Consider the following 123455-nt stretch of genomic DNA (forward strand, 5'->3'; position numbering starts at 1 on the left):
ACGTGCTCCCACCTCACAGTCAACCAACCGCATAAGCTAAAATGACGGGTCTGTCATCACCTTTAGGTAGCTCATTTTGTTTCTGTTCTCGTTTGGGGGTTGAAGGGTTTGGGTTTGGGTGTATGTTCTTGTCTTTTTTTTTTTTTTTTCTTGTTTGGTTTTATGAGGGGGGTTTCTTGGCCTCTTCATTGACCAGCTGGTCCAGCTGAATCAGATCTCTCATTTGGGATAGGGTGGGCTGTGTATCTGGATCGGGGTATTTGACTTTTCCCTCTCCCACCCAACTTCAGCTTGAGAGATTTTCATTCATTTCCTGACCAGCGTTCCTTCACTGTCTCGAAACAAAAGTGTCGGTCAGACTGTGACACCCACCACTCCCTACCCGTGTCGCTTGTCCTGTCCCTTGTCTGTTGAATCCCTCCTTCCAGACCCCTGGATCCTAAACATTTTACCTGTTATACTGAAGGCAAAATCGCCTTACACCGAGCTTGAAATCCCGGGGACGGGTGGGGGTGGGGCGTGAGCTCCTGCATTCCTGTTTGACCTGGTGTGGGATAACATAATATAATTCCATTCAGATCCAGGGAATATGGGGGAAATGAAGAGCCAAAAAGTCTCTACCCCAGTAGGGCAGCAATTTTTGGCTAAAAACAAGTAAAATGAAAAGTATGTAATCAATTTACATGAATTATTTATACTCTGTCTTTATAATCATATAATGTGTTTGGGGGTATTTTATTTTCCCTTTAATAATCAAGAAATGCCTGCTAGAGTCCGGTGGCAGGAGATGTCAATGCAAGTTGTGCCCTGGGTTATGCATAACTCCGATGAGAGTCTCTAGAGATTGGGTCCTTTTGCAGTAAGGCTGATGACAAGCCCTGCAGCCTGGCAGGAAGGTAGTGGGAAAGTGGGTAATGCATCTATGCCGGCGAACGCTTCCTTTTTTGAACAGGGTAGAGACGTCCTAAAAGAAAGGAATACACAAGAGGTAAGACAGGACTCTCAAGGCATCAGCCTACACACACACACACACACACACACACACGCACACGCACACGCACACGCGCGCGCGCACACACACACACACACACACACACACCCCGAGATATAAGCTTTAGAAATAGCCACTCGCCTACTCCCTGAGGCAAGTAGTGGTTTAATCTAGAGGAGTCTTGATCAATGCTCTTTTGTTCATTTAATTACCAGTATACCTCGCAAGGGAGTTTTTTAAAAAATGTGCGTGAGCTGTTAAAAACTTCTGTCCGTGTTTCCACATCTGATGTATGCATATCTGATATGCAGAGATCCTACATCGTGAGTGCAGGTTATATTGGGGGGAGAGAGGAAGAGCTGCATTGTCTGTGGTCTGTCGGGAGCCATCCCTCTCAGTTGGCAGAGGGTGGGCAAAGGACGGTGTGATCTGGCCACAGGCATGGCTCCAGCGTCCCCCACCTGCTCGGCTCAGACATTAGAAAACTGTGGTGGCTTCCTTCCTTCTTGGTTTATCTTGTCTCCGAGGGCTCATGCCACCGTTGAGAACCGGAGTGGAACTGTCATCAACACTGAACATGTCACCCCCTCCTTCCTTGTCCTGCCAGACCTTCACCCCCTCCAGATCCCTTCCCCCCCACCCCATGGTCTTGGTGCTAAGATAACTTTAGAGTCATTGCTGCTAGTCGATAGCTTTTCATTATATAAATATATTATATATATTATATATTATTTTTGAAACTTTTTTGTTTGTTTTCAACAGTGATGTAGCATGTTAAAAAAACAAAAACCAACTGGTTTTCTCCGACTGTCCCACTGCCAGGCCTCATATGCTGCCTTCTTCAACAAATCAATGCACCCCTGCCTGGTGACATTCACCCCTCACCCCCCTCCCCAGTCGCACGTACTTTCCCACCCTCCTCTGAACAAGGAGAGAGTTAGCAGGAACTTGCAAGGAAAGACCCAGAGCCCTTCCTCGTGCTTTGAAGTTCCCAGCTTCATCCCCTTCTCCACTTTAGGCCGATGTCTTCTCTCCCCATCTGCCTCCTCCCATCAGGGTCAGTAACTGTGGTCAAGTGCAAAGCACAAGGGTCCACCTTTCCCTCCCCAACTTCCTCTCCACCACACCCCCAAACCACCGTGTCTGTGGGAGCTTCCTTTGAACATCGCACAGACTGAGATGCGTTGAGGGCAGAGATGGCTGGCAAGGTGGGCCTCCGTAGGGGTCAGAAACAGCAGTCGGGATCCTTTCTTCTAGCCAACAGTTGCCTTACGCCTCCTCCTGCCCCCCTCTGCACCTCCCCACCCACTATGTCAGGAGATAGAGAGTCCTCCCCTAGACCACTCATTTGGAAACCAGGAGGAGAGAATCGCTGATGGCTGCCTGAGTACCGCATCAGGGCTGCGACTGTTTCCTCTCAGGAGGCCGTGGCCAAAATTAGCTCAAATTTTTATCCAGAGGGGAAAAAATCCTTTGGGCCAATGCCAGTGTCTGCCTTGTCTTTTTAGAGGGGCAGGAGCTGGCCACCTGCCTCTGGGCCAGAAGCACGAGGCTGCTAGCCATCACCTGCCCAGCTAGACTCCGGACCTCAGAGAGGATGAGCTCTCTGGCGGGTCCTGAAGTTGGGGAAGGCATCTCTAAAACTCAAGATGCCCATGACACTCTGAAGGCCACTTTGCCTTGGGACAGGGAGCAATTTGGGTGAGACACCACTGCAATTGACACAGAGTCTCTACCCCTTGGAGGCTCCAGTGTTTCTATCCTGTGAATGCTGCATGCAATTACCCGTGATTTCCATCCCTGGCGTTTCCACTCTTCTGCGTCCTTGAGAAGGACTCTTGGACTGTGGGGACCCTCAGGGTTTGGCCCAGGGAACCGCATGCTTGGGCAGTCTAACCTCCCTTTGATAAGTACAGAAAGCTGTGGCTAGGCGGTCCTTGCATCCCCGTCCCTTCGGACGAGACAGAGCCCATAAACTCAGCCCCTGGCTTAGGAGTGACGACCATTGGCTTAGAATGAAAGGTCTGTGTCTAGAATTGAAACTTGCCCTCATTGGGTTGGCTGATTAGTGACTTTCTTCGGTTCATGAAGGGGGCGGGAAGTGAGATCAGGTTCGTGGCCAATTGTGCCAAGTAGAGACATCGCAGAGCTCGGGAGCCAGAAGCCCTTGTGATTAAAATGGTCTGCTTTTCCTCAGCGGAGGAAAAAAAAGACCCATTGCCATTTTGTACCTATCTGTGAGACCCGAGGACAGCCCAGCCCTGTCTGTAACTCTTGCCATGTCCCAATTTCCAAGTTTCGCCTGCCTGGTTGAATGTGAGAATCTGGGCATCCACAACACCAGCTTTTTTTTTTTTTTTTTTTTTTCCTTCGATGGCTGCGGGCAGCATCCTATGGTACTGCGCGGACCCTCCTCTCCTCATCCTCACTGGAGGATGAGACCAGGCTCGACGTCCTGGATCCCTGGATGGTCGCGCTCGGTGCTGGGCCCTAATCTAGGGCAGCTGGAGGTCTCCACCCCACCCCTGCTACCTGTTTCCATGCTGAGTTGTCTTGCTGAGGCCCCTCTCCTTGACTTGCTTATGTTGACGCTTTGATTTGGAGAAAGGACCCTGTAATTATTTAAGATGATGTTTAAATATTTTCCAGCTGTTTAGAAGTGTTATCAAGAAGGAGAAAACAGGCAAAAGCATGTAGAGTGCTGAAAATGATCGTGGAGAGACTGAAATGGACCAGACGTGGCCCAGCTTGGGCTGTGGGGCGGGCATCGTTTTAGCCGCTCACCTGGAGCCTCATGGGGTCCAGGAAGGGGCTTGGGGGTTGAAAGAGAACTTCTAGATTCCTCCCCGCTTTGTTTGTTCTCCCACCTCCCGTAGGAACAGGAATTCTTCTAGAGCTGGTTGTGGTTTCCGGTCTGGGTGGATTTCCAAGTAGAATTTGTGTTCTGTCTTGGTCCCTACAGCCAGTTTGGGTAGAAGGTTCTGGATCCCCTTGCCCTTTCAAGCAGCAGGCCCAGCCAGGCCAGCCTGGGACAGCCAAAGTGGGGAGTGTCTTTTCCTTAGACAAGAAAGGCATGTTCAGAGGGCAGGTGAGCTTGGGACAGTCCCATTGCAGATGCCGGCCTCCTGGGGAACGTGGTGCTGGGTCATGGGTTCTAGGCTGGCTCCCTCCTCCAACCTCGAGGAGGGAAGATTATGTCCAGAGATACACAGGGCCCTTCTCCTGCTCGGAGGAAGGCCTCTCTCTACTATCTGTGGACATGGTGCTTTAGTTGAGTGGATGGAGCTGTGATATTTTAAGAAGACTTTGAGGTGATCTTTGTGTGTTAGCCAGAGGGAGGAAAAGTGCCCTTTCGGGAGGAAAATGGTACGGCCCTCCTCTTCGGTCTGGCTCTCCCTATCCCCCCATCCCTTCAAGTGGTATCGCCCTGGAAATACCTATGCAATCCAGTCTCCCTAGGAGAGTGCATGGAAGCAGGGGTATGTGCAGTGTATGATACAAATGCTACAGCATATATATTGTATATATGGACATATGCAGTACGTATACACACAGAGTAAGAGATTAAATCCCGTCTATATATCTATGAATAATATCCTATATATTTATACATTTCTATGTTTAAATAGATATAAAAATAGAGTCTATAGAGAGCTGGGAGAGCAGCGGGAAAGCCTGTCGCTTGAGAAGAGGGAGGAGGCAGAGCCTTTGCGGGGGGCCGGGGAAGCTGAGCAGGCAGGGTTTGCTGGGAACGGGGCCTCCGAGACCCGGAGTGTTGAAGAGGAGGGGAGCCGGGCCCAGACCCTCTCCGTGCACTTTCTCTTCTTTCCCGCAGGCTTGGTCTGAGGTTGGAAGGAGATACTCAGCCCCTGAGCTCCCCGTGAAGTGCCCCCTTAGTCCCCGCCCCCCACAAGCCTACGCTTGGGTGGTCACAGCTGCTTGGCAGTAGGACGTGGTCTCTGACCCCTGGTGGGGGGACCACTGCACAGTTTCCCCAAATACCCTCCCCCTCACAGGAATAAGCAGCATTTGTGGCCGTAGGAAAGGTGCAAATTGGACCAAGAGAGGTCCAGGAAAGATGCCACCCGCTCCCCCTTTAGATGCTTTTTGCTGCCCCCTAGAGGCCAAACCTCTGAACTACAGCCGTCCTGGCCTCCCTCACCCACTCCATCGCTGTCTGCCAGGGCAGCATGGCCAGCCAGCGCTGCCCACCATCCAGAGGCTTTCTGGCCAGGGCAGGGGGCATCAGCTAACGGGGAAGGGTGAGAGAGACATATCCGCACACTCATAAATTCAGTAGCAACTCAAGTTCAGAAGGAGGGCTTTGGCCCAGCCCACTTTGCACAGCTGCTGCTGGCTGTACTCAGGACAACGCACTTCCCTCTCTTGCACGGAGGCCCAGCGACCCCTCACCCCACCGGCACCGTAACAGGCAGGTTTAGTTCACGTACACTGTTCTGATTCTGTGACTCGAGGCAGAGGCTAAGCCGGATGCCCCAAGCTCATTCACTTCCTCCGGGGAGGGCGCCTTCCTCAGTTTGTCCCTGCTCCCACCCCTAGATGGCAGGGATGTCTGGGGGACTGAGGGGTCACTGGTGCCCCTGGCAGCATGACGAAGGGCTTGTGCAGCCCTGACAGAATCAGAAACCCGTTTCACTTCCAGGTTTCTCTCGATCGTTTCTTTCCCCGGGGAGGTAGGGAGGTAGGGGCTACAGATGATGGGAGACGGAGGGCAGCGGGATCCTCTGTTCTCTAGACCCGCCTCTGCCTTTTGGCCTTCAAAGGCGCTTATCTCCCATCTCCGAGCCTCCCCTGACCTCTGTCCTACTCTTCCCTCCCATCTTACCAACGTACCTCAGTCCCCAGCAGACATCCCCATACCTACAGTCCGGGGAGGGTCTGTTCTGACAGTGCCCACCTCTTCTCCCCTCCACGTCCTCCTGGGTCTCCTTGAGCCACAGCTAGCTGCCAACCGGGCCTCCAAACACCCTCCAGTGCCTGGCTCAAGAGAGACCAGGCCCGGCCCGAGCCTTCCTCCCTCTGCGGTGGACCAGACCCGTGGCCAGGGGATGGGCATCCCCGGGTAGCAATCCCACAATGCACTGTACCTCAGAGAGAGAGCATACTATGGGGCATCAAGGGCGCCGGGCCCTCCCTCCAGAGGAGGACAGCCGGTTACAATACTGCTCACAAAAAGACAAGGGCCAGGCTGCCCTCGGGGCACCCTCAGTCTTCACTTTTGTCTCTCCGGAAGAGCCAGCAGTCTGATTCGGTCTTTTACAGCCCCGTCTCTCTCCTTCTCTCCACCCCCCACGCTGCTGAACCGTTTCATTTCAATCACAAAGGAAAAACACAGTGGGGGTGGGGGGAATACCTAGGAGTCTATTATCACATACATATTAATATGTTAATACTTTCTTTCTTAAAAAAAACAACTCTTGATGTTATTACTTTGCAGACTACGCTTTATAGTACCTGTGTGACGGGACCTAGAACACTGGATACAAATAGAGCTATGTTGGTTTATCATAATATGTACGCAGAAACTTTCCTTTTGTCATATTATCCTTGTAATGTAAAGAGATTGTTAATAAAAGCATTTAAATTTACCCACGGAAGTCGAATCTCTGCCTTCTTGCCTCTCTCCCAGCCTGTGCTCAGGGCGATTCAGAATGAGTCCCATGCTTGGGTGTCAGGTGAGATGCCTACTGCCTGCCAGGTGGGAAGGAACTGGAAGAGGTCTTCCAAGTCCCTTCCTGCTGTTCTCACTTTTCCCCCATTCGAGTCCACTTCCACCAGGTAACTTACATGCCTCACCCACCCGTCAGGCCAAAAAGAGGTGTCACCAAAACCATTTAAAATAAATCTCTCTGCCCTCACACACATTTAGCCCACAAAAATCTCAGATTTTATTGCAGGTAAGCAGTGTTCTACTTCTCCCTCCAACTACCTTGCATGATTCTCCGCTGGCAGACTCAGTCCCCAGGGAGGGGTCCTTCCCCAGTAGTTTGCTAATGGCACTGGTCTGGGGGTGGGTGATAAGTGATGTTTTGTTGTTGTTTTAATTTTTTAAAAATTTTAAAATTAATTTATTTTTGGCTGCATTGGGTCTTTGTTGGTGCGCGCAGGCTTCTCATTGCGGTGGCTTCTCTTGTTGCAGAGCACGGGCTCTAGACGCGCAGGCTTCAGTAGTTGTGGCTCGCGGGCTCTAGAGTGCAGGCTCAGTAGTTGTGGCGCACGGGCTTAGTTGCTCCACGGCATGCGGGATCTTCCCAGGCCAGGGCTCGAACCCACGTCCCCTGCATTGGCAGGCGGATTCTTAACCGCTGCGCCACCAGGGAAGTCCCGATAAGTGATGTTTTCCCCAAATTGTTTTAGAAAGAAGATGGGCATACATTCAAGAAAAATATAGAAAAGTGGTTGTATTGTTTCCTCCCAGATGCTGAACCCTCCTCCTCTCAGCCCCTTCTCACCCCAGCCCAGCTTCCTGTCAGGGGCCTTCCCTCTCCCTTTTTCTGAACCTCCGCCTTCTCAGTTCCCGCCATCTTCCTCCCAGCCTGTGTCCCTTCCAGCCCCTAGGTCACCCAGAGGCTTCCTGTTGTGAAGGCCTTTCCACAGTCTCCATAGAATGTTGGGGTTCTCTTCTTTTCCCAGGGGAGGGGGAGTGGGAAGGAAGGAGCAAAGGGGCACAGCTGTCCATGTCTAACCAGCTCCAGTGAACCAGGGTCAGCCCCGCCCCACTGCTGGCCATCGGATTTGACCCACATTTGCAGCTGGGAAGCAAGGAAAAGAAAGATATTCCATCTGCACTTGGCTGTGAGCTCGGTCTCCCCAAAGTGGGGCTTGGAGGATGTGGCAAGTGGGGAGGTCTAGTCCACTCCCTCCCCTCCCTCTTCTCCCCAGCTGCCCCAGCTTCCCTCTCCAAGCTTCAAAAGACAAGTTCACCCCAGAGAGAAGACTCAGGAGACTGGCCTGAAGACCCAAAGGTCTGCTATGCGACCGTTTCTACAGTGATCTTTTGAGAACACAGATCTAGTCGTGGTATCCTCTCTGCTTAGAAACCTCTGTTTCCCATTGCTCTTAGAGTTCAATCCAAAGTCCCGAGTGTGACCCATCAGCTCTGCATTGTCCAGCCCCTGCCTACCTCCTGGGCTCCTGTACCCTCCCCTGCCCATGCCCCCCTGGCCTCCTCTCTGTTCCTCAAGCTCACTGGGCTCTTTCCCACCACAGAACCTCCCAGTACCCTGTGCCTCCTGCCTGGGATGGTTTCCCCAGAATGGTAGCTCTTCTCATCTTTTAAGTGTAAGCTAAAACACTTCCTTCTGAGGGGGTCTTTCCTGACCATGTCCTCTAAATAGCCACCCTCAAGGCACTATTCATTGTTCCTCCTGAGATTTTCATTCGTAACACTTATCTCACTTTGGAACTGTGTAATTATCGTGTGTGTGTGTGTGTGTGTTCTATGTCTGGTCTTCCTCCTCTGTATTGTAATGTCCATAAGGGAAAAGTAGAGACTCTTTAATACCGCTGTGGGCAGTTCCTGCCGCATCGTAGGCACCTCATCTGTGTTTACCGGAGGGATGAATGAATGAATGTAAATTTCATTTGCCTGATAAAAGTGCCATCTCAACAATGTTGTATTGGTCACAGTAGAAACCCAGAGTCTTCCACTTTGCCTGTCTCTGTCTCAGTTTCCTCATTTGACTAGGATGCCCCAGCACTTGACACCCGGCTACACCTGGCCCTGACCCAGCCCCTTCTCTACAAAGTGGAGGCGGCCCCTGAGGTGCTTACTTGAGTTCTCCTCCACTCCAACCTGCTCTTGTCCTTTGGATAATGTTCCACCCCACCCAGGCAGGTAGTCCTTTGGATAATGTTCCACCCCACCCAGGCAGGTATTCCGAGTTCCCCCAGGGAAGAGAACTTTTCCAGCTCCTTTCAGAGTGGCAATTCTGAGTCCACGGCTCCAGGTAGCACTGTGAAACTACTGCCTACGCATCTGTTATGTTTCCGATAAAAACCCTTGGCCACTGGCTCTAAGTCAGAGCCTGAACTTTAGGGTTAGAGTGGTACCAGATTCAAGTCCCCCCTCTGCCTCTTACAAGCTGTGAGACCTTGGACAAGTCATTTATCTGAGTCTGCATCTTCAGGGCTCAGTACAGAGCAGAGGCTTAACAACATGGTGACCAGGGTCATTATCATCGTTACTGTTACCTCTAACATCAGGTTGAAGTAGATGCTAGGAAGTTTAGGGTTCCCTTCTTTCACCCTGCATCCCAGGGTCTACCCTGGATGAGGGGTTGCCTGTGACTTTTAATACAGAGCTACCAATACCTATGCCACAGCTGACTTGGAGACCTCTGCCTGACTCACCTTTTCCTTCTCAGCCTGGAGAGAGAGCCTCAGGGCACCTTCTTCTGGTCAACAGCTCAACTCACCTGGCTCTCGAGGGAAAAGGGACTGCAAAGAGGGTTTGTTTGTTTGTTTTTGGCTGGAAGAACAGATTTCCCCTCATCTGTCCCGGGCTTGAATCCTGAGTTTCTGAAACAGGATTTCTGCCATCACCCACTTGCCCTGAGCCACCAAGAATGAGTGCTGGGAAATTAGGATGGGAAACCAGGCTCCAGCAGAGTCTGCCTTGAGAATAGACCTCACCTGGCTGAGGACAAGCCACCAGCAGACTGGTTTCTATGGTAACATCTGGCTTCCAGTCCTAAGACAGGCTTCCTCCCACCTCCTCCCAGGTGGGCACCTGCCCCCATCTCTGGCTTTGGGAAGCTGCCAAGGTCCCCGCCAGGGACCATCTGTGCTGGCTCACCTGCAGGAAATGAGGGAGGGGCACAGGGGGCCTTCACCAAGGCTGGTACCAAGAAAACACCCAACCTCCTAAATCCATCCACAGCCACATCGCATGGCTCTGTCCTTGCCAGGCATCTGCCCAGGGAGGGAGACAGAACAGATGCCAGGGTTCCAAGCTCTTGAAATGTTGGGCTTCTAACTGGCTTGAAAAAATAGAAACTCTTGGGTGGAAAATTACCACCGGCTCCATTAGCAATTAAGCAAATGAGAAGAGGCTGACTCAGAGCCTCAGGTAACATCGCATACTGTCTGGAGGAGCGGGTGGCTGTCAGGACACCAGGCCTGGGGCAGGGAAGGCAGGTACACGTGTACGTGGGTTTAGTCCATTTTATGCATGAGATTGGAGGCCAGAGATACACGTGAAAAGTCTCAATTAGCAAATCACAAAATGTTCAAACTTGAAGAGTGATCATTTTGTCCAAATTTATTTTACAGATGCGGGCACAAGCCCAGAGGCAAGTGACGTGACCAGGTCCACGAAGGTGGCAGTGACAAAGCCCAGCTGGGTTGCAGGTTCTCAGCTCCTAAATGCAGTGCTCTAGATTTGAGTTATTTCATAGGCAGGAACAGAGTTTGTTATTTAAGGCGGTTCAGGGGAAAGCCCCATATAAAACGATTCCTGAACTCTTCTTGCCTCTTCCATTTCTCTTTTATATAAATCCAGACTCTCAAATATTAGTTTTGGGCTCCAGGAGCCATATTCATAGTTACCTGTGAAACATAGTCTACACAGTATTTGGCTACGTGGGATAAAACCCACTTCTATGTAATTATGGAAATTTAAATCCTGGCTGTAATTAAAAGGTAACAAATATGTATATGATATAAAATAAGGAATTACATGCACAGACTTGAAAAGCAAAGCCTTTCTTTATGGCTCATTTATCCTCTTTAGGAGCCTTTGGTTTTAATTCCATGTGACCTGGCTGATTGCCTACTGACTTGAAAATCCAGGCCCTTCCCCTGGCTTAATGCCTGAGCCCCTTCCGGAAGCCAGGGCTGCAGCAGCCATCAGGAGGGCCTAAGATGACAGGATTCTGGAAGTTCCCTTGTCCCTGCCCACCACCTGGAGCACAGGTGAACCCCAAGCCACTGCCCTGACTCTTCCAGTGATGGGAGTACCACTTTGGGGGATGTTAGAGAAGGTCTCTAGTTTCCACCTGATTTTTCTTCTCAAGAATAAAGCTAAATCCCCAAGAGGCCTTGCCCAAGAATGTTCACAGCAGCATTTCCTCTAACGGAAAAAAAAAAAAGAAAAGAAATATCTAAACATACGTCAACAGGAGAATGGGACTGTGATATATTCATGCAATGGAAAATAACACAGCAGCAAAAAAAATAAAGGAACTAGAGCTAAATAAATGTGCATGGATAAAGCTCAAAATTTTAATGTAGAGCAAAAATAATGTGATGCAATTTAAAATAAAAAACACGAAATATTCTATAGTGCTCACGGTTTACATGTACAGGTGGTAAAAAGATAAAGAAAGGCTTGAGGTGAGAAACCCAAAATTCAGGATGGCGATCTCCTGAGTGAAAGGCTGAGCGGATTTCAACTGTATTTGTCAAGTTTTATAAAACTTGGCAGGGGTTCATGAGTGTTTATCAAATGATTTTTTTCTACATTTTATATGTCTAAAATATTAAGTGAAAGGGAATAAAAAACACCAGGCAGCTGACCCCGTTGGAAATTATTTATTTACCACTGCAAGATTTTTGCTCCAAAGTGTGACACCAGACATGTGACTACAATATCTCATGCGTCTTTTTGTGCTTCGGTTCATGATTGCAAAACAGACACACACAGAGAATTGACAACAGGAACACAGGCAGCAAAAACAAATCACAAGGACTAGGTCTCTCTTTTGGTGGTCCTCACCTCCATTTGGCTTAAGCTGCCCAAGACTCCTTTACATCCCAAAGGAATTGCCCCTGAAGAACTGCTCTCCCAAATTGTTCTCTCTACATAGCTTTGTTTGGGGTGATTTGCCATTGAATCCACACCAAGAGTCACATCTCAGATTGAAATGGACAGATGTGTGCAAGGTCTTGATCAATAGGCACTCAACAAATATATACTGATTTGAGGCAAGGAGTGAGTTGCAGGTTAATGAGATTAGACTCCCAATTCACCTCTGATTCATGCACTTCTTAGAAAATGCTTCCTGGCAAAGGACAAGGTGTTCCTTTCAAAAAAAAAAAAAACCCACCAGATGCATTCACACAGACTCGATTACTCTAATGTGGTAGTAAATTGCAAGTGTATCTGGTACAAGGTAAGCTGATGCAAAGATTAGTGAAGTTTTTTCATCTGGCAGTCTGATATCTCTGGGTAATTTAAAATTCACTGAGATGGAGTTTTGGTGGAAAAGCACAGCTTTTATAATCTCGTCAATCGTTAATTACATTTACATAGTGAGCTATAAATTGTCATTAGGTGAACGGTAATACTCAATGTCATGAATTTCTAGGCCAACTGCTGAGGTGTCCGATGACTTTACCATTGAGAACCCAGCTAGGACTCTGATTTTTATGCCGTTTACATAAAAATGTGTCTTTTCCTGCCTACTCCCCTATCCAGTCTTCATTCATCAATTCATTCAACAAATATTTATTGAGGGTGCATGAGCCAGTTCTATTCTAGGCATTTGGAATATACCAGTGAACACAACAGGCAAAAACCCCTGCAAAATCTGTCTCATTTCTATACAACCTTGTTAAGTGAGGTGATGGCTGACACCTAACATGTTAAGCAGTGACATTTGACTCCCATCACTAAGCCTTTGAGATCCAAAGAAATGAATGCCTCATGATAGAATGACTGTGGGTGGAGTTGGTATTCTGGGATTAGGGGCCCCATTAACTCACCTCAAACATCCTTTGGTGTGACTGTAAGGCAGGTGAATGGACTTATAAGGAAGTAGAACCCGTGTCTCCTGAATTTAAGTCTAGAATCCAGACTTTTTTAGATTGGGGTAGAAGATATTACCAAGAAGAGAGTACTGGTCAGCTTACACAGGGAATGTTTTGTTCTGTTTCAGCATGCCAACCAAACAAGGGAGACCAGAATGGTGAGGGGGTTCTCAAAAACATGTCGTAGGGAACCACTAACAAATGCCTTGCCTAAAAACACTTGGCACTCGGTGGTCAGCCTTAATGGGAGAGATTTCCAGTTACGTGAAAGAATTTCCCATTTGAGAGGGATTAGATGTTTTTCTGTTTCTTCAGGGGATAGGTGGAAATTATTTCTAAATGCTTTTCTACTTTTGTCCAGAAAGGGAAAAATAACGACAAAAAATTGATATGTCTCTACTCAGATTCTTAGGGAGAGACCAAGAATGATTTGACTTGTTAAAGGACTGAAGGAAAGGAATTCATTTTTAGGTCAGGGGCCTGGGTGACATCTGAAGGAGTTTAGATGTCAGTATTAAAGAGTCCAAATGTAGAATCCATGGTTCTGGAAACGCCTGGGATGATTCTGGCACTTTCCAGGCATGGTCAGTTGCCAACATGAAGCTTAAAGATGATCTGCTGGCGGCCTCGGAGTTTGTTTCCAGCCAGGGCTGCCTATAGCTCTCAAGCACAATTTCATCTATCACATCATTCACAGAGACAGAGCTGCCACGTCACTAGTCCTATTTTATGGACGGTCAACAACAGAACCCAGGAATCCTGGTTCCCAGGCAAAGATTATAACCACTCAGCAAGGCTCATAATATGATTAATGATGTGGATAGCTATTCGGAACAATCAGTGATTTGAAACCTAGCTGCTCATTATTTACTAATGAAAGTGATAGGTCCTAAAAACAGAGGGACAGGGGCACATTTGCAAAAGACCTCATTTCCCTCTCTACCTCCACAGAGCCAGACTAAATTATGTGCCCCAAACTGAATTCCTCCTCAAGTGGCTGGTATACTGAGAAGGGATGCGTTTGACTCAGAGGGTCACTTCGGCGATGCTGGTGGACATGACAACCAGCACCCAATAGCTAACGGGGGATCCCACCTATTCCTGGTCAGGGAAGGTCTCCCCAAGTATAATATAAACTGATTTTTGAGATGAAACAATACAATTATTCAATAGGAAGCACAAAATTCAGTCCAAGAGCAGGATCTGAAAAGCACTGATGAAAACATTAAGAATTCAAATGATGACATTAAAAACGGAGGCTCCTAAATTTTACACCAACAGTTGAGATGTCCAGCATTGACACTGGCAGCCCCAGGGTGTTGGGGGCCTGACGAGGACTGTGAAACCCTGTCTGGGACGTTGTAAAAGGGATCTCTCCAAGTGCGGTGCTCCAACCTTGGCATGCAAACTACTCTGTGTTTGTTAAAAATGCAGCCTCCTGGGGTTCAGCCAGGATTACGGATCCGGAATGTCTACAACAGGGCCTGGGGGTCTGCTGGTGATTCTTCACGTACTGAGGTTTGAGAACCGCTGGGTTAGTTAGTGCCTTGGGTCAGTAGCACGATTTCATGCTGGCTAAGACTCCATCCGCCCTGACAATCTCTAATTCTTATGAGATGATCCAGGATACATCATTTCGGTCATCCTTTTTGACACACTTATTTTTAAAAAGCCACATTCCTTGCATCCATTATTCCCCAGATTAAGTCTTCTCTGCATCTGGCCTGACCCCCGCTGCAAAACCTGCACACAGACCGTATATGATAAGCGTCTCTTCAATAACACAGGTAAACAAAACGCATTCCTCCTGACCCAAATGTCCCGTCTCCGCCCTGCCCGGCCTTGCTTGTTTTTAAGAAACAGGAGTGTGATGGGAGAGGAAGAGGGTCCTGGTCTTCACACACACATTCTGGTGTCAGAATGCGAATGGGGCACAAGAGGAGGTCGTAGAGGACAGTGGGGCTGGGAGCGGGCTGTGCCCGAGGAGGGTGGCGGCCTGGGCGGCTGGCTACGGGTGCAGCTGGTGCCACATGGCGATCTGCCGGCGCGGGTTCTTCAGCATCTCCTCCCAGTGGCTGCGCTCGGAGCCCGAGGCGTGCAGGCCCAGGCTGCAGCGCCCAAGCGGGCAGCTCTGCCCCTCGGCGCCCTGGCCCAGCACGTCCAGCTCCACACTGGAGGCCCGCAGCAGGTCATCCGGCAGCTCAAACATGATCATCTCGTTCCACACGGGGTTGATCTTGTGCTTGGCGCGTTTCGTCTGCTTCTTCTTCAGCTTCCGAGCCTGGTGCTTCAAGGTCACCTTGACAGAGACATCTGGGGAGAGACAGGGGTACAGAGACAGAGAGAAGGGCCGAGAGTGAGCTTCTGGGGCATGGTGGGGCCTGGGACGATATTCCCTCTTGGGGATGGAGGGACAGGGTCTCTGGCTCAAGATCTGCACTGAGGCACCCTCTCTACCACCCCTCCCCCACCTCATGGGCCACGTATTCACTCAACAGCTATTAAGTGCCCACCATACGGCAGACACTGATCTAGACATGGGGATATGGCAGAAGCTCCTGCCTCAAGTGTGGAGAACAGACCATAGCACAATATATATGGCTGGTCATCAGGCGGCCCATGACTGGGTCACGCTAAGGTTTGTCGTGAGCCCTTCCGAGCGCCTTCACGTCCCACACTAAAACCAGACCCAGGATGATGGCTCGGATGTCCTGCAGCTTCTTTTTTTTTGTTTTTGCGGTACGCGGGCCTCTCACTGTTGTGGCCTCTCCCGTAGCGGAGCACAGGCTCCGGACGCGCAGGCTCAGCGGCCATGGCTCACGGGTCCAGCCGCTCCGCGGCATGTGGGATCTTCCTGGACCGGGGCACGAACCCGCGTCCCCTGCATCGGCAGGCGGACTCTCAACCACTGTGCCACCAGGGAAGCCCCTGCAGCTTGATTTTAAACTCAGACCAGAAACACTAAGCCATCCCTATGTCTTCATCCCCTCGGTTCTCCGTCCAGGCGTTTTTGTCTGTTCCTAAGATAGTAGGTCTCTGGCTGGTTGGTTGAGTTCTTCTCATCTGTTCTTTTGCAAGTTTTACTTGACCTCATGCGGAGGGTGAGGGCAGCCTGCCTTGACCCCCAGTAGAGCTCTCCACCCCAGGAGACTGGCCAACAGGTCACTAGACAAGCTTTCTCATAACATCATGAGGCTCAGGACTCAGACTGTGTTTTCATAAGTCAGGGTTTCCGAAGCCAATGTGAGAATAATTGTTACTCTGTATTTATTACTATAATTATCACCCCCAGGTGGTTAGTTTGTTATTTCAGCAGAGATATTTGAGAGATAAAGTGTTGAGCTGTAATTGTCCTGACAGGAGCTATAAAAATTAAAAAAAAAAACGGAGGAGGAGGCAAAGTATTGTCTGGAGGGGATGAGGAAATTGCAATGAATTCTGACCTTTGGCGCAGGAATCTGTCAGCCAGACCGACTCTTCTGATTTCATTCGCCAAAAATCTCTTGCTCAAAGGTTCTGAATGCAGAGGCAATTCTTTATTTGTTTGCTGCTATAAATATCTATTTATTTATATCCTGCTCTGAGCACTTGGCTCCGGGTCCAGGTATCATAGGGCTGACCAATGTTGCTTTTCTGCTCTGACAAGAGAGGCTGTTTGCTCCTTAAGACTTGGGGCCTGTGCTGGGGTATCCAGAAGGAGAAGCCAAGGCTTCCAGAGTGCTGAGGAGATGTTTATTTGGGTATATGCACAGACGCCACCTTAGCCTGTGCACCCACACGCCGTCTGCTGTCACCCACACTCAGCTGGTGTGGGGATGGCAGGCTGGCAAAGGCTGGGAAGAGAGGGGAGCCTAGGGTGGGTGTGGGGAGTAGAGTGGTGGCTAGCTGAAACTGGGGAGGGAGAACCCTGGCTTCCCGACACCGGCCTGGAAGGTGGGTCCACCCAGGTCTGGTTGATGAGGGCTGGCCTAAATTTTCCCTACAGCCCAGACACTCCACTCCCTGGCTACAGTCTGATCCTTGGCTTCCTATGACCCATGGGTAAGGCTGATTCTTCTCGTGATGGATCTGCAATGTACGGAGCCCCAGGTAGCTCATTCCTGGGCCCCATGGGTGGGATTGGCCCAGGAGTGAATGCATGTGAATTTAGAGAAGCGAGTGTGTCCTTCCAAATTGGTTTGTATGTTTGGGGTGGAGGACACAGCTGAGGACGACTCCACAAATGCACTCATGTTCCACATCCCTGCTCACCCGTGCCCACTGCCTCCCAGGTGCCACCCCCCCCCTCGCGGTGGGAGGGGCCCTAGCTCCCTCTCACACCTCACTCACCCTTCCCCAGGAGCTCCTTGGACTGATTAGCGTGGAGGTTCTTGGCCTTAAGCAGCACCAGTAGGAGGCGGTTGGCAGCCGGGAGGTAGCTGATGGAGAGAAGGACCTCTCCCGTTCCTGCAGACGGCTCCTGAAACAGAAGAGGGGATGCAGGAGGTGAGTCTCATTTAGGGATGCCTTCTGACTCCCTCACCATCGCTGAGGCTGGGATCACACTAGCCTTGTATCCAACGGGCATCCTGGAAAGCATTTACCCATCAGTACTACTTTCTCCACCCTCGCAGAAGGGAGGAAGGTACAGAGGAGTTCTGTGTAGCATGTGTTTTAATACAAGTTTGTTTCATTTGCCACAAAACGTGATTTTCCAAATAGTTTATATTCAAATCCAACATATAAAACAGATCAAAGAGATGCCATTTAGGATGTGGACCCCCTCTCACCTCCATCACCCCCGCCCCCGGCTCCTGGGGCGTCTGTATAGAGCCCTAGGGTTCTAGGGAACAGAGTTTGAGAACCACTGCATTGACTGATCAGGTCCCTGGGGCAGCGGGCTGCTGTAAGACATGACTCTGCTTGAAAAAATAATCCCTTCCAGGTCCTGCAGGGCTGAGAGAGTCAATAATGCGATGTGCTAATGCTGAGCAGGGCCTGGCTTGGTCAACAGAATGGCCAACCGTGTCAGCCAAAGGCCGGGCATGTGAGGGGAGGCACCACACCAGAGACACTGGCAGTAACTGATTTGCAGGAGGTGCTGATGCCTCCGGGAAGCATCCAGCATGTCCATCCCCCATCGGCAGCTTTACAGAGCGTCTCCACTGAAATTCCTACAAGAGTTTGCTTGGAATTTCAACAAACCCACTGAGGGACAAAAACGAGTGAAAGAGACACCACAGGAGGCAGGTCACAGCCCAAGGGTAGTGCTAAGAGTATAGACTCTAGAATTGATTGTCTGGTCTCAGTTCCAATCTTACCATTTACTAGCTGTGTGACCTTAGGCAAGTTATTTCTCCTTCCAAAACTTCCATTTCCTCATCTGTAAAATGGGAACAATAATATCTCCACCCAATGGGGTTGCGAAAATTAAATGAATAATTATTTAATGGCTTAGAACAGTGCCTGGCACACACGACAGCATCTGTCCCCTTGCTTTGACGATTTCCATTAGTTATCAAGGAAGGACAATTACTACTTCTTGAGATGATTAAGTAGGAACATTGTTCCTGGGTGAATGGGAGCCAGTCTGTGTTTAGGGAGTGAAGCTGGATGGAGTAGCTGGCCAGCCCTCTGCCGGGGTCACATCTTTCATCCAGGAAACATGTCTTCAATAGGACCAGAACGATTCAACTAGCTCTAAGTGGCTAGTCATGTGATGGAATGATTCTGGGAGATGCCAGGAATTTGGTAATGGCTTTAAGGGTAACAGCTAACATGACACACTCTGTGCTGGGTGCAATTACAATATCTATCCCCCAAGCCTTCATCTCCACAAAGCCACCCCCAGCACCTAGCACACAGCTGACACACAATACATATTTGTGAGAAGGAAGGGTGAGACATCCCATTTAATCTTGACAACAAGAGTAAGAGGGACACTGACCTGGTTCCCATTTTAAGCATAAGACCCTGATGCTCAGAGAGGGCACTTCACTGCCTGCGGTCACGTAGCCAGTAAGTAGCAAAACTGAGGCTTGAATGGGGGTCTGGTCTGATAGCAAAGCCCCAGTCCTAAACCCGTGGTCCTCCAGCATCCTCGGTGGACGGACCTCTCATTTCACAGTAAAGGAACTGAGTTCAGCCATGTGTACTGAGGGGTGGCAGCTGAGCTGGGATGGGCACCAGCCTCCTGATTCAAGATCACTTATTGGAGGTCCACAGTTGTTGGCCTGGGCTGTGGCCACAGGGTGACCAAGTGAGAGAAGCCTGGGCCCATCAGCCCGTGAAGGGCTCATCACCTCTGTGTAGGGAGCCGAGAGCCCCAGATGAGCCCAGCTGGCTGTGCCACAGCTGGAGAATTTTAACAGCATCTGCCCCCTCGGCTCTGCTGTTTAAAGCACCTGCTGACAAAAATAACCCGCTTTCTTTCTCCATCTTTTCTCTGTTTTTTCCCGCACCCACCACACCTGCGTCTTTCTCTTGGGTTCTCAATGAATCATTCCAGCTGCCCTTGGAGTGGGTCACTCTGTGGTCCCTGGTGACGCACATGCCACTTTTGGCTGAGTGTCTTCCGGTGAGAACTGGGGCACCGCTGGCACCTCCTTTAACCCATTCTGACCAAGAGAAGAAAACCATGGGGGCTACAGCAACTGATGGCTCCACCCACTTTGTTCAAATCAGCCCGCGCCCTCCAGCTAGCGGGGGCAAGGGGCTCCCTAGCCTGGCCCTGGGGCTCTCATACACCGAGAGCCCCATCTCAGACTTCTGACTCCACACTGCCCTCTGAGATTGTTCACATTCGTGGCAAGCAGGCCAGCGGTCCAAGTGGATGTGCGAGTATATTTGCGGAACAGTGACAGCTACGATGAGTGTAACGATTATTAGGGTGGATGAGCCGTGAGGGCAGGTCTTTTGTCTTCATCACTGCTGTGTCCCCAGCTCCCAGCACTGTACCTGGCACATGGTGGGAACCGGGCAAAGTATTTGTGGAATGAATGAATCACTTTTGTTCTTCTAGGGGAAAGGATGGAAACAGGTTAGGTGCCTGGGATTTCTGCCCAGATAGGCTGCATTTCTACCATTGGGAAGCAGCACCAAACTCTCCAAAGCCCTGGGGTGGAGCCCCTCCACCTCCTGAGGAAGCTGGTTTACCAGCTGAACAAACCAAAGCGTCGGGTTCCTCTTCCCCGGGGGGCCCAGGCTGTGCTTCCACACAAGTCCCAAATCACACACTAATTAGAGAGTGTGCTCGGGAACAGCCTGGGTCCAGCTGAGACTGGCTGTCAGTGTTTATCAATTTGCTGAGGCTGGGAAAGAGAGGAAGGTAAGGCGAAGAAGATATCATAGCAAGAAGTGGAGCAGGTGGGGCATGAAAGCCCACTCTCCCCTCCCTCGGAGCTCATCAGGAAAGGTGCCTGCTGACTGCGTCTCGTGCACTGTCGGGCACTTACGTCCCACAGCGGCAGGAGGACGACCCGGGATTTCCAGCCAGACTGACCTGGCCTCGAGACCGAGCTTGCCAGGCCCCAGGTGGGCGACCCCACGCGGGTCACTGAGCTGCTCTAGGGCTCAGTTCTCTTGCCTGTAAATGCCACAGTCCTGGTGTCACTTCCGCCCGCTTCATTAGGGACAGAACTTTGGCAAAGTTCGAAGCATAGCAACTGATAGATGGCAAAAGCTCAAAAATTAGTGTCTTTGTTAGTATTTTTATTACTCCAGCGTGGGAGTCAGCAAACTTTTGCGGACCAGATAGTAACTATTGTAGGCTTGGTAGGCTATACAGTCTCCAGATAAGGCACTGACCAGCTGGTTGAGAGACTGGGCATCCAGAAGGTTCCCTCTAGGCACCATCATGGCAGAGCCTTGGATGAGGCCTGGACCTGGGGACCTAAATAGCCACACGCTGTCCTGCAGCCCTGACCTTCCTTGACCGCCCCCCCCCCTCACTGTCCCGGCCTGCGGGGAATGATGGTTTGCTCTCCAAGGAACCTCTCTCTGAAGAGCGAGGCATCTCAGCAGACGCTTGTGTCCCACTCATGGCTTCTGCAGCAGCAGAGGGCTGGGGAGAACCGTCCCCGGCTACAGCCAACACCCCCTAGCCCTGGCCAGTCCTTCCAAGCCCAGCACAAGCACACTGCACACAGGCCTTTTAGAACTCCCCGTCTGAGCGCTTCAGTCAGGCCCCTCTTAGATGTCTTACGTCAGATGTCATCGTCATCATCAACTGTTCCAACTTCTCCCTCAGGCCTGTACTTTCTACGAGTAGAGGGGCTCTGCCCGGCACTCCTCTCCCCTGCACTGCCTGGCTCACAGTAGGTGCATGGGGAGCATGAATGGTTTTAAATGGGGATAATACTGTTAGCACCAGAGCCAATTCACTCACAATGCGATGTTTTCCATGATGGCGAGGCCGGGGGTGGGTGTGTGCACGGCAAGCTAGAAGCAAAACTAGACACCAGGAATCCCCAGTCCTGAGCTATCTGCTCCAGCCCTCCACCCTATTCAAGACTCCACCTTACTTTGATATCCCGCCTCCCTCTCCAGACCCCCGCCCCTAGCCTGGGAAGTTCTCCGAAGTTTGTTCCATGAGCACTGGCCCAGTCCTGCATCCCATGCGCCACTAACAGGTTTTACCTTTCCCGGGGAGAGGCAACCCTACCTTAAGTGAAGTCTTCAGCTCGCCCCACTGGGCGGACCCCAGAGGCACCGACACCCCATCCAGGCCCAGGCGCAGCTCCCCGGCCACACTGTGGCGAGAGAAGCGGTCGCAGGTCCTCAGGGTCAGTGTCAGGGTCGCTGTGGGGAGCTCCCGCTCTGCCAGGGGGAGCACGAGGCCTTCCTCCCACGTGGTGTGCAGCTGCCGCTTCTTCAGGGCCGTCTGGGCCTCCACGGAGCCCATCGTGTTGGCCACGCTGCCCTGGATGTAGCAGTCACAGCCTCCATCATGGTCACTGGTCAAGGCTGCAGCCGGGGAGAAAGCAGCCAGATGTAGGGCTTGTTGAGGGCCAGGGGAAGGGAGAAGTAGGGCCCTGCCGTGAGCTGCAGAATCCGGCCTAGTCATCATGACCTTGGGCGTCTGAAAGACCCCGCCGGGGCTGACGACACTGGCTTCGTGGAATCGCCTTTCAGTAAGACATTTAGAAATGGGAGCTCTTCCTCGTGACTCTGAGATTTCCCCAAGGCGCCAGGGCCCACAAACTGCTGACGATTTTCATCCGTCTTGCTGCTGACTCCATAATTCGTTTGCTCTCTACATTAAATATTTACCACACAACTACCTGTGATATAAATCGCTTGGCCGCCACCTCATGACTGCTGTCTTGCATTCTGAACTTTGGTGTTTTTAAGGCTTCCCCGTGTGGAAGTTTGCACCTGTGGAGCTTTTATGACTGGTTCCTCAGTGATAATTTGAGAAGTGGTAGCTGGCGTTACCCAGGCAGAGAAGATGAAGAACTGAGGCCATGTGTCCTAACAGAAAGAGCCCTGCACTGAGCTTCAAGGGAACTGGGCTTAGTCCTGGTCCTGGCACCAGTTAGCTGGAGTGACCTTAGACAAGTCACCTGACGTTGCTAGACTTCAGTTTCCGAACTGTAAAATGGGACTACTGTGAAGCCCAAATGTAAGAAAGTATATGAAACACTAAAAAAAAAAGATCTTAAACGAAGTAAAAATGAAAAACACACCCTCAAAAAAATAAAATTAAGTACAAAAGTCCAATTTATCCTGTCCCCAGCTTCTAGCTTCCAGGAACCACAGAGTAGTGCATTTTTAGCCCCGATTCCTTTGCAAAGTCTTAGCTTTGTTTGCTGATGGTAAAGTGAATTGTCAGGATAGGGAGACCAGGGACATCCTGATCCTGTAGGAAATACTACCTGGTTCTAGGACTACAAAAGCTTTGCTGACCACTCAGAATACCCTCTGTGTCTAGCACAGGCCCTGTCCAATGTCAAAGGCATCTATGGCAGAGACGACTAGCTGTTCACCAAAACCCATTCCTTCTTTTAACTGGGCACCTGCTAGACCACATTTCCCAGCGTCCTTTGCAGTCAGTGGTCATGTGACCAAGTTCCAGCCAATGGGAAGTGAGCAGGCGTGATGCATACCTTAGGTAGGATACAGCTTTTAAGGAACAGTTGTGCACTCTCCCTGTTCTCCCCATCCTTCCACCTGCTAGATACAGATGACAAGGAGGCCTCAGTGGAAGGAGCCCAGTCCCTGAATCACTATTTGGAGGAAAGATGTCCACCAACCAGGAATCTCCACTTTGGACTGGTATATGAGAGAGAGGAAAAACCCCTGTGTGTCTGAGCATCACACACGTCAGGGTCTTGTTTGTTACAGAGTGCTAATCTAGTACCCAGTGCTACCTCCAGCCACAGATGCTCTGGGGAGACAAGCACACAGAAGGCCGTGAAAGTCAGCTAAGAACATACCTTCCAGGTGAGTCACAAATAGTTCAGCCTTTTGCCTGTCGTAGTCCAGACAGTAGTGAAGTTTGGGAGCTTGGTTCCATCTGGCAGCCTTCTCTGGGTTCCAAGTCTCCATGACACAGACATCCTCCACCACACCTGTTAAGAAGGTAAAGCCATTACTCCCACCCACACTGGGGTCCTATTTTCCAGATCATGCCTTTTCCATCTCTGCCACAAATCCAAACCCAAAGCTTCCAAACCAGGTGCAAAATCATGGTGGCTGCACCAGGGGACCGTCTGTGGTCCCGGGCATTACCATTCAAGGGACCATCACAGCCCAGTGGGCAAGACATGGGCTTTGGTGTCAGACGTGAGCTGTTACATAATAGTTATGTGACCCTGGACAAGTTACTTGACTTCTTTGAACCTCAGTTTCCTCATCTTTACAATGGGAATGATAGCGGTTCCTTCTTCCTGGAGTTCCTGTGAGCATTAAATGAAATAAAGTGAGAAAAGTACTTAGCCCAGGGCCTGGCCCCTGGTGAGCTTTCAGCAGGGAAAACTGTCACAGACTGTGTGGTCCTGATCATCCTGTTTCAAGCAAATCATTCCCCAGCCCATCTCCAGCTCCATCTCTCTCACAGAGCCCAATCCCTGCTCCCCAGGAGTTCATGGCTGGAAATAAATGTCAGAGAATTAGTCAGGCAGGAGTAGATACTGGAGGGCAAGGTTGGAGATAGTGGATTTGACTTTAGAGTATGCTCAGTAAATACTTGCTGAATGAATGAATTTAATTCAGAAGTTCTGAAAACTACAAATATTGCTCACTCTGCCCCTCACTTGGACAGGAGCCAAACATCTGGAAGATTCTCATTAGTCAAGCATAATGAGAATGAAAGATCCAGCAGCTGAGGAGACTCCACTTGTAGCAAATTGGAATTTAATTTTTTTTTTTTTGATTTTCAGGGCTAATTTAAAGGGCAGAAATATAAAGGAGTATTTAATTTCCAAAATGGTTCATTATTGGGTCCCTGCAAGGAGTGAAGACTCTCCCTGGTGTGTCTAAGCAAGGAATGGGTTGACCAGGATGTGAGCGCAATGTGTAAAGCCAAACAAACACCCACCCAGGACCCGGGTGGCTTCCAAGGGCAGCACATGGACAGTGTCAGAAGGGGCTTGCCTGGCACCCAGAGCTCTCGGGTCTCAGACTGCTTCAGCCTTCAAAATCAAAACCAAACCGAGACCAAACCAAACCCAGCACCCCTGGGAAATGCAGAAGCAGCTTCAGCTTCAAAAACCAGGACCCCGTCTATGTGTAACTGATTCCTGTGCTGTACAGCAGGAAGTAACACAACCTTGTAAACCAACTCTACTCCAATAAAAAAAAAAAGAAAATCGGGACCCTGAGCTCTAAAAGGGGCTGATGAAAATCATTGACGGTGGGAGTAGACTGAGTTGTGCACATCATGGGGACAGTGTCTAATCTGGCGTCCTCTCCCTCTGCACACCCTGGCCTCTGGTCAGTATTTGCTGAACCAAACAGCTCTTAGATTTCAGTGGAATCAGAACTTGGTTGTTGCCTTCTGTGGTGGGGAAAGGAATGAGGAACCAGAAAGAGAAAACAAATGGATGTGTTGTGAATTCTTCAAAGTTTCAGACTCTGAAGTACTCCGCTGCTGTCCTTGGTGGAGAGTGGCCAAGCCTGGCTTCATCCCAGCCTTGAGAAGTCCCTCCTGGGATTCTGCTTCTGATTCCCACTCCCAAGGGTCCTCATGCAAATTGTTCCCCACCCTCCAAGCTTAAGCTCTCAAGGCCTCAATGGGTTTATTTTAATTTAAAATGTGAGCTGGCAAACCTGGAGGCTAAAAGCCAACCAGGATTCGTTCCTGCCACCAACACCACCTGTATTTGTTCTTGAAGAAATGCCAGCATAATCACTGTGGTTCTGGGCTGGGTTGGTGGGGGGGCACCTGTTCACTGGCCAGCGTGGTGCTGGCCCCAGGCCAGAAGATGCCTTAGGAGCCAGTTACGCTGCTTCTGTTTGCACCATCTCCCTCTCCAACCACACAAAACAAAACCCCAAACCATGTAACGATCCATTCTCCTGGCTGGATTTTTTGTCTCCTTATAAAAGTCTGCATGCTCCCTTGGGTTAGGCACTGTCTCTGCCTCCATATCTGCCCCAGTGTCCAGCGTAGCGCTGTACACAGAAAGGTGTGACATTCTTCATGTTGATGGTGATGAGAAGGAGAATAGAAACAATAATATTGATGATGTTTTGATTACATCCTTGGGCCAGGCTCTGAGTTAAACACTTTCTATGCATTATTATGTTTACACTTTACAACAACGCTACTGGGCAGGTAATAGTAGGATCCCATTTTGTATACGAGGAAATTGAGGCCCCCAAAAGATTAGCAACGTGACCAGGGTCACACAATGGGTATATAAAAGGGGAGAGATTAAACCCATGACTCTGAAGCCCGTAGTTTGACCGCAGCTCTTTATCCCCTCTCTATAGTGGTGCCCACGTCTAGAAAGGGACTCTCCATTTCCCAGTGGAAAGTTGGAGGCCTTGGGGAGATGCAATGTGGGAACATGCAGGGAATAAAGGGCTAAAGGGCTGTAATTCCAAGGTGCTGTGCCCACTGCTTGCCCAGTGTCCAATGCCACGGACACGGGGGCTGGCCATGCCCACCATCTACAGAGATGCTTTCACCCCTCGCTGAGTACTGCCCACGGAAGAGTGAGGGGCAAAGAGCCCTACCATTCTGAGGAAGGACGAACAGCTCCTCTGTGACCTGCCTCTTGAGGCGGCTGTCATTCGGGGCCTGGGGGCTGGCAGGTGCAGCGGGCTCCGCTGTGGTCCTCAGCGTGTAGTCAGCGTAGTTGATGACCTCGGGGGCCGTCACAGCCGGCCTGGGGCCGTAGATATCTGGGAACTTGAGGAGGGCTCGGGGCTGAACGGGCTCTGTGGACTTTTTGACGTTGAACTGCACACACAAATCACTCTGATTAGTGCATGAGAGGATCTCCTGCCTGTTCCCACCCCCAGAAATGACCGTAGATGACCTGAGCTTTCAGGGGAGGCAGAGGGAGGGCTGTGGCTCCTTTCTGCTCTGAGGACCGTGACTTGGGAAGGCAAAATGTCACCTCCAAGCGCAGCAGAATCCCCAACATCATGAATCATGCCAGGGCCCGCTGAGATGTCAGCCCTGTTCGTCCATCCCCCCTGCATCCACCCCCCCGTGCACCTACAGCTGTGCCCCAGGGCTATCACCGTGGCCTTCCCTCCACTGCTCTCATCTATGCCACCTGCCTCTTTGTTTTCTCTCCTCCTAGCCTTTCTCTCTTATTCCTCCTCCCCCTCCGCTTCTCCACCCAATGGCTCAGAAATGTCTGTGGCCCCACAGACATTTGCAAGACATCCAAACTCCTTGCAGTGACGGATAAGTGCTTGCCCAGCCTGGCCCTGCTCATCTTTCTGACATTGCCCCCTTTCCAGCCACTGAGCAACCTGCTTCTCAAACAGGCTGAACTCTTTCTGGGTTTGGCTCCTGGCCCCCAACTCCTCCCCGCAAACCACCCACCCCCACCTCCACCAGCTCTAAATTAAGTCCCTCCTCCAAGCCTGTCCCTCCTTATCACCAGATCCAGCTTTGCTTTACAGCATCTCTCTCACCCTGTATTGTTTTCACCATAGCCTGGCCTGTTTGTGGTCAGTCTCTCCCACTAGTATGTGAGCTCCACAAGCACAGGGATTATGTCTTGTCTTGTTCCTGCCGTGTCGGCTCACAGGGAGCACACAATACATACTTGTGGCTAGGGCTGCCATGTTCAGTTGTGTGCTCTGTGCACTGCACAAAGAGGTCTGGATGCGGAGCAAGTGGGGGCTGAAATGCAATTCGTGCACCCCTTGCCCAGCTATGTGCCCTGGGGTAGGGCTGAGTCCATCTGGAGGAAAGTCCATCTTTTCTTTACACAAAGACCCACCTGCTTGTCAAGTCTTAGGTGAGCAAGGCTGCCTCATACAGGAGTGGAATCTCCTATCTTTGCCTCCACTGGGGACTGAGATTTCTCCTACTTGAGGGATTCAAAGTTATTTAACAGGCAGCAATACCGAGGACCCGTCCAGTCCCCAGGATATTGAGGATGGATGACCAGATCTAGAGCTTGAGTTGCTGGCGCACTGGGTGGGCAGCCCACAAAACGGCCCTCAGCTTGAGGCAGGTAACAACCCACAGCAGAGCCCCCAAGGAGCTGCCTGCCCTCCATGCTGTCCTCCTGCCCCTCCCCGCTCTGCCGCTGTTGGAGGGGCTGGCCAGGCATCAAGGCTGCTCTACGCGGTGGCAGGAGTGACTGAGAGGCTGGGAAGAGTGTGCAGTCCTGGAGGGGGGCGGTGGTTACACTGTTTCAAAGTTCAGGTTTAGTGTGTTTGCGCTCTGTACATTTCACTGCCCCAGGACAACTCCTGGACATTCTTCCCTGGTTGAGACTCTGTACTCAACCGTTCCTGAAGGCGGCTGGAACTCGATGAAGGGAGCGTTCCTAACTATCCTCATTGACCGGACAATGGACGGAGAGTCCACGAGAAGGTGCGAAAGGGGTGAGAAGCACGAGCCAGCCTCTCCTGAGCACCCACTTCCTGCGGGCACCCTGAGGGCTGCAGCCCCTGCATTGCCTCATGTATCCTTCAGAACTCCCTAAGGGGCTTAGAGAGGATAAAACCCTTCATTCCCCGCTTGGAAACACTGCCCAGTAGGCTATAATGCAGCCCAAGCTAGGACACCTCTATCCTGATCTCTGCTGAGCGCATCTGGCACGCATGAGCCCGAAAAGCACTTCCGACCTCAATGGACCAAGGTTGCCCTTTACCGGACAGTGCGGGCAGTGACAGGATGAAGCCTAGACCAGCCTGGCCCCAAAGCCCACTGCCCCAGTGGCCCCCAACCTTTCTTCTGCCTTCAAGCCTTTGCCAGGCAGCACCCACCCTTCAGAGACGCTTGTCATTATTACACATTTCGACTAGGCACCCTGGGAGGAGCTGTATGATTTGTAAAGTCAGGCCCCCTTTGCACCTCCAACACATTGAGAGTGTCACTGGGCATCCAGGGGCCTGGCTTCTAGTACTGACCCAACCGTCTGAGCTTGAGTAACTTTTGGCAGGTCATTTCACCTCTGAGTTATCACTCAAGAGGCAACATGATTTCAAGGCTTGTTTCATTCCCACAAGCCAAGCTACAAAGAGGTGGGAGACTCTGTTCTTTATTTGCCAGTACAGGTGAGTTGGGGAGACAATCACAAACAGGAGAGTAAATAAGAGTATATTTGGGGCTTTCCTGGTGGCGCAGTGGTTGAGAGTCCGCCTGCCGATGCAGGGGGCGTGGGTTCGTGCCCCGGTCCGGGAAGATCCCACGTGCCGCGGAGCGGCTGGGCCCGTGAGCCATGGCCACTGAGCCTGCGCGTCCGGAGCCTGTGCTCCGCAACGGGAGGGGCCACAACAGTGAGAGGCCCGCGTACCGCAAAAAAAAAAAAAAAAAAAAAAAAGAGTATATTTGACAGTTTGGGACTGCCGTACAGAAGCAGGTGGCAGACAGCCTGTGTAAATAACAGGTGGGAGAGAGCAGAGGACACCTGCAGGGGGCATGCAGAGGAGCCCTGGAGGTCAGGGAGGAGCCAGGGCGTGAGCTAGACCTTGAAGCACAGGGCGTCTGGAAGGCAGAGGGAGGGCTGGGGAGGAAGGCTGGACCCCGGGAGGAGACACACAGAGCAATGGCCGATGACCCCATGTCTTTTTGTCCTCCACAACGTGGTGCCTGCCTCTAACATTTCATCTGAGTTATGCTAATTATACTATTTCACAATAAAGAAACGGAGGATGCAGGACGTTCAAGGTCACACCACTGATGAGCAGCCAATAACCAAGCCTCCAGAGACTTTTCACTTCCAATTTGTGTCATTTCCACTGCCTTGCAGCTGTTTTTCAAAAAAATAAGGCCTTATTTGTTTTGGATGCTGGATTCTAAGTGTCAACTGCAGCATCACGGGTTCGGGCTGCTAAGACTCCCTCACTGTGCGGCAGATTCCCACAGCTTCCCGCAGGCCACCAGACCACATCCTCTTCTCAGAGTCACCCTGTTCTGTCACTTGTTGCGGCCAGAACTGAGGCTCTTGGGCTGGTCTAGGGAACACTTTTACATTTACACTCGGTTTCATCTCAGTTCAATCATTTTAGAAAAGGGCTATGTTGATTAATTCCCAGTTAGATCAAATTTGGCTGACTTTGCATTTTTAATAGGGAAATAATCACTGGGCTCAGTTTTGAGTGAGGTCCAGTCTGTGTCACCTCAAGTCTCTGCAGAGCCTGAGTTCGAATTCCTCCCTACACAGTGGGTCTCACTTTGTGTGCCCCTGAGAACCTCAGGAGCCTGTAACGGGCTAGGCTTTTCTTGGGTGTCCGTCAATATCCATTCCCTGCTCCCTCTACCTTCCCTCCAGGTCACCAGGCTTTCTGGGTCCCACCCCAGCTCCGGGGCAAGGGTGGGGAGGGGGGTTCTCTTTGGTCTGATTCTATTCGTTCTTGGCATCATCTTGGGAACTGTTTCTGCCCTGGGGAAGCCACCCCAGACAGAATGAAAGGACTTGCTTTGCACGGCGCCAGAAGAGATTCTCTCCCCTGCTGAATACGAAGTATGTGGCCCTGCCTCGCGACAGCAAGGTGAGCCGGTCTTAGAACAGAGCCAACAAGGTGGACCATAGAGTAGAGAGACAGAAGGAAGCTATGTCTTTGATGACAGTGTCATTAAACCACTGACTCAACTAAGCCTGAAAGCTGTCCTACCTTTGTACTTCTGGTTACATGAATAATGTTGCTCTTATTGTTGAAGCCCGTTTGGATTGGGGTCTTTGTGAATTGCAGCCCAAAGCATCCTGAACTGATGCAATGCATTTTTTATCGAGCATCACAGCAGATCATGACCTTGGTGTAGAGAAACTCTACCTAGGCTCAAACATCTCCCTGAGACCCTCTGCATGCAGCCAAACGCATCCTCTTTTACTGTTTATCCTTGTCCTGCCTTGGTAAGATCTTGTACGGCAATGGCCGCCTTTAGTGGAGAATGATTTATAGCCCTTGACCAGGCGAGAAGCAGAGTCTGCTGACCACTACATGAACCTCTCCAAGTAGTGAAAGCAGTGGCCGATTACCTGTCTCGTTCCCTTGTATGATCTTACTTGTTACGTTTCAAAACCCTGGTTCCACCACATCTTTCATATGCATCTATGTTTCCACTTAAATAGCTTAAACTTCAAAGCCCAAGAAGCAGAAAAGAGGTTTGGGACTTGAGGGAGGGAGCCTGGGAAGGGATTACGGTTGGAGCGGATGAATGCCTGGGAGGAAGGAGGTGCTCAGCAGGGCAAAGCCCATGGGAGGACCTGAGTTCAAGCCTTGCACCGCCAGTGTAGGAGCGGTAAGATTTCAAAGTGGGATTCTCTTTCTAAATGCCCCTTGAACCCAGAAAAGAAGGTCTGGAAATAGAGATGCAGGATGAATCAGGGAAGGTTTCCAGTGGAGGCAAGTGTTCAACGATTAGGGAATGCCCAGCTGTGCTTGGCATTGCAGGTACAGAGATGCGAGAGACACCCTCATTGGAGCATCAGCCCCTTCTGATTCGTATCCTTGGCTTCTCCCTCCTCACCTGTCTCCGGGGCCATGAGCCACTTGCTTCTCCCCACGTGGCCAGCTCTGCGTGGACACCGACCAGCTTCACATAGGCACAGCCCCAAAGTGTCTTATGTCACACCCGTGCCACACTCCTCTTGCACCTGCCCTGGACTTCTTTGTGGCTGCTGAGGTGTGAGACACCCAGGGGCACTCTGGGTCCACTCAAGGGCAACCCGGATGTGTCAAGAGTTAAAACTCCATGGGGGGAATTCGACCACTGTGGGCTCCTCCCTCTTCCTCGCTATTCCTCCCAAACAGTTCAGTGACATTTCAGAAGATGACACCTCAAGATCCAGCAGTCGCCCTGGACACCAGCTGGTGGCCGGCTCAGTAACGCTCCCTGTGCGTGCCCCCGCCCCCCTCTCCTCCCTCCTGCATCCCTGGATGGCACTTGCTGATGAAGAAAAGCCCGGAGGCTTCTGGCAGGCTCAGCTTTCCTGTCATCCAGGCTAAGACAGGTGGTATGAGTGGGGAGGGACAAACCTTCATTTAATGAACAAGTATTTATTGATGCCCTACGACAGGCCAGGTCCTACGCTAAGTGTTAGGAACATCGAAGTGAACAAGACAGATGCTGTCCTTTTTTATGGGGCTTATGTTGATAAAAAGGAAATTAATTATGTAGTTAATGATCTGTAAACAAATGTTTAACCTTACTAGAGATGTTAGGTGACCCCTTTTGTGACATGATTAATTTTTTCACCTAAAGACTGTTTATTAATTCGGGTTTTCACTCTGGGGCATCCATGGTAAAGCATCACAGCAACCAGAAGTTACGGGTGGGGGAAACAGTCCCAACTGGAAATGGAAACGGATGGCTTTGCCCTTTATACTTGAACTTTAAAGCAAGAGATGGCAGAGTAAGAGAGAGTTGAATATAGAGTTTTCAGACGAGGCCAAACGTGGGCCATTGTGGCTGGGGTCTGAGGCTCAGCACAGCAAAGTCCCCCTTAGAGGGGAGCTGGGTCAGAGGATAGGGACCTGACAGCCTCTGTCGCTCTGGGCTCTGATACTAGTAATTATGCATACTAACATGTGTACAAGAGTTTGAAATACAGCCTTGTGGTCAGAGTTCACTCTCTAAAACAAGACAGCTTGGTTGGAGTCCAGGCTCTGCCAGCTACTCGCTGTGTGATCTTGGGTCTGATTAATTAACCTCTCTGTGCCCCCGGTTTCTTCATCTATAAAAGGGAGTGTTAATAATAGTACCTATCTCCTGAGGTTGGATTGAGGAGTAGAAAAGACAACTGGGTGTAAGCTCTTAGCACAGAGGCTGGCATGGCAAGCCCTTGGCCAATGTTGGAAATACTTATTTGACCCTGGAGTCTATGTAAAGTTTTTGATTTATGCATTGGGGCCAGTATCTATATTCTTTTTCATATTGTTTAGCACAAAAGAATATATATATTCTTTTTCATATTTTTCCCATTATGGTTTATTATAGGATATTGAATATAGTTCCCTGTGCTCTACAGTAGAAACGTGTTGTTTATCTATTTTATATATAGTAGCTTGTATCTGCTAATTCCCAACTCCTAATTTATCTCTCCCCCAACTCCCTTTCCCCTTTGGTAACCATAAATTTGTTTTCTATGTCTGTGAGTCTGTTTCTGTTTTGTAAAAAGTTCATTTGTGTCATATTTTAGATTCCACCTATAAGTGATATCATATGGTATTTGTCTTTCTCTGACTTACTTCACTTAGCATGATAATCTCTAGGTCCATCCACCTCACTACATATAACTCAATTTTGTTTCTTTTTTATGGCTGAGTAGTATTCCATTGTATATATGCACCACATCTTCTTTATCCATTCATCCGATGATGGAGATTTAGGTTGCTTCCACGTCTTAGCCATTGTAAATAACAACTGGTAGTTTCTTAAAAGTTAAACATATATCTACCCTATGACCCAACAATTCCACTCCTAGGCATTTTTCCAAAGAAGATGAAAATATATGTTGACAGAAAGACTTATACATGAATACTGATAGTAACTTTAGTCATACTAGCCAAAAACAGAAAGCAGCCCAAGTGTCCATCAACAGGAGAACGGGTAGGTACATTGTGGCATATTCTTACAATGGTATATACTCCTTAACAGTAAAGGAAGGAATTGTGAAAATACTCAACAACAGGGAAAATTGCAAAAGCATGGTAAACAAAAGAAGGCATAATACATAAGCATCGATGCTGAGTGATTCCATTTATATCAGAGTTTCTCAACTCAGGGGACATTTGCGATGTCTGGAGACATTCTTGGTTGTCACAGCTGGAGGTGGAGGCTGCTATCGGGTAGAGGCCAGAATGCTGCTAGCCATCATCCCACAATGCACAGGACCACCCCCCACAACAAAGAATCATCTCACCCCAATGTAAATAGCGCCAGGATTGAGAAACACTGATGGAGATGAAGTTCTAGGACAGGTGAAACTAATGAATGGTGATAGAAATCAGAAGCGTGGTTCTGATTGCTACTGGGGAGAACTGAGTGGTAAGAGGCATGGTAGAAGTGTGGGTTAGAGCCTAGAGGACAGATTTGTCAAAATTGATCAAACTAGTGACTTGGGATGTGTGTATTTCACTATATGATAACAGTACCTCCATAAAATTTAGATAGAGATACACACACACACACACACACACACACACACACACATGCCTCTTGCCCACCTGCTGAATTAGGCTTTCTGGGGTGGGCGTAAGAGTCTGAATGTTGAGTGAGTGTCCCAAGTGATTCCTACACATGGCCAGCCCAGAACCTGTCTGTGGACCTGTAGTTAGGATCCACTGGTCTCTGGGTCAGTGTTTCTCAAACTTTCCTTCCAAAGCAGCACCAGAGGCAGACGAAGGTAACACGTACTCCAGAGAATGGGAAGTCTTCTGGAGTAATTGGGATTCTTTCTGGAAATCTCCAGTTCTATCTTAAAGTTCATGTGACTTTTTGTATTTGACTCCATATGATTGTTTTAGTAGTAAAATGTTTTAAATTACCATCAGGACAGAAAAGTTTTGCTTATTTATTTTGTGACTTGGGATGTTTCACAGGACACTGGCTAGTACCACATTCCCTCTGCTCCCCAACACACACACACACACACACACACACACACACACACACACACACATGCGTGCCCTAGTGGAGAAGCAGGACTCTTTCTTCCTATGTTGGACAACATGCAATAAATCAAGCTAAAAGTTAACTGAGAAAAACAGTCATTTTGCTTCCAGGGAAGGACTAACTCCTAGAGTCTGTGTGAACAACCATCTGTCCAAATTTTCATTCCAACTGTATAGATAACTCCTCTAAAGAGAATTTGAAGTGCAGCTATAGAAGCTCTTAACAACCCAAAGCCTTGATCCTCTCTGCCCATTCCCTCTGTGGAGCATCCTTGCACATACCTACAACTGATTGAACCTTCTTGGCTAGCAGGACACTTGTTCATGACCTTGTATTAGTCAGGGAAGACCACCTGCTATGTAACAAACAACCCCCAACTTCAGTGGCTGAACACAATAAAAGCTGATTTCTCTTAGTCTTAAAGGGTCTGCTGGCTGTTCTCCAAACTCAGAGTCCTCCCAGCCTCTTCCATCTTGTGGTTCTGCCCACCTGTGCCCTGTACTGTTCCAATATGAGCTCACTGAATCCTCATAATAACCCTATCAGTTAGTGCTGCTATGATCAATCCCATTTTACAGGTCAGGATGCACAGCCAGCTAGTGTGTAGTAGAGGCAAGGTTCAAACCCGGGCTGGCTCTCTCCAGAGTCCTCTGTTTACCCGCTCTGTCGTGCTTCCAGCCCTTTCCCACATCCTCAGATTTGTAGTCATCCTTTACTGTTCACCCATGATTTGTGCCCCTTAGACTGTTGCTTGGGCCACTGCCTGGCCCTGCCAGCCCTCACTCTGCCCCTGCATGCCCTTTAGTCAGAGGAACAGAGTTCAAGTGCTGGGTCCACACTTTGATGTATAGAAATTTCACCTGGGAGAATGTAAAAATCAGATTCCCAAGTGCCTCCTCTGCCTTGACTCAGAGGTCTTAGGTGGATCCTAAAGAATCTCTGTGTCTAAGAAGCTCCCTAGGGTGACTGTGACACAGGTGGTCCCTGAGGCTCACGTGGGAATGCCCTGGTTTGGGGGAGGTCTTAGAATGCCTGGCGGGGTAGATGGAGAAACGTCCTCTTGTGTACTGAGCTGCTCACAGGCACGACCTCCTTCTGTCACGTCCTCTCAGCTCCCCACAAACAGTTCAATGATGATTGATGGAATCAATGCGTGGATGGCTGGTGAAGGAGGGTGGGTGGTGGGGCGATTAGTATAATAATAATCACTATGATGGAGACCAGCGAAACACAAGACAGAGTGCGTAGAAGCACATCAAACTTTGCCCGGGGAAGGGACAGGGTGGGGTGGGGTGTATAATGGGAGGAGAATTTCATAACGATTCAGAGACCCTGACTTTTGGCTGCTGCCCCCCAGCTCCGCCCCGAAGCCCGGGAAGCAGCTTGACAGGTGCAGAAGTTGGGGAAGGGCTTTCTGGGTCAAGGCAGCCGCATGAAAGTCTGCAGTGTGTTCAGAGAACAGCGGGTACCACCAAAGCTTAAAGCCCTACGAGAACAGGAGGGGCGATGAGTGTTGCCATTATCCCCATTCTTCTGGAAGACACAGAATTCAAACGCAGATTTTAAAAACTATAATTCCACAGGGCTGGAAACCACACAATGGCAAGATCCCACCCAGAGAATCTTGTAGGTGGTGCTGCATTGACTCCATCAGTTACATCACAAAGCCTGAAAGGCCAATATGGCCACCATCTCTCTACCACTTCCTCTGCACCCGACGCTCTGCAAAGCGCAACAGACTTTACTGCATTTGACCCTCACACAACCCTAGAGATAAGTGCCCACTGTTTTCTCTTTTCTATACCCTAGTGCTAATAAATAAAAATAACTTAATTCCTTTCTCTACAGAGGAGGAAGTTGAGACTCAGAGACATTGAAACTTGTCCAGGATCCCACAGCTAATGTATGAGAGCTCTAGGCTTGGACCACGAGTCCACCACGAAGCCAGTGCTGCTAAATGACATTCCACAACACGGTTCCCTGCGGACTATGTCTCTGGATACCAGCCATAAACTGGTAAAAATGGAAACGTCCAGATCATTGCATTTAAAGCTAGGTTATTTTAAAGGGGCACAGAAAACTCCCCTGGTCAGTAAACTGGGGCTCAAACCCAGCCTTCCCTCCCCATCTATCCATCCTTATCCTCCCATCTCCAGCTATCATAGCACGGCTGTTGACAATGGGTTTCACCTCTGAGCCAAGTCCCTCAACCAGCCTTTAACTTTTAAAATTCCGCTGCCCCCTCCACCGTATTGGTTCACTAGAGCCTTAAAAGTGTTTCTTTATGGACTTCCATGGTGGCGCAGTGGTTGCGAGTCCGGCTGCCGATGCAGGGGACACGGGTTCGTGCCCCGGTCCGGGAAGGAAGATACCACATGCCGCGGAGCGGCTGGGCCCGTGAGCCATGGCCGCTGAGCCTGCGCATCCGGAGCCTGTGCTCTGCGACGGGAGAGGCCGCAGCGGTGAGAGGTCCGCGTACCGCAAAAAACCCAAAAACAACAACAACAAAAGGTCTTTCTTTAAACTGAGTCCATGTGTAGGAGGGGGATCTCAGCCCTGTATTATCATCAGTTTGGATAAGAAGGGAACACACATGCTTACCTGGTACTGGTCTCGTGGTCTTAAGCAACAGTGTCCATTTGGATACTTTAGAATTTTTTTCTCAGTTTCTGATTTATGGGAGCCATGTTTTCAATGTAAGACAGGCAGTTTGGTATTAAAGGTTGGAGAATATGGTCATATACCCTCTTGACACTGAATTCAGGATCTTGTTTCGGAAGAGTTACAGGATTTCTTGATTCTATGATGCTTGGATAATTGATGAAACCATTGACAAAAGCAACAATTTCCAGCCTTGTTATTATGCCAGTGTACTACATATGATGGCTGAAGTACTGAAATTTGATCGTTTTTGACTCATTTAAAAAATTGATTAGAGCACATTCAGGGTTTTTCTTATAACAATACCTCTTTCACACATTTGTGCTCTAATACGCTTTTCTGAGTGGGAGAGAAAGGAGATGAATTCTGCAGAACCCGTCAAGTATGTGAATAGCACCCATCAAAGGTGATTCAGCTCAGAAAAAACGTGCAGAAAACCACTAATTGAAGACTTCCTTCCACTCATGTGTAGACATTTGGAAAGCACATCAATTTCTAACCAGTGGTATAAAAAACTGCCAAGTTGTAAAACGAGCCTTCAAAACAGGACAGTGATCGTTTAACTAGATTCTCCTTATATTTTGGTTTTAAGCCCAAACCCTCCAATTAACCAACCTTCAGATTTCTGCCCAAACAGAAATCAGCACACACTTGTTGCCTGCTAACTATGTAGTCAACCACCCTACGTCCCACGGAATAATTCTCTGCCCTTGGGAAGTTTACCATCCGATGGTGGAGGTGAGATAGTCCAGAAATGGAAATATGAGGCTCTGATGCTACAACTCTTCTACCCTCTGCCCATGGCAGACATGACTAATCGATCAAAGTGTTCTTTCCTGCTGTGATCAGACACAGCTTGTTCAGCTCAGGGATCCAGGAAGCCACTACCAATTAATAAGAATTGATATGCAAGATGAAAGCTATTTGCTCCTCCTGATGCATACTTTACAAAAGGGAAATAAGTAAAGAAGGTAGAATTAAAAGGCCAAAGGTCTGGACTCTGTGCTACAGAAGACCTAAAGAGGAGTTCCTCAAAGTCAGTGAGATCAGAGAAGGCTTCCTGGAGAAGCAGCTTCAGCCCAACATTCAAGGATAACTATGGAGAGGAGAGGCAGAGGTATCTCAAATGGAGAGAAAGGCAGCAGCCTGGGTACAGAGGGGAGCATGCTCAGGGTGTGGTGGGTCTGGCAAACCAGCTGAAGAGAAAAGTTGGGGCTGAGGGATGGATTTGCAAAGGAATGGTGAGGCCAGGCTGTGAAGGGCCTCCAATGCTGAAGACTTCTCCCAGGTAGTAGAGTTGACAATGCTTAGGGGTGGAGCGACCGTGTAGGGAGAAGGAAGAATCCAAGAGAGCTGCATCAAGGAAAAGTACCTCCATTATTACCTCTCGGGTCTCTTTCTTTTTCCAAAAAAACAATCCCTGAGTGTCATTGGATGTCTACAGTCACAACAATGTTTGGGCAACAGATTGGTTCTTCCATGTGACTTTCTTCTTTTTTGTTTTAATTGAAATAGAGTTAATTTACAATGTTGTGTTAGTTTCTGCTGTAAAGCAACATGATTCAGTTATGTATATACTTTTTTTTTTTTTTAATTCTTTACCATGGGACTTTCATGAAGATTTCAAGGGACGGCAGCAAGGAGATTTCAAGGAAGGGACAGCCACTAGGGGGCTTCTTCTAATATTCTCTTCCCAGCTGTCACTTTGGCTGACTCAAAGCTGTTGAGTATCATCCCTAGATGTAGCTGTTCCTTCTCTTAAATGGGATCCAAATCTATTGGATTTCCCTTCTGCGTGACAAGGGCCAACATTCGAGCAGTCTACACAATGTTGTCACAAAATACGATGAGATCATGGAAGGTCCATAATATCAGAATATTTGGCTCCAATTTACTATAAAGGTCAAATATTTTTCCTCAGCTCATTTCAAGCTTCAAGCCCTGAAGCTTCCAACCCACAGGTGTGTCTGTTTGGCAAGCACGTATTAAAAACTTCGAGAGGTGCAAAGCACCATACTAGATGCTGGATCAAATGAGAAAATGGACCATGATGTCAACAATACCCTCCCTTGCCTCCCCATCCTTTCCCTGATGTCACGTGGTGAAACTCCAGTGGTGGATGAGCCCCGCTAAACCATGATGTTGCATCAAATAGCCCTGTGCTGCGAGAGAGTCACCTAGACAGGGTGGATGGTTCCACGATAAATTCATGATCTCCAACCTTAAACTCAGTCCTCTCCGGAAATCCTGCTGTTTCCCTAACTCCTCCCTCAAGCCCACATTCTGGAATTTCTCTCTCCCCTCTGACTTCCTTCACAGAGAAAAAGGAAACCAAGAGAACAGAAGCCCCTTAGCGTCCTGTTAACAGACGCAGCGACCTGCCCTTCTTCTCCAGACAGATGCTGTGCCCGTCCCTGTCCTGTGACACTGCAGGAGGTGTCTCCCACTCTCCCTCCCTCCAGGACCAGTCCTTCCATCAGAGCCTTGCGCCCCATCCGCCCATGTGGGGGCCTTACACTAGCTGTTTCTTTTTTTTTAATCTCTCTCTCCCTCTCTCTTGAATGTTCACCCTCTCTTTCAACTGGCTCTTTCCCATCAGCTTTCAATTGTGCTCAATATTCCTTTGACCTCTTTTCCCCTGCTCAGCCCCAGCCCTAGCCCTCTCCACCCCTTTACAGTCATGCATCTCAAAAGAACTGCCTATACTCAATGCTGTTCTCATTCCTCACTTTCCAGCCACTCTACAACACTTTCCCAGAGGCCCCGTCAGCCCACTGAAGGTCACTGTTGGTCTCCAAGGTCACTGGTAACCTTCACTGTCTCATTCCTATGGGTTTTTTCAGTCTTACCTTACTTGAGTTCTCAGTGATTCCCTTCCTCTTCAAAAGTTTTTCTCTTGTTATTGTTATTATTTTGATATCACATTCTCCAGGTTTTTCTCCTTCCTCTCTGGCCACCCCTCCTTATCTCATGAAATGTTGGCATACTCGGTACTTGTTCTTAGGCCTTCTTCCCTCTCATTCTGCACTCTTCCCAGGCGGTCTCAGCCATACTCATGGCTGTGGTTGCTATTCCCCAATATATATCACAGCCAGACTGTGAGCTCCAGACCTGTGGAACCACCAGCACAATTGACATCCTCATGGAGATAGCTCGAAGGCTCCTCACACTTGCCCTGCACAAATGTGAACTCATGACTTAAAATCCATGGCCTCATCCTTGTTTCATTGATTGCAACCACCATCCTAAGTGAAACACTTAGTGTCGTCCCTAACTCCTCTCTCTTCCTGAAGCCCACACCCAAACACCTCTCCAAACTACTGCCGCCATCATAGTGGCTCAAGCCATCATGGTCTCTTTCCAGGGTTTCCTTGGTATCCCCATTTCTACTCTTTCCCCACCCAAAAGGATGTTTTCACGGCCTAAATCTGACCACGTCACATCTCACTTAAGACCTTTCAGTAGCTTCCATTGCTCTTGGGATAAATATCCAAATACTAATGGTGTCCCAGAAGGTCCTGTGTGGTGCTCTCTGGCCTGACCCACCTCGCTTGCTTGCAGTCGCTCCCTCCTGTGCCCTCTGTGCTCTACCCACTTTGACCTTCTTTCAGTCCCTCCTAAGTGATATTTCTTCTTTCCACAGGGCCTTTGCACGTGCCCTATGCCTAGAAGACTTCAAGTGCTCATCCCCAATACCTTAACCTAGTAAATGTCACTGACTGCATGCCACAGGGGTGTGTGATACAGTCCATCTGGTGTGTGGAAGAAAATTACAGAATCTCACTTTATAATTTATTTTTGCATTATTGTTTTAAAAGGTCCATGTTTGTGCATGTTTTATTATGGACACAATATATTAGTAGAGCAATATGTATACATAATATGAAGCCTACATATGCTTCACAAAGAATTAAGTATACATGTATAAGGGGTACAAGCTCAAAATGTTTTTACTGAAGGGAGTCTCCCAATATGTTAAGATTGGAGCACTAATGAGTTATCACTTCTTGAGAGAACTCTTGCTTCCCTTACCACACCTAATACAGTTAGATTTATATTCATTTGTACAATGGTGTAATGAAGATCTCTACCTGTAGAACATGAGCTGCAGGAGGTCAGGGATGTTGTCTGCCCAGTCACTATGGTGTCCCTATTGCTAACTCAGGGTCTTGCACATAATAGGTCATCAAGAAATATTTTTTGAATGAATGAATATCCTAGAATTGTAATGTTCATGCCCACCCTTCCCATCCTAATAGAGGACTTTCGTTTTTCACATCTGGAATACTTTTTATGAACTCTCTCTTTCCTATGTAATGAACATACAGACAAGTCATTGCTTCGGTAAAGGATAAATAAGAAAAGGATTCAGAGATACCTAAAATATACTCTGAGTAGTGACTGGTGCTGACAGTGTTGGGTGCTTTCAAAAGCGTTATCTCAATTAGTCTTTAATATTACCGTAGAGAATCTTATTGTTATCACCTCTGTTTTGTCGATGAGGAAAGTGGGATTTGGAATGGTCAAGGTCATTTAGCTGGAGAATGCTGGAGGTTGAATTCACATTCAGGTTTGGGGTCTAAGTCTAATTTGCTTCCTGTTATATCTCAGTGGCTTGATCCTGAAATGAACATTTTCATTCTAAGAGGTAATTTCCTATTTTGAGTCGTCTCAAAAAACTAGATTGTTCTTACCTAAAACTAATACTGGTGGGTATCCAAAAAGAAACACAAGTCTACCATGTAGTGGTTACCAACGAGATACCTATGCTCCTGCTCATTCCTTTCCGTCCTTTGTCTCTGCAAGTTTTGTAATGAGGCTGTCACACAAAGGGCGACAGTCCTGTTGCTACTTGAAGGATCCGTCCCACTTGCAAGGTAAGAGACGGGCTTATTAGATGATGCATTTGCAGGGAATGTGTCAAAATGCCCTGAGACCACGTTGACATTTTCCCATGGAGTTTCGTCTCTTGATGTACCATCACTGCCTTCACTGTATGTACGTCTCTCTGGTATCCTTGCCCTTTCTTTGTGAACAGACCGTGCTGGAAATAAAAACACATTCTAACAGCCGCATGGCACAGGGATATTAGCTCGGTGCTTTGTGACAGCCTGGAGGGGTGGGATTGGGAGAGTGGGAGGGAGGGAGACGCAAGAGGGAGGACATATGGGAACATATGTATATATATAACTGATTCACTTTGTTATAGAGCAGAAACTAACAAACACACCATTGTAAAGCAATTGTACCCCAATAAAGATGTTAAAAAAAAAAACACACATTCTAAGATGCTTGGGGAGTGCACTGTGAGAAGAGGTGGAGGGGAGGCGGGAGCTGAAACACGGAATGAGCTTAGAGCTCTCTGAAGTTATTCTAAGCTTCATTCTGCAGCTGTTTCCAGCAAGTCTTCTAGTTGCCCAACCAAACTGCTCTTCCCCAACCCTCTCTTCATCTTCAAATGCATTCCTCTCCAAAACATCATTCTTTTTTCTTTTTTTGGCCGCACTGCATGGGATCTCAGTTCCCCGACCAGGGATTGAACCCACGCATGGTGGTGACATTGCTGAATCCTAACCACTAGACCACCAGGGAACTCACCAAAACATCATTCTTAATTCTGTTTGAAAAGCAAAGTCTTCACTCTCCTGCCTCAGTAACTTACGTCCCTCTCATCAGGCCACTCTTAACAGCAAGTCCAAAACTACGTGGTTTATAATGATTTTCCAAATAAAACGTGTTCCCCCCAGGGTATTATCTCTTTGGTCTTTGCAATGGGAGATTTTTTAAACTGTCTCCAATGTCAGCTGCAGGAACAGAGGCTTGAAGGGAGGGAAACCAATACAAAGTGAAGCCACCACGCCCTCCAGGCTTGTCTTGATCCCATGCGGTGTCACTGAAGGTGAGCACAGAGATTCTTCCACGAGCTCAGCACCTTCCCCTGCATTTCTGTGCTTGTGATTTTTATTCTGGCTGCAAGCAGAGGCGGCGGCCCCATGAATCTCCTCCCCATTCATCTATCCATCCGTCCAATGACTCATGCAGTCATTCAACATTTCTCCTCACTTCTCTTGCTCTCTGCAAAGCCTGCTCGGTTTTTCTACGAAGGAAAAGTATGTCTTGGATTTAATGAGTGGAGGGTGGAGGGAGTCAATGAAATATGTCAAGGTACCCTAGGGTCTCTGCCAGATGGACTGACTCAGTTTCACAGGTTTTCCATGGGCTGCGCCTCCCCTTTCTCTCATTCATATATGCATATGTGCATATTCACATTTACACATGCATATGCACACATTCAAACATGCAACCACCCCTCATTATTTGGCTCTAATCTGCTCATGGAAACATGCTGGCTTGTGAATTTCAGAGAGCAGCCACTTGTGTTCCACTATTTTAAATGGGGAAAATTACAATGCATTCCAAGTCCACCCAAAACCTCAGTCAGCTTCCCCAACTATCACTGTGTATCGCTGCAATGCTCTTAAACACCATGTAAAACTCTCCCAGGAATGTTCTATAGTATGAATCAATTAACACACCCTTTGTTTAATTAGCACTTAGGGAACTCCTTGGTGGGAAAGTTTGTGTGTGTGGAGTGAATGGATATGGTAGGGGACCAAGGCTCCTCCTCCTGGCATCACGCTGCCCTGATGATGCCAACGTGAGGAAATGATGTTGAAAGGTAGTAAATAGCACTCCAGTTGGACCTGGGTTTGTAGGGCCCCCAGAAACCTAGGTGAAGCAGATCGGGACCCATGAGGGACTAAAGCTTGGGGTAAAGAATGAGGAAGGTGACAGTGATAGCATGCACCATATTTAAAGGATGGAGTAGCAGGTGCAAATTTGCTGGGAGAGCAGGGGAGGCAGCACCGCTGCACACTCCACTCCTCTTGTGAGACTCAGGAGCCATGACATGATTTTACGGGTGTGCCCATGTGGATTCTCTGTAATTGGCATTCAATACAGAGCAGAAATGCTCATTGAAAACGTGCAAGATACTGATGAAGATTTTAAAAATCAGAGTTTGGATTTTTTTAAAAAATTAAAAGCCTAGAAAGTACTTCACACCCACTAGGATGGCTATAATAAAGAACAAAAAATAACAACAAAAAATGGCAAAATAATAAGTGTTGGCAAAGATGTGAAGAAACTGGAACTCTCACGCCTTGCTGGTGGGACTGTAAAAGGTGCGGTTGCTGCGGAAAGCAACTGGAGGTTCCTCAAAACGTTAAACGTAGAATTATCATAGGACCCAGCAATTCCACTCCGAAGTATATACTTGAAAGCATTGAAAACAGGTACGCAAACAAATACTTGTACAGGAATGTACATAGCAGACCTATTCCAATAACCAAAAAGGTAGAATCAGCCCAAATGTTCATCAACAAATGAACGGATAAACAAAGTGAGGCATGTACATATAATGGGTTATTATTCAGCCATAACGAGAAATAAACTCCTCACACACGCTACAACATGGGTGAATCTTGAAAACACTACGCTAAGTGAAAGAAGCCAGGCTCGAAAAGTCACCGATTTTAAAGTTCCAAATACATGAAACGTCCAGAAGAGGCAAATCCATAAAGACAGAACACAGACTGGTGGTTTCCAGAGACTGAAGGCAGAGAGAGAGAGGAACAGTGTCTGCTTAATGGGGATGGAGTTTTCTTCAGGGGGAATAAAAATGTCTTAGAACTAGATGGAGGTAGTGATTGTACAACATTGTGAATGTACTAGATGCTACTGATTCGTATACTTTAAAATGGTTAACTTTGTGTGAATTTCACCTTAACTTTAAAAAGCTTTGAAAGTAACTGTAGCCTTCGCACTGCCAGTACGCAGGCCAGTGTCCCCCACGTAGGCCTTAATAAATGTTTGATACATGAATGAATAAAGGAATGGAGGAACCTGTCCATGGTCTGCAATACCCTGCATGCCCAGGCTCCTGTCCACCTCCCAGCCTCATCATACACTGGGCATCCTTTCTCTCTGCCCTCCAGGCACACTGATTTTTCCCTGGCCCCTCCTAAGTGCTAGGCTGCCTCCTGTCCCAGGACCTTTGCACGGCCTCCTTCCTATCTGAAACCCCTCACACCCCTCCCCATTGCCCTGGTTAACTTCCCCTCCTACACCAGCTCTCAGCTTGGCCATCACTCCCTCCAGGAAAGCCTTCCCTGACCTGTTCGCCTGGATCACTTCCACCATACCCTCTCATAGCACCAGAACTTTCTCTTTAGGTCACTTGCTACCATCACACATTTTCATTGATCTGTGCTCTTCTTCTGCTAACTCTGGTTTCCCCCATTACAATGTGAGTTTCATGAAGGCTGCAAAAGGTCACTGTGTCATTGAGGAGGGGGCGGTTCCTGCATCCCCAGCCCCAGCACAGTACCTGGCACGGGTCTGCGCTCAATAAACATAATTGAGAGAGATGGGAGGAAGGAATAGATCTAGCTTTTTCATCTGTTTTCCTTTAGAAATCTCCTAACTCATGATTTCTTAACAAATTGGCTATAGGGGGTCCTTTGTATGCACGTGTGTGTTGATTCAGACACATACATTCAGAATCCCTCAGTTCTCTTTTTTTTAATTAAAGCTTTTTTAAAAAAATTATTTTATTTTATTTATTTTTGGCTGTGTTGGGTCTTTGTTGCTGCGCGCGGGCTTTCTCTAGTTGCAGCGAGCTGGGGCTACTCTTCGTTGCTGTGTGTCATAGCTGTTGCTTCTCTTCTTTCGGAGCACGGGCTCTAGGCACGCAGGCCTTAGTAGTTGTGGTTTGCTGGCTCAGTAGTTGTGGCTCACGGCCTCTAGAGAGCAGCCTCTGTAGTTGTGGCACACAGGCTTAGTTGTTCCGTGCCATGTGGGATCTTCCCGGACCAGGGCTTGAACCCGTGTCCCCTGCATTGGCAGGCGGATTCTTAACTACTGTGCCACCAGGGAAGTCCGAGAATCTCTTAGTTCTTAAAACATGTTTCTGTGAAGCTCTTCTCCTCCTCCTCAAAGTGGGGTTTCCCAATGTTTGTCAGCAGAAATAAGCTCCAGACATAGTGAATGCAGTAATATCAAGGAACAAGTCGGAGATGAGCTGTTACTGGTTTTGGGGAAATTGTAGGTCAACAGCGTGGACAGGGCAGGGATCATCCACACATATTCTGGTTCCTCCCTCTGGCCTCTGACTCTGGGACAGTCAGTCACTCTTTAACTTGTCTCTTCTTCTTTGTCTTCTGGGTCTGCTGCTTCTCCATCCTGCCAGTCTCTCCCCTTCCTTCTGCCTTCAACTTAAGCCCCTCTGATTTCTCGTCCAGGTGTTTCTTCCATTGTGTTCTGATGGGCTCTCTACTCCTCTTCTTGTACCCCAGATAATCCGGGCTAGTATCTGAAAATCTAAAAATGTCAAAAGATGCAGCAGTGGGGCTTCCCTGGTGGCGCAGTGGTTGAGAGTCCGCTTGCCGATGCAGGGGACACGGGTTCGTGCCCCGGTCCAGGAAGATCCCACATGCTGCGGAGCGGCTGGGCCCATGAGCCATGGCCGCTGAGCCTGCGCGTCCGGAACCTGTGCTCCACGACGGGAGAGGCCACAATGGTGAGAGGCCCGCGTACCGCAAAAAAAAAAAAAAAAAAGGTGCAGCAGTGCTTTCTGCTGGAATTAACAAAAGGTGCTAGTGAACCGTCAATCACATGAAGAGAAGAGCCATGAACATGAATTATCTACATGCTGAACCAGAGGAGAAACTAGAGAGGGAAAAAGATGTGACGGGTCTGGGACCTGCCACCAGGAAGGGATTGATGGACACAGACCAAAAGTCCACATTATGTATGTTTCAAAGGGCCAAGGGTTTCCAATGGGTGTGCACTCATCTCCTTGAAGTAATCTATGCTAATTTCTTGATGCAAAATTCATACTGTCTTCCCTGTTGCTAAGCGACCAGCCCAAACATGTTTACTGTGTAAATTTCTCTGGAGGGCCCAGGGCTGCACCCAGTGCTGGAAGCATGGTGGAAACAAGAGGCAGCAAAGACATCCAAAGCTTTGGGAAAGGTTTCTGCAAATCTTTGACCTGCAAAGATTCATATATTGTAGACACTTTTATTTCATATCTGGGGAAACACAGTGGCTCAAGTAAAATTTTGACTAGTTTTTTCTGCTAATCTTCAGCCTAGTGGTCAGACGTGTGGGCTCTGGAACCAGAATTCCTAAATTTGATTCCTAGCTCTGCCACTGAGTAAGTTACTTAAGCACTCTGTGTTTTACTTTTCCCATGTGTAAAACGTAAGTAATAATTGTGCATATTTCATAGGGCTATTGTGAGGATAAAATTAATATGGTTAAAGAGCTTAGAACAGTGTCTGGCACACATAAAGAACTCAATAAATGTTAGCTATGCTATCACTATTCTTTATTATTCTGTGGAAACGGGTCTATTTTTTGTTTGTTTGTTTGTTTGTTTATATGAACAGGAAAGTTTACCAGCCAGGAGATCAGCTGAGAAATCAATTATTTAGAAGGACTGAGAATCCAAGGAGGTCAGACCTTCCGGCAGTCCAGAGTCAAATCAGTTCCAGGAGTGAGGGTAGCAATTCATGTTGGCCTCCTGCGATCACTGATGTAGAGGGGAGACCTTGTCAGAGTAGCCGACGAGAACTGGAGAAAGTTCTACTTTGGGCCCATGGGTCCCCATACCTCGCCTGTCATGGTAGCACTGTAACACACTTCACGGCAACGGCTGGCTTTACTGTCTACCTCCCCACTTGCAAGGAACAGCATGCACCTGTCTTTTTATTGCTGCATCCCAGTGCCTAGCATGTGTTCATTAACCTTTAGTGAATGAGCTTATTAGCTGATGAAATGCAGATCGGGGCTCTGATCCATCCTCACTCTGACAAGTCTGCATTCAGACAAGTGACCTGAGAGGATGTTGCTCCAGTGCTCTAAGGAAGAGGAAAACAGGTGGGAGAGTTAATCAGGCCACGTTGATGTTCTCCAGTCCCTAGTCCGAAGGAGGAGGTGGCCACAGGAGTAGCAGAAGAAGGCAGACAGGGCCAGGGAGGTGATGCATAATGGACCACAAAAAGGAGGGCCCCTTCTCTTGATTATAGTCCCCAAATCAGCCTGGTATTAAAAATACTGGCTTGACGGGGAGGTGGAAGGGTAAGCTGGGACAAAGTGAGAGAGTGGCATGGACATATATACACTACCAAATGTAAAATAGATAGCTAGTGGGAAGCAGCCACATAGCACAGGGAGATCAGCTTGGTGCTTTGTGACCACCTAGAGGGGTGGGATAGGGAGGGTGGGAGGGAGGCTCAAGAGGGAGGGGATATGGGGATGTATGTGTACATATAGCTGATTCACTTTGTTATAGAGCAGAAACTAACACAACATTGTAAAGCAATTATACCCCAATAAAGATGTTAAAAAAAAAATACTAGCTTGATACTAAATCAGCGTTCACAAACATTACATCACAACTTGACAAATAATAAAAACTTTACTGAGTTATAACTACATACAGAAAAGTACACAAATCATAAATGTAGAGCTGGATAAATTTTCTTTCATAAAGTGGACACAGCTGTGTAACCAGTGCCACATCAAGAGGCAGAGCTTATAAACAAAAGCTGGGAAGCTCCCCGACTCTGCCCCAGTCATTACCTGCCCCCAGCGGAAACCCCAGACATAAATGGGCTTGAATTCAAATCTTGTGGAAATGGAGGCTTAACCACGTGCATTCTTTTGCATCTTCACTCTCTTATTCAGTGTTATGTCACGATATGATGATTTAACTCAAAATATACATTGAAGGGCTATCATGTGCCTGTTATCACACTGGCTATAGTCAGGGATACAAGGAAAATGAAATACACTCCTTGATCTTGGGGGTGTGGGGGAAGACTCCACTATACATATGTTGTTTGATAAAAATACAGCATATGTTTAAATTATTTCTTAAAAACTTTGAATCTATTAGTGTTTGCTGTAGTCTGAATGTTTGTGCCCCCTTAAATCAAAGATGACACAAACAGATGGAGAGATGTACCATGTTCCTGGATTGGAAGAATCAATATTGTGAAAATGTTAGGAGGTGGGGTTTTAATCCATTTTGAGTTTATTTTCGTGTATGGTGTAAGGGAGTGTTCTAATTTCATTCTTTTACATGTAGCTGTCCAGTTTTCCCAGCACCACTTATTGAAGAGACTGTCTTTTCTCCATTGTATATCCTTGCCTCCTTTGTCATGGATTAGGTGGGGCTTTTGGGAGTGAGTAGGCCATGAGGGTGGAGCCTTCATAAATACGATTAGTGCCCTTATAAAAGTGGAAGGAGAGAGCTCCCTTGCCCCTTCCATCAGGTGAGGTTACATCCAAAAGTCTAGGAAGCAGGTCTTCATCAGACACTGGATTGGCCAGAACTTTGATCTTGGACTTCCCAGCTTCTAGCTCTATGAGAAATAAATTTTTGTTTATAAGCTACCCACTCTGTGGTATTTTCTTATAACAGCCTGAATGAACTAACATGGTGTTCCATCAAAAAGCCACTTCCCTTCTCAACTCTGCTGGAAGGAGGGTAGGATTTTATAGTTTGGTAGTAAGTAGCATTGGGAGCTAGGAGCTTTTGACCACCTAACTTCAAGGGGACAGCAGCAGGGTTAATCTGGGAACTCTGAGACTCATTTGAGAAGATTCATGTAAGCAAGGTAAGCGCCAGATGGGAAGAAAAATCAGACCTGAAACGAAAGCTTTCTGAGAACAGGACTGCAACTCATGCTAAAGTGTCGGGGCACTGAGCCGCGGGGAAGGGCAGTTCCCCTTACTTGCTCTGTAGTTATTAGGTTCGTCGAAAGGAGGGCTTCCTCTGCAAGGACCCAGAAATGCTGTGAGTGACAGCCTGTGCAGACGAGCATGAAAAGGAAATTCTGGGGGAAGGAACCAATGGGTCTGGCTGCCTCTTGCTAAGAGATGCGACAGCAGCGGTGAAGCGAAGATGATCACACACACACACACACACACACACACACAGCGTGTCTGCCTCTCTGCTATGTCTCCTGGCTCAAGCATCCAGTAATCACCGCATAATAACCGAGCTTTGAAAGATGGGCTGACCACAGGGAGGGAGGTCCCAGGTGATGCTGCCAGATCACAAGGACAGTGTAGTGAAACTGAATCCCTCTCCTCCCTGGAAAGGCTGCACGCAGGTGAGGCTGAGGGATTGTGTAAGAAGGCAGGATAAAGGGTTCACAGTGTATATTTCAGAAAAGCCAAGAAAAATCATGAATTGAAGCTAGCCGGAGGCATGAACAGCGGCGACTGAGGGTTTGCACCCTCTGCCACCTCCCACATGGTGGAGATGCTGGATGGATCCCTTCAGCTGTCTGGAGAAGAATGTCTGAAAAGCAGCCAATAAAAGACATAGGACTACGACAGTACATCTAATAAAATCAATCGGGGAAATGGTTATCTGTGTGCCTCTTTATTCTTTCATTAAATAATAGGATCTAGCGGGGGATTTAATAAGTACATAATTTAGAATTAGAGATGAGCATAAACGGTATCGTAAAGAATCTGTAACAGCTGTGATGTGCTCTGAAACTGCCTGTGGTTTCCCCTGAGGACCTAGTCACACATACGGCTAATATTCCTGTGGCGTGTTGTTTATACTCCTACTTCCAGAAAATGCTAAGTTTCATGTAGAAGTTAATGAAAAGAAAGATACAATTTTTTCCTTTCCAAGACCAAGAACCCCTTACAGTTTAGCTACAGGCTCCTTGTTGGGGTCTGTGGACCTCAGGTTAAGAACCCTCAGGGAAAGCTTCAAAGTTCTTTTCAAAATCACTACAATTCATGACCAGAAATTGGATCCCCAGGCATGGCCAACAAATCCAAGGAATTTTTCCAGCAACCACAATCAGCGACTTATAGAGACACGGGCGGTCACTCTATATCCCAGAAAAATCCCAGTGGCTACAGGAATCTAGAACCCTCTTCCCCAGCCCCCATGCCCTCTCTGTTTAAGGAACATCTTCAGAGAGCCTTCCTTACCTGACTCTCCTCCTCTCTGGCAACACGTGCCACGCCCATCGCCCTGCTGCCATCTGCCACCCCTAATACCCACCTCCTTTACTTTTTTTGAAATGTCAACATAGTGTCTTTTCTCTGTGTGCTTTATCTGGGTCAGCAGCTGAATCAGTCTGAGCACAATGGTAGCCAAAACGACATTGTGAGATCTCAATTTCAACACATTCACACCTACACGTTCAGCCCCAGGGGCCCAAATCCTTGTCACTGAGGGAACCAAGTGAGGGATGTGAATGGATGGGTCTCACATATCAACAAATGTTTATTGTGTCCCTACGAGCTAGCCCTGGGCTGCACGGGGGTTGCAAAATGCATCCACATTTTAAGAAATAACTCAACGGCTGGGCACTGGGATGCCTTTATTTGTCAACAATTGCTTATTGGGCACCTACTAGGTTCCAGACACTGAGTAGGTGCTGGGAATAAATATTGTACAAGTGAACAGATACGAAAAATCACATCCAACTGTCCCAAGTGCTACAAAAGAATTGGGAAGGAATGGTATGGAGAACGTAATGGGGGCGGGAGGGCTTTGTTACATGTGGGCCGTAGACAAAATCCTCCCTGAGGAGGTAAAATCCTAACAGAAAGAGACCAAAAGGATGAGAAGGAGCCATCTGGGTGAAAAGCCAGAGGAAAATGGGAAGGGTTGATGTCTTCAAGAAGGATCCAAAAATCCAGGGAAGCTGAGACGGCCCATGAAGCGGGCACCTGGCCTGAGCTTGGCTGGGGAGGTAAACACCTGCCACATCAAGTAGGTGAAGAAGTGCAGTGGCTAACAGCACAGACTCCAGAACCAGACCAGCTTGACTAGAATCCGGCTCTGAAACTTCTCGAGCTGTGTGGCCTTGGGCAAGTCAATCGCCCTCTCTTTAGCTTTTTCAGCTTTAAGTCGGGCTCATCATATATGTCCTTCATTGAGTTGCTAAATGCATTAAGTGTACATGCCCAGAGTACGTGCCAGGCTCCAGTTTGCTGTGTTCGTTCCAAGCTCAGTGAGAACTTGTGGAGGATTTTAAGCCAGGGAGACACATGATCTGGTTTGTCTTTAACAGATCATTGGCCATTGCGTGGGCTGCTGGTCCTCAGTAAGACAAAGAGTTGGAAGGGACCCCGGAGGTCACTTACGCCAACACTGTCCGCAGCGGTTCTCTCTGGGAAGGGGAGGAGACAGTGCCTGAAGAGCCACCACTGTGAAAGGCAGACAAACGGCTGTCCCTGAAGCGTGCCCGATGGGAGACGAGGTTGAGGACCCAACGTCTGGAGAAGGGCTCATCCAACACCCCCTCCTCCGCCCTGTGCCCACCTGGAGTGGGTAGCCCACTACTCCCATTTCAGATGGTTCTGGGTCCCACATCCCACTGCCCAGTTGTCTCCTGTTCTTGCCGGTGTCAATGTCACTTTTCTCGGATTGTGAGTGTGTCAAGGACAGCAGCCATTTCTTTCTACACTCAATGACTGACACAGGCCCCGAGCAACTGGGTCTGAGCTTTTGAATAATTAATTGGCAAAAGGAAGGTGGAATCACAGCTTTATAGTGCCTCCCCTGGAACTCTAAGCTCTGGAAGGAATCTAGAGGGCCTTGGGAAGCCATTAAGTCACCCCCTGCCCTAGGGCCTGCCTTCCTCCAGTCCTTCCAGCCATACTTCCTCCCGGGTCTCCAGAGGCCATTCTGCACTCACCACCTTGGGAATGTGTCCTGGAGATCGCAGCCCATGCAGCGCTGTCCTTCCAAACCTTTCCCAGACCCCTTCTGCTGCTCTATACAATGGGGACACCACCTATTTCCTGCCCAGAGAGGCTCTGGGGACAAGCTGATGCATGGGATAAAAGCCCTCCTCTCTCCAGGGGCATCTCCAGACACACCTTCGGGGACGTCTCAGCTACTCGCTCAGCCTGGCTGGAGCTGAGAGCTGCCAGGACAGGGTGAGGGTCCTCCAGGCCCCTCCATATTCATTTGCCTCTCCAGACCCCAGGCACACCCAGCACAACTTCCCCTCCCCCGCTCCCACTGCAGCGACAGCGGCCGCCTCCTCTCTGGATTGTGGTGGATTCCCCCCTTCTCGACTCTGTCAATGCTCTCCCTGTACCAGCCCGCAACTGGCCCCCTGTCCTCTCTCTCACAGACCCCCTTCTTCTTCCCCCCAATTCGAGCTTCTCATTCTGCACATTCCCTTCTCAGTCTCCCCTAACCCTCACCGCCCGCTCCCCGGGCCCCCTCACAGCTTCCCGGTCTTATCACTCCTCCCAGATCCCCACGCTCGCCTCCCAGCCCCCAGCTCCCCTCCCAGCCCCCAGCTCCCCTCCCAGCCCCATTCCCATCCAAGCCCGCTTCCCCATTCCCTCCCATGCCCGCCCCTTTAGCGCTCGCTGTCCCGGTTCCTCTCCTGTCCCCCCGAGCCCCCCATACCCTTCATTATCCTCCCCGACCCCTCCTCCACTCCCAGGCCTTCAGGACCGCCGCCCCCACCACACACCCAGGGTCCCCGAGCACGTCCGCCGTCCCCACACCCCGCCATGCTCTATCGCGCAAAGAAGAACACCGACCGTTCCCTGCCACCCACTCCCCCGCCGCTGCCGGGGAGACCCCACCCGGCCCGGGGAGACCAAGGCGCCGCCCCCTCTCACCTGCTGGGACCGGAGCACGCCAGGCTTCGCCTTCTCCGGATCGGGGTCCAGGTCCCGCTGCAGCACCCCCTTCTTGGGGTGCATGTGCCGGCACAGGCAGGTGACCCCACACAGCGCGAGGATGCTGGTGGCCGTGCCCAGCGTGGCACCCAGAGCGATCACGGGCACCGACAGCACCATGGTGCCCGCTCCCCGCGCGGGGCTCGGTCCCGCCGCCGCGCACCTCCCGGGCCTGGGATCCGGGCGCGCCAGCCGCTCTCCAGCCGCCGGAGGGGCGGGGAGGGAGGGCGGCTCGAGGACGTCAGAGCAGGAGGCTGGACCCGGAGCGAGGGGGTGCGCCCGCACTCAGCTCCGCGTCAAGCAGCATCCCTCCCCTCCAGCATGTGACCGGACCCCCGACCCTAACCGGAGCCGGGGCCGTTCAGGTGGAAGGAACGAGAGGGTCTTCTCGGGCCATCCTTCACGCTTTACGTAGAAGGACGCTTGGGTCCCAGAAGGGCAGGAGCTGGCCAAGGTCACACTGTGCGTTAGGTTAGCAGGGAAACCGGGGCTCAAACCCAGGCGTGAGACTCCGTCCGGGTAGGGGGTCGTTTTACCAGACTGCTAACCCTTTGTTCACCCTCTCTGGCCGAGGAGGCTGGAAAATCAACAGGAGCTTTTTCAAACACACAAAGCTGGAGATTTCCTATCTCCCGAACTTGCCCTGTGTTTACCACCAGGGAGAGGCGCTGTACCGCGTCCTGGTGGAGATGATTGCAATGATTCTTTTCGCGTCTGCGCTTCCTTTAGCCGTGACCCGGTACTCGACCATTGTTACCTAATCAGATTTGCAGATATTCTCATCTCCATTTACAGGTGAGGAAGCCGGAGGCTCAGAGGGGATGTGGGGCAGATAGAAAAATCCAGTCATCCTGAACCCAGACTCAGGTGTGCAGATTCCAAGTCCACATGCCACCCTCAAGGAAAGGACTTCTCTTAGAATCATAAGAGTATCGCATGCGGCAGCTCGGAGTACACACGTTGATTCAGAGAGGGGGGAAATAAGTGTGCTTAAAGTGAGGGGAAAGTAGAATTCCAGGCATGAGGAGGACTGTCTTAAATCACAAAACAGGGATTTCCAGTGTTTTTCATTATGCAGGGTTTCATTTAATTCAGCAAGCATTTGCTGTGAGTCGGCTGTGCTCTAAGCATGCTGGACATGCGTGAGGAGGAGTGGAGGTGATTTCATTTGAAACAGGGCTCTCAACTTCCCGGGAAGCTGATGACTCCCAAATCTATGATCATTCCAACCAAACCTTTTCTGCTGAGCCCAAGACATGACCACCATCTGGTACCTCCCAGCGTTTATCTACTTCTGCAGAATAAACCCATGACGTGGTAAATAAACCCAAGAACGATTCTTTTGTGACTTCTCATGTTGACTGGGCTCAGCTGGGCGGTTTTCCTACTCAACTTGATATCTTCTGGGACATCCAAGATGGCGTACCTTATGGCAAGCAGTAGGTGCTGGCTGCTGCCCAGAGCACAACTGGGCTGTGTATTGAGCACTTGGGTTCTCCTCCACGTGGCTGGAGCTTCTCACAGCATGGCAGCCAGGTTCTAAGAGGAAGGAAGCAGAAGCTGCCAGTTCCCTTAAGGTCTGGGTTCAGCAGCCCTAGAACATTGTTTCTTTGGTCAAAACAATAGTCTCCCTCTAATCCTTTCCCTACAGGGCATCAAAAAGGATGTTTCTGGGGCTTCCCTGGTGGCACAGTGGTTGGGGGTCTGCCTGCCGGTGCAGGGGACACGGGTTCGAGCCCTGGTCTGGGGGGATCCCGCATGCCGCGGAGCAGCTGGGCCCGTGAGCCACGACGACTGAGCCTGTGCATCTGGAGCCTGTACTCCACAACAAGAGAGGCCGCCATAGTGAGAGGCCCGCGTACCGCGATGAGGAGTGGCCCCCGCTCGCCGCACCTCGCACAGAAATGAAGACCCAACACAGCCAAAAATAAATAAATAAATTTATTTAAAAAAAAAAAAAGGATGCTTCTGAAATGCAGAACTGATCCTGTCACTCACATGCATAAAAGTTTTCAAAGTTTCTGCAGCAATAAACCCGAGAGACTCCAGTTGAATCCAGAGCCCCTTTGTGATGTGATCCCTGCCCTCTACATACTTCCCAACCTGTCCTCGAGCCCCAGACAGTCCCGGGGACATGGGATTCATTCAGCAAATGAATACCTTTAGAGCCTCCGTACTATCACCCATGGGTGCATGCAGCAGGCACTCAGGAACTGTTGAAAAGGGTGAATGGTTCACATGATCTCATGCAGGACTTCCAGTGGCTCAGGAGGAATCCCATTTGCTAAATGAGCTCCATTGGATTAAACTGACTCTTTCGCAAGTATTCATTTTGTGCTTGCTGTATGCCAGGCATAGTTTCCTACTGAGCTTCGCTTGCTGCCAGCTGTGGAGCTGAAGTGCCTCTTTCCCTGGCGGTAGCGTTAGCGTTCTCTCTCATAAGAGCTTCCCTGGGAGGTTTTCTTGGCTCCCGGGCCTGGCAATGCAAAATGTTCTGGGGAAATAAGAGGTTTAATTAATGCTCTCAGTCTGGATTTCCCATGCCTGAGCTGGTCCCCTGGGAGAACTTCAATGCCACCTAACAAGATGTGGGGGGGGGGGGGCTGTGAGGGAAAGGATGAAGAACACTTAATACCAGACATTTTCTGATGGAGATCAGACATCTGTCATGTGGTCCTGTGTTACTATGGTTACTGAGATGTTAGCAGCTGCAATGACCTTCGTTTTTAACAGGAGGAGGGACCCCAGCCCAAGTAGAGCAGCTGGGCTTTGGCCTCTTTCGCACACAGTGAACCCATGGCAGAGCTAGGCTAGACCTCAGGAGATCTGAAACACAGTTAAGTCATTAGGACTCTGGGTCACCTTGGCTACATCTCATCAAAGATGTGACTTTTGCTTCTTGGTTACTGATATCCAGGCAGCAGCCCTTAGAGACAACTCTCTAAGAAAAGGCATTAGTGGGATCCTTTGAAAAATGAGATCGTCTCTACTGAGAAAGGCCGTTGAGAGAGTTGGCTAAACACAGAGTCTGAGGATGAGGCTTGCAAATAACTGGAACGCTGGGGCCACCAGACTGCCAAGGGAAGACAGAGCAGGGTGCCTGGGGGGGCTTCTGGAAGGCTGAGGAGTAGATCTCTGACAGTTCCCCAGCCCCTTGATGAGGGCAGCACCGTGTGGTTTTGATGGATAGTTTACTTGCTGGATGCTGGATGTTGTTGTTTAAATATTCTGAGCAACTGCTTTGAATTTCTAAGATATTAAAATGCTTTTATCTGTGGGGAAGGATTTCAAATGTAAGAGGTACTCTTATTTAGCAAACATTTATGGTGTCTGCCTATAGCGTTAGGCAGGAGGGAGGAAATATACAAACTGAACAACTGAATTTTAACGTCAGAAGGATTTCAGAGATCACTGTGTGGAATCCTTTCATTTTACCAAGAGGAAACCTGGGGCCCAGAGAGATTGTGGCTGGCCGCAGGGTAGAAGGAGTTAATGGCAGAGCTGGGAAGGTGTTTTACGTTAGGGTAGATTAGGTTGTGCCACAATAAAAAATAACTCCAAACCTCAGGGATTAATTCAATAAAAGTATATCTTGCTCCTATCACAGTTTAAGGAGGGTCAGGGGACCTGTGTGAGCAGTTCATCTCTAATCAGTGACTCAGGAATTTGGGCTTTTTCTGTCTTGTGACTCCTTTGCTTCCAGCCAGGCAGACGGAGAAAAGAGAGGGAATTGAAGACCACTTGTGACATTTCAGAGGCCATAGCTGGAAACAGTACATGGCTTTCACCCCATTGATGAGTCAGAATTTGATAACATGACATCCCATAACATAACAGAGGAGACTGGGAAATACAGAGGAGAAAAAAGCAAAAGTTGTCTTTGCCACAGAAGCCAGAGCTTAGGACTTCCTGTCCAGTGCATATTTCTCTAACTCATTCACTCACTCAACAACATTTTTGAGTTTCTACCATGTACCAGGCACCATGCTCAGTGATAGAACAAAGCTAGGGGACAAAACCAAGCATGGTCTCTCTTGCCATGGAGTTTACATTCCCACGGGAAAGACAGACAATAATCATTCATCACACAAATACATGTGAAATGACAACTGTGATACAAGCTAAGAAGGAGAGGTTCAAGGTTGAGATTTGACTTTGAGACACCAATGAAGGCTTCCCAGAGGAAGTAGCACTTGGACTTCGGTCTAAAAGAGTTAAGTTAATGCAGCTAAGAAGGAAGAGTGTTCTAGGCAGAGAAACAGTACATGCAGGGACCCTGTGATGGAACTGCACAGCAGGCAGGGGGCAGCAGTGTGCTGGCCAACCAGCTTGGGGGCAGGGATTGATTTTCAGCATTTGTTGATTACTCTGGTGTAAATACTTCCACCATGGTCAATTTCCAGCTGCCAAAAGGTTCCTGAGTATTCACCAATAGGAGCGGCTCCAGCACACAACTGGCAGAAGCTCCGCTGAGATGAGCCTGGAGGGAGAGGTGTGGGCCGGGCTACAGGGCTTGTGGGCCGTGAGGGAGGGGCATTCAGTGTTTTCAGGCAGGGGAGCATGATGCGATCAGATTCGTGTTTTGAAAAGACTCTTCTGGCTGCAGTATTGAGCACAGTTGGAAGAGGGACCATGTGGATGCTGGTGCACTGGAGAGGAGGCCACAGCGGGCATCCAGGAGAGGGCTCCCAAGCTTCCTCCACGACACATAGAGCCGTATGACGGGCTGGCACTGTCTGTGGCATGAGCAGAGGGAGGTATGGGGGGCCAGTCACTTTCCCTCTCTGCCGGAGCCCACTTTTCAGCTCTGCATTGTTAGCTCGCTCATTTGGTGACCTTGTGGTTCTCCAAGCTGGACCACTGCTAACTGGGGGTTCCCCAAGCCCTGGGCCCCGCTAAAGGCAAGATGTGCAGTAGGAAGCTGCCTGGGATAAGGGGGTGGGTATCCTGGGCCCCCAGCTGAGTGATGCAGCCCCCGGAGGGCTAGACACTGGCAGAGGGGCAAGGAGGTGAGGGGCTCCATCGAGGTCCAGGAGTGAGACCCACTCCCAGGACAGCTGCGGCCACCTTCGAGCAATTCTGGGGCCACATCGTAAGGCAGAAAGGAGGAAGGGGTTGGATCTGTGGGCCCCTGATACAGAAATCCAAGTCGGCGAAAGGTAGAAAAATATTCTGGAGTTGAGCAAATCACAGCCTCTCTTATTGAGCACTGGTGATGCCACGTGCCCTGGCAGGTCACCTTCAACAACCCAGTGTTCTTTCAACCCCCCGATTCCATATCAGCACACGATGAAGCAACATATTCCTATTCTCAGGGGTGGAGTTCCTCAACTACATCCAATATCTCACGGAGCTGTCCTAAAGGCTCCCTTTCTCTCTAGATTTCTGGAACATATGAAGATGACGGGGCTTTGTCTGGAGGATTTTTCCTGCCTGGTTGGGAGGAAGAGTTGAACAAAAGCTATCTCCTTCTTCAGAAAAGTGTTTGTATGCAATATATATGAAATTTTGTATGTAACTCTAAATTGTTCAAGGACCATGTGACACCTTCTAGAAGTTCATGGACCCTAGAGCCCCAGAGAAATCTTTGGCATGACTGAATGAATAGTGGACTTGAAATCAGAAGAAATAGATTCAATTCCCTTGTCTTTGTGTTCACTAGACTATATGATCCATTGGCAGATAAGCTTAAGTTTTCTTAGCCTTGATTTCCTTATCTGTAAAATGGGGACAATCATCTTCACTTCACGAAGATGTTGTGAGGATAATCTAAAGCTGTGTAAATAATAGAGGATGCTCAATGAATATTAAAATGATCCCATTTGCTCCAGACCCTTTAATTTCTCAATAAAACAGCTTAGCTTAGTGGAAAGAGTAGTTATTGAAGTCCCACAGGTATGTTTTATTCTAGTTTGCTTATGAGCTGGGAGACCCTGGATAGATTAGTCAGCTTAACCTGCCTGAGCTTTAGTTTTTTCATTTATAAAATTTGTGTGGTATATTTGCAGAAGTGGCTGCAATTATTCCCCTTCCTATGCCCATAATTCTTTGCAATATTATGACTTTCCAAAAAAGTGAGGGTCTTTTGCTTCACGCTTTCATCTGGGCTGGCCTTGTGACTTAATTTGGCTGATAGACTGGTGGAAATGACATTGTGCCAATTCTAAGCCTAGACCTAAGGAGACCTTAGATGCTTCCACTCTCTGTCATGGAACCCTGTCCAGCCAGCATGTGAAGAAGCCCAGGCTGGCCTTTTGGAGGATGAGCGATCAAGTGGCCCAGTTGTCTGCATGACCCCAGCCCACACAGAAGCAGAGCTGTGCAGCTGCCTGGCAACTTGCCACAGACACAGGACTGAGCCCAGCCAACACTAGAAGAACCACTCAGCTGAGCCCAGCCAACGTGCCAATCCACAGAATTAGGAGCTAAATGAAGATTATGAGTCATTTTAAGCCACTGACTTTCGGAGTGTTTGTTCCACATCAAGAACTTCAAGTGGTAGATGACAGTTTAGCCCTCACAGAATTACTGGGAAGGTGTGGAAGACACCTAGCACAGGGCCTGGTGCACAGAAGGGGTGTAATGAATGACTTTGATCGTTATTCCTGGCTCCCAAAGGCAACCTTGCCAAGCACCTTCAGCAATGCCTGATGGGTGCACAACCCATTAATAATCGTGTAGGAATCAATCCTGGGGACCCTCATACTTAAAATGGTAAGTAATAGCTCTCTGATCCAACCTCCACGGAACCAACTTTCCAGATTAGTCCAAGCCCTCCAGTCCCGTTGTGTTCATCTCCAAATCTTTTTATGCCAGTTGATCTCTTTATTGAATTATATACTTTAATTACTTTATATGTCAACTAATGAGATAGAAGCGTGAAGAGAAATACTTTGGAAAGACCTATAAAGGTAAGTTGCCTTCAGAACTTCTATTATAATAAGTACCAGCAAGTTATCTGCAAAGGGTTGGGGGGAATTGTAAAATTCTAGGGTTCTGCCGTCAAATTGTTAGGCAAGTGTATCTAAGCTCTTCCTCCACTGTAAAGAAAATGAGACTGGACATCACAGGTGACCCATCATGGTGTGTACAAAAGGAAACGGTGTTAACGTTTATGAAGTGCTTCCTACATGTCATGCAGGGCTCTGAGCATTTTATCTGTACTAATACATTTCAGAAACTTTAAGAAAGATGGCACGGAGCTCTAATTAACAAGAGATAGGATAAATAACAAAAAACTATGATTTACATTAAAATAGAATCCTTAAGTTATGTGTGTCATTTTTAACTTTTTATTGAAGTATGACCCATGGGCCATAAGAGCACAGATCATAAGTATAACTTAGTTCATTTTACAAAATGAACACACCCGTTCTATCCAGCACCCAGATCAAAGCACAGAAGAAAACTCACACCCCAGGAGTTCTTTGTGTATTGTTTTCTAGGATTCCGCATTTTAACCAGCATTTTTAGATGGGCCCAGCAGCCCTGGTTCCCAAAGTGTCAGACTTAAACAAGCTTCCCCGGGATAGTAAGCTGGGGCTGTGAAGAGGACCCACCAGTGCTGTCCACGGATGGGAGGATGCTGCCACCTGGAGGACACAGGGGGAATGGACTCTCCCTTCCAGGGCTTCACTCCCTGCATCACCCTTTCTCTCTGAGGCCTCTCTGTTCTAAAATGAGCAGCCCTCTGCCCTTTGCCCCATCACTCGCTACTCCCCTTTCCTGCCTTACTTTTAACATTAGTTAATAGTCCACATAATTTTCCTTACCTTTCTTATCTGTCTTGATGGCCTGAGTCTCCACTTTGGAATATAGGCCTTAGGAAGTTAGGGATATGGGTCTGTTATCTGCTGATGTATCCCAGCCCTGTAACAGTACTTGGCACATAATAGCACCTCAGTAAATATGGAGAGTGGGCAAAGAGGACCCTGATCTGCCCCACAGCCCTACCTGTGGGCCTTGACCCAAGCCCTGAGGCTTTGCTGCGCCCTCATGCACAGCCCTATGCAAGTTCCCATCACCACTGCACGCCCTCCACCCCCGGCCCTATTCCCACCCTTGGGAGGGCCTGGAACCCCTGGACACCTGGTCTGCGGCAGTCTGGGCCAGTGGTCAGGCTGGTAAGTAGTACCATGAGTGGTCAAGCCAGAGGGTGGCACCAGCTACCCCAGAGGGAATCCAGACCCCATTTGGGAACCAGCTGGGTGGCCCCTGGCAAAGCACTTTATCTTAATGAGGCTCAGTTTTTGACATCTGTAAACGGAGAGAATTAAGTAATATAACGGATGGGAAGTGCTTGACCCCATGGTTAGCACTGGACTGTTAGAAATTATTACCTTTCTATTGAAATGCTAGGGCTGAAAGGAAAACTGGAGGTCATATGGTCCAGGAGAAGCATTGTTTATTGTTGTTATTGAAAAACATTTCCCCACACACAGTTTTATGTGGAAATTCAACTTGTGAACCAAAGACAAGCTGCTCTGGTAGAAGGGGGAGAGGGGAGAAGAATCATGTGGGGCCCTACATTACACAGCAGCACCTCCGAGGAGCTTCAGAGCTGCTCCTAAGCACCCATGAAGCCACTGATGATGGTTGATACCCTCATTTCACAGTTGGGGACACCAAGGTCCAGAGAGGAGAAGGGCCTTGTCCGGGTCACAGGACGTTGTAGCTGAGCTGGGCCGAACTTCTGACTTCACATCCAGGGTTCCCCCCAGGCTCTCTGCTGCCCCCCAGACCTTTCACAAATTTATTTTTTGGCTGTTTAGTGAAGGGCCTCAGGGGTCCTCATGAAGAATAATATCCTTTCCCCTCATTCAAATCACCATGAGCTTCCAGGTGGAGGTAGAGCAGGAGGAAGTGGGGAGGTGTTTCGGAGGAGACTTAATGCCATGTTGGAGAAGAAATCTCAGAGGCAAAGTCAAGTTGGTGAATTCGAGGACCTCTGTAGACAAAGCCAGGGTCAATCTGATATCACAGAGCAAAGACACCAAAGGAGGTTTGGGGAATTATTGTGAAACAAAATTGAATAATCAGTGAAAAGTACTTTGAAGGTAGCTAAGTGCTAAATAAATAACAAGACGTTTATTGTCATCAATATCACCTTGACACTTTATATTAATCAACAGGCCTGGAAGGGATTCTAATTAGGAGAATTAATGCTATGAATAAAAACCGTGAATAAAAATGACAAAGTGACAATTTCTGGGCCCCATCTCTACTAAGGAGGCTGCTTTGGGGTCACTGGTGCACCCAGTGTTAAAGATGAATGAGATCTCTCCCTTACTTTGCTGCTCATAAGGAAAATTCCTTACCATCTTTTGCTCTGGTTCTGTCAGAGAATTGAGAATTGTTTATTGATCGCTTGTAACACTAATTACATTCTAGGTGTTACCTTCAAAGTTTGAAGTGTTCATAATTAACAAAAGTATCTCAGAAATGAATGAAGGTGACACCCCCTCTTTTCTATAATTATAGCAAGAGTGAGGTCTTTTTTCTGCAAATAATCTCATTTGATACAATGTAAAACTGAGATCATTTATGAAGATACCAATCTTGGTTCCATGCATTGTGGAGACTGGTGGATGTGACTGATAATCTCCAAAGATGACCATCAATTCCTTCCCTCCCCACCATTGCTAGCTGCCCCACATCGAGAGGTGGAGTCTATTTCCCTCACCTTTGATGTGGGCTGGCCTTGGTGATTTGCTGGACAACAGAATGCACGGTAGTGATGTTCTGAGACTTCCAAGACTAAATCATAGGAAACCTCCCAGCTTCTGCCTGGGCCTCTTGGAATGCTCACTGGGGATACTCCCTCTAGGAGCCCAGCTTCCAAATTCTGGGAAAGCCACGTACATGGAGAAGCCTTGTATAGAAGCTCCAGTCAACAGCCCAGCCGAGCTCCCAGCCGACAGCCCATATAGGCTGCTTTGTGAGTGAGCCATGTGGGATGTCCAGCTCAGTCGAGCCTTCAGATGACAGCAGCCCAAGCCATTATCTGAGTGCAACTGTCTGAGAGAGTCCAAGTGAGACCTGAGTCCAATCAACACAGAGACATGCGAGGTAATTGCAAAGTATTGTTTTAAGCCACTGAGATCTGGGGCTATTCGTTACATCACAATAGATAACCAGAGCACGTCAATATTTGTGACCCTATTGCCCATGTATTCTGTTTCCTGTTGATAGAAATCTTTCTGCAGAAATATAATTTGAGCAGAAATATAATTTGAACAAAAGGATTTTGTAAAACTCCTGAGACTTCGGAGATTTTTTTGCCATGTCCTGTGAAAATAATCTTTAAAGAGAAACCTGCAATTTGGACCAACCATTTCCCTGATGATAATGCTGTAATGGACATCTCTGTATTCGTAAAGAGCATAAACGCTTGTAAGATGCTCTGTCAGATCAGGACAGGACCGCTAGACTTTCTTCTCCCACTTACATAATGGGACAAATATACAAGCCCATGACTCTGTAAGATTTCTTATTTTAATAAATAAGTCTTTTGTCATTTAAATTCACATGGGAAATATATGTTTTCCAGCGAACTCCTCAGGTGGTGCTGGTGTGGGTGGTCCATGGACCATAATTTGTGAAACATCAGTACGTTGTCTGTGCCTGGGGAAGGGGGCAGAGCAGAGCCCTGGCTTCTCTCTTGTCGTCTCCCTACACTCCACCAACTTTCTAGCTCCAACTTTGCACACTACCCGTATCCCTGCCTGTGTCTCGTCTCCAGGCTTTTTCTAGCTGCCCCGAAGGAAAGTCACCTGGATTCAGGATAGAATCAAGGACCAGATCCTCTCTGCTATCCTGGGGTGCCCACCTCACACTCTGTCCAGAAAGCTTCACCCTCCCTCCACTGCCTGCTGCTGCTATTGCCTTTGCCTCAGTTCTGGGCAGCTCACTGTGCCCTCCATCCACAGCCACCCGCTCCTTGGGAGCTCCATCCGCTGACCTCAGAGGCTAAGAGATACCCAGCATGGGCCTGAGCTTGCACCCTCTCTGTGGGTCTCACTGCAGGAAATGATAGCAAAGTCACTTCCCTCTCCCAGCCCCTGATTGCCTTAATCAACCTCATAGGGCTTTTTAAAAAAGAAAAATAATATTTATTTTATAGTTAAATAACTAAGATCACTCAGTAATGAGAAATGTGCATCTGTGCACACTGCCCAATTTCTTAATCCTCATTTTCTTTCTTTTTTTTCAAAATAGATTTTAGGGTATAATTGATATTTTAAAACTGCACATATTTAACGGGTTTTGTAAGGATTAAATGAGTTAACACAAGCAAAGGGCGTGGAACAGCAATCGTTGCACGTGAAGGGGCTCACGAATACTAGTTGTTACTATTATTGTTGTCGTTATTATTAATCAGAGTTTCTCTAAGGATTGCAGTAAACGTATGCTTTCTTGGAAGTCTCTATAGTTTTATCCTAAAGAAGTAATGTGATTTTGCACTTTCATCCACCATAGATTTTTACTGGCCCTGAAATAACGTGTTTTAAATTAGACCAGGAGGAGAAACAAAAATTGGTCCCAGGTTTCTTCTATGGCTTCTGTCATTGCCAGCCCAGCACCCGAACTGGAAACGCTCACCTTTAAATTGCTCATCTCTCTCGCTAATTTGCCCTGCGCTTTCCTGTCACAATCTCATCACAACTTCTTGACATCCTGAGGGTGCGGTTTAGACAAACACGCTGCTCTTTATAGAGCGTGCATGATTAACAGGGCCAGGTCCGGAGTCAGACTGCCTGGGTTCAAATCTCAGCTACTCTACTTACCAGCTGTGGTGAGTTGCTTAACTTCTTTTAAGCCTCAGTTTCCTCATCTGCCATATGGGGTGAGGATGGCTAACCTTGGGGTTGTCACGTTGTAGGGAATAAATCAGGTAATCTATGCACAGTGCCTGGCAACAAAATAGTGTTAGCTCTGGTTAGTAAGGGTCTTGATGGCAAACCCTGGGACCCAGCATTTGTCTAAGACCCTCTGTATGGTGAGCCTTGTGTTAGATGTGTTGTCAGGGGTGTGTGTGTGTGCGCGTGCACGCGTGAGTGTGTGTGTGTTTCTCCAATCCAGTGGTTCCCAGTTGGGGGCAATTTTGTCTTCCCGGGCACATTTGGCAATGTCTGGAGACATTTTTGGTGGTCACTGTTGGAGAGGGGGAGCGGGTACTGGGTAAAGGGTGGAGATGCTGCTAAACATCCTACAAGGCACAGGACTGCCCTTACACTCCAACAAAAAATTATCCAGTCTAAAATGTCAATAGTGCTGAGGTTAAAAATCCCCGTTCTGATTAGAATATAAGCTCCACGAGGACAGAGGTTGCTACTCTGTCCACCGATGTATCCCCAGACTGTAGCAAAGTGCTTCGTCCTCAATAAATCCCTGCTGAATGGATGATTGACATGAATGAATGACAGTCAAGGCTCTCAGGGGGTAGAGACCTCTGTGGGGCTGGGTGAGCAGTGCACGGTTTGACTGCAGACCTTTTCCCTTGCTGGAGGATTCATCAATCCTGGGACAAAGGGTCCCAAGCCTGAGTCGGGGTAGAGGGCTGGGCTAGGGTGAGCCCCAGGATGCAGGCCTCTCATGGGGGCTGGCTGGTGGATCGAGGGTTCATGCAGTCTACACCAAGCATACAATTCCAGGAAACCAGTCAGAAAACTCTCACACAGCAGCCATCAAGAGCGGAGAGTCACCTCCACGTCTCTGGTGTGCAGGCCCCTGGGAGACATCAGTTGGGTTATTTTTCCATCAGCAATGTTGAGTGGTCTTGATGGGGGCTGGACGGGGTGCTAGGGTTGCTTGCAAAGCACTTAGGACAAATCCTCTAGAATCTGCTGATTCCAGCAATCTCCCTGGTTGGTTGTTTTTTTTTCTTTAGTGATCACTTCCTGACCTGGAAAGTGCTACCTGCCAGCATTTCTGCAAATTTGAGAAGAGAATCCACATCAGCGAGTTCCAGCAACCCCCTAAACTCTGGCCCAGAATCCTTTTCATGGAAACCAGCAGGCAGAGGCCTGGGTCCTCCCAGCCCCAACCTCTCCCTTCCACTTCCTCTGCTCCTTCCTGCAGAGCCGTGAAACCCAATGCACCGTGAAGGTGCAAGGCAGAGACTAGGGGTGCTGTCCTTAGAAACTGCACCTTCACGAGCCTCCTCTCAAGATCACATGACATCAGCTGACAGACAGGCCTTGGAAGTTGACCCAGAGCATCATTCAGCCAAGTAGTGACTGAGGGCTTTTCATGCTTGTAGTGGGATCCCACTTGCCTCCTTGAGCTTTTCCAGGGGTGCAGGTCTGAACTGATTTACTTTCAGGCTCTGAGAAGTGCGAAGTAAGCCCTGAGATCAAGATGTGTATGCGTCAAAAAAATTTTCAAGAGCTGAATTTAATTTTACTTGAATTTAACAGAAGAAAAGGAAATTGAGGTTATGCTAAATGAATTGCTGAACTTCAGATAAATTGCTCTTCTCTACAAGATATTAATTGAAGAGATTCTTTTAAGGTGATAAAACAGAGCATGGAAAAATCAGGAGATTACAGTCATTATAGTGTTTTTTTAAAAACTCCATGTTTCATTTTGAAGCAGGAGAGATTGATACCCTGCTAAGAAAGAGGAGGAAATTAACACCCTTAATAATGTTCACACTTTCCTTCCCCACCTCTGAATACTATTATTATTCACTTTGTCCAAGTTTATGGCATCGACATTCTGTCTGACACAGAATGTTGTTCACCAAATTATTCACCCTTTCTTTCTTCCCTCACAACTGGACTACACTTCCCAGTGTCCTTTGCGATCAGATGCACCTGCGCTTTAGATGATGGCCTGTGAGCAGGAGTGCCGTGTGCCAACTCCCTGGCCCGTGAAAACGGCAGTGGGTGATCCTCCATGCTCCTTCTCATCCCATTGGCTGGAGGTATGCAAACCCAGGGCACCTGGATGCCCATGCTGACTACCATGGGGCAGACACCTGGAGCCCTGAATCACCAATTAAGGAAGAGCTGCTGTCGAGGAGGAAACAATTCTTTTGGAATGTATGTGACCCAGACAGAAACTTCTATCATGTTTGAACCCGTATATATTTTGGGTGTGTTTGTTAAGATAATTTACATGACCTTAACCAGTACTCTTGTTCTACAATTAAATGGACACAATAATCACTACAGTTTTTCCAGTTCTGAGTGTTTTATTTTGATTGGTTGGTTTTATTCGCCAACCAATAGATTCTTTCAGGAAAACCCATAATAATAATGGCTACAACGTCCTGAGCTCTTACTATGTGACAGACACTGTGCTAATTACTTACATGTATTGATTCCTGTAATTTTTTCAACAGTCCTATTTTGTATGAATGCCATCCCCATTATACAGATGAGTAAACTGAGGCACAGAGAGGTTATGTAAGATAACACAGCTGATAAATTCCAGAGCTGGATTTCACCAGTTCAGGCAGTCTGGCTCTGAGTTCATTGTCTTCCCCTCTGTATTAAACCTTTCAGGGAGTTATATTCCTTAACTTCTTGTTTGGTTCATTGTCTTACTTTTTTTTTCTTTGTAATTGCTTGTAATACCCTTTTATGTGGTACCAAATTCTATAAATATATAAAATCTCAACTCCCTATTTTTCTGGGTATCTTCCTCTTAGAATCGTCCCACTCTTTCTTTCCAACTGTATTAATTGCTCTCCAGGCCAACTCTTTTAGCTGGAATTCTGAAACTTCCTTCAATCAACCTCCTAGGTTGTGTGCCACATTTTTCTCTTTCTTTAGTCCAAGGAAGAAGACTTCATTTGCTGGAGCACATCCTCAAGTAACTTCCTCAGAAAAATGACTATGAGAGACAAATGTTCTGGGTCCTGGTAAATCTGAAAATGTCTTTTTTCTGAACTTAAGACTCTAATAAGTGCTACTGACCACTTGAACATAGAATTCTAGATTGGAAATTGTTCTCTCTTACAATTTTAAAGGTAGGCTCCATTTTCTTTTCTACTATCCAGTTTCTGATGCCAATCTGAGTTTAATTCCTTTGATAGCAATCTTTTTGTTTGTTTGTTTCTCTTTAGAAGTTCTACTCTTTACACTTGGGGTTTGGAAGTTTCACCACAGTGTATGTGGGTCCCTTTCCATTCATTTTGCTGGGCATTCTGTGGGCCCTTCAGTCTAAATACCTGGTCTGTTGCCCTGGGGAATACTTTTGTTCTTTTCATTTTCCAAAGTCTTTTTCTGGAACTCCAATTAGTCAGATGTTGTGTTTTCTGAATGAGTCTTTCCTGTCACTTATTTTTCCTCATATTTTCTATCCTTTTGTCTTTTTGTTCTACCTTCTAGGGATTCCCTTGACTTTATAAATCAACCTTTTAATTAACTTTTAATTTTGTTTGATCTTTGTAGCAACTTGGCTGTGCTTGGTTGCAACATCTTCTCAAAGCTTTCTTCAGAAATTTTGAAAATTACTGTCTGTTACCTGTGCCAGTTCCATTTCCTTTAGAGTCAACTTTACCATTTATTTATCACATGCTTTCTGAGTGGCTGGTAGCATAACTGATGCCATCTTGGGCCCTTACTGTGTCTCCTGTCCTTTCACTGACCCTACCCAGGACCGTACTGTGCAGTAAGTCACTTCTCTGTCATCAAGAGCTTTGGAGTTAATAGATTTTGTTTAATAATCATTAGGACCAGGCGGCCTCTACGCTCTGTTAGTCCCCAGACAATGAAGACAACCTTCCCTGACATATTCCCGGCACCCACGAGACTAGTTACCCATTTGTAAATCTTGACTTAGGAATGCACGTCCTGTTTCCAAGCACCTACCCCCATACCCTAGGTTAACCAGAAAATTGTCCCAGTGGCCCCTTGGCGGTGCAGAGTGCAGCTGGGAAAGCTTCTGGATCCCTGTCTGCCTAATCCAGATCCCACCCTGTGAGTACGTTACCCTACAATAAACCGATCCTTTGCTCTGTGGAGCTGCCTGCCTCGTTTTTCAGTCTCAGTATGCCTTCTCAGTTCGGTGAGCAATTTTCCTTCTCTCTGTCCTCCAACACTTTCTCTTCCATGTTGCAAGTTTTTCTCTCTTTTCTCCCTGGGGGCCCACTTGTTTTTTTAGGATAAAGCAATTAAAAGGTGATAGAGAGCTATATACCTAACTCATTGACGGGTGAACCTGATCTCACTGTCAAAGGGCAAGGAGCTAGTTTTTCCACCAGGAGACTCTGAAATGACAGGTTGCAGAGCCCACGGACTTCATGAGTGGCCACAGCACAGGTCTGGGCAGCCAGCATATCCCATCCCCATAGCTACAGTGATTGCTTCAAAGTAGGCGCTTGGTCCAATGAGACTCAACTCTAGGAATTCTACTGAGACCAAAGGAAAAAGAAGCTCTTTCTACTGGGATTTATGACTGTTAAGAATAATGCAAGTCAGTACTTGCCAGATGCCACCTTGTAGAGGGGGTCTGTCTGAGTCACAAGCCCACAAAGGAAAGCAGAATCCAGAGGTGAGAGGAAACGACAATTCCTGGATTCAGTTATGCCTGAAATCAGCCCAACCTTTGGTTACATGAGTCGCTGAATTTTTTTTTTTCCTTGTCTTATCCAGTTTGAAAAAGAAATTCTATTATGTGCAACCAACAGAGTCCCAAATAACGTAACTAACCAGTTACCTACTGACCTTTGGCAAGACCTTCCTCCTTTCAAAACTCAGTTTCCTTATCTGCAAAATGAAGGCGAGGGTCCCTGCCTCCCTCGCCGATTGCAGCGAGGGCCGAGTGAGAGGCTGAGTGTGATCACCCTTGAAAAACTGTAAAGTGCTATAAAATGCAAGCAATCGATAGTGTAATGATTCATCCTTTGATTTCATCCCTTTGGTGGAGTAGGTTTTTCTTTTTTTTTCCAGCCAAAAGCATCGCTAAATCTTTGTTTCTATGGAAAACTAAAATTAGTTAAACCAAACGAAGAGGACTTGGCCTTCCAGCTCCCACTGGAAGGAAGAAGGCTTGGGCTGGAGTATTAGGCAGATGCGCTTCTCCAGAAGGGAGCTGGGATGATGGGTTTCTTACTTAATATTTGTTCAGTGCTCTGGGCCTGTGAAGGGCCATGGAGTCTCTAACTGGGTTTGTTATTGATGTTTAGTGAGCCATAAAACTCCAATTTCCTGCCTGCGCCCCCCAGCCATAAAATACCTATTTGCTGCAGCCTGTAAACACCCCACGGTCAGCGGGACGCACTCCCGGTGCCACTGGGCTGGTTAACAAACATCCTGCAAAGGCCTGCTGACAGCACCTCCCGCCCCTCTGCTCGGCCTCGCAGGCTCCTCTGACTTGCTACCCAGCTGTGGACTCGACAGGCCTGGTTCTTCCACTGACCAGTGTCTGGAGACGCAGCCTTGTCCCCCAGGACGGGCGGGACTGTGTGTTGGGAGTGGTGGTCTCGAGGGCCCGGTATGTCTGACCCTGAACATGTAGCATCAACCCCCTCCGCTCACCACACGGTACTTAAGTGGGCCCATCTCAGGGCGAAGGGACGGCAGGAGCCGCCGACCCCAATAACGCCTCAGCCTTGATGACGCTTTGCTCAGGTCGCACCCCTTGGCCTCATGTTAGGAAGCCCCACTGGGGTGAAAGGTCTCAGAAGCCTGGCCCACACCTTCACCTTCTCTCTAAGGGCCCCTGTCTCTGGCAGCCCCTCTGCACACTCCCCTCTACCCTGCAGCTTCTATAGCCTCCACTGGAGTCAATCCTATTTTGTGCTTTCCCACCACATGGGATACTAACCACCCATCTGAAACAAGAGGACAGGTCTAGGCGCCCGTATGGGACCTGCCTTCCTCTGCTGGGTTGAGGGCGCCTTAAGGGCATCCAGCTTGTCTTATTTATCCCCGAGCCTCCAGTGTCAGGCTTCGGTTCTGGTATTCGATGACCTTCTGAGGGAGATAGAGATGGAGAAAAGGAAAAAGATAAAGGAAGAGTAGAAGCAAGGAAGATCCTGAGCCAGATAGAAGCCACTGGGTTTCTAAGACAGACCCACTGGGTACCCTATGGTGTCTTGAATATTGTTTATTTCCTGGAATATATTTCTCTGGGGGATACGATTAAGAGAAAGTTTGGTGTACAGTTGAGGGCACACTAAACAGTGAGCCAGGAGTCTCTGGGTGACCTCTGGCAAGCCACCTTCTTTTCAGGGCCTCAGTTTCCCTGCCCGTCAAGGAAGAAGTTGGCATTTCTCTCTTGACTCTTCTTTGCCTGACACTCTGAGAATGAATAAAAGGTGGCCAATGAGGCTAGTCTTTATTCGTTCATGTTTCGAGCTAATAATCATTTATGAAGCATCTTTATTTTCAACAGCTCAAGTTCCATGAGCTCCGTTATCTGACCAAGGCGGGTATTTGTGTGTGCATTTGCCATCAGCTCCATTTCACAGATTGGAGAAACCCAGGCCTGGAAAGGCAGTATATAGGCAGCCTCCTACCCCATCACTGACCACAGTCCAGGGGGGCAGTTTGGAGCACAGGCTCGGAGTCAAGCAGACCTGGGTCAAATCCAGCTCCACCCCTTACTAACTACAGGACCCCTGGCAAGAAGCTTGTCCCAGAGCCTCAGTTTCCTTATCTGTAGAACGGATTAATAATACTTACCGCATAATTGTTGTCAGGATCAAAGGGGGCAATATGTGAAATGTTCTTAGCACATGGCCTGGCACCTGGTTAGCAATCAAAAAATGGTAGCTAGCAATACTAGTAGTGGCGGTAACCAGTGGCGACAGTGGTGGCATTGGAATGGGGCAGGAGATGTGTGATTATCCTGTGGATCCTCTTGTAGGGGGCAGCTGAGATGAGCAAAGTTCTCTGACTTCTTGCAGACCCTCAGAGACCTTCCACCAATGTCTTTTTGCATGTGACACCAGGCAGTGCCCCGACAGTGATGAAGAAGCCACAGTCTGTGACGGGTATTGAGGACTTGGCATGTAAGGCAAGAAGAGGTGTCTGGGGTGAGCTAGAGGTCCAGACAGTTAGAGCCAGAGGGACCTTCCCGGGCACCGTCCACCAGGACGGCTCCCTACCGATGCCTGTAGGGCTCTCCTGAGAGTGAGGATATTTGGTCCAATTCCCTCCAAAGAGATTGGGAGAAGTGATGGGGGAGGCTGATTCTGGCTCAGTCCAGCCTGAGGAGGATCTTCCCACATCCGAGCACCCACCAACAGGACAGTCTGCCTTGTGGGCAGTGAGTCGTCTGTAATTTTAAGAGACAAGGGACAGAAACCCATCTTAGCCTAGTTCAAGCAAAACAGGAAAACTGTTAACTCACCCACTCTACCCAACGAAAGGCAGGGGCAGAATTATCCTGAGGGTCTGTGGGATCCAGGGATGTGAGCAGGATCAAGATCCTTTGTTTTCGTCTCTCCACGTTTCATCTTGACCTCCCCTTCCTTCAGAATCCTCTGGCAGGTCTGGAGGTCAATCCTGAAGCGCCTGGTTTAACAGGAAAGAACAGTCTTCTCTTTGTCAACACCCATGTGCAAAATCCTAGGGAAGGTCCCTGATTGGCCCAGCTTCAGTGGTGCACCGGCCCCTTGGACCAATCACAGGGCCTGAGGGAAGGACTATGTGAGGGTCCGTCTCTTCATGAGAAACATATGGAGAGGTGGCAGACCTGAGATCAAAGGAATGGCTGCATGCCTTTACCAGACAAAAGGGGACGCAAGCACTAGGCAAGTGCTCCAAGTACCTCTGGAAGCTGTGAGGGAATTTCCACCAGGGGGCAGTTGGCATAGACATGCTATAAACCCCTTTCAGCTGCTCTCTGGACATCACATTTCACGCTCTGCGGATGGGCACGCTGTCCTCCTCCCTGTCACTCCAGAGACTGCAGAGGCAGTATGGGGGTGGGGGGTGGTGCCTGTGGATAGATGACCAGAGTGCTCTCCACAGTGAGAACCTTGGAGTTTTCACAACAGAGAGTCTGGAGAAGTCCTCAGAGGTTCGTCTGTCCCAGCTGCAGTCACACACCCAGTCCCAGGGAGCTGTGAGCTCGGACTCGGCCATCCGCTCTGCAAAAGCAGAGATGCCTGTGGATGCAAGACCACCTCCCTGCACAGCTCCTGGGCACCGCCTTCACCTTGGAGTACAGGTATGAATGTGCCCTGGAGCTGTGCATCACGGTCAGAGCCCGTGCCGTTCTCTGCATCGGCCCTGCTCAGTAGAGCCCTGGCCTTTTGGTTTCATTCTCAAGGACACTCAAGGTGACTCCCGTGGGGGTCCTGTAGGGCCTCCTTATGCTCTAAAGCCAACGGTGACAAATTAAATGAACTCTTTCTCTGGCTCGCCATCCCTCATGCTGGCAAGTGGATGAGCTTTTTACGAGACTGAGGTGGGTAGATAGATGGGTAATTAACATATACAGACAGGCAGGGGGTCATCCCAGGACATATTACCCTGTCTTCATCAAAAAGGTCATGTCGTACACCCAAACCTTTAAGCTGCATTTGTGAGCCCTGGGATGTGATACATGACTGCCCCTGCTAGCTGGATGCACGGAGGGTACCTCATGGCACCTCACCAAGGAGTTGGTACGGCTTTCTCCCAACAGGATAGCGAGCGGTTTGGGCAGGCTTTCTTTGTACACACCCTCTTTCTCCAAATATAGGTCCCAGAGTGCTAGGACCATTCTAAATCTATGCTCTCCAAGGGTTTCAGGTGACACCAAGAGCTCCTGCAGGGCCGGGAGCAGGCAGTGAATTTAACCTCCCAGATTTCTGGGACCTCCTTTGACTCCGGCACCTAGCACTTTCCCTCTCTTTGCTCTCAAGTTCAGCCCTGCAGTCCCATGGAGGTAGGCATCCAGCACTCTGTGTGCTGAGGGGGAGGGGAGCTCCAATGGAAGTTCAGACCGCCATATGGATCAGAAGTCTCTCTAATCGCTTCCCCATGGGCAAGGTGGGTGGGGTATTTCCCTCTTCCTTCCCTCCCTCCTTCCTTTCTTTCTATGGAAGCATAATTTACCTGCAGTAGAATCTGCCCCCTTTTAGTGTGCAGTCCTATATGTTTTCTTTTTTTTTTGCAATACGCGGGCCTCTCACTGTTGCAGCCTCTCCCGTTGCAGAGCACAGGCTCCGGACGCGCAGGCTCAGCGGCCATGGCTCACAGGCCCAGCCGCTCCGCCGCATGTGGGATCTTCCCGGCATGAACCCGCGTCCCCTGCATCGGCAGGCGGACTCTCAACCACTGAGCCACCAGGGAAGCCCCAGTCCTATATGTTTTGATAAAAGCATATAATTGTGTAGACCCTCTCACAATCAAGATAGAGAACATCTCCATCACCCCAAAATGTTCCCCACCCTGTATCTCTTTGTAATCAACAGCATCCCCCTAACCCCAACACGTGGCAACCGCTGGTCTATTTTCTGTCCTATAGTTGTGCCTTTCCCAGGATGCCATATGAATAGAATCACACAGAATGAAGCTCTTTGTGTCTGGCTTCTTTCACTTAGCAAAATACTTTTGAGATGTACCCATGTTGTCACGTATAGCAGTAGTTTGTCCCTTTGATTTATTTATTGTACATGTATTCCACAGATTGTTTGATTGTTCATCCTTACCCCTGATGAAGGACATTTGGGTTGTTTCCAGTTCTTAGCCATGATAAATAAAACATCCATGTACAGGTTTTTGTGTGAACATAAGCTTTCATTTCTCTTAGGTCATATGCTAAATATATGAGGAACGGCCAAGCTGTTCCAGAGTGGCTATACCATTTTGCATTCCCACGATCAACGGAGGAAGGTTCTGGGTGCTCGGCACCCTGGCCAGCACTTGGTATTGTCAGCCGAGTGAACTTCTCAAGATACAAATCTGATTATGTCAGAATAATTTAATGTCATTTTATTGCTCTTAGGCTAAAGATCTTTACACGTCCTAGGAGACCTTGCCTGACCTTGCTGTGTCCCCTCTCCTGCTTCCTCTGGCCTCACCCCTCTGTGGCCTGTGCTCCAGGCCCGCTGCCCTTCCCCCAGCATCTATCTCCAGGTGCTTCGTCCTGCCTGGAATCCTCTGCCTCAAACCGTCTACCCTGTTCTTTGTTGGGTTAATGCCTTCTCATCCTTCACATCTCAGCTCCGATGTCCCTCCCTCAGCTAACTTTTCTGACTCCCAAACTATATGTGGGTGACTTTGTGGGCTTTCTCATAGCACCCTGTGATTTTTCCATCATAGCACTTATCACAACCTGGAAACACATATTTATTTCTGTGACCATTAGATTAAGGCCCATCTCGACCTCTAGCCTGTCATCTCAATGGCAGGAACTGTGTCCATTTCCCTTTCTATTGTTTCTCCACTTTCTTGGTCCCATAGTGACTAGTCAATAAATATTTGTCATAATTGCGAATAAGTGACTGGTAAGATTCCCTATAGCTGGGATGGGCCTGGAAAGGACTTCAAACAGTTCATGACTTCTGGTAGGTGGCTGAGCTTTGTGATGTAACAGAAGTTTCCCGCTATCCCAGGGCTCACCACCATCCTGTGCGTCAAACACCTAAGCCAGATGAAGAGTGTGTTCTTCATTTTCCTTCCTGCCCCCATCCTGCCCAAGGAGGGACCAGTAATCTTGCAGCACCCTCTCCATGCCCTTCAGGGTGGAGCCAGTCTCTACCATTTACAAGTAGCTTTGTTCATTTTCTATCAGGTTTTGTGTTTTATTTTATGTTCTTTATTTTTTTATTATGAAATATTTTGACATAGCAAAAATAGTACAGAGGAGAATAAAATATGCATCTGTGTTCCCACCCCCAGGATAAGAGAGAAACCATTACTGATACAAATCAAGCCCTCTGCTCCCTCCAAAGGGAATCTGGGAAGTCTGGGATTTGATGGTTATTATTTTCATGTGTGTTGTTGTATTTTCCCCACATATGTGAGTATCCATAAACCATTTATAGTGTTTTTCAAATTTTAAAACTCCATATAAATATTATTAGATTGTATGCATTTTTTATTAACTCTGGCTTCTTCCCAATTTTATGTTTGTGAGATTTATTCATGCTGTATTTATAGCCTTGGTTCATTTATTTTTATTGGTGTGTAATAGTTTATTTTTCCAGTGTACCAAAAGTAGTTGTTTGTTCTCCCGCCGATGAAGAGTGAACTTGTTTCCAGTTTTTGCTCTGATACATAATGCTGACTTAAACATTCTTGTATGTCTTCCTTCTGCACAAGTTTCTCTAGAATGTACCCAAGAGTGGACAGCAACGTTGTAAGATATGCACCCCTTAAATTATTGAGAAATGCTGTCTGACAAGGTTGTACCCATGGTGGCAAATGAGATTTTCCATGGCTCTTCATCTTTGCCATCATAGAGTGTGATCTGACTCTAGAGTTTTACTAATAATGAGAGGAAAATGGAAACTCATAATGCTATTTAATTTGTATTTCCCTAATGACAATGAGATGATCATCTTTTTATCGGTGATTTTCATGCTTCTGAGAAATGTCTTTTCGTGGATTTTGCCCATTTGATGGTTGCTTGTCTTTTTCCTACTGCTTCACGGAAGTTGTTCATGTGTCACTGACCCTCATTCTGTGTCTGTCATCTGTGACAGATTCCCTCTCTCAATTAGAGATCATCTTTTCACTTTGTGGTGACTTTGGGCACACAAACATTTTTACTGTTAAGATGGCCAAGGTTTTTCTTTCATGGCTTGTACTTTTTGTGAATTGCTTAAGAAAACCTTTCCTATTCTAAAATAATACATTACCATAATTTTATATTTTTAATATATAATTTATATATATTTATAAATATTTCACTCCAGAAGTTTTAAACTTTTCCCCCACATTTAAGTCACGAGTTCACCAGGGTTTACTGATGTGCTTGATTGGAGGTGGGACCTGAGTTTATTTTTTCCATCAAGATAATCGATTAATTGACTAGCCTGTCCCTTTCATATTGATTTGCCATGCCGCCTCTGTCAAGTGTAAAGTTTCCATATTCAGATGAGAATATAAAGTTTCCATATGTGTTTCTGGGTTCACTATTCTGTTCCAGTGGTTCTCGTTTCTATCCTTGCACCTAACACACTGCACTATCTTTTTTTTTTTTTTTTGCGGTGCGCGGGCTTCTCACCTCTGTGGCCTCTCCCGTCGCGGAGCACAGGCTCCGGACGCGCAGGCCCAGCAGCCACGGCCCACGGGCCCAGCCGCTCCGCGGCATGTGGGATCCTCCCTGACCGGGGCACGAACCCGCGCCCCCCGCATCGGCAGGCGGACCCTCAACCACTGCGCCACCAGGGAAGCCCACTGCACTATCTTAGTTATGCTGGCCTTATATTAAGTCTTACACCTGCCAGGACAAACGCCACTAACTTTGAAATTGTCTTGGCTATCCTTACTCTCCTATGTGTATTTTTAGAATCCAGTTGCCAAGTACAATGAAAAACCTTTTGGAGATTTTGATTGGAATTGAATTAAATTCAGAAATTGATTTGGAGGAGCTTGACCTATTTATGATGCTGAATCTTACCATCTCTGAAAAAAGCTTATCTCTCTGTTACTATGGCCCTCTTTAATTTTTTTTTTAAATAAAGTCTCACCGGTTGTTACATAAAGCAACTTGTAAATTTTTGCTAGATTTATTTTTTGCTTACTTATTTTTGTTGCTATTGTAAATGGAATTTTTTAAAAATTACTTTTCCTAGCGCTATGGTGCTAGGATATAGAAATGCATTTTATTTTTGCTGAGTGATCTTATATGCAGCAATCATGGGCAAACTCTCTTCGTTCTAATAATTTGTCTGTAGAGTCTTGGGTTTTCTGTGTAGATAATTTTGTTTCTTCCTGTTCAATCTTTATTTCATTTCTTTTTTCTTTTATTACTGAGTGACTAGAGCCTCCAATTCAATATTAAATAAAGACAAGGATAGCAGATATTCTGCTCTACTGATGCAATTTATTTTCAGGTTATAACCATAAAAAGTCTATTTGGATTTTCTGTTCTTTTTTTCTTTATGTTTTATTTTACACATTTTCTATAATCGGTAGGCATTGCACTCGTCGTTCCTTTAACTATCTTTTGAAAAAAATTCAAGCTCCTAGAAAAGTTAAAAGAATAATTCAATGAGTACCCATGTACCTTCTCACCTAGATTCACCAGCTGTTAACATTTTGCCACACTGACGCCATCTCTCTCTATATAAATACCCACGCAAACACACACACACACACACACACACACTTCCCTTTTACTAAATCATTTAAAAGTGAGTTGCAAACATCACGGTATTCACCCCTACACACCTCAGCCTGCATCTCCCAAGAATCTTCCTCTTCAGCCTCATCACTTTTACCACACCTAAGAACATGAGTATCACATCAATAACTTCATCCAACATACAGCCCATCCAAAAACTTCTCCAGTTATCCTCAAAACGTATTTTATAGCTTTTTAAAAAATCTGAAATTCAATCGGATTTCACGGCATTTGCCCATTATGTCTCTCTAGTCTCCCCGAATCTAGAGCTGTTTTCCTATCTTCCCCAGTTCTGATTTGACTTGCTTCAAAGTTCATCATGCTGTGAACTTCATCCAAGCTATTGCGTGTAGGAAGAGCTCATTTATTCTTATTGCTGTGTGATATTCCATAGTGGGTGAATGCTCCACAATTTATTTACTCATTTAAATGGTGGGCATTTGGGTAGTTTCTGGTATTTTGCTCTTATTAATAGTGTTGTTAATAACATACTTGCACATGTCTCTTGGTGAACATGTGCGTCTACTCAGGAAGGGATTTGGGGGTCATTGGATGTGTGCATGTCCAACTTCAGTAAATACTGCCAAACAGTTTTCCAAAGTAGTTCTACCAATTTATTATCGCACTAGCAATGTATAAATGCTCTGTTTGCTCTGTAGATATTGTCTATCTTTTAAATTTTGGTCATTCTGGTAAGTGAGTTATAGTTTCTTATTGTGTTTTATTTTGCATTTCCTGATAACAGAGTTAAGCACCTTTTCACATGTCTTTGGATCAATTAGAGAAAATTGACATCATTGCGATATTTACATCTCTAATTCATTTCAATAATTTTTCATGGTTTTCAGTGAAATGGTTTTGCACACATTTTATTAAATTTATTCCTAGATATTTAATGTTCTGTGGTGCTACTTTAAAAGGTTTCACTTTAAAATTTTTTGTTTTCTGTGTGTTGTTGCTGGTACATAGATTTATAATTGAGTTTTCATATTAAAAGCTTTGAATCCAGTGACCTTGCTAAACTTACTAATTAATCCTAATAGTTTAGTTATAGAGTCTTTAGATTATCTACGTATGCAATCATATCCTCTACAAATAATGATAGTTTGATGTCTTCTTTTCCAATATTTACATCATTTATTTTGTTTACTTGCCTTATAACATTAGTCTAATGTTGACTACAATACAATGTTGAAAAAGTGACTATAGCATGCATCCTTGACTTACATCCGACCTCAGTTTCAATAATGCACTGTAATAATTCACTCAATGGCTGGTAGCATAACTGATGCCATCTTGGGCCCTTACTGTGTCTCCTGCCCTTTCACTGACCCTACCCAGGACCGTACTGTGCAGTAAGTCACTTCTCTGTCATCAAGAGCTTTGGAGTTAATAGATATTGTTTAATAATCATTAGGACCAGGCGGCCTCTACGCTCTGTTAGTCCCCAGACAATGAAGACAACCTTCCCTGACATATTCCCGGCACCCACGAGACTAGTTACCCATTTGTAAATCTTGACTTAGGAATGCACGTCCTGTTTCCAAGCACCTACCCCCATACCCTAGGTTAACCAGAAAATTGTCCCAGTGGCCCCTTGGCGGTGCAGAGTGCAGCTGGGAAAGCTTCTGGATCCCTGTCTGCCTAATCCAGATCCTACCCTGTGAGTACGTTACCCTACAATAAACCAATCCATTGCTCTGTGGAGCTGCCTGCCTCGTTTTTCAGTCTCAGTATGCCTTCTCAGTTCGGTGAGCACTTTTCCTTCCCTCTGTCCTCCAACATTCACCATTAAGTATAAAGTTCTCTGTAGATTTTTTGTAGCTACCCTTTATCAAATTAGGAAATTCCTTTCTATTCCTAGATGGCTAAGAGTTTTATTTTTTATTGTGATTATTAATATTTATCAAATGATTTTCATGTATCTATCAAGGTGCTCATATTAATTTTTTCACCTTTGATCTACCAATGTGATAAATTACGTTGATCAATTTTTAGATGTTAAAGCAAACTTGCATACCTAGAATCAACCTCTCTTGTCTATGATGTGTTGTCCTTTTTATATATTGCTGTATTTGATTTACTATTTCAAGATTTTTGTATGTATGTTTATAAATAAGAATTATCTATAGGTTTTTGTCAGTTTTTTTTTTTCAGTTTTTGGTATCCAAGTTTCGCTGGTTTTATAAAATGAGTTGGAAAGTGTTTCTTCCTTTTCTACTCTCTAGAAGAATTTATGTAAAATTGGTGTTATTTCTGCCTTAAACATATGAAAGAATTATCTCATGAAGCCATTTGGGACCGAGATTTTCTTTCTGCGAAGATTTTTTACGAACAGATTAAATTTATTTAACAGATACAGAACAATCCAAAATTTCTATTTGTTCCTTTGGTCATTTGGCAAGATTTTATTTTTAAGGTACTTGTCTGTTTCACCAAAATTTTAAAAATTTACTAAAATAAAGTTGTTTATAATGTCTTCTTCATATATTTTTAAGGTTTGTAAAACCTGCAATGATGTCATCCTTTTTGTGTCTTACAGTTGATCCTTGAACAACACAGGGGGTTAGGAGCACTGACCCCCAGTGTAGTTGAAAATCCACTTACAATTTTCAGTCGGCCGTCTGTATATGTGGTTCAGCATCCAGGGATTCAGCCAAACTAGGGATGGTATAGTCCCGTGATACGTATTTATTGAAAAAAATCCACATATGCGTTCAAAGCTGTGTTGTTCAAGGGTCAACCGTGTCAGTAATTTGTGTTTTCTCTCTTTGTTCTTGATCAGTTTTGCTAGAAGTTTAAACATTTTATTAATCTTTTCAGAGAAACCATTTTGGTCTTAATTCGTCTCGATTCATCTCGATTTTGAGTATGCATTGATTTCTGATTTTGTGTTTATTATTTCCATTCTACTTTCACTGGGTTTAATTAGCTGTTTTTTCTATCTTATTGAGATAGGAGCTTAGACCATTGATTTCATTCTTATGTTTAATATATGCATTGAAGGCTATACATTTTCCTCTAAGCATTTCTTTGGCTTTATCTCACACATTTTATATGCCTTATCTTTATTGTCATTGTTTTAGTCAGGGTTCTCCGAGAAACAGAACCAATAGGATATGTGTATGTTTATAAAGAGAGATTTATTTTAAGGAATTGCCTCATGTGATTATGAAGACCTAAACTGGTGCTGCAGTTCAAGTCCAAAGGCAGTTTGCTAGCAGAATTCTCCCTTGCTTGGGAGAGGTTAGTTTTTGTTCTATTCAGGCCTTTAACTAAATGGTTGAGGTCTACCCACATTATGGAGGGTAATCTGCTTTACTCAAAGTCCACCAAGTTAAATGGAAATCTCATCCAAAAAGCCCTTTGCAGAAACATTCAGAATAATGTTTGACCAACTATCTGGGCACCATGGCCCAGTCAAGTTGACAGATAAGGTTAACCATCATACGATTTATTTTAAAATATTTTCTAATTTCTGTTGCTATTTCCTTTTTGACTTACAAAAATATATTGTTTGATTACCAGGCGGTTGGTAATCTTCCAGTTATCTTTTTGTTATTGATTACTAGCTTAATTCTATAGTAATCAGCTAATATACCTGTACCTTAAATGTTTTCAATCTTTTGAAGAAATCTGAGGCTTTTTCTAATGAACCAGCATACAGTAAATTTTGGCAAATGTATCACATGTACTTGAACAATCTGTGGATTTGGTCACTGTCAGTTGCAGTGTTCTAAATAGATTAACTGGGTCATGTTTGTTAAGTGTATTTCTCAGGTCTTTTATATTCTTAATTTTTTTTTTTTTGGTCTGGTTGTTTTATCAGGAACTGAGCAAAGTATATTAAAATCTCTTGCTATGATTGTGAGTTTGTTTATTCCTATTATTTTTGAAGTTCTATCAATTTGTGTTTTCTACATTTTAAAGTTAAGACATTGAGGACACATAGATTTAGGGCTGTAACACCTTCCTCGTATATTTACCCCTGCATCCTTACATAATGTCCCTCTATCTGGAAATGCTTCTTGTTGTAAAGTATACTTTCTTTGACCTATAGTCTTTGAGGTATAGTCACATCAGTCTTTATCTGGTTCAAATTTGCATACTGTATCATTTTCCATTCTTTTCATTTAAACGTTCTGTGTCTTTATGTTTAAGGTATATTCTAGTTCACACACTCTCTTGTGGAATTTGACTTCATGTGGGGTCTCTAATGTGACTTCCCTACCCCTTGTGTCCCAGGCTCTGTGTCCGTCCTTCGCACCTCCTGGACTGTTAAAACTCAGGCTTTAACCACCAGGAATAAAAAAGATGTTTTTAAAAAACATATTTTATTTTTAGATCACATTATTGTGGTAGAGTTGACATTTAAAAAGCTGCACATATTTGATGTATACAATTTGATGAGTTTGGAAATAAGTATACATCTGTGAAACCATCACCACAATCTATTCCGTAAACATATCCATCACCTCCAAAAGTTTTCTTCCACCCTCTATATTATTATTATTATTTCTTTGTGAGAAGAACACAACAGTAGATGTGCCAAACTTTTAAGTATACAGTACACTATTGTTAACTACAAACATTATGTGGTATAATAGAGCTCTAGGGATTATTCATTGTGTATAACTGAAACTTTACACCCTTTGACTAACACCTTCCCCCCGAAAACCCCCAGCCCCTGGCAATCACTATTCTATTCTCTGCTTCTATGAGTTTGACTATTTTCGATTTTCCATATAAGTGGTATCATATAGTTTTTGTCCTGTGTCTTATTTCACATAGCATAATGTCCTCCAGGTTTATGCCATGTTGTCATAAGTGTCAGGATTTCCCGCTTTTTAAAGACTGAATAATATTCCATTGTATGTGTATACCGTATTTTCTTTATCCCTTTCTGTGTTGATGGATTTAGGTTGCTTCCATGCCTTGGCGATTGCGGACAATGCTGCAATGAACATGAAGTGCAGGCATCTCTTTGAGATCCTGACTTCAATTCTTGTGGATTTATACCCAGATACAGGATTGCTGGGTCATAGGGTAGTTCTATTCTTCATTTTTAAAGAAATCTTTGAGTAAAAACTGACTCCAACACTTGCTTACCCTCTGGTCAGCATTTTCTTATAGCTCCCATGCTTCCCTGACTTTACTGCCAGCTCAGTCATGCTTTTAAAAATATTTTGCTTACATTTGGTAGTGTATATATGTCAGTGCTACTCTCTCACTTCGTCCCAGCTTACCCTTCCCCCTCCCCGTGTCCTCACATATATACGCTACCAAATGTAAAATAGATAGCTAGTGGGAAGCAGCTGCATCGCACAGAGAGATCAGCTCGGTGCTTTGCCACCACCTAAAGGGGTGGGATAAGGAGGGTAGGAGGGAGACGCAAGAGGGAGGGGACATGGGGATATACGTATATGTACAGCTGATTCACTTTGTTATACAGCAGAAACTAATACAACAATGTAAAGCAATTATACTCCATTAAAGATGTTAAAGAAAAAAAATTTACTTATACTCTCTCACGCATTTTTAGATCTGTACATACTGAGAAGGGTTCCTCTGAATACTTGTTCCAAAATATTTCTGAAGATGGAAGTCTCTTCTTCATCTATTCTCTAACTGGGTTGTTTGTCATTTTCTTTCCAATATGTAGGAGATCTTTACAAGTACACTTTTATTTAGCATATGTGTTAGAAAAGCATCCTCCCATCCTCCCATCCAAATTTGAAAGTATTCATCTTTCAAATTTGTTAGTAGCATCATTTTTTATACAGAAAAATCAAACACTAATAAAATTAAATCTGTCCCTCTTTTTCTTTATGGTTTCTGGGTGTCATACCTTATCCAATTAAATACTTCCCACTCCTACATTTTATTTTCTAAAGTTTAAGTTGTTACATTAAGTTTCTAATTCATCTGGACTTTATTATTGTAGACAGTGTACAGAAAGGACTTAACTTTATTCAATGCAGGTGTTCTGCCAATTATGCTGGCACCATTTACTAAATAAACTATTCAACCCGTTGAATTGAAATGTCACCTTTCCTTTGGTGGCAAAATCAGACTTATTTTCATTGTAGTGCCTTCAGATCTAAGTTTTAATACTTCCTAGGGCAAGTTCCTCCTCACTATGACTTTCCAAAAATTTTCTTGGCAATTCTTGAATATTTATTCTTCCATCTAAACTTTTAAATTGTTTTTCCTGTTCCAGAGAATTATATTACTATATTTTCATTGTATTTTATATTAATTTGGGAAGCTTTTTTCTTTCCATGCCCTTCTTTAAAAATTGTTTTCTGCTATACACATATAGTTGAAATTGCAGAATTAATTTGCTTCTGTACGTGTAATATGCCGACTCTTCTGTACATCATTCCATTTAATTCTCACCACGATCTCTGTGAAGGGATTATTGATATCCCCATGTTAGGGTAAAAAAGAGAAGGATAGAGAAAGGGAGTAATGTGCCCAAGATCACTAGTTAGAGTGGGCAGGAGTCCGGCTCTGATATTCTATGTGACATGCTCCCAAGGTGACGTGGGCATCTGAGAATTCATTTCCAGTGGTTTGGGATCCATTCTCAGGCCCACATCTTCTTGTTTGAGTGCTTGGCTTATTAAATGAGAAACAGTCAAAAATCCACTTTGTATAGACCAAAAGATCTATTCTGCCACCTCTTGGGACACTGATTTCATCTTATAGCATAGACCAACTGTCTGCTGGGGTCTAGGCACTCATTCTTTCTTTCTCTCCCTTACTCAGCAGTTATGTGGGGAGATGCCTAGTGCACACAAGTGCCGATATGCATATGTCACTGTTGTGGGCACTGTCACATGTCTATATGTCACTGTTATTGGCACTGTTGGAGATCAAAGAAGAACAAGGTTTTGCCCTAGTGAACTTACAATATATCTGAGGACTTACAAATGTGCATAGAGAGGTAAAGAGTAAAGTACAGACTAAAACAGCCAACACGGGACTAGCTGCTGGTGTTCCTGGTGAGTCCTCATGTCCAATACCTGGCAGGTATAATATTTTGGAGAATGAAGGAATGAACCAAATCTACAACACAGGAGACTAAGGGGCAAAGGGGATGAAAGGGGTCTATTTTATGTCAATGTAAAACAATTCTCTCGGTTGGAAAAAGAAGCCGAATCAGGAACACACCCAACTGAGATCAGTTCTGTAAAATCATCTTTGAAATAAAGGAGGGGCCTTTTGTAACAATGTTCTCATGAAGATGAAAGGAGGTGATGGTCTCTGGGCAGAAACAAAGGCAGCCCTTTCTCTCTCTCTCTCTCTCTCTCTCATTACCTTGTCCAGATTCCTGCCTGAGAAGAGGGCACTGCTTTGGGCCAGGGGCCCAGGAAAGGAGCTGGGACATGTGGGCTGGTTCTTGCCCTCCCCCAGCCAGGCTGGGTTTCCTCTTCCACCCGCTGGATGGCTCTGTTTTGGGGTCAGCACTGATGTTTCTTCTGGTTTATCAACTGCCCACTTGTCTTATAATGAGTTCATTTTTATACTGAGACTGTATCTCCTAACTTAGGACTCCTATTTTTTAAAAGTATGGTGAGTTTAAAGCTTAAAGCAAATTTAGCAATCAGTTCATTCATAATTTCCCAAGTTAATCCATTACAAATTATATTCTTTAAGATCTTAATTGATTTCCCACATAAAAGGAGGGGCATGCTCTGTGGTCAGTAAAGTTTGAAGATGTCAGATTGAAGAAAATTGGTTTCTTTACGGTAGGGCAGTTTTAGGTCTCTTAACATCCTCATGTGCATTGGAATTGCAAAGAGGGGGTTACAGTCAAAATTGCTTATTGGACCTTGGAACTTATTTTCCCCTAAGTTTCACCATCTTCTTGGGATAGAGTGTTCCACAGGAAACTCTGGTCCAGTCCAATCCTTTTCACAGCTGTAAGATCTGAGCCTCAGAGCAGGGAGTGATTTGCTCAAGGTTCCTTGTTCACGGGTGGCCAATTCTGGAATGCTGACCCTGAATCTTGGGCTCTCAGTGAAATTGACCATCCTTTCTGAGCCACAGTGGGCTGAATGGTGGACACAGTTGACATGTAGATTTTATGTGAACTAAATAGAAAACCATGATGGCTTTGTCCAGAGAAGAATGACGGGATCTGCTAGGTTGGATGGTGGGATTGGGGCAGTGGGTTCACCTCCTCTCTGAGTCCCGCCCCCTCCGTCAAGAACACTTCGTGATGGTGCCACAGCTCTGTGATGCGGGCCTAGAACTCAGCTCTCCAGTGCACATTCCCAGGGCCCAGCTGCCTGAGGCTGGCAAAGACTCTTTTCTGAGGGGACGAGTGCCCCATGGCTGATTTCAAGCCCGACTTCTGGGAGAATTGATTCTGTCTTCTACTTCCTGTGTGGCAGGGCTCCTCCATCTATTTCTTTCTTCCTACAAAGGAACCCATTTTTACTAATATTGAAGAACAATGGAGACACAGATTGGGTAAGGAAAGCCTAGTCCCAGTTCCAGCAAAGACTGAGTCTTGTTTTCTCCCTGACTTTCTAAGTCAGTTATTTGGTGTAGAGGGATACCTGGGATTGGAAAGATGAGACCAGCATCCATACTTCCAGGGAACAGACTGGGCAAAGCAGGGGTTAGAGAAGGGACTAGGGTTTCCATTCATGGCTCACACACTGAGTGTGGCACGGAGCCTCAGGGTAAAAACCCAAATAGGGTGATTCAGTAGATCCGATCTGATTGGATTCAGAAAATCCAGTCCATGGACTGGATTCTTAAGAGAGTTTGGAACAGAGTCTCCTGGACATCAATGAACCTTGTGCATCGATTGACTTTTGTCTGTATCTCTGAATACAGCTTTTCCTTTGCATTAGGGCTGATGTAGAGAGCAGCCCTGAGCCTCGGAAAGTCTCTAATCAGATATTCTAGCAAAGCCCCTGGAGGAGAGGCTCCCAGGAGGAGAATCTGGTGATTACCCACCCGCTCTGCCCAAGCAGAGGACTGAAGGAAGGGTGGAGCTGGGCAATGGGTCTCGCCACTGGGTGGCGCTGTGAGCTGCAGAGGTTGATTCTGGAGGACAAGTGTCAGGCTCCCGCTCTGAGACGGCACCTGGTCTGCATCCCCCATCTGCCATTGTGGGGCTCACAGGAGAGACCACAGTGAAAACGACTCCGCATTGTACACGAGAGCCTCACTCTCACCAGTGGTCGTTGATCATTTTATCCCGTATGCGAATTCCTGGGGCTCTCGGGGTCTAATCTGAAAGGAACATTCTTCTAGGACTCCTATAAGACCCCTTTGCTCCCGCCTTCATCTGCTTGCCCGGAGGAAGCTGAGGTGGTGCGGAGCCCCCTTTCTCGTAGGAAAAGGTGGGTCATTGCTCCCCCTTTTTCCCTGATCCTTCCTCCTAGCAAGTGACACGGAAGGGGAGCCTCTAGAAAAGGGGATGTGAAAGGAAACCTTAGGATGAGGCATAGAAGGGTCCTGGGAAGTCACGGGTGTGGGGTATGTGACCTCGGCCAGGCCCTCCTGTCCCCGTCCTGATTCTGGCCACAGCTGTGTATGCCGCAGACACAGGAGCAAGGCCCCATGTGAGGGCAGCTGTCTGCAACAGTCGTGGCAAGATCCCTGCTGCGAGGCGTGCGACAGAGGGACCGGCTGTCCTCTGGGGGGGCTCGTGATGGGGCTGATCCCGCTGTGCCCCTGTCGGCATCCCGGGTCCTAGGCCTGAGCCTTCGCCACCACAGGCCACTTCACCTCCAGCCTCCACCTTCTCCCGGGGCCTGAGCAGCCCTTCACGTAGCTTTGGTTCTCAGTCAGCAAGCGGGGCCTCTCTTCCACCAGCGCGCTTCTGCCTCCGGACTTCACATTCTTCACCTCCACGCCTTGACTTTCCTTTTCACCGACCCCAGCGCACGCTCAGCTCCTAGATCCTAAACCCCGCCCAGACCCCGCCCATCTCTGGGCTCCACCTCCTCAGCTGACCCCACCCTCTGTCACGGTCTCAACCTTTCACCGAAAGGAGCCTCCCCGTGGATCTGACTGATTCGTTTACCTGTCATCACGCACCACCAACCCTATCCCCACTGCCAGACCCCACTTTGAGTCATTCAGGCTGACCCGGTCCCATCCTCTCCCAACAATCCCAGGCAGGGACCACTCACATCTACTGGTATTAATTTTATTTTCTTATTTTCTCTAGTCTTGATGTATCTGGGTCCTTGCTGGCCTGGGAGAGTTTAACCCTCCCAAGGGTGGCCAATTCTTAGACACAGCAAATGATTCGCCTGTGAGAGTCCGAGTTCCTTCATTTGCACCTGCTCAAATGTCCTATTTTTAAAACACAGTACTTTTTCATAATACAGTCATTGAAAAGAAGACAAAAGAGAAAGCTAACATAAAAACATTCATGGGCTTGTCAAAGTGAGAGCAACCAGTAGACCCAACCCCAAGACTGGCTCACCCAGTCCGTCCTCTCCAAAACTTTGTACAGCTGTACCGGTGGGTAGGGTTGCACAAGAAAAGTATGAAGAACACTTTGTTGATAGTGAGAAATTTAGAGTATGCAATACTTCTTGGAATTCAATGTTAATAATATCGAGTTGACACAAGAGTTAGCAAATTTACTTAACTTGGCCATAGTTTTGAGACCGATATGCTTTTGTTTTGAAGCCATATCATTCCTCTGAAAGATGTGAACCAGTTGTGTCAACACGGATGCATATAACAAAGGAAAGTTCTTTTAAGTACTAGTTTTAATTATTGGAAAACTTTTTTTGGTGGTAAAATAAATCTAACAAAATTTTTAACCATTTAAAGAGTATACAGTTCAGTGGCGTTGAGTACCTTCACCACGCTCTAGCTCCAGAACATTTTACTTTCCCTAAAAGGAAACCTCACACCCATTAATCAGTGATTCCTCATTCCTCCCATTCCCGTGACCCAGCCTCTGACACCTACTGCTCTGTCTCTATGGATTTTCCCATTCTGGATATTTCATATAAATGAAATTTTAAATTATGTGACCTTTTGTGTTTGGCTTCTTTCACTTAGCATGATGCTTTCAATGTTAATCCATGTTGTACCCTGTATCAGTGCTTCATTCCTTTCTATGCGTGAACAATTTTCCGTTGTTTGGATAGCCTGCACTTTTATTCATTCATCAGTTAATGGATATCGGGGTTGTTTCCACCCATTTGCATTCATTCATCACTTAATGGATATCGGGGTTGTTTCCACCCATTTGCTATTGTGGACAGAGCCGCTATGGATTTTGTATACAGGTTTTGCTTGAACACCCGTGTTGAAGAGGCTATTCTTTCCTCCATTGAATAGTCTTGGCACTCTTGTGGAAAATCAATTTACCATATATGTATTAGTTTATTTCTAGACTTTCAATTCTATCCCATTAATCTCTATGTCATCCTTATGTAAGTGCCGCACTGCTTTTACTATTGAAGCTCTGAAGTAACTTTTGAAATCAGGAAGTATGAGTCCTCCACCTTTGTTCTTTTAAAAAAATTTTTTTGACTATTTGGGGACCCAGTTCCATATGAATTTTAGGATGAGGTTTTCCATTTCTGCAAAAAATTAAACTGGGATTTTGAAAGGGATTTCATTGAATCTGTAGATCATGTGGGATTATTGCCATCTTAATGCTATTAATTCTTCCAATCCATAAACATAAGCTATTTTTCCATTTTTGAAGATTTCCTTTAATATCTTTCTGCACTCTTTTTCATTTTTGGTGTACAAGTCTTCCCAAAAATAGAAGAGATGGGAACCTTTTTAACCAATTACATGAGGTCAACATTATCCTGATATCAAATCCAGTCAAAGGCATCACAAGGAAAAAAACTACAGATCAATATCCCTTACAAATACAGATGCAAAATTCTCAACAAAATAGTAAACTGAATCCAATAGCATATTAAAAGGACTATACACCACGACCAAATGAGATTTATCCCAGCAATGCAAGGATGATTTAAAATATTAAAATCAATATAATGCACCACTTTAATAGAATGAAGAAAACAACCACATGAGTTAATGTGAAAAAGCATTTATAAAACCCAACACAACTTTCATAATAAAAACACCCAACAACCAGAAACGGAACTCCTCAACCTACTAAAAAAAAACCCCACAGCTAACATCATCTTCAATAGTGAAAGACTGAAAGTTTTTCCCCTAAGATCAGGTATAAGACAAGGATGCCCGCTTTCATCACTGTTATTGAATATTGTACTGGAAATTCTAACCAGAGCAATTAAGCAAGAAAAACAAATAAAGGCACCCAAATTGGAAAGGGAGAAGTAAAAGTGTTTGTATTCTTTTGAGGAAGGTCTGTTAGTAGCAAGTGCTCTGTTTTATATTTTGCTTTTGTGGTTGAAAGATTGTTTCATTAGTTGTACAGCTCTAGGTTGACAGTTTCTCTCAGCACTTTTAAGACAATATTCTACTATCTTCTGACTTCCATTAGGGTTTTAGTGAGGTCCGATGTCTCTATAATTGTCTTTCCTGTGTAACAATTTTTTCTCCCTTGTTGCTTTAAGATATTCTCTCTGTGTTCAGTGTTCTGCAGATTCACTGCCATAGATCTAAGGGGTGGCTGTGAGGGTGATCTGTGCTTCTCAGCTTTAAAAGAAAATAATGACACTGGGGAAAGGGGGCAATTTTCCAGAAAAGAGAAAGACCACAGTCATTCTGAACCCATGCAACACAAGGAACACTTGCTAAAATTATACTTGCCTCTTAACTCGAGATTCTCCCTTCAGCCAGGTGAGCAAACAGCTTCTAAAATAAAGCCCAGATCAGCTGAGGTGGGCCTCTGGTGGGCGAGGGTCCCAGAAGCTGGTGTGATAAGGGGAGGGAGTTGTGGACTTTTGCTCTCTGTAGTGCGGTTTTGTGCAGGGCTGGGGATACTAGGTAAACGTGCTCCATCAGCCTGGGGACAATGACACCATACTGACATCATCGCTACGCGAACAGCACTTCTGGCAAGGACCTCAAACACTAGTCATTGGCAGGGTGGGGTTGGGGTCTCTAGGGGTGAAAACAAGGTCACACAGCAGACATGAAATATTATTATTCTGATGTTACCTCCAGAAGGTGTTTTATGGGCTCAAGAACTAACCCTCCCAGCTGGCACAGAGGGCTCCCCCTGTGCTTTCTGAACACGGTGAGGGCCCCCGTTCTGCATCATTTCCAGCCCAGACACAGGTCTAGCTCAGAGCTCAGGTCCTTGTCCTGTCCTGGGTCTTCCCAGTACCCCAAAAGTGCCTTGTCACCCATTATTCTTTGTTCTGGTAGCGGTAGAAAAAACAATCAGCACCATTTAGTACCACCAGCGTGTCCACACATCACTGAGTCCCTAAGAGGCATTTCCTGCTATGACCCCATTTGTCAGATGAGAACACTGATGCTCTGAGCAGTCACATGGCCCATCAGGCTTGAAACCAGTGTAGCTGTCCTTTCTCTTTCCACCCCTATGGACCTCCCCACGCTCCTCAGCCCTGGACCCATTCTTTTTTTTCTCTATTCTTCTTCAACCAGATGTACCCCTGACACTTGTACACACCCCACCTGGCTCAGCCATAGAACTGACTCTGAGGGCGAAACCAATCTCCTTTCTTTTCAGTGAAAAACTACCTTGACCTTTCAACCTGATGCCTGACATTACCTAATGAGGACAAGCTGGCTTGGGCCTGAAACCAAACAAGATGATGCTACATCCTGACTGCTTTGCTGGCCCTCCCCCTCCTGCTTGTGGGCTGTTATGTAACTTGCGCTCCTCAGCTCTGACCAGTGATCACCTCAAGCCTGATTTTAGTGAAGCAAAATGGGGACTTTGCGATAATTGGTGGTTTCTGCCAAAAGCCTGTTTATAACAGAGAGAATTGGGGGAATCTGAAAGCAGAAACAAGTTTGGTCAAGTTGGAGAATGCAGCGTGGCAAGTTGGGCCGCCAGCCCTAGAGGCCTGAGGGAAAGGGTGACTGATCTTTCTACACTGGGGTTTCTGTTCTTGTGTTGGATACGTTTCCACAGTTTAACCTCAGACACAACCTCTAGATGCACAGCAGTAATAGCTCCTATCAACTGAGTGTTTACAATGTCCCTGGCTCTGTGTTGAGCATGTGACATGCATTCATTTTTTGGTTGTAGTGGGGTGAATGGTGGCCCCTAAAAGCTGTGTTCATATCCTAACCTTCAGAACCTGTGAATATGACCATATTTGGAAAAGGGGCCTTGGCAGGCATCATGAAGTTAAGGCTCTCAAGATCATTCCTGATTATCCAGGCGGGCCCTACATCCAATTCCAAGAATTCATATAAAAGACACATAGACAGGTGACAAAGCCCATTGAGAAGAGAGGGGCAGAAAGTGGAGTGAGGCAGTCACAAGCCAAGGAACACCCAGACCCACTAGGAGCTGGAAGAGACAAGGAAGGATGTTTCCCTAGAGCCTTCAGAAGGAGCGCAGCCATGCTCATACCTTGATTTTGGACTTCTGGTCTCCAGAACTGCGAGAGAATAAATTTCTCTTGTAAACCACCCAGCTTGAAGCAATTTGTTACGGCAGCCCTAGGAAATTAATGATTTCTTCAACAACTCTGGGAAACGGGCATTGTTATTATCTCCCATTTTGGAGATGAGGAAAGTCGGGCACGGAGCTCAGATAACTCGTCCAGGGTCCCGAAGGTGCGAAAAGACAGCACCAAGGTGAAAATCAGACAATGATGTGCCCAAAGTCACAACCTGACCCCTGTGGGATTCCATCAGAAAAATGAGGATGTTGGAATAAAAGGCTGAAACACATTCTTCCCCCAAGTTTCCCATAAACTTTTATGAACGAATTCAATGGAACCAAGGAGAAAAGGCTACAAGCTGCTTCGGCCCATGGCCTCTTGCTGCCCTCTAGTGACCAAGGTGATGAATGTCATGGCATCATTTCTCTTGGTCTTGTTTCTAGCTCCACCTAGAAGAGGTAAAAAAAAAAACCCAGCCCACTTTAGGAGAATAAAACTTCAGAAAAGAAATGTCTCTGTGTGCTCTGCCAGGGTTCCCTTGCACATATTCAGTGGCTGAAGAAGAGGGGTCACGTCTACCTCATCAGGGCACACCAGCGCTGAGCCTTGAAGCATGAGAGGAGGTGAGTTGTGGCAGGAAGTGCTGGGTGGGACTGGTGCCCCCTTCTACTCCTGGGTGAACCTGGGCATGGTGCAGCCCTCTCAGAGCCTCCAATTCCTCGTCTGTGAAATGGGAATAATACCTGCCTCACGCTTGTAAGATTAAGTAATGTAAATTGCCTGGCATGTGGTAGGTCCTCAATGAAGGTGAATACTCGATATATTTTGTGTGAATGAAATGCAATCACCTACATAAAGGAAAATGTCACAGTCTAGAAGGAAGGGAGCCATAAATAGTGTGAGAATGAGCAGGAAGCAGGACTATATCCTGGGGAAAATCCTGGACTTGTCAAGAGCTTTGCAACCTAGGTTTATTAGCCCTGACACACACTCGCTCTGTGTCACTTCTCTGGATGCCTTGTCATCTGTGAAATGGAAAGTTGAATAACAGAATCATCTACAAGGCACTCAGCTTCCAGTAACTGAAAACCCACAGACAGTGACTTAACCCAGTGGCCAAATCTGGCTTACCGTTTGTTTTCAGGCAGCCCATGAGCTAAGAATGACTTTTACAGTTTAAATGGCTAGAAAAAAAGTCAAAAGAAGGAACAGTTCGTGACATATGAAAAATCTATGAAATTCAAATATCCGTGTCTGTAAATCAAGTTCTGTTGGAATCCAGCCATGCTCATTCTTTTATGTGTCGTCTATGGTTCCTTTCCTGCTACAACAGCAGAAATAAGGAGTTGGCTTGGAAAGCTGAAAATATCTGGCCATTTACAGAAAAAGTTAGCCAACCTCCAACTTAATCAACAAAGCGATTTAATTATCTCACTTAAGTAGTTGAAAGTGACAGCACTCTGGGTCTATACTCCCACAATTCTCTTGGCCTTTCCTCCTGGTCACAAAGTGGGAACCTCGGTTCCGTGAATCACAATCTACATTCAAGACAGGAAGTAAGAAACAGAGGGAAAAGATTTTCTCCTGCCATGTCACTTTTATCTGAGAAGAACATATTTCCCAGAGGTCCTACCATTTGATTATAAGAGGGCAAGAGCACGGGAGAACAGAGAGGCAGTAACTGCAAGAACCTCAGTGAGTGACGGGGGGAGGGGGTGGCTTGAATTCAGAGGATGAAGATGGCGAGATGTGGACAGATCCTGGATACATTTTTGGGGAATTGCTTCTGGGCTGATTGGGTGGGGATGGGAGGCAGAGAAAGGGGAGACCAAGGGTGTTACCCACATATTTGGCTTAAACCCTTGGGGAGCTCCTGGGATGAGTGGACAAGTTTTACAGAAAAGGTAACACTTAGGAACTAATCCAAATGCACTTCTTGTATAAGAGCTCTGAGTGTGTGTGTGTGTGTGTGTGTGTGTGTGTGTGTGTGTGTGTGTCTGTGTGTTGGCTTTAGCTGGCAGACCTCCTCCTCTCTCACTAGGATGCTCCTGTGCCCAGCAGTTTGGGCAGGGAGCAGAGGGGTGGAGTGGTACTCACCACTAGGAGGTTGGCACAGGCTTGCCCACTGCCGCTACTTATTCCTACCTGGCCTCACAGCATGCTCACCACATGCCACGCACAGTGCAAAGCACTACCAATATTAAAAGATGTAATCCTCGGAACAGCCCTATGAGATAAGTGCCATTAACAATCCTCATTTTACAGATGGGGAAATTTGGGGTTCAGAAAAGTGAGGTGACATGCCCAAGGTGAAACAGCTGGTGGGTGGCAAAGCCAAGATTTGAACTCGGGCCATCGGATTTCAGAGTCTATGTTTATCAACCATCTCTTCCAGCTATGGTAAGGGAAGGCAGGGTAGAGGACTGAGTAGTTTATCTTCCCTTCAGCACCTCTAAAAGTAAAGGCACTTGGCAAAGTGCTGGCACATAGTAAGTCCTCAATAAACTATAATAATTGCTGTTATTTTTATTAACACCCAGGAATCAGGCAGGCTATGGCCCTCCTGAGCTCCCATGTTCTGTAGGAGACAGAAGATGCAAGTTAGGGGGGAAATACTGATTTACATCAGATGCCAAATCTTCAAAAGTAACTGGCAGGAGAGGAGAGATCAGACAGAATGTGTAAGTCTCTCTGTTTTTCTTTATTTGTTGTCACACTATTATATTTGAAGAGTGGAAACTTAGCAAGAAAAAGAGCATACGTCTGCCCACATTTTTCTAGATTTACATTCTTTTTGCTTATTGGAAAAGGAAAAAAATAGGACCAAATGTTAAAGGCATGAAAAAAAATTCAAAAGGCAAGAAATATGGAGGGAAAAAAATCAGACTGGCAGCTATGTGGAAATTGAAAAATGCAAATGACATGGAGCTTGTTTCAATTATCTGACACCCCCGTGTTGGAATTGATTCCTGCTGTTGGGAGGGAAAAAATCGGATGAGAAAATTCTGCAAGCGAGATCCTCAAAACTTTGGAGGGAAATTCAATCCCAGACACAAAAGTGAGCCTGAGGGGTGGGTTGGGAAGTGGAGAATGTGGGAATCCCGTTTAGGAGGTGAGCTGGCAAGAGTTCCTGCCTCTAGGGTTGATGTCCCTGTAGTAATAAGGATTCACCTCCAGGGGGCCATGGACTTTCTGTACTGCAAAGATGTGGCCCCAGGGCCGGCCGTGGGAAAGTGAGAGGCACTTGTTGGACCCACACGGAGGGGAGAGAACAGATTTGGAACCCCAGAGGCAGGACAGCCCTGGCTGCCCCAGCAGTGCTCTCTCCATTCAGAATGGACTTCAGCAAGGTCTTCTGTAGTCAAAACCAAACCACGAAAGAGTAGCTGTACAAAAGAAAAAGAAAGTGGCCAGTTGGGCAGAAGGGAGCCACGCACTTCAAGAAAGCCATTCCAGAAGGGAGTCTGTGGTCAGTAATGTTTGCTCATGAGAACTGCTTTTCTGGGAATGACAGGCTCATTAAGGAGGAAATGGAAATGATGCCATAAATCAGAGGTCAACAAAGTTTTCTGTCAAGGGACAGTTAGTAAATATTTTAGGCTTTGTGGGCTGTTGGGCTCTGTTGCAACAGTGCTGATATAGCATGAGATTAGCCATAGACAATGAGTAAACAAATGACCATGTCTGTGTTCCGATAGATTTATTTATGAACATTAAAATTTGAATTTCACGTTAAGAGGATGAAAAGACATGCCACAGACTGGGAGAAAATATTTGCAGAATAAGTCTGATGGAGAAACTGATATCCAAAATATACAAAGAACTCTTAAAACTCAACAATAAGAAAATTAAACAACCCAGTTCGAAAATAAGCAAAGGATCTGGACAGACACCTCAACAAAGAAGATATACAGAAGGCAGGTAAGCATATGAAAAGATGCTCAACATCATAACTCGTTAGGGAACTGCAACAATGAGGTACCATTACATACCTACTAGAGAGGCTAAAATCCAAAACACTAACACCAAATGCTGACAAGGATGTGGAGCCACAGGAACTCTCATACTTTGCTGGTGGGAATGCAAAATGGTACAGCTACTTTTGGAAGACTGTTTGGTACTTTCTAACAAAACCAAACATACTTTTACCATACAATCCAACAATCACACTCCTTGGTATTTACCCAAATGAGTTGAAAATTTATGTCCACACAAAACCTGCATGAAAATGTTTATAACAAACTTATTCTTATTTGCCAAAACTTGGAAATGACCAAGATGTCCTTCAATAGGTGAATGGATAAGCCAGCTGTGGTCCATCCAGACCTGGGATGTCATAGAGCAATAAATAGAGATGAGCTAACAAGCCATGAATATACACAAAGGAAACTCAAATGCATATTACCAAGTGAAAGGAGCCAATCTGAAAAGGCTACATCCTGCATAATCCCAACGACATGACTTTCCAGAAAAGGCAAAACTACGCAGACAGTGAAAAGACCAGTGGATGCCAGGGATTTGGGGGGAAGGAGGAAGGATGAATAAGTGAAGGCTATGTACATGTGCAGATGACTTTTACAGCAATGAAACTATGCTGTATGATACTGTAATGGTGGATACACGTCGTTATATATTTGTCAAAATCCATATAATATACATCACCAGGAGTGAACACTAATGTAAACCATGGACTTTAGCTAATTATAATGTATCAATATTGGCTCATCCATTGTAACAAATGTGCCCCACTAACGCAAGATGATAATAGAAGAAACTGGTAAGGTTTCTTACTGGCGGTAAGGGGATATGTGGAAACTCTGTACTTTATGCTCAATTTTTCCATAAACTTAAAACTAGTCCAAAAAAAACTGTATTTAAAAAAAAAAGAAAGAAAAATAATTTAGATTTCATACATTTTCATGTGTCAACATGTTCTCTTTTGATAGTTTTGGAACCATTTAAAAATGTAGAAAGCATTTTTAGCTTGTTCATACAAAAATAGGCAGTGGATTTGGCCCATAGGAGGTATTTCGCCAACCCCTATCCCTGTGAAGTCGTCTTTATAAAGGTGAGTCTCCTCTGAGAGCTCGAGCCTGGGAGGGGGGACAGAGGGCAAGGCAAGGAGCCGCTCCCTGACGACACACTTCATGCATGTTATTCCTGCTACAGCCACAGCCAGCCTACAGGCTGGAGTCACCCCCACATGTGAGGGTTTTGCTGACTCAGAGTGACCACGGGAAGCTGGAAGTAGAATGAGCTTGAGCAGGGTTTCCTGAGCCAGGTGGCCTGGGTTTCAAGTCCAGCCCTGCCACTTGCTGGCTCTGTGGCCTCACACTGATGACTCAACTCCTCTGTGCAGTGTTTGCACACCTGTAGAACACAGATGACAGTGGTCATATCTTTTACACAGGTGTGTTGTGCAAATCAGATGGTCTATACACTTTTATAGTATATCCAGCCCCTAGCCCAGTCCTGGCACATAGTCAAATATTTTTGGAAGGAAAGGAGAGGAAACTGTGTAAGTCAGCTATTTCTTCAACAGTGCTGCATAACAACCACCCCCATACTCAGTGGCTTAAAACTAAAATCCTTTATTCTCATACTCATGATCAGCAGGTCAGCTGCAACTTGGCTGGGCTGGGCTGGACCCCTGACTTCAGGCTCCAGTTTCTCCAGTTTGCAGTGTGAGTTCAGATCTGCACTGTTTCTCTTTCATCTTCCTTGGCCCAGTGGCCACTTGGTGTGGGTGGTCTGCTCTCCGTGTCTCACCTTGGTGCCCAAGGGAAGGGGCCGTGGCTACTGGGGGCATGTTGTCTTGTGGCAATCAGTGGAGCATAAGAAGACATGCGCAGTGCACAAGCCCAATTCAAGGGTGTGATCACATCACATCCACTAATAGCGTCATGTCATGTCCATTGACCAGAGCAAGCCCTGTGGCCAGGCCCAAAGTCATGTTTCCGTGTAGGTGACAGAAATCCATGATCCATATTCCAGAGTTGATGCTGCCTGTGTCCCTGCAGGCCTGGAGTTCCTCAGGTTCAGAGATTGCCTTTTATCTTGAATTCTGCCTAGAAGAGGTTTCCTAAGACCGAGTCCAAGAGGCCAGACACCAAGGTGCTAGACTTCTTGTTGCAGGAGGAAAACCAAACTCAGATCTGTCTGAGCCAGGACTGAGCTGGCTGTTCTGTAATTTGCACTGAGCAAGAAGGAGGGTGTGGCTTTCTGAAACCAAGAAATAAAGCCCTAGGCACGGCAGGAAGGGTCAGACGAGGGAGGACAGAGGTGACAGCAAAGCACAGACAGGACACCTGAGCGTCCACCAGAGTCCATCCTTCCTTCCTGCATAGACTGCTGCCCTATAATGGCCCACAGACAGATTCTTTAATTGATTTTGCATTAAAAATAACTTTTTTGGATTTTCTGATTTCAAGAGCAACACCTAATCTCTGGAGAAAAGTTAGAAAATGCTGGTAAGCAAAATAAAAGCAAGAAAATAAAAACACACCTATGATCCCACCGCAACAATAACCACTCTTTACATTTGCTTAGTGTCCTGGCCTTTTCCCTATGAGCACAGTATATTCATATGTTCGTTTACAAAAATGGAATCACACACTGCATCTCCACTGTAACCGTTTCTCCTCATGTGGCAGTGTATAATCAACGTCCTTTTGTGTCAACAATCTATAATCTCATTCTTAGTGGCTATGTAATATTCCACTGTATGGGTTGTCAAAAGTTCAGAAAGAATAGAAGCAAAACAAATGAATCACTGAAGTTGTAATTAGTAAAAGTTTATTGTGTAATTAGTAAAAGTGGGAGCACTCAAGCCAAAATGTGGAATGAGGCTCAAAGTTATATTGTTTATAAAGCAGCTTATATAGGGACTTCCCTGGTGGTCCAGTGGTTAGGACTCTGTGCTTCCCCTGCAGGGGGCACGGGTTCAATCACTGGTCAGGGAACTAAGATACCACATACCAAGCAGTGCAGCCAAAAAATAAAAATAAATAAAATAAAAATAAAACAGCTTATATAGTGTGGAGGCAGTGAATGTTTATTCTTCACAGTGATTGGTTACAATATTAGAGTTTTCCTAAAAGAAAGGGAATTGGTTAGTGGTTACCTCTTTTCAATTTGGGGGAAAAATTTAAGTTTCAATTATGATTTTCAGAGGCAGAAGCAAGAAGTGATCCAGGTCAAGTTAGCCTCATTTGTCTTGCAAAATAAGCTAAATTAAGCTTTGCTTGTATGACTAAACTGGTTTAGTCTGCTCAGGGAATTTTCAAGTCTGCTCTCTGTGTGTGTTTTCTTTGAACAGAGCATACAGTTACCTTAATTATCAATCCCTTGCTATTGAATATTTAGGCTGTTTCCCACTTTTCATTATTTTAAACAACTGTGATGAACATCCTTTTGGTTAAGTATTAACCTACATCCTCATTTACTTGCCTAAGTTACATTTCTAAAGACGGAGTTACCCAATCAAAGAATATGCATGTTTTTAAGGCTTTGCTGTACATTGCTAATTAACCACAAGAAAAGTAGTAGTAAATTATACCTCAGGGAGGAATGTTTAAGGGGACCATGCTGATCTTCATACGCAGGATTTAGAACAAAGCTTTGCATGTAGCAGGAGCTTAATAAATATGCATGGATTGTAATTTGAGCATAATCAATTCAGACTCTCCCAAGCACCCTCTCTGCAGTTCTGCTGCTATATTCTGTTAGCTCCCAGAGATAGAACAAAGATTTGCTCGTAAAAATGAGAGAAAGGGAAGAGGTCATGAAGAGGAATAGGGACAGTATCACAGGGGAGTGATGCCCTTGGTCATTACACAGCACTTTCATTGAAATACGGTGTTAGTGGTCCAGTTATGAACGTATCTGTTCCAACAGAAATTAGAGTCCAACTTATTTAAAACAGCCTAATGTAACTATGCCAGGCAAAAATCATGCACGTAAAAGTACCGGACTCAGAGGTTAAAGACCATGCACTAAAGAACTACTGCAATGTCCAACCTCGGAACAAAGGTCATAGAATTTCCACTCAAGAATACACTCTCCCTTCAATAGCCAACATAACCAGCCTACGGAAAGCACTTCTCAGAAGTGTGGGTGCAAAAATAAAGGAGCACTTAGATATAATCTGAGCTCACCCTCTAAGCTTTGATTTCTATTTTTTAGACTCAGTTTTTTTTTACAAATCCTCAGACTAGAGGGCTTGGTTTGTTTTGAAAGAAAAAGATAAGCATTGAAAAACAGAAGGAGGTTTGGTTCAGCATTACAACGGTTTCTATGTTAAGCCTCACAAATGAAAGTCATGTTAAACTGGATTTATACAAACCCTGACATCAAAGAGAGGAGAATGAAGGAGAAAACTGTATTAAAACATGCAAGAATAATCTTTCTATAAAACCTGACATTTATGAACATAGCTCAAAGAAATACCTTAAAATTAATCTGTGGATTTCAGCAATTTGGGAAGAATACGAGAATGAACAGAGGGAGGAAAACAAACAAAATGAAATGTATTGATATCCTGAAGTCACTTTTCATTTAACAACAAATATTTCCAAAGAACACAGGGCTCTCTCAGTTAATAACCATTCATTTTTATTAAAGCTACATTCAATTTCGATCATACACAATAATATGGAAAATCCTCTTTAGGATTACCTGCACAAAATTGCAAAGAAAAGAATTATAAGATCATATGACAGTTTCAAAGCTGAATGACTGACGTGTGCACCTAGCAGCAGATAAAAATGAGGGAGAAGAAGGGAATGATTAAGTTTTCAATTTCCCCACAAGGACTTGATGTTAATTTCAATTCACTCATGTGCCTTTTTGTAAAGGATTATTAAAGAAAACAAATAACCTGATGGTTTCATGATATGAAGGGAGAGGGAAATGATTTCCCTGAGGGATTGTCACTTAGAAGCTTGGTGAGTCTCTCAGTCACTCAGAGCCTCCGTTTCTCACCTGTAAACTGGGAAATGACACTGCCTCTCCCCAGTAGGGTTCATGTGAGGATTTCAATAGATGATGGAATGCAAGTGCTGGGCACATGGTGGGGACTCCCTGAAAACCGGTGATTTTTATTGACATGAGCGTAGCAAAAATTTATTCTCAAAGTGCCTGTAATAAAGATCATCAATAAGTCTAATTTAATATACTTTTCTAAGATTCCTTTAAATTCTTTGATGTCTACAGTGCAACCAGGGGTAAATTCTTCTCAGAGTGTTTGAAGATGGAAGACATCAACAAATAAGAGTAATTTTTATTGAATACGTACCACATGCCAGTGCTTTAGATTTTCCTGAATAATGTTCATAACGACCCTACACCGTAAGTACTATTATTCATCTTAGTTTGCCAATGGAAAAAATTGAGATCTATAGAAGTTTAGCAGTTTTCCTAATGACTGGAAGAGGCAGAGAGGTTAAGAGTATGGGATCTGGAGCCAGGCTGCTCCCATTCCCCCAGTGAGGGGAATTAGAAGAGGTGGGGACTTCCCTGGTGGCACAGCGGTTAAGAATCCGTCTGCCAATGCAGGGGACATGGGTTCGAGCCCTGGTCCAGGAAGATAGCACATGCCGCTGGAGCAACTAAGCCTGTGCACCACAAGTACTGAGACTGTGCTCTAGAGCCCCTGGGCTGCAACTACTGAAGCCCGCTCACCTAGAGCCTGTGCTCCGCAACAAGAGAAGCCACCGCGATGAGAAGCCCACGCACAACAACGAAGAGTAGCCCCTGCTCGACGCAACTAGAGAAAGCCCGCACACAGCAACGAAGACCCAACGCAGCCAAAAAAATTAATAAATTAAAAAATTTTTAAATGCACATGTTAATATAAAGAAAAAAGAAGAGGTGGGAGTATTTGTAAGGGTTCTCCAGAGAAACAGAACCCATAGGATATATATCTTAAATGCATAGTATATGTGTGTATATATACATATACATATATGTGCATACACACATGTGTGTATGGGTGTGTATATATGGAGAGAGAGAGAGATTTTATTTTAAGGAGTTTGCTCATACGAATGTGGGGCTGAAAAATGCAAAATTTGCGGTGCTGGCTGGCAGGCTGGACCTTCCAGCAGGAGTTGATGTTTCCATCTAAGTCAAAAGGCACTCTGGAGGCAGAATTCCTTCTGCTTTGGGGGACCTCAGTCTTCTTTCTTACTGCCTTCATCTCATTACATGAAGACCACCCACACTGTGGAGCGTAATCTGCTTTACTCAGTCTACTGACTTCAATATTAATCATAGCTAAACAATACCTTCACAGAAACGTCTAGACTGGTGTTGGACCAAGCAGTTGGGCACTGGAGTTCAGCTAAGCTCACATATAAAATTAACCATCACAGGTGGTAAGAATATTACCCCCTCATCAGGTTTGGGCAGGATTAAATGAGATAATGCATGTACAGTACTGGTATGCCTTAAGTACTCAGGATCTTTATTTCTTGTGGACAGAGCCTGGCATGGAGGAAGCAGTTCACAGAAGTCAGCTGTTGTTGTTAAGTGACAGAGCCATATTGGAACCTAGGTCATTTGCCTCCAGAGCTCCTCGTCAGCCTCTCAACCTGTGCGATCTGCTGTGATAGCCACCAGACAGATATGGCTACCAAGCACTTGTCATGTGGCTGGTGTGACTAAAATTTAAATTGAAACACTAAAGCAGGGAAAATTTTCAAATATGAAAGTGACCTGGGTTCCAGATTATGCTGGCTTAAATAAAATATTCCACCAACACAAAGTTAATTTTGTTTGCTTTTTTACTTTTCTTAAGCGTGGCTACTAGAAAAATTTAAATGACCCACGTGGCTTGCATTATATTTTTCTTGGGTAATACTGCTCTAAAGATCATGCTTTCCTAGCAACACATAGGCCTCTCCTGCGTTCCTAAGTCCTACATAGGACAGGCTAAGCAGACCAAACCCTGCATCAACACATCTTAATTTCAGTGAGGCTGCCCAAATGCATTCTTAAAAATTCCGGGGGCTTCCCTGGTGGCGCAGTGGTTGAGAGTCCGCCTGCCGTTGCAGGGGACACGGGTTCATGCCCCTATCTGGGAGGATCCCACGTGCCGCGGAGCGGCTGGTCCCGTGAGCCGGGCCGCTGGGCCTGCGCGTCCGGAGCCTGTGCTCCGCAGCGGGAGGGGCCACAGCAGTGAGAGGCATGCGTACCGCAAAAAAAAAAAAAAAAAAAAAAAAATTCCTAACAGCAGCAACAATCACAAAGGAAAAAAAAAAACAAAACTGGATTTTTTTCAATTAAGAGCTTTTGTTCACTAAGACACTGTTAAGGGAGTGAGAAGGCAAACCATATATTTGGAAGATACTTGCAATTCATATACCTGACAATGGAATATTATTGTATTGTTATCTATCCAGGATTTATAAAAAATTCCTGCAAATCAACAAGAGAAAGGAATACAAAGCAACAGAAAACTGTGTTAGAGATTTGAAGAGGTACTTAAAAAAAAAAAGAGGATGCCAAATGAGCAATAAACACATGAAATGCAAATGTCAACAGAATGGCTAAAATGAAAGTGACAGAAGACACCAACTTCTGACAAAAAGGAGGAACTAAAATTCTCACATATTGCTGATGGGATATAAACGGATATAACCATGCTGGAGGATTTTTTTTCTTACCTGTGTTTTCCAATTTTCCTAGCAAGAGCAAGTGTTCTTCCCTCGTCCCCACCAAAAAGGCCGTAAAATTGATCTTTAACTTAAAAAGCCAGCTTTTCAAAATATATAAAATAATGAGGCAGAGAGAAGAGGGTCTTGGGCCCTGGTGCGCTGGAAGGAATTGTCAGCAGTTAATTGAGCCACAGGGAAACTGAGAGTTTCACAAATGACAAAACACAGGGCCTGATCTTTTTAAAGTAGAGCCTGTGTGCTCCCCGCAAACTGCAGGGCATTCTTTGAGGCCAGGAACCAGAGGGGCTCTGCCAGGGGCTTTGGTGGAAGCAGCAGGCTGTAGGCTGGGTGGTTACTTTCCCATTAAACCATAAAATAATTTTCTTTGGAAAAAAAATATGTCCGTAATAAATGCCCCACGGAATTAGACCAGATCACTGAAAATTGGAAATTTGCAAAGCTTTAGCTTAGGCCTTTGATATCTCACTCTGCCCTGAATCTAAGAGTTAAAAGTTATTCTTGCCAGGCAGCTGATTTTGAAGTTCCTCGGAATGTTACGGAGTGTGTGAAGCCCCGCTGTAGCTCTTGATCAGGGAAATGGAGAGATGATTGTCGTGAACTTAAAACTGGGGCTCTGGGATCAGCTTTCTCTCTGCCTGCAAAACCTGCTCCTCTGCTCCACGGTTCTGCTCTCAGGGCCTCTTATTCTGGGATCCACAGGCCCCTAACATGGTCGTGAAGGGGATACAAAGGGTCTGTGAACGTGGATGGGGGAAGATATATTGATGTTCACTAACTTCTAACTGAAATTTGGCGCAAAGTAGGCGACAAAGCATAGTACTATTATCAGTCTCTACTGTCTTCCATGGACACCACAGATATTCTCCTATCATATTATAGTTGTTGCAGATAGCTTGAAATTAAGTTTCTGCTCATCTGCCCTTCAAAACTGGTTAGAAAACCCACTAGGACAGGAATAAAGATGCAGACGTAGAGAATGGACTTGAGGACATGGGGAGGGGGAAAGGTAAGCTGGGACGAAGTGAGTGGCATGGACGTATATACATTACCAAATGTAAAACAGATAGCTAGTGGGAAGCATCCACATAGCACAGGGAGATCTGCTCAGTGCTTTGTGACCACCTAGAGGGGTGGGATAGGGAGGGTGGGAGGGAGACGCAAGAGGGAGGAGCTATGGGGATCTATGTATATGTATAGCTGATTCACTTTGTTATAAAGCAGAAACTAACAGCATTGGAAAGCAATTATACTCCAATAAAGATGTTAAAAACAAAACTCAATGCTAAAACTTGTTATTTATTAATAAAGAAGCATACATACTATTCTACCACAATTTATAAAAAGATTTTGATAATAGTACTTCAGTATAACTGTCATCTTAGGTATCAAAAGCATTTAAAAGTATGATTCTGAAGTGCCAATGAGCTTTGCCAGATGGACAAAGGGGTCCCTGGCACAAAAGAGGTCAAGAACCCCTATCAGGACAAGAAGAGGCGAAATTGATTAGGACAGGAAGAACCAAGTGAAAGGAGCAAGGCAGGGTGAAGGGGCTGGGCTCCGGCTCTGGCACAAAGTTGGATAGGGCAAGGAGAAGCATGACCCAATCTGAGAGAGCCAGGCAAACCAGAGAGGTGCAGAAGAGCAAACAACCTGGAAGAGGGCCGCCCCTGGCAGCACAAGGAAGCACAACTAAGGCAGCCCAGAGGGAAATCTCCCTGCCCTTTAAGGGGCCCTGTGGTCACCTCTTTTTTTGTGTGTGTGACACACGGACCTCTCACTGTTGTGGCCCTTCCCGTTGCGGAGCACAGGCTCCGGACGTGCAGGCTCAGCGGCCATGGCTCACGGGCCCAGCCGCTCCGCGGCATGGGGGATCCCCCCGGACTAGGGCACGAACCCGTGTCCCCTGCATCGGCAGGACTCCCAACCACTGCGCCACCAGGGAAGCCCTGTGGTCAGTTTTTGAAGCTCCAACTTTGACTTAGGTCAGCTCTGGTTGAATCGTGGTAAACCTCAGTTTCTCCATCTGTAAAATGGTAATAATAATACTTGCCCCAACGTTTTGTTAATTTATTAATAAATATGTTGAACAAAGAAAGCAGTGTTCTCTTGCCTTCAGCGATTATAATTAGAGGACACTTGGAATGTTTGTAAAAATTTAGGCAGTTGGTGAAATGAATTTGGTTAAGGGATCCTATAAAATGCCTCTTGAAAGCTTCCACATCTAATTCAGCATCTCAAACAAGAAATTCAAACCTGAACCTGCAAAGAACTATATAATCCAAAAATTCTTTAATTTTCAAATATTTTCCTCTGATAAATAGTGCTAAACTCATTAGACTGAGATTTTCATGATAAAAAATCTTGCTTGTGGTGTAGCACTATCTCATTGTGGTTTTAATTTGCATGTCCCTAATGGTTAATGATGTTGAATTTTTTGCCTGTGCCATCAGTATATCCTCTTTGGTGAAATGTCTCATGTCTTTTGCCCATTTTCTAGTTGAATTTTTTTTTTTTGTACTGTTCAGTTCTGAGAGTTCTTTATTCTAGATACTAGTTCTTTATCACATATATAGTTTGCAGATAATTTCTTCCAGTCTGTAGCTTGTCTTTTTATCCACTTCACAAGGTCTTTTGCAGAGCAAAAGTTTTTAATTTTGATGAAGTTCAATTTATCTTTTCATAGATCATGCTTTTGGTATCAAGTCTAAGAAATCTTTGCTTAGCCCTAGATCCTGAAGATTTTCTCCTGTTTTTTTTTCCCTAAATGTTTTATAGTTTTATGTTTTACATTTAGGTTTGTAATCCATTTTGAGTTAATTTTTTGTGTGTAAGACTTAAATTGAGGGTTTAGGGGTCTTGTTTTGTTTTCATTCATTTGTTCGTTTCCTGTGGATGACCAATTACTCCAGCACTATTCATTGGAAAGGCTATCCTTCCATTGATTTACTTTTGTACCTTTCTCCAAAATCAGTTGAGCACATTTGTGTGGGTCTATTTCTGGGTTTTTTATTCTGTTCCATTGAACTCTGTGTCTTTCCCTCTGCCAGTACCACTTTGTTTTGATAGTGTGGTCTTGAAATCAAGTAGACTGATTTTCCCCACTTTATTCTTCTTTTTCCAAAATTGTTTTAGCTATTCTAGTTTGTTCTTCCATATAATTTTTAGAATAATCTTGTTCATATGTACAAAAAACCTGTCTGGGATTTTGGTGAGAACTGTTTAAGTTGTATATCAATTTAGGGGAGAACTGATGTCTTAGGTATGTTGAGTCTTCCAATCCATGATGAACATGCTATGTCTTTCCACTTACTTAGATCTTTGATTTCTTTCATCAACATTCTGTAGTTTTTAGCAAAGAAATCCTCCAAGTTTTATTAGATTTATACCTATTTCATATTTTTGAGTGATTATAAGTGGTATTGTATTTCTAATTTTAATGTCCAAGTGTTCGTTGCTAGTATATAGAAGTATAATTGATTTTTGTATGTTTCATTTGACTTTGCAGAACCTCATTTATTAGTTCTATGAAATTTGGGGGTTTTTTTCCTTGTAGGTTCCTTGGGATTTTCTATGTAGACAATCATTTCATCTGCAAATAGTGACAGTTTTATTTCTTCCTTTCTGATCTGTGCATCTTTTATTTTCTTTTTGTGCCTTATTACACTGGTTAGAACTTCCAGCATTATGTTGAATAAGAAGGGTAAGAGTGGACATCCTTGCCTTGTTCTGACCTCAGAAGGAAAGCATTCAGTGTTTTACCGTTAAATATAATGCTAGCTATTGGGTTTTGTAGATGCCCCTTATCAAGTTGAAGTTTCCCTCCATTTCTATTTTTCTGAAGCTTTTTTCCATGAATGGTTGTTGAATTTTTTTTCAAATGCTTTTTCTGCATTAATTGGTGTGATCATGCGAGTTTTCTTTTCTAGCATGGCAATATGTTGAATTACATTGATTTTACAATATTGAACCAGCCTTACATCCTTAGAATAAACCCCTCTGGTTCATGGCACATAATTCTCCTTACATATTGCTGAATTCTATTTGCTAATATTTTGTGAAGGATCTGTGTGTGTGTGTATTCATAAGGGATGTTGGTCTGTGGTGTTCTTTTTTATTTGTATGGTTTTTGTATTAGAGCAATGTTAGATTCATAAGAAGAATAGAGAAGTATTCCCGCCTCTTCTATTTTCTAGAAAAGATTGTATAGAATTGGTGTGAATTATTCTTTAAATACTTAATAGAATTCTCCAGTGAAATCATTTGGGCCTGGAGATTTCATTGTTGGGAGATTTAAAATTACAAATTCAACTTTTTAAATAGTTATAGAGCATTCAAATGATCTATTTTATATTGCGTGAGTTGTGGTAGTTTGCATTTTTTGAGGAATTGGTCCATTTCACTTAAGTTATCAAATGTATGCGTGTAAAGTTGTTTGTAGTGTTCCCTTATTATCTTTTTTATGTCTGCAGAAGCTGTAGTAATATTCTGTTTCATTCCTATATTGGTAATTTGTATCTCCTCTCCCTCTCTCTCTGTAAGTCTTGCCAGAGGTTTGTTCATTTAAAAAAATTTTCTCAAAGAACCGGTTCTTTCTTTAGTTGCTTTTCTCTATTGTTTTTCTGTTCTCTATTTTACTGATTTTTGGTCTTTATTATTTCCTCCCTTCTGCTTGTGATGGGCTTATTTTTCTCTTCCTTTTCTAGGTTCTTGAGGTGAGAGCTTAGGTTATTAATTGGACAGTTTTCCTCTTTTCTAATGTTTGCATTTAGAGCTATAAATTTCTTTCAACACTGTTTCACCCTGTCCCACATACTTTGATATGCGTATTTTCATTTTCCTTTAGTTCAATGCATTCTTTTGTTTCCCTTGAGACTTCCTCTTTGACTCATGTTATTTAGAAGTGTGTTGCTTACTTTTAAGTGTTTGGAGATTTTGCTGTCATCTTTCAGTTACTGATCTCTAGTTTGATTCCTTTGTGGTCAGAGAACACACTCTGAATGATTTTTAATGTTTAAAAATTGGTTGGAGGGCTTCCCTGGTGGCGCAGTGGTTGGGAGTCCGCCTGCCGATGCAGGGGACGCGGGTTCGTGCCCCGTTCTGGGAGGATCCCACATGCCGCGGAGCGGCTGGGCCTGTGAGCCGTGGCCGCTGAGCCTGCGCGTCCGGAGCCTGTGCTCCGCAACTGGGGAGGCTACAGCAGTGGGAGGCCTGTGTACCGCAAAAAAAAAAAAAAATTGGTTGGAGTGTGTTTTACAGCCAGGATATGGTCTATTTCGAATTATTTCCCATGGGCATTTGAAAAAAATGTACATTCTGCTGTTGTTGGCTGGAGCGTTCTATAAATGCTGATTAGATTCCAGTTGTCCTATTGATTGTTGACAGAGAAGTCTTTAATTGTGTATTTGTCTATTTCTTTTTTGGCATTTGTCTATTTCTCATTTCAGCTTTTGTTTAATATATTTTGTAGCTCTGTTGTTTGATGCATGCACATTTAGGATTGCAATGTCTTCTTGGTGGATTGACCTTTTGCCATATTCTGCTCTATCTCTGGTCATTTTCTTTGCTCTGAAATCTACTTCATCTGATGTTAATATAGCCACTCCTGCTTCCTTTTGATTGTTTGCATGATATATAGTTCTCCATCATTTTACTTTCAATCTGCCTGTATTGTTATATTTGAAGTGAGTTTCTTACAGAAAACATATAGTTAGGTCATGTTCTTTAACCCATGCTGCAATCTATGTTTTAGTTGGTAGCTTTAAATGTAAATTTAGACCATTTACATTCAATGTAATCATTGATATGTTAGGGCTTAACATATCGTTTTATTTGCCAGTTTTTATTTGTTCTTTGTTTTTAATTTGTTTCTTTTTCCTGCCTTTTAGTGAGTTACCTGAACTTTTAAGAATAATTCCATTTTGATTTTTCTATAGTATTTTTTATGTCTCTCTGTATAGCTCTTTTAGTGGTTGCTTTAGGTATTAAACTCTATATTTACATAATATTAGATTCAACTGGTGTTATAGTTTTATCTGTTTAAGTGAAGTAAACTTATCATCCTCTGATTCCCTTTACCCTCTCTCGTTTATAATTTTCTTAAACATTTCCTCTACATACATTTAGACATAGGCATGCCTTGTTTTATTGCACTTCACTTTACTGCACTTCAGATACTGCATTTTTTTAAAAATTGAAGGTTTGTGGCAACCTTGTGTTGTCAGATCACGGTTAGCATTCTTTAGCAATAAAGGTTTTTTTTCCAGTTCAAACTCAATATATTTTGCCAATTAATTTTCCCCCTTACATCACCTAGACCCACATGCAGAGGAGGTAAGAAGTAAGGTCAGCACCTAAATACCCACTTCTCTTAAATGTTGTTCGTTGTGGTATTCCCGTTTTCTCCTTCTTTGGGATTCTTAGAGCTATTACTGTCCACATTCTTCTGAGAAGGGGAAAGACCAGCAATAAAGTTTTTTTTTGTTTGTTTTGTGGTACGCGGGCCTCTCACTGCTGTGGCCTCTCCCGTCGCGGAGCACAGGCTCCGGACGCGCAGGCTCAACGGCCATGGCTCACGGGCCCAGCCGCTCCGCGGCATGTGGGATCTTCCCGGACCGGGGCACGAACCCGTGTCCCCTGCATCAGCAGGTGGACTCTCAACCACTGCACCACCAGGGACGCCCTAAAGTATTTTTAAATTAAGGTATGTACACCTTTTAAAAGACATAATGCTATTGCACACTTAACAGATTACAGTATAGTGTAAACATAACTTTTATATGCACTTGGAAGCCAAAAAATTTGTGACTTATTTTATTGCAATACAAACTTTGTTGCAGTAGTCTGCAACCAAACCTGCAGTATCGCCAAGGTATGCCTGGGTGAGCAGGCATGGGTGAGAGGGCACTGTATTTTGTTTGTTTCATGTATGGTGTTTGGCTGGAGTAGAGCAGTTACTGTCAAAAGTTTTTCTTTCTTTTCTTTTTTTTTTTTTGTGGTACGCGAGCCTCTCGCTGTTGCAGCCTCTCCCGTTGCGGAGCACAGGCTCCAGATGCGCAGGCTCAGCGGCCATGGCTCACGGGCTTAGCCGCTCCACGGCATGTGGGATCTTCCCGGACCAGGGCACAAACCCGTGTCCCCTGCATCGGCAGGTGGACTCTCAACCACTGCGCCACCACGGAAGCCCTGTCAAAAGTTTTTCTGTCTTGCCAAGCTGTCCCTTTCCTGGTCCTTTAGTCAGAGAGAACAGGCTTTTGTTAGGGCTTTATTCTTGGTCTGAATCCCTTAGCATTTCTGGGCCACTGGTTTCTTCATCTCCAATTCTACGATATGGAGGCAAAACAAAACAAAACAAAAAAACCCAGGTGCCTTGTCCCCATGTTGCTTGTTGGGTCTCATGGTTCCTAGTCACTGTGTCTTCTTTCCACATTTCAGAGTCTTCTTATACTTGTTTTATATATAATGTCCAGGGTTCCTAGTTGTACTTTGTGGGAGACAGAGGGGAAAGTACATCTACTCCATCTTCCTTGAAGCCGAAGTCCTGATGCATTCTTAAAAAGCTGGTCTATGGTTCCACTTTCACAAAAACATTTCCCTGTGAAATAGGGGCAGCATTCCAGTGTCCTTCAAAAGAAATGGAAAACAAGCTTGCAGTAGGAGACAAGATGATTAGCAAGGTTTAGACCATCCCAACCCGCCTGCCAAGATGTTACACCACTAGCAAAAAGCTAAGTCTCTTTGCTAGAAGTGCCTCAAGAAAATGAGATAATGTGAACATTGGTGATTTCATCCATTGCCCATACAGACGTCACTTGTCTGGGATCTGCATGGCTATAATCTGCTTCCCCTGACTTCAGCAACTACCGACACCTTCTCCAGTGTCCCCAAACCTCTCAGAGACTCCATTCTCTTCCTTCAGTGATCTCACCTCCTTTTCCCAGGTGAACACACACCCTGAGACCAGAAGTACCTCAACTTTCAGTCCTCAACTCCCACTACCCATGGCTGCTATGGCCACTTTGTGTGAATTAGAAAGAAGCACTCTTTCCTTAATAGTCACAGTTACCATTCAAAATTAGGATGACCTTGCAGTCAGTAGTACCTTCTGGCTTTATGAAATGCGTAGCTTGCTCAACAGCACAAATCCTACAAATCTCCATGTGCCTGCTGCCTTCCATCTTCCTTTCCCGGTTACTGCCTGAGATCAGCCCCTCCACTTGTGCTCTGTGTACCCCCTTCTCCTCTCATCCTGCCTCATAAACTACTCTTGGGAGTGGGTCAGGTTGGCCATGTGGTCATCACCACTAAAGTCATCACCACCTAAAGTTCCTGGCTCCTTCTCATTGTCAGCAAAAAAACTAATCAGTTGTCAACCTTAGAAAGAAATGGAAACATTTATTTGAGCCAACCTGAGGATTACAGCCCGGGAGACAGTCTTTGAGAAAGCTCTGAGGGCTGTTCCAAAGGGGTAAGTGGGGAGGCCAGTATATACGTGATTTCGGTGAAGGGGATACATGCAATCAAGCACACATCTTGGTAGAAGGTTACTGTTAGTTGTGAAGAACAGATATCACCGTTAATGGTTTTAGTGCTTTTCTAAGTATGGGAAGATGTAAGAGACTGTGTTCATAAAATTTTCTCATGAAAATATCTAGCTATCTGAGGGCCAATTCCGCCAGTTTTCCCAGAGCACAACATGCCTCATCCTGACCTTTGCCCTGAATTCCTTCCAGGGTGTCCTGTAGGTCAGTGACTGCAGTGGCTATAACTTGATTCTTGTAGGACTTGATGGTGGGAAACACTCTTTTACAATCCCCTCCCTTTCAGTCTTAATTTCGACCAAGGTTTGGGAGGCATGTTGTGACCAATTTGTCCCACAGAGCTAGGAATGCTCACGCCCAGGTCAGGCAAGGGTTTCATTGAGAGGCCGCTCAATGGGCTATTACTGGACCAGGCCCTGTTGACCGTAGCCAAAAGCCTCTAGACCACCTGTCTTACTAGTCTGTCATGGTTCAGGAATGGTTCCCTCTTCTTGCTTCTTCCCATATCTAGAGTTACACATTACGATCACTGACCTTATAGGACTATATACTTGGCCAATTGTTTCAAGTTGCCTAGTCATTATTATTTTTATCAGAGGTTCAGTCATGTATTTGGTAATGCATGAAACAATAATCTTGTAAAATAGGCAGAATGCAAGTAATATACTTAATAATATTAATAAGGTCATAGGTAAGTAATGTTATCTTCTGAAGAGTTACATAGCTGGTGCCAGAGGAAGAAAAACTGAACTTTATGGTTGAGCAGCTATTTCTGCCATCGGGGAGGTGTGCTTAATGCATAACGCAGACGCACAATGCACGCTAGCTGGGAGGAAGAAGGCCCAAGTGGGGAGAAAAACATTCATTAACATTTTTCTTACCTTGCCTTAAAATATGGATTTTATTTCATCATCATCAAAATTTAAACAAGCTTATGTCTCTCCAATCTTAAGGGAAAGAGAGAGAGAAGAAAAGAAAAACATTAACGTCCTTCCTCCAGTATCCTTCTCATTTCTTCAAAGGCAACTTCTTGGAAGGCCTGTCTGTGCTGTTTGTCTCCATTTTCTCACCACCACCCTCACCCCTCAACTCACTCTAAACCGGTCTCCTCCAACGAAGCTGCTCTAGCTAATGGCAATGCCTGTTTGGTCATAGCATCTCTCAACCTTCATCTCACTAACTTCTCGAGAAAAATGGCCCAGTCTACTACACTTCTTTGAAGCGCTCTTCTCTTGCTTCTGCAATATCATATTCCCTGGGTTCTTCTCCTAAGGCGACCTGATCCTCCTCTTCTTCTCCTTTTTTTTTTGGCGGTACGCGGGCGTCTCACTGTTGTGGCCTCTCCCGTTGCGGAGCACAGGCTCCGGACGAGCAGGCTCAGCGGCCATGGCTCATGGGCCCAGACGCTCCGTGGAATGTGGGATCCTCCCGGACCGGGGCACGAACCCACGTCCCCTGCATTGGCAGGCGGACTCTCAACCACTGTGCCACCAGGGAAGCCCCTTCTTCTCCTTTAAGTAGAGAAGCTCTTGGGGGGTAAGGCTGGGCCTCTTTTCTAAATAGTATTTCCTCCACCAGGCAATCTCTTCCATGCTGCTGCTCCATCCCTACCCCCATGTACAACCTAAGACACAGACTTCCAGCTCAGGTCTCTTGTCTAGAAGATGCAAACAAGCACACCCCACGGCTGCTGAGCTTCTGCACTAGTGGGTCCCACAGGCTCAACATGTCTAAAACCAAACTATTCCCACAAATCTGCTTCTCCTCCTGTGTCCCCTTCCTGTGTGTGTAACTCCAATATTCACCCAGCTATCAGCCCAGAAGCCTGGCAGTCACCCAAGTCTCCACATTCCACATATCCAATCCACCACTGCCACGGCATACGTCCCAACTACCTCAACAAACCTCCCTCCCTGTATTCTCTACGCTGTGGCCCTAGCCCAAGTAACCAAAGTCCAAAGAGCCTCCAAAGATGCCCCTAGACCAACCGGGGCTTCGTGCTTCAAACCCTCCGCAGGCACCACGTGGGTAGTCCTTCCGTGTCTGTCTTAGGAGTTTTGTCAGGAAGGAAAGCACCTGTGGGTCGTGTTCACTGGGTTCTGGAGCACAGCACACTGCCCTGCACCCAGTGAAGTCAGTGAATACTCGTTAGAACGACAGAACGAGAGAATGAGCGTGAGAGGCAGCGCTGCCCCCTCTTCCCTGCAGCAGGAGCTCAGTACCACTCGGCAATCCCATCCGCCACACGCAACGTGGCAGCGACCGAGCCCCGCGCCCGACTTCCGTTTCCGGTGCTGAGCCGGTACCATTGACTCTCCGGTTGCCCGGGAGACCCTCGGAAGCTAACAATGCGAGGGGTCTGTTCCCTTTCTCTTCTATTCTCGCCTAAGCTCCAGCTCTACCTGACCCAGCGGCCAGCAGCCTGTCGGTGAGAGGAGGGGACGAGGGGAGGGAGGAGAGGGGAGGGACGGAGGCGGGGGGAGGTGGCCGGGAGGCAAGCCAAGTAAGAGTAAGTTGAAAACTGACCCCAGCACAGGTTATTACCGGGCTGTTGGAAGTGGCTGATGCAATATGCGGGCAGAGACAATGATGCTTAGTAACCAGGACTTATCTCCATAAAACGTGTGCGTACACAGGCCTTAGCAGCCTGAAAACCATTTTCTTCTCCTTTAAGATTTATTCATGAAACGAGCCAGCCACCACTCACACCTGCTGGTAAACTTTCCTCCTGTTTCTGGGGTCATGTCCAGCAAGAGAAGGGGTCCGTATTGGTTTTCATTAGTGGCCGGCACCGTTCTTCACTTTTCTCACCCTTTGTTGAAATGGCAGTGAAAACCCAAGGGGAGAAAGCACTGTAAAGGGGGCTGAAAAGACTGCAGGAGACCAGAGCCACTGACTTTTATTTTTAAAGTGATCTCTTTTACTTGAAGAAGCATAAGGATTTTGGCTCCTGAGAGATGCTGTGGGACTTGAAAGCAGTAGACATTTTGCTATAGATGATAAGAAAGATGGTCATCAAATGAATATCCCCCGACTTGCAGATCTAGTGAACAGAGCCATGATCCATTGTCCTCAGCAATGACCTTGACACATTGGAACGGGCTGCAAAATTCACCCTTTCTCAACTACTCATCACATCCTCACATTCAGTTTTGCTTAGTTGTTTTATGTGGTTCGTGGCCTGATTGTTTGTTTGTTTGTTTTGTCAGGGTACAGCAGAAGCTCCCAAGTAGCTGAGAAGTTCGTGGAATCTTCCTATTGGTACAACTTTCGCTATTGCTTGTGTTACAGTGTGGGGTAAGGGTGAGCAGACATTTCTCAAGCGCACTGTTTAAATACACAGCACGCTGAGACTTGACTTTAGAAAGTCAAGAGAAGTAGGTTTGAACAATGTAAATAGAAAGGACATTTCGTTTGATAGCAGGAATATAGTTTTTGCGCTAATAAAGTGCTTTCAAAATTAGTGTGCAATTTTTAGTAATTAGCATGTCATTTTAGTTATCAGTTGGTTCATAACAAACAGACTAATTAGGTACCCCACTCAGTCATTTATCTAAATGAAAAGTGCTGCTATATCGTATTTGTGGGCATTGATCAAAGCTATGGGAAAAAGAGATTAAGATGAAAATCATGGGATTAAATTTTTAACTAGTTTGCCCCCTGAACAATTGCTTGCTGTGACACCATGATTGATTGGCTCCTTACGCCTGCCCAGGAAGGATGTGGCTCTCCTACCAAATCTCTGAACATAAAAGTGTTTTACAAAAGACTGAATGTTTTATTCAGTTATGTTTCACTTTATTCCTGCTTAACAAGGAATTGAAAAGGAAGGCAACGTTTGGGATCTCATAGTCCTGTGTCTGGTGATACATATAAAGTATGAGATGGAAGCTTCAGTTAGTTCATTAATATCAAAAACTTAATGTGTCTAAAGTAAAACTCTCCATTTCCATTTTCCACCCTCTTCCCCTCCCAGAGTTCCTTATTTTAACCAGTGGTAACAACACACATCAATGTGCTCAAGGCAAAAACCCAAGAATAATCTTGAATCCCTCTTCCTCTCATTCCACACAGCTTGTCCATCAACAAGTTCAATCAGCTTTTCTTCCAAAACATTTCCAAAATCCATCTGCTGTTCACATCTCTACCTTCTAACCCAGGCACCATCATCCTTTACCTGGTTAACTGCAAGCCCCCTTAATCTGGTCTCCCTGTTTCTAATCTCATAACTCATTTCCTCCAACGCTCGCCCCTCCCCAGTCCATCCTCCACCTAACAGCCAAAATGTTTGTTTAAAACATATATTAGATTCTGTAACTTCTCTACCTAGAACCACCCATTATTGTCTTCCCACACTAATTGCTGAGCCCTATAATACCCTACCTGATCTGGATTCATCTGTGACCATTCTCCACCTCTCCACTCACTGTGATCCACCACACTGTCTGTCTTTCTTCAGTCTGCCAAGTTTGGACCTGCTTTAGGGCCCTTGCACTAGTTATTCCCTTTGCCTGGAAGCCCAGGTGTTTGCAGAGCTGAATCTCTCAGCTTAAATGCTGCCTCCTCAAATAGGCCTTCCTTCACCACCCAAACTAGTCTCCTATTACTTCCTATCACATCATCCTGATTCACTTTTATCCCAACACTCCTCATGATGGCTGTCTTCTTGTATCTTTTGTCCTTTGTTTATTGACTAACTCCTGCTACTAATATGTAAACTTAATGGAAGTAAAGATCTGGTCTTTCTTGTGTGTTAGTCTATCTCCAGGGCCCCAAATAGTCTCCAATACATGAGTGAAAGAATATATGAATGAATGGATTCTGTTGGCACCAAGCTGTTACCATCTCATCATAGGAAGGCTGGGAAAGGTCAGGGGACCAAATACCACTTAGAGTAGACCTTAAGACACGAGACGGGCAAGGACACAGAATGGAGAGAGGCAAGAGGAACATTGTCCGAGGTGGGGAGGGCCGGGGATCAGTGAAGGAACATGGAAATGATAGAGTGCAGCTCTTCAGATATAGCCTAGAAATCCTAAAATGTGCGTGTGCCTGCATACACATAGCCACACACGGTCCAGCTTGAAGAGCAGCGGCTCTCAGCATCCGCTATGTCGGACCTGTATCTTCCAGAACATTCTCCTGCTAGAGGTGCTTAGCTACAGTGTCAAGAGTCTGAATCAGAGGTCTAGGTGGGGCCCACATGTCTTCTGCTGTGTAATGCTTGTAAGCTGGTCTCCTTCTTGGTCGGGACAATAAGGCTGCAGTAGATAGGACATTTGGAGAAGGCAGCGTGCCATCCTGCAGTGGTTCTATTAAACCACCCCGTCGGGTGAACCTGAGCAGCTTTCCCTCCATGGACGCCAGTTTTCCTCAAATATAAAATGAAAGCCTTAGTTGGACTCCTGTGTAACTTTACAACTCAGACTTAACTGAAATTAAGTATGTGGGGTCCCCTCCTCCCTGAGGAGCAAGGGGGCTACTTTTTAGAAAACCTCGAACCGAAGGCAACATCCTAATTTGGTGATTCCACCTAAATGACATATTTTGTCTAGGAAGCACTTTACCACATTATGCCATCTAATATTTATATCGAGAACTGATGAAAATGTCAGGAGCAAATTATGCTGCTATGAAACTATGTGGAAATGGCTCAGGTTTATTCTCTGACTCAGGTGGATGGGAGGGGCTAGGGATGAAGGAGAGAAAGTGACTATCATTGGCACTCAGGTTTAAAAAAATGAGGAAACAATGGAGCTTAGACTTTCATCCTTTGATAAAACTTTCTCACCCCCAGCTGGTCACCAAATTCTTGGGATTAGCCTTCTCTCTTCCATTCACCCCTCAGTTGAACCTCTTGTCAGTCCTTTTCCCCTTCAAAGCTGCCCTCAACATTAAAAAACAAAAAAAACTGAACTGCAAACTTTATTCAGATCCAATCCAGGGTCCCATATTGCATTTCATTTTCCATGTCTCCTATTTTCCAACCTGTGCCAATTCCTCTTTATTTCGTTGTCTTTCATCACCTTGACACTTTTGAAGAGTTCTTGTCTATTATTTTGTAGACTGTCCCTCAATTTGGACTTGCCTGATGTTTTCTCAGGATTAGGCTGGGGTTTTGAAGTTTCTGCAAGAAACCTTCATAGCAATGATGTGTCCTTCTCAGTGTACCATATCGGGGTCCATGCCGCCAGTATGTTTCTTTACTGGTGATAACCTTGATCACTTGGTTTAGGTGGTGTCTGTCAGGTCTTTCACTGTAAAGCGGAGAATTCCATTTGTAATTAATATATTTGGACGGGGGAGAGGTTGTGAGACTCCCTCAGCATTATTTGTAACCAGATTTTCCTTCTACGTGCACACTGGGATGGAGGAGAGGCACGTGGTGTGTTTTGCAGAAATCTTTGTTACTACAAGAAAGACCTGTGGCTACATCTTGAGAGACAAAAAGGAAAATGTGATATGGCGTGTTTCTACTATGTCTGGGGCGGGGAGTGTGTACGTTGTTAACTGAATGGAGTTCAGTTCTTTTTATCCATGAGTTCATTCAGCAAATGTCTGTTAATAAAGGCTAACTCTTTTTCGAGTATCTACAAATTGCCAAGCACTGGTATCAGGCCCTACATCTGTTATCTCAGTTCATACAACACTTAAAAGTAGATATTATCACCCATGTTACAGATAAGGATCCTGAGGTTTAAGGAAGCAAGTTGCTCAAAGGCACGTGGCAGAACTGTGACCCGAACCCAGACCTGTCTAACTCAAAAGTGTGCTATTTCCACGACACCAAGCTTTCTCCCCTCCTATGGGCCAAGCGCTGTAGTCAACGCTGAGGATACTGAAGCGTTAAGACTCGTGTTCAGGAAGAGCTCGTACTCCAGCAGAGGAGGCCTTCGGAAGAAGCGCAGAAGGCCCGGGGAAGGACCGTTACTGGTGGGTCTAGTTCTTTTGTTCTGAGAATCACTGAGCTGCTTTTCTCAGGTCTTTACTGAGTCACAGTAGATTGGCCAGGCTGCCTTCAGCGCAAATAGTTCACTAGAGAAGGGAGCCGAGATCGACGGCGTGCTTCCTCTGCTGTTGCTGCCCGTGATTTATCTCAGCCACCCTATGACGTGGGTGTATTTTCTCCAGTTAGCTCATGAGGAAACCAAGGCTCAAAGGGGCCAAATAACATACTGAAAGTCACCGGCTAGTAAGTGGCTAAACTGAAGTGTGATGGATTCCAAGGTCTTCAGGACCCCTTGATCCGCCTGGGGGGCTGGATTTCAGCATCCTCACCACCAGTGGAACTGTGTGTCTGTTGACTTCTCCTTTGTAGGAAGGATGCTCGTGATCACCTCATGCCTGATGGTCACTGACAGCAGTGCATTTGTAACAAGCATTTTTGCTCAAACCAAAGGATCTTTGTGCAGCTTTTGCTTTTTTTAAAATTTATTTTTTATTTTATTTATTTTTGGCTGCGTCGGGTCTTCGTTACTGTGCGTGGGCTTTCTCTAGTTGCGGCGAGGGGGGCTCCTCTTCGTTGTGGTGCGTGGGCTTCTCATTGTGGTGGCTTCTCTTGTTGTGGAGCACGGGCTCTAGGCGGCAGGCTTCAGTAGTATTGGCTTGTGGGCTCTACAGCGCAGGCTCAGTAGTTGTGGCGCACAGGCTTAGTTGCTCCGCGGCGTGTGGGATCTTCCCGGACCAGGGATTGAACCCGTGTCCCCTGCCTTGGCAGGCGGATTCTTAACCACTGCGCCACCAGGGAAGCCCCTCAGCTTTTGGTTTTTTAAACCACCTCCTCCCACAGTCAATCCGTGTCAACAGAAGGGAAATGGAAAATGATGATTCTGAATCATTTGTGACATATAAAATGCTACTTTACAAACAAGCATGCTTCCCCAGGAGGTATGGCATACGGCAAGTCAGGTCTCCCTGCTCTCGAGCTTTTGATGAGAGAGTTTAGTTCCTCCCAGAGTCAATGCTCAATAAATAGCATTTGCTACTGCTGCTAATAATAGTTTGTGGTCTTCATGTCACAAGGCATTTACTGAACTGTCCAGTGAAAGAGGGGACAGAAAAGGTCTGTCATTCTCCTGCCTCTTCCATTTTGACATCTCCCTAAATGGTCTTACAAGGCGTTGTGCTTTCTATTTTTTATTGGTTTTGAAAATGCAAAAGCTAAGTGGAGTAGCTGAACTTAGTGGCTGGAGAAGAAGAGGCCAGGGATCAGGATGGGGGGAGATCAGTTGGCGAGCTGGCTTATTAAAATTACTCCATTTTATCTCTACCACATATGGTTCACTGATTATCTTGACTCTGCTACTACTGTTCTAGTAGAGATGATGAGAAAGAATAACCAAAAGGTGAGATGGTCAGTGGCTGTGAAAAAATACAGGGTGTAAGGAATTAGAAGATACTCTTGTTTTCCCCATCTTAGTTTCGAATCGCCAGACCAGACCCAGAGTCAAGGATTCAAGTGCAGGTAATTTATTTGGAAGGTGCAGGAACCATTGGTAGGGAATTGGGGAGAACGAGCTGGAAAGGGGAAAAGGCCAATAAAGGGATGTGTTATATCAAGCAAGCTGATACTGTGGTGACTGGAGCTTAATCCCACTGGTGAACCCTGAGAAGTAGTGGTGTAGAGCACACGTGTCAGATTTATCCACTGTTCCCCCATCCCACCAGGGGAGGAAGTGGGGATATTTATGCGCTACCTTCTGAGTGTCAGTGGTTGAGGACTGCTCCCATAAAGTGTGCTGGGCACACAGAGTGGATTCTCCAGCTTGGGAGAAAGCTCTCAGGCAAAGAGATGCAAATGCTGGCAGTCGGAAGTCCACCAGTGTGCACTGAAGTGGAAAGGCTGACGGATGTGGGCTGGGTACCAACAACATCCACTATGTTCCCTTAAAACAAAACAAAACAAAACATTCAGTCCTCCCCCAGCGTTCCCCATATCATTAAACGTACCGCCATTTACTCAGCTTCTCATGCTAAAGACCTTACAATTTTCCTTGATACGTTTTTTGGTTTTGTTTTGTTTTGTGTGTGTGTTTGTTCTTGCCGTACATTCAGTCTATCCCCAAATCCTGTGAATTCCATTTTCAAAATACATCTGAATCCTACTACTTCTCACCATCTCCATCATCATCTTTCACTAGATTTCTTCTATAGCTTTCTAGTCTGAATTTTTATTTATATTCTCATCCCCCATATGGTACCCAGAGTAATCTTTTAAAATTTAGATCACTTTACTCCCCCCATCACAAAACCATCCAGGGGTCCTTGTTTGAAGTCCTTACCATGTTCTACACGATCTGGCTCCTGGCTATATCCCTGACTTCAGTTTCTATCCACTCTCTTCCTCACTCACACTGCTCCAGCCGGATTGGTTTTCTGGCTGCATTCCTACCTCAGGGCCTTTGCACTTGTTCTTTCAACTTAGCAAACTACTCTGTATGTTCATGTCACTCAATCGGTTTATTCAGATAGTTGCTCAAATGTCACCTTTGTAGGGAGCATTTTTAAAATACCCTATCTAGAAAACAGACTTTTCTCACTCTGTTCTCGTACCCTGGTTTTATTTTATTTTTTTCCATAGCAGTGATCATGACCTGGCTGATTGTAGTTTATGTTTTTATTTATTGCCTATTCCTGAATTAGGATATAAGTGGGGCGGACTCTGATTTGTTGCACTACCCCCAGCCTGGAGTAGCACCAACACATAGTAGGTATTCAATAAATATTTGCTGAATGAATGGATTAATAACTGTTTAATGGTCCTGCTGAGATCAGTCAAGAACTTTCAGAACAGACAGCAGAAATTACAAACCTTAGTTTGATAACTGCCTGCCTGCATCTTTTCCCCGAGCTGTCTCTAATGAAAAACACACACTCTGGGGCTTCCCTGGTGGCGCAGTGGTTGAGAGTCCGCCTGCCGATGCAGGAGACACGGGTTCGTGCCCCGGTCCGGGAAGATCCCACGTGCTGTGGAGCGGCTGGGCCCGTGAGCCATGGCCGCTGGGCCTGCGCGTCCAGAGCCTGTGCTCCGCAACGGGAGAGGCCACAACAGTG

At 46.0% G+C, this 123455-nt stretch overlaps 1 protein-coding gene across 1 annotated transcript; it reads right to left on the minus strand.

Annotated features, from left to right (window-relative positions):
* Nucleotides 1-14771: 14771 nt before the first annotated feature.
* SYT13 (synaptotagmin 13) lies at nucleotides 14772-53537 on the minus strand. The gene is made up of 6 exons (XM_029209452.1): nucleotides 53358-53537; nucleotides 25925-26150; nucleotides 23179-23313; nucleotides 21405-21706; nucleotides 17093-17222; nucleotides 14772-15076 (listed from the first exon to the last, which is right to left on the minus strand). Exons 1-6 carry the CDS (start codon nucleotides 53535-53537, stop codon nucleotides 14772-14774), a joined length of 1278 nt encoding a protein of 425 aa, XP_029065285.1.
* Between the last annotated feature and the right edge of the window lie 69918 nt (nucleotides 53538-123455).

This window comes from Monodon monoceros, unplaced genomic scaffold, assembly GCF_005190385.1.
Source record: "Monodon monoceros isolate NGI ecotype Baffin Bay Population unplaced genomic scaffold, NGI_Narwhal_1 Super_Scaffold_7, whole genome shotgun sequence".
Lineage (NCBI taxonomy): Eukaryota > Metazoa > Chordata > Mammalia > Artiodactyla > Monodontidae > Monodon > Monodon monoceros.

What these genes read in the sequence shown, in the direction of transcription:
- SYT13 (XM_029209452.1), bottom strand. Translation starts at nt 53,537, where the DNA reads ATGGTGCTGTCGGTGCCCGTGATCGCTCTGGGTGCCACGCTGGGCACG. An exon ending in GTTCGTCCTTCCTCAGAATG is followed by an intron (nt 23,314 to 25,924) that starts GTAGGGCTCTTT and finishes CCTTCTTAACAG; the next exon opens with GTGTGGTGGAGGATGTCTGT. An exon ending in AGCTGAAGACTTCACTTAAG is followed by an intron (nt 17,223 to 21,404) that starts GTAGGGTTGCCT and finishes CTTCTGTTTCAG; the next exon opens with GAGCCGTCTGCAGGAACGGG.